Below are 144,179 nucleotides of genomic sequence, written 5' to 3' on the forward strand. Positions count from 1 at the left end.
GCTGGCCAAGATGTGAAAACACAGGAACTGCTGTTTACTTAAATAATATTGATCAATTGATTGACTGATTGACCCCCACTCCAGTGTGTGTGTGTGAGTGCGCGCGCGTGCGAGTGTGACCAGCTATCTGTCCTTCTGCCATGCGGGACCCAGGACTCCGACTCAGGTCAGCAGGCTTGACTTCAAGCCTCTTTACCCACTGATGCGTTTCACTGGTTCAGGAACAACCACATTGCTGGTGAGGCATGTTCGGCAGTGTCCTATCAAACTATATGCGCTTCATGGCCACACTCCAGCAATTGAACGCTTAGGTATTCACCCAGAACAGCCCAGAAACACCCCCCACAAAAACCTGCTCACAAATGTGTATAACCTCTTTGTTTATAGTTGCCAAAAGTTTGCAAACAAATACGGTCCCTTTCAGTGGGAGTGGAAAGAAATAGATTGTGTTATACGGATGTATGATGGAATACTGTTGGGTATGAGTATGTAATGGGCTGTTGAGTCATAAAAATGAGACAGAAGAAAGTTAAATGGGCACGGCAAAGAGAAAAGTCAACCCAAAGCAGCTTCGTACTGCATGAGCCCAAGCACAAAGCATCCCAGAAAAGGCAAAACAATGGAGATACTAACAGGCTGGCCACAACAGCCAGGGCTTGGTGGAGGAGGGATGAGTGGGTGGAGTGTGCGCAGCAGTGAAACTGCTCTGTGATGCACTGTCATTGTGGGTACCTGTCACGCCCCATCTTCCAAACCCCCTAGGACGTGAATACCAAAAGCAGACCTTAGTGTGAACCATGGATGAGGGAAACAAGGTGCCACTTGTGGATACATTATGTCAGTTGTCACATCTGTTGTGACAAATGAATTTCTGGGGAGCAAGTATAGATATTGGTGCAGGCAGTGCATATGTACAAAGGGGATATTTCTGTACCTTCCGTTAAGTTTTGCTGTAAACCTAAAACAACACTACAAAATAAGGTCTATTAAAGTAATTTGTTAGGATATTGAAAGTCTGACTTCTATTTTCCAAGCCCTGTCTTTTCATTTAAGCATATTAATTTGTGATGATATTTACCTTTTTAGCTTTATTTTTCTTAGCAAGAATCCGTCTTCATACTACACCCTGCTGGCATGACTAACACAACTTAAAGCTAATCTCAGTGAATGGCTCATATGTGGAGGCCCACAGAAGTGGGTTCATTCCGCCTGGACCAAGGGTCAGAGAATTCAAGCCTATTCCTGATCCTTCAAGGATATGACAGGGGGCTTGACCCAGAGAATGGCTCCCCACAGGATGCTTGGTCTAAGCTGTGGTCACTTCATGTCCTGCCTAAACAACAGAATACTTAACTCAGGATATAGTTACTTGATGCTTCTGATGCTTTAGGCGTTGAAGCAGGGAATTGCTCTGTTTGTTCTTTGTATTGTGGTGAAGCAGTCTTTCGCTTTCTTTTCCCCTTTTTGGATTGGGGTATAAAAGCATATGGAAAATAAATGCAGCAAATTCAGTATTCGCTGGATTGTCCTCCCGATTCTACTCTGTGTCTTTGTTCTTTTTCTTTCATATCTTCGTTCCTCCTGCCTAGTATTTCTAATCCTTGTACCTATACTCTGGAACATGCAAACCCCGTTGAGGCTGGACACCAACAATCATGCATTTTATTGTGCAACCCAGCATAAGTTTAGCTCAGGTGCGAGATCAGCTCCAGCATGTTGATATTGCATGTTTGTGGGATCATAATTCTATGCTGGCAAGAGCAGTCACTGCGGTGGCGATCCTTTCCAGAACCAGGATCCTGATAGCTGTCCCCAACACACTGACTTAGTACCACCACATATTCTCCTTTGTGAGCCCGAGCCTGCAACCTACGGTTGCACTGTGCTGTAGTTCAGATCTGGAAAGGGATTCAAACTAAAGCTTCATCCCTAGCTTGGAGCTCCTGAGTGCTTATCAAGGCTCTCCAGGGTGGGGTGTACTGGAGGATTTAGGTCATTGGGGGACCCTCTGCTGTAGTTCTCTCTGACCTGTTATGACTGACAGAGGCAAAGTGGACATGAAGTGTTGAAGGAGCTGCGGGCCACTTTCCGCCTCCCAGCTCCCGGCCACCAGCTAGCTTTACCCAAAATAATTACACGGAAACTGTATTCTTTTAAACACTGCCTGGCCCATTAGTTCCAGCCTCTTATTGGCTAACTCTCACATCTCGATTAACCCATTTTTAATAATCTGTGTAGCCCCACGAGGTGTGGCTTACCAGGAAAGATCTTAACCTATGTCTGTGTTGGGTGGGAGGATCATGGCTACTGACTGACTCGGCTTCTTTCTCCCAGCATTCTGTTCTGTCTACTCCGCCTACCTAATTTTTTGTCCTATTAAAGGCCAACGCAGTTTCTTTATTAACCAATAGACATATGGCCCTCCTCTATCAATGAAGGACCCTGGAAGGAGCTGTTGTTGCTTCTCTGTGACCACACCTTTGACAACTTGAGGAAATAAAAGGCACAGATCAGACACGATAGGACATGAGAGGGAATCAGAATGAACCGTCTGGGATGGGAGAAGCAATAGCGACAAACCCAGAGAAATCAAAGACAGACCCACAGGAAGGAGGAAGAACTGTGGGGGAAGGGTGGAAAGAAGAGGAAAAGATGAATAAGGGTGTCCTTTAACATTACTATACGTGCATTTGGTCTGTGTGTGTGTGTGTGTGTGTGTGTGCATGTTTGTGTATGTGTGTCTGTGTGTGTGTATGTTGTGTTTGTGCGTGTGTGCGTGTGTGTGTGTGCATGTGTCTGGGAAGTATGCTTGACTGTAAAGGCATGCTGACATTCAGTGTCTTCTTCAATTGTCTTTCCACCTTATTTATTGAAACAGAGTTTGTCATTGAACCTGGGGGTTGGTGTTTTGCCTATTTTGTTTGGAGTTGCTGACCATGATCGGGGTCTCACTGGAGTAGCAGACGTGTCCTGATATGATGAGCTTTTGTATGGTGCTGGGGGTCCAAACTCAGACTTGAGTGAGAAGGTGGCTAACTTACCAAGGTGCCTCCCCAACCCCAGCTTGGAAGGAACCTAGTTTTCTTCTTCTTAACAGAAGAGAGCTGATTCCCAAGTGTAGTGAGAGGTAAGAACACCAACCAGGCAATCCATTCGAGATCCAGGCCTGGCATCTGCACCTCACAGCCTTCCCCCAGGGTCCATGCCAGTGTCCCTGGCATGCGTGGCTCCTGGTAGCTGGTGATATTGGAGCAGAGTGTCTAAGATAAGCGAAGTCGCTCTCCATGAAGCACATGGATTTTGCATCAAGGGGTCTTAATTACAAGGTTGTAAATATGTCAGAGGAATCTGACGGCACCTTATTAAATTCCAAGCCTGAGCTCAAGTGGCTTCTGATGCTGGCACAGTCCCCGAAGGAGCTTCACAGTCACTGCCAACCCAGCCTTTCGCTCCCTTTCCCCGTCCCCCTTCCCTTTTAAATTCTGTTAATTATAAAAATGGCACATAGGAATGAACTATAAATCAAATTATGAAAACACATTAGAAATACTTCATTCACAGTGTTTGCCTTATTTTTATTCTTTCATTTCTTTGAAGGATGGTACAATTTAATCTCCAGAGACACCTATTTGAGTGCTAAATAGGAAAAAAAGGTAGATTTTAAATGAGACACTAATTTAATGTGGCTGGTATTTAAGGTTATATTTCTCAGGAAATAAGACATCAGTTTCAAATCTGCTTTGTGTGTGTGTGTGTATGAGTGAGCATGTGTGTGTGTAGGAGTATGTGTGTCTGAGTGTTTGTATGAGTGTGTATATGTGTAAATATTTGTGTGTATGAGTGAATGTATTTGCATGACTATGTGTATATATGTGAGTATATATGTCTGTATGTATGAGTGAGCGTGTTTGTATGAGTGTGTGTCTGTATGTACATATAAATGAGTGTGTATGAGTGAGTGTATGTCTATGAATGAGTGTGTTTGTATGAGTGAGTGTGTCTATGCATGAGTGTGCTTGTATGAGTGAGTGTGTGTATATGTGTGTGTGCACATGTGCCCACGCACATACAATGTGGAAGCCAGAGGCTAACTTGGAGGTATCTTATGTCACTTTCCACCTTATTTTTATGAGATAAGGTCTCCCTCTGCACCTAGTGTTTACCTTTTCAGCTAAGCTGGCTGACGATCTATGTCTCAGTCTCTCCAATGCTGGGGTTACGGGCATGTGTAGTCGTGTCCTGGCTTTTTATGTAGGTGCTGGGATCCTAACTCACATTACCACTGAGCCAACTCCTCAGGCCGTAAGTGTAAAGGGGCAAGTGCATAGAAAAACTGTCATGCTGACTGTGATGCCCAGAGAAAACTGAAGCTGGTAGTTGCATTACGAATATAGCCTGTGTAAATCTGCAGTGATGGCTACTGGCACCTTTGCCCTCAGTAGGTTCCATATTTTCCTAACCTCATTTTACTGTGCTCATACTGGGGTTCAAGAGAGCAGATTCTTATGACATCCCAGAGAACCTTTCTTCATGTTTTCTTCTTCTTCTTCTTCTTCTTCTTCTTCTTCTTCTTCTTCTTCTTCTTCTTCTTCTTCTTCTTCTTCTTCTTCTTCCTTCTCCTCCTCCTCCTCCTCCTCCTTCTTCTTTTCTTCTTCTCATCGTTTTTTCTACTCTCATCTTTTTGTGGTGCTGAGGATGGAACCCAGGGAGGGGCCTGAGCCTGCTAAGTGAGCACCCTGCTGCTTAGCTACAGTCTTATCCTGCCATGTCCCATTCTCATGGAGGAGCACATGTTAACCTATGTATCAATTGAGAGCTTTAAAATCAGCATGGAAGCAACTTTAGATGTTCACAGATTATGGAATTTCAAGCAAGGAATTCATTTAACCAGTGATGGCAGAGCTGAGAAGCCAAATGAGGGACCCAGGAGGAACCCAGAGAGATCAGTAAAAGCAAGACAGCTTCCATCTCTAGCTGTGTGCACACTTTTTTATTTTACGTGTGTGTGTAGCAAGTCTTCGAGGCAGACACATGCAGGAGGCACGTGCTCTGTGTGCTGAGGCAGGGGGATGTGCTCTAACAGCTGGAAGTAAAGTGACCGAAGGATGTCTCTGGTGCTTCCTGGGTCCCTATGGAGCCAGCTAAAAGGTGCTTTCCTGATGTCATTTTGCCTGAACTTCTAGGAAGCAACCTAAGTTCTGGGCCGCTTTATGAATGGATCTTACTACATGTTTTATTCTCTTAGCAATAATCTTTTATAAAAGCCGCCATTCAGGAAGCTAGTGAGCTACGTTTATTTAGGAACGTGGGGGGTGGGTTGAGATGGAAGTAGATTGCTCTTCTAATATCAGCTCAAATTCACTCATCAGTCTTTTGAAAACATGTATGCGTGATTATCCGCCAGATGTGCCCACATGCATCACAAGCACACCTGGCCCCTCTGGAAGTCAGAAGAGGGTATGGGAGCCCATGGGACTGAAGTGACAGAGGCTGTGAGCTGCTGCCTGGGTCCTGGGGATCAACTTTGTGTCAGGCTTTCAACCACGGAGTCATCGCTCTAGCTCTACCGATCAGACTTTTGACAAAAAAAAAAAAAAAAAATCTGCTTCAATTAAGGTAAAAGCCAGATAACAAGGCCACAGAGTTGGGGGTACCTGCCTTAGCCCTGTTCCCTGTCCCCACATGCTTCTTCCTTCACTATGGGGCCCTGTATCACACATGTTCTTCTTTGTTCTCTATGTCTTAACTTTTACTTGACCAGTAATTCACACTTCAAAGGATTAGGTTTATTTAGGTCAGTCGTAACTTAGAACAAATGCAGACCAATGACATATCTTCTGGTTCCCAATATAGCTACACAATGAAACAGACCCTGACATTAGGTATAATTTGGATGGGAAATATTAAAATTAGAACATAAATAATGACAAAAGACAATAACGTTTACAAGTAGCTTGAGTACAGACTATTTCAAAACCAGTGTTTGTGTGACAACCAGTCTGAAAACTTAGGAGGAACTTTTTAAAAGTTTAAAATAAAAACAAATTTTGAAAGGGCACATAACATGAAGTCACAAGATAAAGTTTAATACATTTGATCATGTTAAGACACAAAACACAGCCAATCTAATCAAATTTCAGGCATGCATTTACATAAATATATTAAATTAAGAAAAGACATTATACACTTAAAAACATCCTTTCACCTAAAAAAACATTAAATCCACAGATCAACAATAAAGCCAATTCTCTGCATTTACCACTTTTCAAGATAACACAAATACACTTGTTAGAATTTATATGCATTATACATATATTATATATTACATAGATAGTGTGTATACATATGTAGTGTTTGTACATATAGATAAATATATATATACACGGGTGTGTGGACATGTACAGATACATAGAGATGTACTTGAGACCATCTGTACGACTCATCGCTGCTGGGGTCTAAGGCTCAGGCAAGCTGGAGCTAGTTGGAGTGAAAGTCTCTTTTGTTTTGGACATCTTAATCATCGCAGTGAACTTCCAGCCCTGTCCTTGCGCATGCCCTCGCCTCTCAACGGTGGGAGATTATATGAGGCACTTCAGCATTTATATTGCATTAATGAATAGATTGCTGGTTGAATCAAGAAAAACTGCATATTTTTACAGACCAATTTAGTGAAACCAGATTAGTTCAAACTCCGGAGGATCATGTGAGCCAGTAACCGTGCATATTAATTTTTAGAATGTTCTAGAAATCAGAAAGAGTTCCTAGCCTAGTCCTGATCCTTTCAACTGGCACCTGGGCTTCCTATCTGCTGCCTCTTATTAACAGAAACCCAAGGATGGATTGGTTCTGAAATGTCCTGTAACATATGGACAGACCGCTTTAATTGTCAATAAGCTGAGGGAAATAGACAACACAAAACACCAAAATATATGAGAATAATCAAACACAAAACCAATCCTTAACACCTAAACAAAAAACTCAACCATCACAGATAAATCCAGAGGACACCAGATTTTCCTGTTAGAATTCTTTTGTGCTTAGGGTCATGACTCAATAATTGTTTTCATTGTAATTAGGTAGATTTATTTTAAATAGTAGTCTGTTAGCCTGTCCCAGAGAATCGTGTTTCCCGAATTCTACAGTACTTCAGTATGACTGTTACTTCACGGTTCTTAGCAGCGTGCAGGCTCATACACATCCTCTGAGTAGAAAAAGATATGGGGATATCTGATACCCTCAGGTTGTCAATTTAGCTTTTCAAATTAATATGATGAAATGAACCTTCTGAACATGGATTCTTAGTTCATTCCAGAAAAGTCATGTCCAGATTTTAAGATCGTGGGGTAAAGAAGCATCCAATGTTTATTCTGGCACAGACCCGCCCCAGCCTAATCACACCTCATCCATGTGAATGGGAACAACTGATTAGCCAGCTTTCAGTCCAGAGAGAAATGTTCAAGACTGAATTTCTAACTGTGAAGAAAAATCTTATATTATTTGGTCACTGTGAATTGTCCATCATAATATATAGTGTATATATATTATTGAGATATAACATACATATACTATAGAGGAAATTTAAATATATACATTAGATTATACATATATTAGATGATAAAAAGCTATTCTTTTTACTTAAAAGAATGGTAGCCAACTGAGACAATATACTATATATAGGTATGTTTACTTGCCAGGACGTGGATATATGTTTTTCAAATCTATAAAGAATACATATTCAGAAAAGAAAACCCTGAATAAACAATGACATCTTACTTTGTGATGGACATGAAAAATTACCTTAGAATGAATGCTGAATTAGTACCGTTTTAAAAAATTTTACTGTTGACTGACAAAAACAAATGAGAAGTTTTAGGTATAAGGCTTTTTATTGATGCAAGAAATCTATTACTTATTTGCATCTTTTCAATTGGCTGATACATGCCCTAAATAAATTGTACGGGAAAACAAGGCAAAGAAAGGGTGGATCTTGGCTTCACACTTAATAGAACTTAAGGAAATGCCAATCTCATAAATGAAGAAATCTCTCCAAGGCTGCTAGAATTTTGGGAATCAAGCATCTAGCTTCACTTCATCTTCCCATGAGTCCTTTGTACTCTCCTAGGTGACCTCAAGCCCATTCCAGAAGTTACTCAGAGGAGATGGCACCAAGCAAGACAGGCAGGACTTGCTAAGACCCGTACCTGACAGGATGTAAGAACATGTTTTCAACATATAGATGTGTCTGCTCTTAGACTTTGTATCTCATTTCATGTCGTATTTCTAATCAGATGTGTGGCCCATTTGTGCTGGTGTGACAAAGAAAGACAGAGCAAATGCATGTCTCACATACGTAAAGGGGAGCTTGCTGGTGGGAATCCATCAATGTTCCCAGAAACAGTGCCACCACTTTCCCCAGGGAATAAAAATGTGTTCATTTTCTGGGCATATAAATTTGGTTGAGTTCTCTGACAGGCAGACCTCATGGCAGGGAGGATAAGTGTCTGAGGTCATCATCAAGACACTAGTTTCCTGCCAAATGGATTTGGAACAGTTTTCTTCAAAGTAGACTCTGTAGAGATGGTTGTCACTTTGATAGGAAGCAGCTAGGAGTGTCCTCCTGTCATCTCCAGCTTTCTACTACCGTGGTTCTCCTCTTTCTAGTGACTTTGCTGAAGACTGGCATGGGGCAACCTCGCTGGTGGATCTGTGTGCTTTTTGTCATTTCTTTCAATGACTGAAGTGGACCAGCTGCTGTGCTATTTCTCTACTCCTTAGTGGCACTGAACTTAAGTCAGCAAGCCTCCAGGAGAGAAAACAAAGGAAAACAAGCCCCAGCAAAATGTATAGGTATCTGTCCTGTGACAGGCATACGTGGTGCATCTGTTCAGGGAAACCAACATAAAATGCGGGAAAGTGGAGGAAGAAGAGATCCAAAGAGAGATGGTAGAAAGATACGGATGGAGGAGCAGAGAAGGGTGAGGGTGGAGAAAACTTAGGTAACACTCTAGACAGAGGCTCAGAAAGTAAAGTGACATACCTCCTTGACTGGCATACTTCCTCCCCTTACCAACTTAACCTGGGCTTCTCTCCTGTGCTAAGAGAAAGAAGAGGGACTCCTAGCAGATTGGTGTGTGCTCGGAAAGACCTCAGCTGCACAGCCACCTCCTACCTCATCTTCTCACCAAAGGACTCGTTGGATCCTTTGTGGTTCAGATAATTAAAACAAAGGCAGAAACAAACAAAATGACAGTATATTATTCTGTAGCCGTTCCCAAGACAGCCACTAGGGAAGCAATCACTACTCAGAGGCATGTAAATGATAAGGAAATAGTTTTCTAGCTGGGCTTTGTAGACATGCATAGATTCCTTTGCCCATCCTTCATGAAACTGATCAGTTAAATTGTAGAAACTTCTGAGTAAGCTTGCGAAATATCTTCCAATACCTAACATGAAAAGGTAAGAACGAAAACATTTTTGCCATCACTGAGCTTGCCTAGATGTCCCTCCTTTTGCAATTTAACGATATTTAGTTTTCCTATCATTGATTTATGTGCTTTGAATCAGGGCAAAAGCTTGGCAGCAATACTAGTAGGAGGGTTACTTCACACTTAGCTGGTACCTGGAGCTAAGCTCTAGGATGGGCAGGGGATAGTAACTGTTTATTTCTTCTTTGTCATACACAGCAGTGTTCACAGAAATGACATTCTTCCATTTTAGATTGTGTGCTTTGTTAGATGGGTAGATTTTGACTTTTAAATGATTAAACATTTATTTTTCTTAGCTCATACTTTTTTTTAAAACCAATTCCCATCTATCTCTCACAAATCATTTATGATAATCCCCAGTCATATATTTTAAAAAAACAACTTCAGGGAAGAGGTCAAAGAAAATTTTGGAATTTATCATGTAGTCTAAAACACACAGTCATCTAGAGTCATTGTTATCTACTTTCCTCCTAAGGACAGAAAGAATGGAGTCTAGAGACCCTTTGCTTGGGTTAAAGATCCTATCTTCTATAAAGAGAATTTGGTATTACATTTGAATAACTCATTATAGGAAACACAATAACATCTCTAAGTCACTTGAAAGAGAGCTATGTGAAACAGCTCTGTCTAGGTTGCTTGAGTAGAATGCCTACCCATGGAACATCTTCTCTTTAAGATGTAAAAAGAAGCACTTGGGCTTTAAGACTTTGCTGGATTTCCAGGGGTATCCTTCTTGATTTTGCTCAAACTGTGAGTGGGGGTATGTGTAATAAAACTGTACGATCTGACAGATTTAGACAGCTGGCTGCTTCATGAGACATTTGCCTTCTGTCAGTATCACCCATGCTGAATAGAGGATGATTTGATAGGAAGGTCTGCTTACAAAAATGGTGGTCAGGGCAGTTTTTCCTTTTGTTTAAATTGTAAACCTTTCTGTGATGGAATTCAGTAAAAGGACTACGAAGAGAAAGCCACAGAGACAAGGGGTTGCTCTTCACCTACAGATGCAGGTTACTGCATGGTTCATTGCGAGATTTGTCACAGTGCTGGGCCAACGGAGAGCTGGTGTGACGGCAGGGACTACCCTTTTTCTGGGGTGAGAGGGCAATTTGGTCTCCATGCTCATTTAGTCGCAAGACTTCTCTGAATAGACTGTCAATTGCAGCTAAATTGTGCACAATTATGCATGCACTTTTTAATGCAGGCTACTGTTCACTAAGCACCAAGATTTCTCAATCCATTTTCATTGGTGTGAGGTCATTGGAACCCCACGTAATCATATATGGAAGACAGGAGTAAGTGGAGCCAACAAATTGTTCTACCTTGTGGATTCCTTAGAATGTAATTGCAACTCTCTCCCTTAAAACAACAGAGGACTACTATCCGGGAGACTACTATTGTTGTTTCAGAATTAAGACTCATATTCCCGAGGATGGGGAGCCTGTGTGCAATATCATCCAGTGCTGAGCACTTATATGATTCTACAATTTGGATTCCAGAGGAATAGATGTCATGGTAGAGGGTGTGTGCTTATCACAGTCAGTAGTACAAAAACCCTTATACACTGTTAAAACCCAAACATGGAAAGATGGCAAATGGAAAACCATTAAGAAAAATGCCTGTCAGATGCTTGTAATTTAAGTCTAGAGTACATTATTTCTTTAAGAAAATCTGAACAGAGCATTGGTAGGAAATTGATCGAGGCGAGAACCAAACGGGGTTGTCCCAGCATCCTGAAGGGACCTATGCACTGGGAGTTTGTGATGTCAAGAATGAGGATCCTAAGAATCTGCACTTGGCAGCTTACACAACCTGAGCTGGCTACGAACGAGCAGGTCATTCTCCATGGAGGGTGGATTTAGAGTGCACGCCCGTAAGCTTTTAATCCCTCAGACTGACAGACTGGCTGTGGCGGAAGCACTTCAGAGTACCACAATGCTGGCACTCTGGAAGGACTGGCTGCTTCCTTGCTTTTCCCTCTGACCAGCATGATTACATGTCGGCATAAGGACACACTGCTAGACTAGATCCACAGCACATTAGAGGCTGTTTGCTTTCCTGCTCCCCTTATTTCCAATTAATCTGGTGAAAATGTAACTTTAGTATTTTACAGGACAGGGGAAAGGTGTTTCATCTAGGTGATGTCTATATTATAAAAATAAGATAAAAAATATCAATATGTAACACAAACCCAGTGCCTATTGTTACACAAAATATACAATAGAAGCGGTCTATTCAGGAAGATTGCTTTTTCAAATAGGTCATTCTGATTTAATCATGAAACATTTGAAAACCATCTTGAGATTAAGCTGAAGTAGCTAGAGTGATCTATCAAATAAAACAGTAAATGTGCAACATTCTGTGATAGACCCATCACCCGAAATGAAGCTGACAACCTAACATCAAGTTACTTGTTCAGAAATTCACCAAGGAGTTTGGAAACATGCTCTCTTATTATAGACCTTTAATATAAAAATATTTCCACCACATTGCACAATAACATTTCAAAAGCCTACTATGGTTGACTTTAGTAATCATAGACAGAAATTTCCCAGGAACTAAAAGAATATCTTCTGGTGCCATAAACATTCTGTGATCAATCCACAATGGAACTTCTGTGTGACACAGTCCACACTAGGAAGTAGATATCAAAAAAGAAAAAGAAAAACAAACCAAAACCTTGAGTTTGGGGATTGTGTGTGTGCACACGTGTGGACGTGTGCATGTGAACAAACGTGCAACATACACACTGAAATCTGCACATTTCTGGAAATTGCTTTTAAGTTACTAAAAGAGAATGAACTCACAGGAGTGTGTAGCAGGAGGAGAGTCTCTCTTTTTAATGACAAGATCAAATAAATGCCCACCAGGAAGGAATACTCAAACTGTCCCAGAAACTATACAATGTAACTTGTAAGATCCAGCAAATAAGATGTCATGTCAATGATCTGATCCAGAATACCTGCCCTGGTAACTCTGCGGATGCTTCTGTCCACTTGTTCACACTGAGGACCAAGGTAGCCTTTTTTACAGAGACACTTGTTCGGTCTCACACAGACCCCTCCGTGACGACACGCTGGCTCACATTTGGCTGCAAGAAAGAAAACAGCTTGAGTGTTCTTAATCTTCACGCCGGAAGCCATCCACGGATGAGGTCAAGTATTTGATTAGTAAGGAAAGGTAGAAAAAGAAGGCGGAAGACAGTCACAAAATGGTGGGCAGAGGAATATGCAGGCAGGACAGTTTCCAGACACGCAGGTTTTTAGGGACAGGAACCGAGCTAAATGGCCGGGTGTCAGCACACTGAGAAGCAGAGCTCGTGAGAAACTACTGCGGTTGCCGGGCGGTGGTGGCGCACGCCTTTAATCCTAGCACTTGGGAGGCAGAGGCAGGCGGATCTCTGTGAGTTCGAGACCAGCCTGGTCTACAAGAGCTAGTTCCAGGACAGGCTCCAAAACCACAGAGAAATCCTGTCTCGAAAAACCAAAAAAAAAAAGAAACTACTGCGGTCATTTGAAGAAGTGGTACTAACACAAATGTCAGCCCTTTCAGCTCCTGCTCCAAGGGGCATTTCAGCCAACAGCAACGCCCTTCCTCCAGGTAGGACACATGGGAGGGAGAGAGGCTGGCCTTGAGAAAGGGGACGCGGGCTGGAACACTTCCACTGTGACACTGAAATAAAGTCAGTTTGGGACTGAAGCTGTATCAGTATCATGCATCTGGTCTCCCTGGCAATCCCTGCTTCCCATGCTAAGACGGGATGAACAGGCATATTGGTCTCTGAGTATGTCTGAAGTCCCATCCTGGGCTCAGTGCAAGAGAAAGGCATCTGAACAATGCCTTTAGGGCTGTTTTATAGCATAGAGTCTGTTTATTAAACCATTTTCCTACTATCATAGAGGAAGAGAAAGTGAAGGTTTACCGCTAAAATGGTACAGAGAGAGACAGTTTGATAGAGTCATTACTTGTCACTTATTGGTGAGTCTAGGGGTGGAGCCACCACAGACAAAATAAAATTCTTTGAATACATTTCCTTGTCAAGATTGGGATCACTTTTGTCTTTTCAGATACAGTATTGAAAATTCATGACTCTGGGACTGAGCCATGGAAAAGAAAGCATAAAGAAAAAAATGAAAATAATTTTCTCTTTCAAATTTATGGAAGATGTGTGAATCACCTGGGTGTATAAATAAAATTCTTCATTGGAGACATCTCAGATTATTTTTATAAAGTGTTTAGTTTTTCTTATTTATTGAAAATATTTAAACTTAATCAGGAGAAAATCTTAATTGAGAAGATTCTATAGAAACAAAACAAATGTTAACCAAAATGAACCAACATGAACATGTTTCTCTTGTTGCTGTTTAACATATTGGTACTTAACATAATTCATTTACCCCCAGTTTAAGCATGCTGTCCAGAGAAGATGCTCAGAAAATATTTTTTTAAGCTACATTTGTTTGAGGTAACACAGCAGTTAGACAGAGTGCAATGAAGCTAACAGAACTGGCTGCTATATGAAGAAACAAGGGGGTACATATCAAACACAAAAAGAAGTGAGGAACAATGCCCAGGCGTATGACTATCATTGAATTCGTACATTGATTCTTAATTTTGTGCTCAACTGACCAAGAGGGAGATGGACTTAAATAGCTACCTGGATTCTGCTGAGTTGTAATTATGTCTGTCACCTCAGTTTGTCGCTCTAATTCTAATCAGATATTAGTAATGTTACGAAATGGCAAAAGCAATTTAAGCTAAAATATGACTCTTAAGTATTGATTGTTTAAGCTAAAATATGTACTGTCTATATGACTCTTAAGTATTAATTGCTTTTGTTAGGCAATGTGGGAGATGGACAAGTCATAATTATAATATATCTTGAAACGAATACATCTTTAGAATAAAAAATCAGCATTTATGTGTCAAGAGAAATATTAAATATTAATTTAGATTTTGGTTTTCATTGGCAGGGTATACTTTGCTGTGTAAGACTGTACGGGTCAAGATCACTACTGATTAATGTGTGCACATGCCTTGCTGAATTTGTATTTAAGTTTCTAAGTTCATTTACTTTTCTTTTTTATTTATTTATGTATCTGAGTGTTCTGTCCTTCTGTATGTGTGCAGGACAGAAAAGGGAGGGCATCAGATCCCTCTGTAGTGGGTGCTGGGAATTGAACCTAGGACCTCTGAAAGGGCAGCTGGTGCTCTTAACCACCGAGCCATCTCCCCAGTCCTTATTCATTTTTCTTAACTTCACCCCGATTAGCGTTTAACATAGCACTAAATGGAGGGAATGTCACACGAAGGGCTAGAGCCTCGCACATAGATGTGCTTCGGTCCCTTTGAGCCGCTGTGCACTTTACGATGAGGCACGGGGCAGAGAAGAGTAGAAGAGTGTTTGTTTAACAGGCGCCTAGATAACTGCGTTTTCCCCTTTTAGCCAGACCCCCTCCCCACCCTGAGAACCTCTGCTCCCAGCATGCCGCAGTTAGATGCAAGCAGAGAAGCTAGAGTGGGCATTGGTGGAGTGTCTGGAAAATGCTTGCAGTTGGCCAGGGCTTGGCAAGCACTAACTCTTTAGCGGTGTGAACACTGCAAATGTAACTCTGTGGTGTGCTGTTTTCATTTTTCTTCGTTTGTGAAATGATCCAGTCATTTAAAGATCTTTTATGTTTTTGATTACCTGAAATATATGAACAGCCCATATTAAAACAGGAAAGGTTCCATTTGTACCTTCAGAAAGAGATATCTTAAAGCACCAGCCACTGGATACTAGATGGCTCTAGAGATTGATGCTAGTTTCTCAAGCACCAAGGGCCACTTCCAGTGTCCCAGATGATAACAGAAATACTAACCAATTCTGCAGAAGTCTCCTTCCCAGCCTGGACTGCAGCAGCACTTGCCCGTGGGGGTGTAATAGCCATTCCGACAGAGCCGGGAGCAATCCGAGGTCAGGGTCTGTGCAGGTTGAACCGTGACTCTGCATTCCTCAGGCATTAAAGGTCTGCACCCCAAAACAAGAGTTGACATAGCACATCAGTTGAAAACCAGTATGATGAAACTTAGTGATCTTATTGCTTACTAAGGATGTTTGTTGCTTTCAAAAGAGATCTTTTTTGTCAAGTGATACAGTCAACTCACAGCTTCAGAACAGAAAATCACACCAGTGATGTGAAGTAGCCTAAGAAACTTTATTACCATCAAAGTTCTCCATAAAAACATAAGAAGAATAATATAGCTCTTTTGTATTCGTTACAGTTCTAGAAACTATAATGTTAAATGTTTAAAATTGGTATTTGACAGTATGTGTGTTTGTGTGCATGCATGTGTGCAGATGTGTGTGTGTATGTGTGTGTATGGGTGTGCACGTGCCATGGTTGTGTGTAGGTTAGAGGTCAACCCTGTGATGTCAGGTCTCTCTTTTCACCTTTTCATGGTTTTGGAGATGGCGCTCATGCCATTAGGCTGGCTCAGCGAGGGCTTTTACTCTCTGAGCCTTTTTGCCAGCACTCAAACTGCACTTTTAAAAATAGATGGGCACGAATGTTTTGAAGCTTTCTTCCACGACGATCCATAAACACTTTTATAGATAGCACCTGGTAGTTCCTTCTTGTGATTGGCCTGGCTGGCAGTATCCCAGGGCTGGTTATGTCTGTCGTAGTGAACACTGGCTGCCTAACAAACAGGAATGAATCCCTTCTGTTCTCTTCTCTCGTCTTTCTTTTTAATGGTTCTTGGGGTCACACCCAGGGCTTTGAACACATTAGGTGCATGTACTTCTGCTGAGTTACATGTCTTCACTTCTCTCTGCCCTCCACAGTCTTGTCTTTTGGGGCAGGGCCTCTTAGTACCTCTCTCTTTCTTGTCTGTCTGTCTGTCTCTCTCTGTCTCTGTCTTTCTCTCGTTCTCTCTCTGTCTCCATTTGTGGCAGGGTCTCCCCATCTCTCTGTCTCTGTCTTTCTTGCCTTTTGGGGAAGGGTCTCACTGTAGTTCGGGCTGACCTCAGATTCGTTTGTAGATTGGACTTTAACTGGACAATCGCTTGCTTTAGTCTCTCAATTACCAGGATTACAGTTGTGTGCCAAAGCACCCGGATCGTTTTGTATTTATTTTGAGATAACAGCCTTCTGATTTGTTCTCCTCGAAAGATATCCTAATATGCATGTGTAGGTGAACATTTATGCTACTGAGTAAAAATTTAAACTATGAATGCCAAGAAAGGTATATAGAATAGAGATTTTATTAATTATATAAAGTCAAATTAATTTTTTGTATGTAATAATTTAATTAACTCCTGTTATAAAGAGAAAGAATGTTAATAACAAGCACACATATCTCATTTGTGATGTGAAACTTCATGCATTTGTATGAATTCTTCTACACTGTTGTCATTTATAGAGAAAGTTAAGCCATCAAAGATTTTTAAATTATTCTTCTGCTTCCTTTTCTTTAGTTCTGATCTTAAAGGTGTCTATCACCACACCCTGACCAACTGATAAACTTTTATGTCATCAACATAAAACTAACCCCCCATAAAACCCCCAAAATTTACTGTATTTTATTGCCTACCAATCCTTACTTATAGTATAGTTACATTTATTTATTATATATTATTATAGCATTATATATACTAATATAAATGATGTGCTTTTATACTAGCTATAATATTAGAACATCAAAGGCTAAAATGTCAAGGTCACCACATCTAAAGACAGGGATTTGTTTCCTTCTCCAGAGAAGAGGCAAGCCAACATATTTAAATTCATTTCTCTAGGATGATGTTTGATCAAGTCTGACAAAGATCTTTGGTAAAGTCATGTGCTCCTTCCCCTCCCTCCCCATGATGTTTGCTATGGTTACAGCCTCCTTTCCAGTAAATAGACAGACTCCTTTACATGGACTGAAGGAGGAGGAGGAGGGACAAGGTAGTGCATAAATACCACCTAGCCATACCTAGAGTACAGCTAAGCAGAAATAGTGTGCATCTGTCATACGGTAACTAACTCGAACATTATTTTCATTGGCCTAGAAAATTGTGTGTTTAGTATATAATCTAATTAGAATCATTTGAATAGTTCTGTTCTTTTAAACAATCATTTTTTTTTAAGCCTCTGGACTCTGAGTTCTACTGAATGGAGTCAGAAGTAACTTTCAAAACAGAAAATATAGACAACAGGGTGTTTGGCCTTGCAATAAAAAAAAATAAAAAACAAAAAAACAAAACAAAACAAACAAAAAAAAACAAAACACTGAGTCTATGTGATGACAGCTATCCCCACAGCTCTTAAGCTTAATTCGAGTCAGAAAAACATATTTCCTCATCTCCTGACATGACAGATAATAAAACACTAAGGGACTATCACAGAAAATTGTCCAACAGTCTGCAATTTATAAAATATTGTTTTCAGAAAGTTAAGGCATTTTCTCAGAAACCCGCTGTGGCTGGATTTGCATAGTGATGCAAAGGTTTGGACACTTCTTTGAATGAGGAGGGACAATGGGAAGCATAGGTCATTTCCAACACACACTGTCTGTATTGACTTTCTGTGACTAGAAAAGGCCAGCAGTGGCTGTCTCGGGTAGTGGGATTTGGGGTGGTTTTAATTTAATGTCATGTAATTTAATGAATGAAGAAATAAATTAATAGATGAAACATCTCCTGTCAGCGTGTGTTGAATCCTCTCCTTCTGAGTGAGTAGTGTTGACATCCATTTTGCATTTCACCAAAAAAGGGTCATTCTTAATTTTTTCAACAGTATACACATTTCAAATCCATTCTCTTATAAAACCAGACACGTAAACCTTAAATGCAGCTTACTTATAAAATACTGGCCCACTAGAGGTTTTAGCAGATTGGGTAGTCCCATGGCTTCTGTTGATGACTTCCTGAAGGGGTGGAGGATATAAGCACTGCCTTACTCCAGTCACTTACAGTCATGCAGAGCTCATGGAAAGTGTCTCCTAGCTATCCTCACATTTCTGAAGCCGTTCCTCTTCCATAGTTCTCCCATTCTCAACAGCTAAGAGAAATCAGTTGTCTAAACCTTCGTTACTCACAGTCTAGGCTCCGATGAATGGCAGCTAGCAAGATGGTAGGAAGAGTCAAGAGCTCTTCTAACTGGGGGCCATTTCCTAACCAGAAGCAGCGAATGCAGTCGTTATGAATTAGTGTGTTCAGGAGCTTCCGTACCGAAAGCTTTGGAATCTTATAACTGGGTGGAGTCTGTTCTCGGCAGCCATCTTGCTATACCATGACAGCTAATCTTATGGTTTAGTGGATTCCCCAAGTGTGTGATACCCTGCAATCACCTTACTGCTCCCTGTGTCTAAAGGCAGTCTCAGGTCCGCTGCTTCAAGAGGGGGAGGAGATGGAAGCTGCTTATGACTGTGTAGATCTGCCTGTTACCCATTTGTGTAAGTCAAGGCAGAGAAATGACCCCCGAGTGCTGGCTCTCTTGGGGAAACCTTGTTCCTAGTGTCATCTTCAAAGGTCAATGCACACATAAATTGCTTTTCTTCCTATGATGGTCTTCGGTCTGGTTAGTCAGTGCAACAGTTTTCTTTTACAGGGTACTCATGAGGATAGAATTTTTAGAAAGCAAAGGATTGACAGCAATGTGTGACTGTCCACAGACACCGTGTAACCAATTTTGAAGTTGCCCTTGACAATTTATCAATTCTGTTGGGGTGTGAGGACTCTTCCTCATCTGGAGCATAGTCATGGTCCAGGTTCAACACAAAGAGGGACTCTCCTGTGTGACCGGGAAACAGCCATCTTCTTGGGATATGGGGTCCGTGTGAACAGGAAGAGGTGCTTTTTTTTGTTTTGTTTTGGCTTTTACCAGCGTTCTCCTCTTTGGAGCATGATGAGATCTTGAACGCTTTTGAGGCCCTGAGTCTATTCCAGTTTCCAGTCATTCCTGAGTCCCCGACAAGTGCTCCCAGGGATGGTAGACTTCAATTCAAGAATAACTATAATTTTGCATAGGTCATATTATATGTAATCTCATTGTAACTTTTTAGCTTGTACTGTGTTTCTTAAAGCTATAATTTAGACAGCTAGGTTCAATATGTTCTGTGTCATTTCTAAACAGCGTATAGAAATTTCTGTTCAGAAGTACATTGAACAAAATGGGTCTGGGCAGTCTGAGGGTTCCTGGGGTCTAAAGCTTCTCCCTCATAGCCTGGACTTACCAACTTTCCTGGCACACTCACTAAGAGGGCTGAGTGGCACTAATACCTATAATGTGGTTACCGTCTGGTCATACCTCAATCCCACAAATATCTAAAATGGCATGGGAATCTCTCACACTAAAGCTTACATCATCAGCCTCTCTATTTTCATGGGAAAATCAGGAGGTAAAAATCATGTTTTGTTTTTTTTTTTCAAGTGTGGTGTCACACACTTTTAATCCCAATATTCTTTGGGAGGCAGAGTTCGAGGCCAACCTGGCTTACAAAGCGAGTTCTAGGACAACCAAAGCTACACAGAGAAACTCTGTCTTGAAAAACCAAAAAGAAAAACACTGTAACATTTCTTACTCTAGGCAAAGTAGTTAAAATTGAATGATAATGTTATTTGCTTTTAGATGGGAAGTCAAGTTTATCAAATTACCACAGATATTTGATACATTCACAGCCTCCTGACTCTAGACAGTTACAGATTTATCATAGGGTTGGAGGTTGGGAGAGAGTTTGGCAGTTCAGTTAACAGCACAACTAGAGAGGGAAGCTAGCTCGCTGCCTTCAGGGAGACTGGAAACACACACAACCAAACTGTGATGGACGTGAAACTCTGAGCTCAGGAGGAAGGAAAAATCAAAGAGCCAAGGCAGGGTCCCCATAGGGGTGGGAAACTCGGACTTTATTTTGACCTGATCCACTAAGGTAACAATTAATGATAACGTAATAAGAATAAAAATAGAATAAGAAGGTAAGATATTCAGGGGATTGAATACTATCAGGTTCTAGCACCGAGCCGGAGGGAGCTGGTGGTGAAAGGAAGAGACATGAATTTTAGAAATGCCTTTAAGAATCCTGAGCTCTTAGCAAATGAACCCATTTTTGAAGGATAAATTTTTCATTATTCTTACTCTCCATTTTAAGTATTTGTAAATAGAAGCCATTTGTAGGTGGCAATTCAGTCAAAATCTCATGGCAGTTGAATAGTTATCATAGGGGTTAGTGGTCCAGCATTCAAAACTGATAGATTAAGAAAGACTATAATGGAATAAAATGGAAAATTCCTTTGAATGTTTGGTTATATGTCAAATCTATAGGATATAGGGAATATATAGATATATTTATATGTGTTCTTACCATAAAAATCAGTATGAGAGCTAGAGGATATGCTAATTCGCTTGACTTAATAATTTCACATTATTCACATAATTATAAAAAATCAAGTCATCCCTACAGCGTTCTGGGTTTTTTTTTTTTGTTGTTTTTTGTTTTTTGTTTCCAGTGGTTCAAAAATGCTAATGGAAAATTTCAGAAATGAACCAGTAAAGCTTTAAACTCGGCCATTCTAGCATGCTGTTACAAGTTTTCTGCTTCACTGTGAGTCATTGCTGCAACTCTCTCTGCTCCTAACTTCTGTGTTAACCTTTACCATGGGCGTGTGCTGGAGAAATGCTCACTGGGTAGACGCGTCTGCAGTTGCAGGCACCCAGTAGGGTTCTTGAAAGAAATCCCCCAAGGGTAAGGCTTGGGGGCCTGTGTGCACTGTAAACATCTCCGGTTCTTGTTGGTCAGTTAATTGTGCACTAACAGAGCTAGGGGAAGCAGTTTAGATTCATCATGATGGCTACAAAATCAGGGCAAACTTCAAGAGGGGGAGAAGCAGAATTAGGTTAGCATTTTATAAATATGAATCTGTCTTCATTTTGAATAAAGGCATGATTGTTTTCAAAAATAGGACTGAAACAGTATTTAAAATAACACGGACATACTAGTTTTTCTTAGGTTATGCAAGACTTTGCTGTAAAACAGGTAAAGGTTCTGTGCAATACTGCAGGGATCACACATGTCTATCTAAGTATGCCTGTAAATACATACATGTACACATACACAAATCTTGTTAAAGTTTGAGAAGATTTTAGTCATATCAAAGTTGTTACAATAGATTATGCAACCACGATAATCCATTCATTAGACGTTTTGACCTTGATTTTGCCTGTTTTGAAAAATAAAACATCTTTAAATTTTCAGATGATCCATGGCAGCTTAGAAAGATTTGCTAGCCAAAAGGACATTTTTAAAAAAAAAAAAACTACACATGAAATTAACTTTATCAGTAATGAAAAGAAATGCAGGGAAATAAGCGTACACACAGTTTTGGTTATCTGATATACATAATAAAAATAATAGCAAAAATGTGGAAAATGCTTGCCTGTCTTTTAGACTTCAAATTGACCATGCTGGATGGATTTTTATAGGGCATATACTTGTTCATGACCCCTGGTGTTAAGAAATTCCGCACTGTTTGGGAACTAGTCCCCTGTGGATCCTGTATCCCAGTTAATAGCTACAAGGTCAATGGAGCCGCTAAACAGTTTGTATTACTGTCAGGGTGGCCACGAAAACACCACCTGCTGCAAGAGGACTTGGCAGCTGGGTCAACAGGCACTGTGGGAATTTATCAACTTAGGGGGCCACTTGCATAAAACTGACTGATGAATTGGGACTCCACTGGCTTATTGGACGAAAGCTGCTCTATGATGCATAAGTTTCTTTAGGATGACAGAGCTGCCAGTGGACTACCAGACATGCGCAAAGGGTAAATAGGACTGGCTTACCCTTGTGATTTTTTCTTTAAAGCAAGACTTTAGCATCCTGCATAATGAGGTAGGATGAAGTGATTAAGAAAAAAATATCAAAACAGGATTAGTAAGCGGCACCTCATGGGCATGGAGAGGCAGCAGAGAGATAGGTTTTGATACTGGTCACAGAGGAGTTTGGGGACATAGCCTTCTGAAGGATGACCTCTTAAGCTTGGGATTTGTGTTGTTGATTTATAGATCTCTTAAAGGGAAAGTCCCCGTGTCTTGGTTGGAGAAGAGCTAAGCAAGGTGTTAAAATACAGGATGAGTGGACTCAGAGAGGGGGAGCAACAGGACAGCATGGCCTTCCACCTTCCTGGACAGTTAGCCCTGGGAACATCTCAAAGTCAAAACAAAGGCATTTTGGTTTAAATTGGAGTCCTGTGTTCTACAGTGGTAAAACTTCGAAGTCACCTAACTGTGTCAGACTTTTGAGTTTCCACCATTGCCAGAGAGTGTTTGACCCCGATTCTTTTCCATTTTATTTATTTATTCATGCAGTCATTTATTTGAGTGTGCAGGGTTTCATGTCACAGTTCCTATTTGGAGTTCCGAGAACCATTTTGTAGACTGCCTTCTCTCCTTCTGTCTTTAGATTATGGGACTCGAACTCAGATATCAGGCTTGTGCTGCAAGTGTCTTTGCCTGCTGAGCCATCTCACTGCCCCCCACCCCAACATTTGGTTAAGTTTGAGAAGAGTTCATAAAGAGCAAGCATGTAAGGAATGATGCCCCGAGAGCATTTGTTCGGAGCTTTGGTAAGCTCCGTGGACACCTGCATCCTAATTTTAGAAGTGAGAGAAACTTAAAAGTTGAGAAATCACCTGAAAATGATTATGGAATGCCAAGAATGAGGCCCGACAAGACTAGAGATTAGAAAACACTTTAAATACGCTATTCATCTCACGTCAGAAGCCATGGAGGTGAGAGGCAAGAAGCAATGGTCATGGGCAAGTCTCTGATGGGCCCAGGACACAGAACAGCAGCAATCTGTGTGCTGTTCAGCTTCAAGGAGAGCCACTGCCCAAACTGTATGTTCAGTGTATCTAACCTGCCCCCTGGTATGTCAGCTGATGGAGCCTCCAAGGGCAGATCATGGGGCACACTGAACTGAGTACAAGAGAGTTCGGGGACCCAAAATTGACTGAGCTGTTGACTTGATCCCAACTCCATTCTGACATGAGAGGCAACTTCCCAACTTTGAAGATAGCCTTGAAGTGGTTAGTGTTTTGGCATAAGACAAAGCCATTTGAAACTGGGTTTCTATGTCTAGCCCTAGTTGTCCTTGAAGTAGCTCTGTAGGCCAGGCTGGCCTCAAACTCCCAGAGATCCACCTGCCTCTTCCTACTGAGTGCTGGGATTAAAGGCATGCACCATCACCGTCTGACTTTTTGTAAAAATAGTATTTTTATGTGTATGGATATTTTGTCTGTATGTATATCTACGCACCTCATTATGATTGGTACACACAGAGGCTAAAGAGAAGGTATTGGATCCCCTGGGACTGGAGTTACAGACAGTTGTGAGACGCCAACTGGGTGCTGGGAACTGAACCATGACCTCTGGAGGAGTAGCTAGTAAGTACTCTTAACCTCAGAGCCATCTTTCCAGTCCTGACAAATCCACCCTTGTCCTGTCTCCCCAGGGAAGCCTCTTCCCTAGATAACTTAGGGAAGCTGGCTGTTTTGCATTTCCAAATTTTCATTATAAATGATGACTGCTTGGAGGGGAGAGGGGACGGAAGAGAGGGCAATGAGAGAAGCAACGTACAAATACATATGAGTATAAAATGTATAAGAAGCCCCATTATTTTATACACTAACTTATAAGTTAATTAAAATTTAATGGCCTTTACTTTTTCTAAAACACCTTCTTTTAAAAAGCTGTTACACTGTAAATAAATTAAAACTTACAAAATGATTCTTCAGTTTACAGCCTTAGACCAAACTGTTCTTACCAACTGGAGTGACAATCCTGGGGTCCCATAGGTTTTGCCAAATCTGGTTAAAAGTTATTATATTTTATTTCTAAGTTCATTGTGTGTGTGTAAGAAAATATAGCATAAATACTATGATAAGTATGTAGCTTCCATGATACCTTATATAAAAATATAACAAATAAATTGCAATTTAGTATTTTTCTCTTCCAGGGTCATAAATCAGTTGGCATATGAAAGCTATTTTGAAAATATTGTAAGAAGTCTAGGGGTTTCTCTATAAGAAGACAGTGAACTTAACTGTTCAGTCTGAGTTAGACTTTTGAAATAACAAGGAATAACTATATATGCACACATACGAATATTTAAATTTGATGATGTTCTTCCTTGGAAAAATATCTTTCTTTTAGAAAAATACTTCTACTCTGCCTGACCTCTTGAGCGTGCCTATGCTAACAATTAACTACTGTTGCCCCAAATAATCCTGTCTGTCCAGAGTGTCTGCTTATATACCAGTCCCTCTTGGGAAAACACTGTAATAATAATCGCTGGCATTCACATCAAAACAGTAAGAGGCTCCCAACAAACGCTGATGAAAACATTAGCTTCTCCCACCCGCTTTGGTTAGAATACGCTGCCGCCTGTGTAGGAGGATGGGCCTTCGGGATTCTATTACTTCCCCCATCTCTGCAAAGCAAACACAGATCTTAACCCTGGCCCCACACATGACATGAATCGCCAGAAACAGGCCAATAATGAGAAGCCAGGCCTTTGGGTATGTCACTCTGAGACCACCCTACTAGAGGGGGCCCTAGGATCACAAAGCCAAGGTCACTCATGGCAACCCTGATAATTAGATCCTAATAATAGATTAAAGGTGTAAAATTCACCTCTACTCACCAACAGACTAAACAATCCAGCTCAAGAGAGATTTGAGTGTGTGTGTAGGGGGTGCGGGCAAGGTGGGGGGAATTCATTACCCTACTAGGGGAAGCTTCAGAAGCTGATCAATCCTGACAGCATAATGGAGCAACAGTGACCATTGGGAAACTAATTGCCACAGGTCCGGGTGAAATCCCACCCCTGCGCAGCAGGTCACTCGAGCGCTCTGTGTTACTGGTCACGCTGGCTTGCTTTGTCTTCGCAATGTTGCCAGTTTCAGCACTCTCCTGGGTGTCTGATAGCTTTTCATTTCTTTTCTCAAAGAAGACACCGATTTCACACACGAAGAGGAATAGCCGCTGCCACTACCGATGGAATGACAAGCATGCCTCTAACTGTGAAGGAGTGAGGTCACGCTCTCAGCGGTGAGCGGGGGACGGAGACTGCTCCCTGTTTCTCATGGCTCTCCTTGCTGTGCAGTGGCCAGTGCTAACCTGTAGTTTTCTCAGGAAAGGGAATGTTTTATGGTTATAGAAAAGGTAGTCGGACCAGTCACCAGTCCACGACTTTCCCAGGAAAACACAAATTGACAATTTACAAACGATTGTAAGAGCTGAATGCCCTGGGCTAACTTTTCTGATCCTTAAAATTGATTCCCTTGAAAAAGACTTCGAAGGAGTTTGAAGTTTGCAGCATGGTGTTGGTGAGTAAAGAGTACCTAGTTAGTTTGCCACTAATTGTATCTATAAGAATGATTAGGGTCTGTGTGGCCAACATCCGTGGTGGCTGCGTGTAATTTTAACAGTTTCTGAAAGTTCAGCTCTCATATTTGAAAGACGTGACTGACACACGATGATTGTAACATCAGGAGAACTGTGTGTGCCAACATTGAGAGGGGTAGCTAGGGAGGGAACAGAAGCAGGACACACACACATATTTTAAGCATATATCTGTGTATGCTTGTTCACATGTATGTGGGTATATGTGTGTATGCACACGTGTGTGTATGTGTGTGAGGAGGCCAGATGCTAACACTGAGTATCTTCATTGATCATTTTCGGCTTCATTTACCGGGACTGGGTCTCTGAACCAGGAACTCACTTATTTGGCGGAGCTAGCCAGACAATCTGCCCTGGGGCTGCCTTGGGTCTTCCTCCTCGACGCTGGATAGTGTGTAGGCAACTCACCCACTCCACATTGATGTGGGTTCTGGGGATCTGAACTCTTGTCCTTGTGCTTTCAAGGTAACATTTTACCTACTAAGCCATCAAAATATATTCTTTAAAATATGAAAACGTCCAACCTTCCTTTTGCTGAAGCGAGTAAGAAAATATTCCTTTAGTTTTCCTTTGCCCCGTCGAACACTCTTCCTGAACGCTAGGAACTGTCAGTTTTGAAACAAGGCTCATTTGTTGAGCTGTTAAAATAGACTATCTTGTTTATCTAACAGGAATCGTGCTAAGGAGGACGATGTCTGCTAGAACATGTCTTGTTTTCTCAAAATTAAAGGTTTTGTTGTTTTTCTAACATGAGAGCTGAAGCCACTGTCCTCCCTGACTTTTCACTGGGGATGTTGATTCCACAAGTTTAGGCCAGCTCTCTGAGGACAAGAATGATATGAATGAGCTTTTCAAGTCCGTCAAGGTCAAGTGCAGTCCTCTGTCGTGGGAAGGGTAGAACGTTCGCTCCAGCCTATCGCAAACACTGTCTCTTCTATAACACCGCTGAGTGAACTAAACTAACTGGAGAATGGATATTGAGTGGACTCAAAAGGAAAAAGAAATTACCTTTTCGGGTCTATGATCTTGTAGAGTTTTCCGTTGTGAGTCTGGGTCATACTCTTACTGCTTGATAAAATGTAAACTTCTCCTGTCGAAAAGAGAAATAGTACAGAGTGAATTCATAGCACGACATCAGAGCCAAGCAGATGTCATGGGTCTCCCCTCATCCTCAGGAAGATCCTCTGCCTCCAGGTGTGACAGCACCTCATGCATCCTCCTCTGCACTGTACCTTGAGTCCAGTCACCTCTTCCCCATCCCCAGACGACCCTTGTTCAGGAGGACATTGTTTCTCACTTGAACCACAGCCAACAACCTCCTCCATGGGATCCTTGTCTATCCTTTGGTTCTGAAGGTTTATTCTTACCCAGTGATTCTTTTCAAGAATGAAATGGCTTAAGTTAGGTCAAGCGGAATTTTCATGCCTTCTCTTGAGGTTACTTGGATAAGCCCCTCCCTTTGTTCCTCCCTCATTTCCACCCCTATTCCCTTCCTGTTCCGTTCTTCCTGTGTCTTTCCTTCTCTATCTTCTTTCTCTCCTTCTACCTCTTTCTTGCGAAGTCTAGGGGCAAACTCAGAGCCTTGAGTGTGTTCTAGCCAAACACTCTACCCCCGAAGCCCACCCACAGCCCTAGGCAGTCTCAAAATTAATAATATCTGCCAACAACATCTAAATTATTCTATAGAGCTTATGAACAAGAGGTGAGTATCTTTCTGACTCCCTTGAGTGGGGTAGAAGCACATTAAAGAAAAACTCAGACATAAAATGCATTTCCTTGAATGTTGGACGATGGTGGAATGCAGTTTTGATCCCTGCATTCTGAGGCAGAGGCAGGCGAAGCTCTGTGAGTTTGAGGCCAGCCTGGTCTACAGAGCGAGTTCTAGGACAGCCAAGACTACACAGAGAAACCCTGTCTAGGGAAAAAAATTCTTTCACTTTGGAGCAAAACTAGACAAATACCTTTCCTAACCCTTACACTCCATGCTTCTCAAGCACTCCCACTATTTCTTCTGATTTCCCCCATTTAAGGTACAAATGAAATCAACCCGGACTTTCATTATAGAGAGAATATTCTGACTTAGGAAAGAAACACTCTTTCTTTCTATGCCTTCAAACTCATTTCTGAGCTGAAGGAGCATAGTCCTCATGGATTTTTAGGGTGTAGTTAGTAAAACCCCACACAAGCTACACTGAACTCTGTAATTTAAAGCAGTGGAGAGCGGGCAATGTCACTTTCCCATGAATCATACTCCAATTACAACTCCCTTCGGCTCATCAGGCTCCGTGTTTCTTTCTTTCTCTTTGTTTTTAGTGCAGGGAAGTTTGATTTTTAGCTCCTGGTTTTAGGGATTGCAGTATGTTAGCCGGACTCTGGGACATGGGAGCTATCACTGCAGGAGTGCACGACAAAGGATAACCCTTGCCCTCACAGCAGCCGGGGAGCAGGGATACGGAGAAACAAGGTTCTGACTTGAGCACCAATTTGGGGGTTGGAGAGGTGGCTCTGAGGTGAAGGCATCTGTGTTGCTCTTGCAGAGGACCTAGGTTCAAATTCCAGCAGCCACATGGCAGCTCATGCCCATGTATAAACTCTAGTGCAGGGGATCTGACACCGTCTTCTGACCTCCTCAGGCACCAAGCGTGTATATTATATACGTACATACATGCAGGCAAAATAGCATAAATATAAAATAATAAAATAAGTCTAAAAAACATTTTTTAAAGAGCATCAATTTCTTGGCATTGAGGCTCACCTGATAAAGGTGTCACCACCTCCCAGTGGTACCAGGACATGGTGATGAGGTCTTCAACACACACATAAGCTCTATATATTGATAAGCATGCCAAAAATACTGTTGCATAGATGGTCAGTAAGATAATTTCTGTTCTGTGGGCAAGGCTCTCCAGCCCTCAGATTGTCTTGCACAAAATTTATTCTCAGATGGGCAAAATGAATAGGTTAACAATACAGAGGGCAAATTAGCTTCAGAATCTACCCTTCTAAAATATATTAAAGAGACATGGACAAGTCGGACGGTTTTTCCATCGGAAATAAAAGGACAGTCATAGTACGCAGTGGAAAGTATCGGTAGGTATGGAGACATCCTCCCTTTGGAACTTAAGTTTTTTTTCTCGTTTTTGCTTGTTTTTTTTTTTCTGCTTTATTACTTTAATATTTCCAAACTATAAACCAGCTATAGAGATCCTTGGGGAAGGATGAGGGGAAGGAAGGTCTAACTGTACCATCTTGGGATTCTGTGGAGATCGCCTTTGCTGTGGGCACATTTCCAACAAATGAAGGAAGACACCGTTATTCTAGAGGGCAGAACAAAGTTTTCCAAGCAAGGAGTGAAACTAGGACTTCATGGAGTAATAGATATGGTACCTAATTCATCTTCTCCAAATCCCAAGATGTGACCTGAAAAGTAGCCTCGACAGGAACCGCTGGTGCCCAGACAGAGTGGCTTTTCTGTCCATTGCTTGGTCACGGGACTTTGCTGGAGAGTTAAGAAATTCCTGGAAAAAAACACACCACAAACCTACAGTGAAATGCAATAAGAAATTGTCAAACCAGACTGTACATCACTTCTCAAGGGAAAAATACACTCTGTCCTGTGAAAAAAAACAGATGAGGATACAGGACTTCAAGACAAGATGGGGTTTGAAAAGGGCAATGAAAAATTCAAGTAGGAAGCTGGGCAGTGGTGGCACACACCTTTAGTCTCATTACTTGGGGGGCAGAGGCAGGCAGATTTCTGTGAGTTCAAGGCCAGCCTGGTCTACAAAGTGGGTTTCAGGACAGCCACGGCTGTTTCACAGAGAAACCCTATTTTGGGGGAAAAGAAAGAAAGGAAGGGAGGGAGGGAGGGAGGGAGGGAGGGAGGGAGGGAGGGAGAGAGAGAGAGAGAGAGAGAGAGAGAGAGAGAGAGAGAGAGAGAGAGAAAGACCCAAGTAGGAGAAAGTCCCTCCCCTTCCTCCATCTGGAGAGGATTCTTCCTAGGCAGGCAGGTCTCATTCTCAGGCTGTGCTGCTGAAATCAGCGTGACAAGGGTGGGTGGAGCACAGGGGAGACACAGCCAGTCCCCTGTCTCTGCGGAAGCCAAGCATGAGTGACAACAGCATGGGCTTCATCAATTCCTTATAATTACCCACCAGGAGACTTGAAAATTTAGGCTACATTTTTATTTTGTAGTAGCTACTTCTGTAGGTGAATTACACGCACAAGGTCCTGAGAGCTTGGCACTACCAAAATTCATAGCCTTCCGGGGTAATTTTTCAAACAGCTTTCACGAATCCCATAAAACATGTTTTAGAATTAGGTTGAGGATAAAGGGAACAGTCAAAATAAGTGGGAAGTCCCTCACAAGACTGCTTTGCCTTCAAACGTTATCCCATCGAACCGATGGAGCCTACTGAAGAATGTTTTTCGAAGCATCTCCTCAATTCAGCTTCCAGATGCGACAAAACACAGGAAGCCATAACATTTGCGTGTGTCCAAGGTCTGACTTGCGGGCCACAGCCTCTTGAAAATATTGGTAGTGTGCCAAGCAATACAAGAAACTGTGGCATTGGGAAACATACCCATTGCGATCTCCAAACACATAGCTTCCGTACAGTCTTTCAGACTGGCAGCCTCTGTAGATGAATCCACCAACCAAAGGACCGTTACTGAATGGCTTGAATTCTAAAAGTGACGGCTCACTTTCTGAAAAGAAAAGTAGCATTAGAGCAAATGAAACATTCTCAGAAGTAAAAGTGTACAGACCAATTAATGAGAATTACAATAATTCAGTTCCAAATTGTGTTTCAAAAAGCAAGACAAAAATTCTTTACAGGTATACTTATAAAAATAACGAAACTCTGTTAAAATAGTATCAAACCATAAGTTTAATGAACTGAAAAAGCCCACCAGGAGCTTGCTATTGTTATCAGCCAGGAGACACCAAGATTCTAACACCACTCAAATCCAGGTGTTTTTGGTTTTTGAGATAGGGTTTCTCTATGTAACAGTCCTGGCTGTCCTGGAACTCACTCAACTCACAGAGATCTGCCTGCCTCTGCCTCCCAAGTGCTGGGATTAAAAGTGTGTGCCTCCACCACCGGCCAAATCCAGGTATGTTGAAATCATTGTTATTTACTACAGAACCAAAATACTTGAAAACTTGAGTTTTGAACACTAAACATCTGTAAAAAATGGTTCTGCTTATGTTTTGTAAACCAAACAGACCTATGAAATTATATAAAATGTTTAAAAAGTTTTAAAAGTTCGCCCTTGAATGAAAAACAAAGCACAGCACATAAAGGTTCCTGAGCCCTCATTTACTGTGTTCGTAGGAACAGTCTCTGGGTGAGCGGTATCTAGCTTGTGGCCCTGCGATAGTTTTGGTCATAGAGCTCTAAAGTTGATAAACCCAGAGTCAGGATGCTCCTTGCATGTGGCAAATTCACACAAATTCATGAGGGCCTCTTCTCATGCATTTATGGAAAACCAGTCAACTCAGCCACAATCAGCAGCAGCTTGTGGAGGCGCTTCTGGGGCAATGCAGTCCTTTTAAACAGTTAGCCTGTTCTCCTCTCACGCCTATGCTGAAACAGAGCTCGGAAAACACAAGTGTTAGGTGCCCCAGAACGGGACAGAAGGCATGACTGAATGACTAAGGTAATGAACACTGGGGTTAGGCTGCTGAAATCTACTCTTTACTGTTCAATTCTGTCTGACAGTTAACCTTTCTGTACCCCAGTGTCCCCCTCAGTTCAAGGCAGCTGTCACAGTGCCTGTTATTTTTCAGTAGTTCTGTGAACGTCTTCACAGTGGGAGCTGTGGGCACTTCGGGTGTGTTTTAAAATATGAAAAATAAGGCTGTTATTACTCTAACTGTTTTGTCTGGATGTTGATGTAATTAGTAGAGTTTAGTTTAATCTCATGGTATAGGCAAAATCCATTGAACTAGTTAGTGCCTTGTTAGATGTTTTTCCAAACAATATTATTATTTGATTTGACTTTTTAAGGTGCACACACACACACACACACACACATAGAGGGAAGGAGGGAGAGAGGGAGGCAGCAGGGAAGGGAGGGAGGGAAGGGGAAAGGAAGAGAGGGAGGGAGAAAAATACCTAGGGGAAAAAAAACAAAGTAAACGGCATGAACTCACACAGCTGCCCCATTCCTAGTGCTAAAATAAACAGCTCTGTTGAATGGGTAAATAGAAGGAGCAATCAATTTAATAATCTCAATCTACTGTGCTCCCTAAGTCATAATAATGCTCACTATCACGCAGCCTTCAGAAGGAGGACTCACTACAGCATGGAAAACAGCTGAGTTTCGGACTTCATTATCCAACTTTATGTCCTAAGTTCTCTGTAAATACTCCAGTGATCATGTTATTAAAAATAACGTTCAAACATTTTATTCCCATGACTTGTTTTTACAAGTCAATTACTTTGTTTTCTCTAAAAGAAACCCATTTTAAAATTATTTTTATTAGAAACATTATTTTTCCTAATTGCTTAGAATGTTCAGTAATCTCTTACCTTTAAGCTTACTTCTCTGCCTATAAGATACAAAGACAAGTTCCCCCATACAAAGGGAATAAAGAGACCTTCCTCATCCTGAGTCTCAGAGGAGCAAAATGCAAGCCACTGACTTCTGAGACTATTAAAGGATTTGAACCTACAGGGAACCACACAATCCAGGGAAAAGGCAATTAAGTGGAGGAGCCCTCAGGGCTTGGAGGAGTCCTTGAACCTTTAAAATGGAGCAATTTACTCACTGGCCTGACAGAGGCCACTGTTTTTATGCTTTCTTGAATGCTTAGTATGCAAACACCATTTTTTTCTCCAATTAATATCCTAAAACCAATCTTCACCTTAAACCAGCCTCCATAAGCTTGACTCACCGTAATCTTTCCCTTTTATTATCTGTAGGATTCTGGCTGATGATCTGTTTTTCCCATTGGAATCTGAGCAAAGTATTGTTAAGTTGATGTTTATGTCAGTAGGATGTCGATCCACGGCGCATCTACATAACAAAGGAGACAGATACTCATTAATCTCTACCAGGGTCTCTTCCTGACATAGAAAGGAACGCTGGCTCTGTGGGCTGGCTAGGATCCTAGGAGCAATTTAGTTGGGATGTTCTTGAAACCACTGAAGGAAACATCTGATGTGTGTGTTTACCCTGCTGAAGCTAATGACCTGGGGAGTGTGTTTCTTAATTTTTCTGGCTATCTTTCTTCTAACGAACGTTCTCATCATCATAAAGACCTTTGTTAGCCTATCAGGAAGGATTACCTCATGCATAACACCTTGGCAGAGTTTGGAAATATGAATCAGTGCTCGTCAATTCGTCTATGCCACACAATGGATGTAATGTATTAGCCTTAGAACTAGTGCTCTTTCCTACATGGAAAACTAACTTTAAAAAATTACATACATTAATATGCCGTGTGTGCACGCACGCGCATCATAGTGTATAATGTGTGGCGGTCAGAGGATAATCTGTGGAAGTCGGTTTTCTTATTTTCCTTCTGTTCCTGGGAGTGAACTCAGATGTTACGTTTGGTGGCATGTGCCTTTACCCAGTCCCCGAATGGTCACCTTCTGATATACTCAGGGAACTATAGTGGAATAAATCATGCTCTGCAGCCCAGGAACTGAAACACAGCTGACATGCACACGCATGGAGCACGGAGGTCTTTTACGTCTACCTTGTCTTCATGTCCCCCATACCTAATGTGGAGATCAGAATCTCCCCGTGGTTCTAACCGCTGATGGAGTTCTGCAGGGGCCAAGGGTTACTACATCCCTGTTACCTAGTCTAGGTCTAAGAGGTCACAATATTCCTGGCATGCATAAGTGAATAAGGGACTAGGATTGGAGAAAGAATGAAGCCTGGTGACAATGTCTGAACATCTCAAAAATGCAAAACAAGCAAAAAAAAAAAAAACAAAAATCAAACAAACAAAACCAAGCTTCTTGACATGTTAGGACCATGTAATCTTGTTCCAAGGGTGAGGGGGTACCATTCTACAAATTATGGGATTCTAAGCAGTCTCCTTGGCCTTGACCATTAGATGACAGCTGTGTGGTCCAGCCTTTACCCCCTCTCATCCCAATTGTGAAATCCAAAACTGTCTCTAGACATTGTCAAATGTCCCCAGCGGCAAAAACATTCCATTGAAACTGCTATTTGGGCCAACAAAATACATTAACTACTTATAAACCAAACCCACTGAAAAATGAAAACATAGAATGATGAGAGTAGGGTCTTCAGAGATGCAAATTCCATTACTAAAATAAAACCACCGAGGGCTCCGATCAGCCCACTAATGATAAAGAAGCTGGAGCTGGGGCAGCTGTACAGACAAGACACCCTCCTGCCCCCCGCCCTGTCCTCAGCAGTTCACACAGCACAGTCTGCCAAGGATGTTGTGACGTAAAGAGGAACTTTAGTCCACATCGGCTGAGGCGATTCCTTCAAGTACCTTTTTTTTTTTTTTTTTTGAAGAGGGAGAATTTATGTCAAAAAGAAGCTTGACTCATTTCCAACAAGCAGCGAACGTGCTGACAGAGGTGGCTTTCCCGAGGTGAGCTGCTGGCGACTGTGACTTCTGCAGCCTCTCATGTGGAAAGGAGGCAGCCGAGAAACTAAGGAGAGGCTAAGATGGTGGGCGCCTGTCTAAAAGCGGCACAGGGTGCGTACCACCCAGAGTGGCTGCTGCCGTCAGCATTGATGTGCCAACGCCATCTCTTCAGCTGTTCACTGAAAGTCATTCTACTGGGCATGATGACAATGGCAGGGGCCTATGTCAATGTGGGCACAGGGCTTACCACTGCTCTTTGTACCTTATGGTCACATTACTGCGAACCTATGACTTATTCTTGAAATTAAAATAAAAATAATGTTGGGCTGGGGAGATGAATCAGGGGGTAAGAATGTGTGCTGTGCCAGCAAGAGGACCTGAGTTTGATTTCCCGCCATCCTCAGAAAGGTCAGACACGACACCAGCCTGTAACTCTAGTATTGGGAATCGTGTGTGCATGCGTGTGTGTGTGTGTGTGTGTGAGGGAGGTCGCTATTAGAAAAGACAGAGCTTGCTGCCCAGCCAGGCTCACTGAAATATCAGGCTTCAGGTTCAGGAACACATCTGTTTCTAAAAATAACGGAAAGGAGGAAGGGGGATGGTCGAGGAAGACATCTGACTTCCTCTTGGGCTCTACCTTCTACGTGTGAAAGCATGGGTGTGTATACACACCACACACACACACACAAAGTTAAAAAAATGCTGTACAGTGAGTTACCCAGAACACCACAGGAGGAGTACCTAGTCTAGCACCCTGCAGGGGGTGCATACTAGCCAGTAATGGTTTTAGTGTCTTTTCTCTTCATTAAATCTTTATCTGTCTGAGAGTCTCTGCAAGGAAAGCAGAATACAGAAGAATTGTTCTCTAGCCTTCGCTTGCCAGAGGAAGCAGGGCTCCATGGCACAGGCATCTTGCCACGCGAAGGGTCTGGAGAGCGCCTCATCACTGACCTCCAGGATGGTTGCAGGACCGCTCTGGAGGGAGGGTGGTGCCTCAGGCCGCTTCACTTCAAAGTGCGGCTTTGTGGTGTGTGCGTTCTGAGCTATAGGAATGGAATGTGACAGTTTCCTCCACATCCTGACCCCACCGTAAGTATTCCCTGCTGAACAGATTTTAAGATCTGTGGAGATGCCAAAAAGGAAATGAACTGTGGACTCGGGCTTTGATGGAGGGAAGATGAAGGGCATGAGGGATTATAAAAATAAAAAGTTTGAGAAATATTCACCTTGCACATAGTGAACACTTAATAAACATTAAATAGCAATAATAATACTAAGCTAGTAAATGAATGAATGTGGCCACATACCCCCAGTCTGAATGACAGACCAGACTGGAAGGGGTTTCATCAGAGAATTTCTGTTATTGGTCATAGAATTTTTAAGGTGCCCGAAACCCTTCATTCTACAGACTTCTTAGTTTTCTCTTCTTTATGGTTCATTATAGTATAAGTAGAAAATTGCCAACATGAATTCCTTTAGTAAGTTTTTAAAGCATGAAAGACATTAACATTTACCTCAACTCCTTGCAAATTAGCACCCCACCATCTTGTATTAAGTGAGGCCATGTCAGTAAGAACTGCTGTGCGTGAGGCACCAGGCAACGCTCTGTGCTTTACCTGTGATTCTTGTCTACAATCCCGACAGAGCCCTTAGAGCACACACGTTACCTACCATGTCTGTGTAACACTCATGCCATTGTCTGAACACACCTGCGAGGCTCACATTGTGGCATCCCAGTGCCCTCTACAGTCAGCAGGGCAGACGGGACCACTAGAGGCTGATAGCATCACAAGAACACTGCTCTCAGCAATGGATTGATGCTATTGCTGTGAGAGGGGGCTGGTGATCCTAGGAGCGAGTTCCCCATAAGAGGAAGAGTTTGGCAGCTTTTCCGTCTCCCTCCCTGCCCTTTGCTCTGCCCTTCCACTGTGAAAGGAGGAAGCAAGAAGGCTCTCAGCAGACACTGAGCAGGTGCTGGCACTGGAGCCTCAGATTGCCCAGAACCAGAACTGTGAGCCAAAAATCATCTACTGTTTGTGAATTACCCAGTATGTGGCATCCCGTTGAAGCGGCACAAAACAGACTAAGGCAACAGGAGAATAGAACTTAGAGGTATTTAAAGGAAGAAAGCCCAAGGGCTTCAAACAGTGGTTCCCTCCATTTTCTTTAAGAGCTTGTGTCTTTCCTTGCTCAAGTTTTTTTTTTTTTTTGTAGGGACAGGATAGGCAGATGTCCTCACCTGCCTGGATCATGGAGCCCATGGGCAAACACTTCTGGGGGCTGGTTGGTGCTGTTGAAGTGGGGGTTGCTCCGTGGTATGGAGTAAGGCACACTGCACACGTCGGTGTCCACGTCCAGCCTCAGCACAGAGCCTGTGAAATCACTGAGAAATTGAGGGCAGTGAGTACTTCATGTTCGGGTTGTATGTTTCATCTGCATACCTGGGGTGACGTTGCTCTAAGGAGAAAGAAACCGTCCCCTCTTTGGACTCAAAATTGCTTGAGTTCCAAATTCCATATGGCAAGGAGTGAGACCAGGGGCAGTTTGGGCACAGATGGAGGTGGCCAAGGATGTGGCATAGTATGTGCCTTGCTTTATTTTCTTCCTAAATCTGTCCTTTTTCATCTTTGCCAGGCGATGTGTTTTATGTCCTCAAGACATTAGTGTAGGGGCACATTTACTACCCAGCTGCTGGGCCCAGAGGAAGACGCAGGGCAGCCTCTGCAGCAATAACTTCTAGGACAAAGCAAAGCGACGCTTCAGCATAAAATAACCATGTGTTCAACCATCAGCAATAGCTTCTAGTTGCTGACTCTGAGCCTATGTCCTGGCATTGGAATTATGTTGATGCCAAAGAGTACTTGTTGGTTAGCAGACTGTTACCTTAACCCATCCATCTCTTCCATGTCATCCAGCGTGATCATACCATCCCCAAGGATGACGTACAGAAAACCATCAGGACCAAAGAGCAGCTGTCCTCCGAGATGCTTTCGGTGGAGCTCAGCAACTTCCAGAAACACCCTGGCTGTTCTCACATCAACTTGATGGGGATTCTTCCTGCGTGAGGGAAGGGAAAGCGCCATGAGTCTTCAGGTATAATGTGAGTTCACCAGAGAAAGAGCAGTGTACAGACACATTTGGAACAGAGCTAATCAATTACTCTGAAAAATTACTGAAATTTTACTGAATTGTTGAATTACTGAAAAATTACAATAATTTCTACATTTTGGAAACATTACTGAATTGAAGATAATTGAGAAAAAGTACCAAAGATATTATTTTACTTAATTTCCCTTATACACACACACATGCACATATACACACACACGTATGCACATACAAACATATACATGCACATGTTTTATGTTGTGAGAAGATTCTGCTTTAATTACTACCAATTCATGGCAATCATTTCTAAATAGTTAGTGAAGAGATGAAGAAGAGAAAGCAGTATGGCAGAGTTTGCAGGCTTCCAATCAAATTAGTTAGGGATACCTGGACACTGTATATTCCACAACCCTAAGGATGTGGTCATGAGGCCCGATAGCCCACCGTTCTTGGTTGGTGGTATAAGACACATACAGCTTCCCATTTTTCTTGTAATTGGGATGGAATGCAAGGCTTAGCAGGCCCCTTTCATCTCCTCCCTGCAGTCAAATGAAAAACACAAAGAAATTGTGAAGTTAATTATGTTCTTTATTGTGTTTCAACTGGGACCCCCGAAAAAAGTCTCTTTCTTCCTTCTGGGTAATCTTTGCCCAACCTTTTTCCTTTTCTCCTTTGCCTACTGCACAGAAAAGATTATAAAAGAGTTCTCGATGTGGCTCTCTTTAAAGGTTAAGAACAAGACAATTGTCTGTGTGGTTATCTAGGTACTCTTAGGCCATGTTAGTCGAGAGATTTGTGCAGGTAATCTTGGGAAGCTGAGCAGAGCAGAATTCTTCACTGGGTTATGAGGTTGCTTGCAGTGGATAGGAGACAAATAAAAACACTTCACAATCACCAGTTATTCCTAATCCAGCTCACCAAAACCTAAAACACAGTGCTGGCTGCCAGCTCCCATTGTCTTGGCAATATGTTTAGAAAGCAGTTAACTTGCTTGTGTAATGTATAAACCTTTGCTTCACCCGGAGGCATCAACATCAGTTGTCGCAGCGATGGTGGTCTGCTCATCACAGCGAGGTAGCAGCAGTCTCGGCCATCTATACAGAGAGGAGGTATTTTACATGCATTCTAACACAGAGAATAGAAGGATGAAGAGATGAGGAGAGCAAGGAGAAGGACCAGAGTGGGGGTGGGAGAAACATGAGAAAGGAATGGAAATAAAAGAAAACTCTCAAACAGCCCTCCTTTGTTATTGCATGGACGTCAAGGACTGTATACATTAGACATGCCAAATACTAGAGCAATTAAAACGTCATCATGTTCGGAAATAGAAAGGCATTTTATCTTCATTTTCTGCTAATCCAGCTTGTGGAAATTCAATACGGTCTTAGCATTTGCTGCATCCCACGGGTAGTCTAGGAGGGCCTGGAAGGAAAGCATCTGAAATGACGTAGGTCAGAGACTAAATTCCACACTCTAGGAAATGAGTGAATGTTCTTCTCTGAAGCCTGGTGCGTTATCCACTGCAGTGACATCCTGCGACGGAAACTGAATTCTACAATTGCTCATCCCCTATTTACGCTTTTAGCATTGCATCTGCTTTGACAAATATGGTGAGTAACTAGCTTCTGAAGTGTTAAGTGGGGGGAAATCAGTAATATAAAAACTTCTTTGCAGGGTCATGGTCAGCAATGGTCTACTGTCAGTCCCATTCCACAGCCTCAGTCACCAGCCCAGAACAGATCTGGGTGCAATTTGTATGGTCCATCAATCTGAGAGCATAAAATTTTAGGCATAAAAGTTCATTTTTAATCAACCTTGTTTGATTTGTTTCATGGCTCAGAAATAAATGTGCTTGGCTGCATAGCATCCAAAGTTGAAATATTGAGACTTTGAGAGTTGCATAAATAAAACACTGGCTGGAAATGTCCGGTAACTACTGACTCATTTATTCAAGTGTTAACTTTTCGCACATCGCCATATGCTTGACTTTAACTTTAATCATTAGAGTCAGATGCTAATGACTATGATTTATGAATGTGCCTCTGTTCTGTGATGATGGGTTTAATGCGGACTCTGTGCTGGTGTTCCACTCCTCACATCGTGGGGAGACAAATATCCCTTGGCTCTTAGAGGACTCAGAAGCTGAGATGTATAACTCAGATCTGGATGCAGGGTGTCTGCACACTTTAACCACTCTGACAGATTGCAAGAGGAAGCCCACAGGTGGGATTTTTGTCTGTGATTAATTGTCCTCCCCAATACTTCTCTCCAAAACTATGGGACAGGCTAAGTGCCGCCTGCCTGCTTCCCAGGCGGTTGTGGTTACTGTAGGAGGCGTTGGTTGAAAGCAATCCTCTGTCGCTGTTAATCAAAGAGTCAGAAACACAGCCCGGAGAGGAAAGCAGCATGTTTCAGACTGAGCTGTTGCTTTTCAGGGATGAAGGAGTGGTCATTAGCAGGCGAAAGGAAGGGCCACACACAAATGGACAAGCAGGCGTGGGCATTGTTCACTTTAGAAACACATGGCTCACACCCTGAATCCAGAGCAGAACAGACATTTAGCCAAGTCCAAATCCAGAAACCAAATGAGTTGTAAATGGGAAGGAAATAGATAATATATTTTTTTAAAAAAATCAAAAAATTTGAACATTTTTCAAGCTGCACAATTGACATTTGATTCATTTAGGACATAGGATCTACTCTTTTAAATAACCTTCTGGTATGAAGTTGAGTTCTGATTGGTTTAGAAACTTAACTACTTAAGTCATTTCCAAGAAAAAATTTCATAACTATATTGGTGAGAAAATGTCATGTGTTGTATAAATCTCATGGCTGTCTCTAATGACAGCCAAGTCTCAGGCATTAGGAAAGTCTGTTAACTCCTACTGAACCAGGAGACTGAAATATTGATAGGTGATTCACCTGAATTAGCTTTGACAGTGATGTTGTCTAAATTAAAATGTTATGAGCAAATCATGAGTGAACTCTCCAATGGAAACCTGCTTTTGAGGTCTGGCTCGCTTCTCGAGGTCTACATGAAGAAACATGGTGGTTGGCACTGAAAGTTGACTTCATGGCAGAGTCATGATATTTCAGATATTTCACGCCTCAGGTCCCTGACATGGCCCCAGCTCTAGGCACTAACAGACACTGTCCCAGCAGAGGGACAGTGGAAGACAGGTCCCTAAGACCTCTGTTCTTCCTGTGATCATACGCGCTATCCACCCAAGCTCTAACTGTGTGGGTTCACCGCCTCCTTCTGTTCTCCCTCGGTGCCGGAGCCTCATTGTCTCCCCGCTATAGGAAACTCCACTACACCACTTTTAGAGGCTCAGCAGGAAGAAACAACCAGCCGTCTGTCGACTTCACGGATGTTCCTCCTTACTCCTCTCATCCTTCCCCTCATGATGGGTGACTTTAAGGCTCAGAGCTTACGGAATGGAAACAATGAGCTCCCTCCAGAAATGCTTGGAGGTAAAAACTGATCCCGGTAGCATCTGAGGAGAACGAATCATTTACGATGAGATGAGCTGACTAAGGGTACAAGCACACTCACTGAGTGGAGGGTGGAGGGAAGCCTCATAATCCAGGGAGCTGGGCCATTTAGAAAGAGTCTGGCTTCTAACACCATGCTTTGAAAATCTATTAGCCAATGTCCAAAATGATGATCATCACCTGTGTGCATGGCGGTGACTCCCCCCCCCCAAATCCTCACATTGAACTTTGGGTGTCGTGATTAGTTACAGACACTTCGTATGCAAGTTATGCTTCAAGTGACTGTGCACACTGTATCATGAGACCCAAACCAGAAGCTAACAAAGCGAGGTACTTCTGATATTGCAAAACAGGGTTATCTTCGGCAAAGCTTATGTGTGAGAGTTTTCCAGTCAAGCTAAAAAAAGAAGGAAAGGAGGAAGGAAGGAAGGAAGGAAGGAAGGAAGGAAGGAAGGAAGGAAGGAAGGAAGGAGGAAGGAAGGAAGGAAGGAAAGAAGAAAGGAAGGAAGGAAGGAAGGAAGGAAGGAAGGAAGGAAGGAAGGAAGGAAGGAAGAAAAAAGTTTACAAGAAAACCCTCATGCTATTTTAAATAAGATTGTGATAGCATGCTAGGCTTCAGGTTGGACAAACTCATTATTCTGGCTAGAGCCTGGTGCCTCGGGCTAGCATGCTCGGCTCTTTTCCTTCCTCAGCTCTCAGTAGTGCAGCAAGTCTGGACAGCCCCATATCAACCACAGATAGATATTCAAAACAGGATTGTTGAATGAGTTGAAAACAATGTCCTTAATCTGTCTGGAATCTTGAGCTTGATCCATGTTTCCAGGTACATCAGAAGAGCTTCTCCAGGTCCTTCTCCTGGTCATTCAGCTCTGGGGAGCTGTCTCATAAGGCCACAGTGTAAGACTTTCAAACCCTCAGCTGAATACTAAGATTTTCATAGACCAGCTCTTCTCTTGTAATGTTGGGATAAACTTTACCCTTTGGAGCAGATCAAAGTTCTAACAAATTGTGGAAGAGTGTTCTTCTTTGAATAATATGAAATTTCCATTTGGAAAAGAGAGGTCTCCCTAAAATGATTATAACAGAAAATATATTTTTCTCTTTAAGGGAAATTTTGAGGTATTTGTCTTTCATTGTGATGTCATCTACAAAAAGCATTCTCTTTATACTTTTTAGAAACATGTTTAGACTTACTTATCTTTATTTTATGTGTGCGAGTGTTTTGTCTGCATGGATGTGTGTGTATGTCAGAAGGCACTGGATCCCCTGGAACTGGAGTTACGGAGGGAAGCAAGCTGTGGATGCTGGAACCAAACCCAGATCCTGCCCAAGAGCAGCAAGGTCTCTTACCTGCTGAATCATCTCTCTAACTCCCTCCCTCTACTTTCAATATGGGGGTAAACTTGGTTATTCCGAGTCTTTATTTCTCTTACATTTGCTTCCATCCCTTTTGGGGACTGCAGGCGTGAGTGTTTTAGCACCATACAACGTGGAACCGGAAGCTGGGTGCATCACTCCTCATTTTTGCATAGTTTTTCTTCAGTGTCCTTTGATATATAACTAACTGAACTTCAGAGTCTTTTTTCTGGAGCCCTCATCGTCTGAGGCATTCAGTGTCTTGGGATTAGGGCGAGGTACCTTCAGGGCAGGTTACTGTGCTGACTGCATGGACATTTTAATTTAGTTTTTAAAAAGGCTCCTATAGACAGGAGTGGTTGCACGTACCTATAATCCCAGCACTTGGGAGATAGATGCAGGAGGATCAGGAGTTCAAGGCCAGTGTCTGTTAGATAATGTGTCTGAGACTGGCTTGAGTTATCCAAGTCTCTTGTTGCTAAACAAAGCAAAACTGAAGCAGGAAAGAGGATCCTAAGCACATAAGGCTTAGCCTTCATGAGTGTGACTTCACCATCCATAACGGCCTATGGCTCTAACGGCGAGGAAACATAAGTACACCTATAATCAAGAAATTATTACTGCCTTGATAATTAGGAACTAACACTAACTGAGGAGATGTTTATTGAGTTGGTGTCAGATTTTGCTTGGCAGTCAGGATAAGGCCTCCTGATCCTCAAAGAGCAGATACGGAGGCAAGTGTCGCATTTCTACCACGCTCTCTGAGACGCTGATGTTTCTCAGTGGTAAAACCGTGCTACGTCATTAGAAATGGGCATTTCCTCTCTGTGAGTTCGAGACCAGCCTGGTCTACAAGAGCTAGTTCCAGGACAGGCTCCAAAGCCACAGAGAAACCCTGTCTCGAAAAACCAAAAAAAAAAAAAAAAAAAGAAATGGGCATTTCCAAACAGCAGGAGCTGCAGAGAGTCCATTAACAGGCCATCTTTTCACCAAAGGTTTATTTTCTCATGTACTCACAGACCTAGCAACTCCAAGACTTAGTAACAAAAAGAAAGAGCGTGACTTCTGAGCAGCTAAATGACTTGAAGAATTAGGCAAGTTTCTTCAGATGGTAAGGCCATTTTCTTACGTGACGCCAGGGCATAGAAGGTAGCGATAGCCTTGGGTAAAATTGTTGTTCTCTTAATCCCAAGGGAATTTCTGAGAATTAACGGCGGAACAGAAGAGTGGCATTTTTAAGTGTCTCCAAACCGTGTCACGCTCACTTTCTCACTTTCTTTATCAGCTGTCACTCACTCATCTACGCTTCACGCTACACAGAATGAGAGGGAAAGGAGGACCTGGCAACCAACATGGCTTCTTGTCCGGAACTTTCTGCTATGCAGAAATGAGAAAACAAGTGACTTTTTAACTGTATTCATTTGTTTATTTCTAAAATTTTCTTCCCAAACACAACAGCAGATTATGTCTTCACAAAGCTCACAGCTGGAAGCAAGACACGTCTGTGATCTTGGTTTGGATGTGAGGATTCAACAGGGGTCTCAAGGGTTAATGCAAATGTCGGCAGAACTGTCTTCTTTACTAAAGTCTCCAGTAATTTGGTCCCCTCCTTTCTAATTTTAGCAGCCTCTTACATTCCTTAATCTATGACCCCTTCCCTCCATCTTCAAAGACAGCAATGGCAGGTTGAATCTTCACATACCCACCCGGTCCTCCCAGCCTCGCTTTCTGCCTTCAGAAATTCATGAGTACCGAAAGCCTGCCCAGATATCCGGCCTAGGACAGACTCCCATCTCTTGATCCCTCTGTAACCGAATTTTCCTTTGACAGTTAGGTAACAAATCATAGGAATGAGGACATATTTTAGTGAGGGTCAAACCACAAAAACAGTTTAATCTGCCTGACCCTAAGCATTTTTGGCCATGGCCTCTAAGTGGTGAAATTTATTTGCACACTCACCGAAAGGTACAGAAGGAAACTCTATCATGGCCCACCTATAAATGTAGCTGCCATTGTAGAAATAGTCCTGATGATCTTCAGAACGAGTGAGAGCAACCATCAGAAGTGAGGGAGAAAGAGAAGACAGTTTTACAAACAGTGGGCAAATGAAACTTGTGTGCCTGTGTTAATCAGGAGCAAAACTCCTGTGCTGTGTGGGTCGTCATGACACAGGAGATACTACCAGATATGGGAGATCCTGCCTGATGGGAAATCTTAGCATTTTTGGCACCTAAAACTGTGTTCTATATTCTTTTTCTTTGTTCTCAGTTTTGAAATATTTTTAGGGTACTGTTTTTTTTTGTTTTACACCTTCTGGAAAGGTCGAAAGCACTGCCTTTCAGCACTTCAGACAGTGTAATTTCATCCCTGAAGAAGAGCCAATCGCAGAGAGATCTTGAACGAATTTACCGGATAATATTATTATTATTTTACGCATAATAAAAAGCACAATTTGTCTTTGTCTTAGTTCCTGGCTCAGAGCCCCCAAACCTCTTGGAACTTCCCGAGTGACAGGAGTGTCATTTTACTTATAAAGCAGTCTTTCCACTATACCTGAGCTCGTGCTAACGGTCTGAGTACTGGGAGCCCCTAGGCCGGTCAGGTGTGCCAGCAGTGGTCAGAGAAGACAACCACACGTCTGGAGAACTGAAGCCTTCAGCTCTCTTCTTCCCACCCTGAGTGGGAGCTGATGACTAAATTCACTCACCAATGGCCAACGATTTAATCCATTCTGTCTATGTAACAAAATCTCCAACAACAACTCGTGGGCTTTTGAGCTTGTTCAGTCGGTGAAGTGCTTGCTGAGCAAGTGCGAAGACCTGAGTTTGAATCCCTGGAGCCCACATAAAGCTAGCTGTGGTCCATGTAATCCCAGCGCTAATGTTTCAGAATAAGCAGAGACAGAGCATCCCCAAATGCTTGCAGCCAACACACAGTAAGAGACCCTGTCATGAAAAAGGTAGAAGGCAGGGACTCACATATGAAGCTGTCCTGTGTCCTCTACATGCAGGGACTCACATATGAAGCTGTCCTGTGTCCTCTACATGCAGGGACTCACATATGAAGCTGTCCTGTGTCCTCTACATGCAGGGACTCACATATGAAGCTGTCCTGTGTCCTCTACATGCAGGGACTCACATATGAAGCTGTCCTGTGTCCTCTACATGGAGGGACTCACATATGAAGCTGTCCTGTGTCCTCTACATGCAGGGAATCACATATGAAGCTGTCCTGTGTCCTCTACATGCAGGGACTCACATATGAAGCTGTCCTGTGTCCTCTACATGCAGGGACTCACATATGAAGCTGTCCTGTGTCCTCTACATGCAGGGAATCACATATGAAGCTGTCCTGTGTCCTCTACATGCAGGGACTCACATATGAAGCTGTCCTGTGTCCTCTACATGCAGGGACTCACATATGAAGCTGTCCTGTGTCCTCTACATGCAGGGACTCACATATGAAGCTGTCCTGTGTTCTCTACATGCAGGGACTCACATATGAAGCTGTCCTGTGTCCTCTACATGCACTCCGCCCACACTCACATGTCATCCTCCAATCATACACATACAGTTTAAACAATAAACCAAAACCAAATCCCTCTGCAACAGTAGAGTCCAGGGAGGAAAATGCTTTCACAGAGAACATGGGCCATCCTCAGAACCCTGCCTTCTACAGGGTTCAGCTTCATGCCTCCTACTTGTCTCTTTCACATTTGAAACCTATGGGGACAAGTGCACACTCAGATACTGAAAATGTATATCACAATACTTTATGTACCTATGTTTGGGATTTATTTTCTGTTGAATTTATGCTTGTCAAGTAGAATTAAACTATGTTTATACTTCCAGGTCTTTCCCAGGCTGCATCTTACGCAGTATAGGTGTTTGGAAAATGAAGGCACTGTTCCCATTCCCATGTCCAAGTCGTGGTCATGTGCCATAGTATTGCTAATACATGTGCCATAGGAATTTAAGTTATGCCAGGAAATGGCCTGAACACTAGGGCTGTTTGGCTCAATATATGTCACTTGGTAATAATTTTGAGACATTCTGAAATTCAGTTTGCTAAAGCATTTCTAAAAACTGAAAGACTTCAATATGCTTGAGCTTTGTGATACCCATATTTGTAAAGATAAAGGAACAAAACAGTAAGCTTACAAAAGCGTTAGCTCCTCTCAGAAACAGTGCTACACATTCTTCTGAAGAAAGATTTTAGAAATATCGGTGCCATTTAGGGAAAGTAAAGATCTTACTCTGTGATTTTAGGCTAAATAAAACGAAATAAAACTAGAAGGCAAAGTAAAGGAACTTCATGGGATTGAGAAGTAAGGGGAAGTGAGAATTGTTTTGTCAAAGAAAAGCATTAGAGTTCACTAAATTATTCTGTTATGACCTACAGGCTAAGTACATGTTGGATCTTAGGTATTTCTGAATGAGGGCATAAACTGGTAGCTGAATGTATGCTTAGTCTGCACAAAAGGCTCTGTGTACAAAGAGCGCACGCACATACACACACACACACCACACACGTTCGTGCTATTTTTAAGATAACCGTAAAAGGGTAAAATATTGGGTAATTACATTGTTTAACACACTGAATGTCAGTTATGTAAATAGGAATTAGAACAATTCTCCCCGAGGCTGGAAACTTCTTGAAGGTGTGCTCTCACCTCCCTGGATAGACATGTCCCAACAGTAAGCCTGTGCTGTGCCCTTACCATGTCCCAGAGACGGCATCAAGAACTTGTGAGGACTAGCTTAAACTCTACAGCAATTTTAGGGCTTGGCGCGATTTCACTGGTACCCTTTGTTTTTGGACAAGGGATTAATGAATTTGTCCAGAATGTATGATGAGAAATGGAAGAGTAGGGCTCATCTCTGCTTGGAGCACAAAAAATGAAAACCTTTGTCATAGTCTGTGACCAACTATTTCCTAAAATGAAGGAGACAAGGGGCTGGGGCTAGCTTTCCTTTGCCGCACTCACTGCTCAGGAGCTGAGGTTTTGAAATAGTCTGGCTTAGGTTTATCAGTCCTACAGCGGAAAATGAACGCTGTATCTTAGTTATTTTAGCTAATAGGTGGTAGTTTAAGTGAAGTCAGCTGTTTTTAACTTATACAGTCATGTCTGCATCTGGTTATCTTTTAAAAATGCTTTTCTCTCTGGGAAAACAGTAATTAATTTTTTAAATACAGACCTTCAAAAGTCAAAAGAGAAGGAAGCTAGAATGTCGACTTTGTTGAGATAGAAGAAACAAATAAGGCATTTACACAGACAAAGAATTGTCTACATGGACAGAATTAAACATGAAAAATATTTACGTTGCTTATTGATTTTATCATGCCGAAGGGGTATGAACCATGATGCAGCAGAAGGAGGCACAAGGCAGGATTAACTGGACTTGTCTTTCATTTCTTTAGCACCTCCTCCCAAGTAATGTATAATAAAACTAAGCTTCTGTGACACCCTCCCCCCAAATGTCACTCTTTATTATCTTTAACAATGTAGTACTATGTTGATAAAGAAACTAGCAGAGAAGAACAAGTCCTGCCTTGCGTCACTTCTGTGCTGGGCTGTAAACAATCTTACCAAAGCCAAGTGATGATTGGCGGTTAGTTGTCATGGCTGCTGTGGCGTGGAGAGATGTAGGCACTCAGCTCCTCAACGCCGGTGGACACCACTGCAGAACCACCCACAGACCTAGGCTCATTTCCCCTGCATTGTTATTGTGTTCTTGCCATTATCCCTCTATTTTCAAATCCTATTCCTTCGTTGTTTCACAGACTCTTTTGTGAAGAAGTAACCAAAGATGTAAAATGATTAAATAAGCAACCCATTAAGCATGCAGGGAAGAAGTGTGTCTTCCTGATTTTTTAGCTGGACCGTTTACACAAACTAGTTCCACCGACTCTCCTCAATGGAGTAGGACACTCACAGATTATATCATGGTAGAATTTGCTTGGTTATTTGATGGGGCCTAGAGGTTCATGTAGCATCTCTTTGAGAATAGCCATCCAAGATTGCTCAGAGACTTGGGAAGATAAAGAATGTCAAGCCACTGACCTCCAAAAGCAATGCTTGAATTGAGCACAGCAATGGCAAGGGCAGAGAGAAACTGAGGCTCCACGGCACATTCAATCATTCTCCAGATAAAACTTTCAGTGGGAGAATGTGATTTTGAAGTAAAGAACGTGAAGCCTCCATTTATTTTTACGAGAAGCTGTGTGTTATGGGGAGCAGTCTTGCCTTGCTTGGAGCCATCCAAAGGACGCCTGGACTTCACAAAACTGCAGGCATGGAAAGACAGATTCCAATTTCTATTCAACAGCAGGCCCCCATTTACTTATGATAAATTCTTGTCTCTCTTCTCAGGAGATGTAGGTGGGTGTGTTAACAGTAGTTTATTAAATGAGTTGTAGGCATATACACTGGACCATTGTAGGAATTTAGTTGAGTTTTTAAAAAATAATATCACTTAAAAATAGTTTGAATTCTGAAGCTAAACATAAAGCAATTTATTTAGTAAACAAAGAGAAGATCTGGAGCCACTCCAACGTTGCTATGTTCTCTGGGGAGAGTGACAGTGAGTCCCGACGGTGTCTCCTACACATTACAGACGAGTCCTCTACAAAAGGAGCTCCCAGACTTGTGCTGGAAGAAGACACACTTCTGATGTGGCACGTAGCTCTGAAAATGACTTTTGAACCATGTTGACTAGCATAGCGCACGCTTATTTAAGCTCCACACTTACTAAATTTAGATTCAAAGTTGGATATTCAACGATAAACTGAAGTAGACTACCAGACCCTTCAAGGCAGAGGCGTCATCCACGGACCAAATACATGTGTCAGAAGATTAGCTTACGTAACGGAATGGAATGAACGTCGCTTGGTTATGATTAGGGAGGATCAGTTTTGCCTTCTTTCATTCCCTCGGGGATTCTCCTTAGGACCATTCTCAAAAGTATTAGTCGTTAATAAAAAGCCTGTTAGGGGGAGCCTGGTGTGTGGGCTGATGCCTTTATTCCTAGTACTCTGGAGGCAGACGCAGGTGGAGGGATCTTTGGTGAACACAGTGAATTCAGGGCAGTCAGAGTAAGACCCTGTCGGTTCACAATACTGGGCAAACCTTGTTTGTAAATAATTTCTTTGAGATAAAGGAGAAAATCTAGAAGACATGCTAACTTCTTCAGACTTCCTTGTATATATGTGTGTGTGTGTGTGTGTGTGTGATTCCATATATTTGCCATTTGTGCATGAATATACTTGTTTATGTATTAATTTATTTAAGGCAGAGCTCCACTACTAACCCAGAGGGGCTTGTAACTGGCTATGTGGTTCACATTGTCCCCGTACCCGTGACTCTGCAGCCTCGGATTTCCCAGGCTGTGTGAGTGAACAAGCTTAGGTTCAAGTTCATTTCATTTCATGGGTGAAGTGTCGTTCCATTGTCTTAATACTTGAAGCTGGTTTTTGTTTGTTTGTTTGTTTTTGAATGACTTAGTCTATAATAAAGACAAACTTTTAATGAACTCACAAGCATCAGGGATGTACTTTCATAAGGATAAAATGAAAGTCAATGTTTTGAATGATTTGGAATATTAGATTTTTATAATGAGAATGAATGAAATAAAGAGAGTGGTGAAGATGCGTTCACTGCTAGAATCTCTGAGGCAGGAAGTCTGACTATTGGGTTTTCAACATTAGACACAGGACTATAAAGTATATTTCTTTCATAGTTTCATGTGATTTATATCTGTGCAGTTGGAAAATATTTTTTTTCCTGACAGAAAAGAAGAGATTTAAGGCTCTTTCAATAAGGGCACAATATAAAAGATAAATGCTCCACTCTAGCAAAGGGTATAAGATTGCTCTTAATGAATCTGACTCTTCGGGTTTATAAAGCCTGCTTTTTATGAAGTGCGGCTGATACAGTGGTTGTGCAGCCAGAAGCGTTATCTCCCATCGTGATGTGGATCTAAGGCTGGTGCACCTGGCTTTCCTAGTCCTGCCTCAGCGCTCTTTGCCATTGCGCATTTCCTCCTGCGACTCTAAACAAGAGCTCCGACTGACTTCCATGAGAACAAGAATTGAGCAATTAAATGAGATTATTGCTTTAAAAGGGAGCCTTGAAGAAAACAACCCCGGCAGTTTAGACCACCAAGGAACACTAATAAATTTAAGGAACTATGAGGTTCCCTTCAAGTGACCTCTCTTGAAAAGTTATATAACAGATTGCTGGAACTTCAAGGCCACATAAAAATTATGGCACTTTAAAAATTATTTTTTGAGTTAGAGTTTGAACAAATATGATTTATGTGTCAATTAAACTTGCAATTTACCAAAGTAGCAAAATAAAATTGCTTGCTCTTTGATATTATCATGAAACACCATTTTATAAAACAATCAAAATGCATGGTTCTAGCGACAACAACAGAAGGACCAAAGGAGAAACATTCATTTTTATACAGCTCCATGTTGACTGGTTTACTGTAATATATATATATATATGGTGTGCCTCCTATCTAAATTGAGCAAAGGTGGTTGATATTTTATGTCTTATGTACTTATGTTAATTCTTTTTTTTAATGGCCTTTTTTTGTGACACAGTCTCTCTGTGTAGCCCAGGCTAAACCCCTCCTGCTTCAGCTGTACACACCATCAACCCTGGATTAGTATTTATGTATTTATACTAATTCTGGATGAAAGAAATAACGAATATTTGCAAATAAATGCATCTTTAATAGTGTGGAAATGATATGTATATTAATTTGGATAAAGTCTAGATTAAAGAATATAAAATCATGGTTGGGCAGTGGTGATGCAACGCCTTTAATCCCAGCACTCGGAAAGCAGAGACAGGTGAGTTCGAGGCCAGCCTGGTCTAAAGAGTGAGTTCCAGGATAGGTTCCAAAGCTATCCAAAAAACTCCAAAAAAAAAAAAAAGACTATAGAATTAGAATAGACTTCATTAAGAAAGTCTAAAGGAAGTGCTTAGATGTTTTCTTATTTTTTTCTTATCACTATTAGTGTGTGTGTGGTGTGCGTATGTATGTGTGTGTATATATGTTTGTGTACATACATATGTGTGTGTATGTCTCTGTATGCATGTATGTGTGTCTGTATAAGTATGTGTGTATGTCTCTATGCATGTATGTGTGTCTGTATGTGTGTGTATGTCTCTGTATGCATGTATGTGTGTGTCTGTTTGTGTATGTATGTCTGTGTGTTTGTGTCTGTGTGTGTGTGTGCGTGCGTGTGTGTGGTGAGGAGAGAGAAAAGGTGGTATGTGGGAATATGTGATGGTCAGAGGACCACTTTGTAGAACTGGTTCTGTCCTTTCTCATCTTTACATGAATTCCAAGGATTGGACTCGGGTCATCCGGCTTCTGTAGACAGCTCTTTGGCTCCCTGAGCTATCTTGCCAACACCACAGATTTCCTAAGTTTTAAAAGAACCAATGGGAGGAGCAGAGTCTTTACTTGAAATAGAAGTTTGCTGTCCACTGTCTTCATGGACTTCTGCCAGTTCTCAGTGGAACTAAGTACTGCTCCCTAGAGTTTCTCAACATTGCTGGGGACAATGTGATGTGGGACCCCAGGACCGGTTTGCAGGAATTTCTGACGTTTTAATCACATGACACTGCTCTCAGTTAACGGAGGGATGAATTAGTGAAAGACAAGCAATTATTTCTAGTATGTTCGTTATTTCACACATGAGGCAATCTGGACAAAACTGAAGAAAATGGATGCTGTGCACTCTAATTCCCAGCACCCCATGAGGAGGAAGAAGAGTTTATGCTACCAAATCACAATGCAAATACGGTATTCATTTTCCTAGCAGGCACCACCTCCTTTTCAACACCCAGGGCCTCATTCACGTTTATTCTCTTTGGTCTCAGAGCTTGCCCTGGAAGTCCAGCCCTTCCCTCAGTTATCTGTGTGATAAGGTAAACCAGTTGCTTCTACAGCCTGAACACCAAATTCCTAGTCATGCAGATTGCCACACAGAAGGGCATGAACTCGGGGTTCAGACACCAAACTTTACTGTCAGCTTCCCACTTAGAAGCCTTTGATTTGGGGGAGTTCATAGAACCCCTGTGTTTTCAACATACCACAAACAAGGGCATTGGGCACTTCCTACCTTGTGAATCACTGTGAGGTGGTTCACAGAAAGACCAAGGGATGGCTTTGACACATTCTGGTGCTAAGTACAATTTCAAGTTATTCTCTTATGCCATGGCCTGGGCTAGTATGTTCTAGCTGGGAAGTCAGATTTTAAGGAAAGATGGTTATAAATAAATGCGCAATTCACTTTTAGAAAGAATTCTACAGGAAAGTATAGACTGTTATGGGAAGGCGCACTAAGATTGGGGATCAGTTTAGTCTAAGGGCTCAGGAAAGGTCTGTCTGGATTGTGCATTCAGACTGAAGCTTGACAGAAAAAAAGATACAGCCCCTCTTAGAGTGGCACCTCGTAGAACTGGAGTAAGACAACAATCGTGTCTGTCTGTGAGCTCTCGCCCTTCTTTGGAAAACGAGAAGGCATAAAAGTGTGTGTGTTCTCCACTCTCGCTCTTGGGTCGCGGTGAATCTCAGGGCTGCGAGCGTGTGTGGACACAGTGGAAAGAATGTGAGTTCTAGCAGCACTTTACTGCCTTAACCCTTGCCTCATGGCTTGCAGGTTGTTTAACTTTGGAACAATAACCCACTCCTAAGCTTTTGATTCTTTTCCTATTGCCTAGCCTTTGTAAGCGCCTCTCACAAGGCACCCACCATACAGCCAAAGACATAGAAAGCAAAGTTGAAGCTTCTAGCTCTTGGATCCCTTGTTGTCAGCATTAGTCAATCAGCTCCGCTCCTCTCAGAAGTGTGGGACGGGTTTGTCTGTATCTTAAGGGTCAGCTCCCACTTCCCTGGTAAGTCTAGACTCAAGGGTTCTGCATGTCTTTCTCTTTCCTTTCTAGTACTTTCCACACAATCCTAGGACACCACTCAACTCTCATCATGTTGTGTTAGTTGTGTCTACCGTCTCGAAGGGAAGCCACATTTTATTGTTCTGTGACTGTATCCAAGACTTAGCAACTGAGTGCTGCAGTTTTGGGCATTCGGGTAGTAACAGCATGAATGAATAAAAGGCGGTAAAATCTATAATTCTATTTTATGTATGTGTGTATTTTATTCCGTCAGCACTTCTCTTTTAAAATATAACCATGTCAAATAAAATCATTTAAAAGAATTTATCAGTTAAAATAATGTCAATAGCAGTTGTACTCAGTTGTAAACCCTGGCAACTACAATAATGTTCAGCATGACAAGACATGCCAATAGTAGAGGCATGGGAGTCATGAGGGTTAACCAATTGCTTTCCAGTTGAACATAATGTCTGCTGCCCTACAGGAGAAAACACATGCCTGGTGCTGGAAATGTGGCCAAGAACCCATAGGGAGCTCATGGCCTCAGGGTGGCGGTGGTGAACCCAATGCTACTATTCTGCTAAGCAGGCCTACCATCAAACTGCCTTCTACATTCTTTATCTCTCTACCCATGGTGCAGCTCTCAGACCGTGGTTAAGAGATAACTCGCAGCTGGTCAATATGAGAGAATAAGTTTCAGCCATAAATGGGGCATCTCAGATCCTCCCTAAGGCTGAGGAACTATCCAGGAGAGGACTGGAACGAAGGGTGTCTTCCCCACACAGCAGGAGGTCTGTGCTTGTGACCTCAGAGAGCACCTGGGGTTGCTGTGTAAGGTCAAGCTGGACGACATTCCCAGGTGGGATACCAAGAGGTTCCAGAGTCCCCACCCGCTGAGGAACTATGGATGGCTTCCGAGGGAGGGACACTCAACTTTCTTTCAGGGTGTGGGTCCTGGGAGGCTGACTTGCTCTGTGGATGCCCCACATCCAGGGGCACATGGGCAGCATAAATTGGGGTTACTAAAGAAAAGAAGAAGATACAAAACTGGGGGCGGGTAGAAAGACGGTGTTGGATCTGGGAGGAGTTAGGGGAAGAAGTTAGAGTAAATACGATTAAAACACAGTGTATGAAATTCTCAAAGAATCCATAAAGCGATCTAACAAAAGAAAGAGCACGGAAGCAAGTAGTTAGTAAAAATAAAGTGTCAGCAATCCCAACTGGCTTCTTCTGGAAGCAGTGTGTTTAAACTGTACAAACCGGTGTGACAAGGGAGAGTGCGAGGAAACAGTGTAAAGCTGAAGGAAGTGTCAGTGAAAACTGGTGTCTAGAGAAACGCGAGGAGTTCAGACGAAAACCAACAGCCATCTGTTTGCATTCTGAAATTTATGAAATTTCGCTTTGCTTCCTTGTTGTGTCTTATGAAAACAATAAAGAGGACTAGCGTAGTAGAGCGATCCCAGAAACGCTTCCCGGGACTAATGTCTCCAGAAGACATCGTGTGAAGTATCATCCCAGAAACGCTCCCTGGGATTAATGTCTCCAGTAGACCTCACGCAAAGTATTAAGGGATAAGACCAGACAACTTGTTTTTCTTTATAACGCCTGGTCTAGAGCTTTAGAGCAAAACACTAATAAAAGTCAGTCATCATTATGATGTCATCGGCACAATTTCCTTAGAAATAAACCAGCAAGTACAAAAAATATTTATAATGCACGACATCATCTATATGCCTTTTCATTGCTCAGAGCTGGATTAAATTTAGTGGAGTTTTCTGTTTGTTATAAGGAGCAGTTTGGTGTGAAAGCAAACACATTAATAATAGCCCCGGGAAATCAAACTATCTCTGCAAATTGCACGTGCACAGGTGTGGGTTTTTTCACAGTGGACAGAGTTAATTATATGACTCAATCCAGAAATTTATGAAAGGTTTTTTTCCCCCTCCAACTTTTGCACCTCAAATTCTTGAAAAGGTGTTTTCTCCATCACTGAAATGAATTGTGTGTATAAAAATCGAGCTTTAAGTGCCCACGGATGGGGCATGGATCATGATCTTCGGAGAAATGAGCACTCCAGTGACGTGTTTTGAATGTGCCCCCTTTACACCCACAGATTCACTGTCTCAGTAACAGTAATGTAAGTGAATGGTAGATGCAGGGGGGCTGAGTTTTGTGCGAACGTTCTAGCGTGCTACTTCTTGGGAGACCCTGTCCTGATGTTTCCCAGCTTCTTACTGTTTCATCTGACAGGGTTCATTAGCACCCACCAGTTTCCACAGTTTCTTGGACATTTAATGATCTCTTTGTGATTAGTCTTTTGAAATATTGAAACCAACAAAGCCAGAGAACAAAAGAGGAAAGAGTCGTTTCTTCTAGTCCCTTTCGAAGGCATGATAACCTGACTGCTCCTCTCAAATGGCAGAAAGGCCAAACTCCGTGTTCATTTAGGATGGGAAAAGTCTTATCTGGGCACAGGTGAGACTTCTCCCCAGACCTGAATGAATTCAACTGTGGGCTGTTTGGGAATTAAAAAACAAAACAAACCAATTAATCCTGCAGAAGGCCACCCTGTCAAACGAGCACGAGGCTGGGGTATTTTCTAGCAGACTACACTTCCCGAACAATTCCCGTTGCTGACCGAGGCCAGATCAAGGGCGACTGGTTTTCTGCCGCAGCGATGCGCTGTTTGTTCTGGGATGGAGCCACTACTCTGAAAGGGCAGAGGCCGCCCGTAGCAAGGACGAGATGCTTTGCGCCTGTATTCACTGACACAGTGTTCCTAGAAGACGACACACTGGAAGTCAGTGCTGATTCTTCAGATGGGTTCAGAGGCCGGGTGTGACCTGAGTATTTATTGACTTGATTGTATTTGATGAGTGGTGTCAGACTGACAAGAGTTTAATCTTGGGCTCTCTAGTTGCTATACTATATGCACTGTTGGGACGATCTCAGCTTCTCTGAACATGAGTTTCCTTGTCTATAAGTCGGGAAGGACCTAGTAGAAGACCTCTGGAATACAGTGGTACGTCCACAAGAAGCAGTATTAGTTTCTATCAAGAAAAAAAAAAGAGTACGCTCTCCCAACTTATAGCCATAGACTGGGTGGATATTCCTGGGTTTAACATGTGAACCAAGGCAATTCCTCATCTGATGTGGTTTAGAAAAGCAGAAAGGTTTAACATTCTGGTTTATGCATCAATACACACACGCACGCACACACACACATATGCACACACATGAACACACGCCATACATACACATGTGCATACACATATTACATGTTCACACACATGCTTGCATGCACGCATAGACTCAAGCATGCATTGACATATATGTTTGTGTATACACATGCATAGACACAAGTGCACACATACAAGCACAGTGCAAAGCAGCATCACACTGGCCTCTGATAATACCGGGACGGCTCTTTACCACAGACATTATTAGGCCCCTTACTACAGGTCAAATGAACATTCGAGTTGCTTGTGTGAGAAGACCCAGGGCATCTGCTTCATCCTAGGCCAGTGGTTCTCAACCTTACTATACTAACTGTGACCCTTTAATACAGTTCTTCATGTTGTGGTGATCCCCAACCATACAATTATCTCGTTGCTACTTCATAACTGTAATTTTGCTGCTTTTATAATAGTAATGTAAATATTTTTGGAGATCAGCACTTGCCAAAGGGCTTGAGACCCAGAGGTTAAGAACCTCTGGTCTAGAGCAAATTCACTTGGAACCAGAGACTTGGGAGTTATTGCCGTCCTGTCCACAGAGGCTCAGTAAAGTACAATAGACGTTTTTGGGTTCTCCTACAGAGGGCTAGGATGTCCTCTGAAAGGTTGGTGGGGTGGAGCAGACAGCAGCATCAGGAAGGGGGCTCTAAGCTAGGCCAGGTGTGCGACGTTCCCACGTCTCTAGGCCACACTGCAGGCCCACATGTTAAACCCAGGAGTGTCTACCCTGCGGCCTACAGGCTGCAGGAGCATATGTAGTTTATGTTATGTGACATATAACGTGAGCTATCCTGGGCCATATACTGTGGAGGAATGGCTGCATCCGGGTAGATTTGTCAAGGGCTGTAATTCAGATTTTGAAATTTTTAAAAATTTTATTTCTTTATCTCTTTCATAAATGAGGTTCAAATTCATGTTGAGAAGCTTGGTGGCAAGTACCTTTTACCCAGTGAGTCATCTTGCTGGACCTATATACAGTCTTTTAGGGTACTGGACTAGAACCACCCACGGGGTCCTACCCTGCATAGAAAGTGGCCATCCTTCCCTCCCCAGAGTCTTCTCATTGGGAAGTGATGTTCATTGTAATGTAGCTTCTGACCTGGACACAGGCTACTTTGGGAGCTGTCCCACCCATGTCTGTAATATCCGAAAGCTAGACAGCAAACATAAGTACTAATATGTGCGTCATGAGATTGTAGCCGTTGAGACACAGGCTAATTCAAAGTCACCGTGCACGGAGTGACGACGCTGTTGCACATTACCGGGAACATAAATTACCCTTGACCTGAAGATGAAGTCACTTTCAGAAAATCTGTCACGGAGCCCTGAAGAGATAAGAGCAGGACGTTGAACAACAACCATCTGGGACAAAGTACAACCAAAGCATCCTTCCGTTAGCACGCACGCACTCATGCATGTTCTCCAAGCCTCCTTGTCCCTGAATGTAAAGCTCAGATTGGCCATACCAGAAGGCTGGCAGGCATGTGCGTGGTTTGGCTGTGATGGTTCTGATCGGTTGGGGCTGGCAAAGGATTCTCTCATTTCCTCCCTCCACCCTCACTGCGCAATCACTTGCCCTCAGACACACTTTAGTAGTTTCTACGTCTGCAGCTTGATCGTCTCAGTTGTTACTGTAACCGCCCAGTGCCATCCTTATCACCTGAGAGCCACCCAATCATTTCTCTGGGACTGCTTTCATTTTCTCTTTATTTTCAAAATTTCTAACATACTTTAACCCTCCATCCCAATTCCAATAGCATCGTTAATTTCTGGACACCCCTTCACCCCACTTAGCTGATTTTTAAAATTACAGACTAAAATGTACTCAGGACCACAGATAATAAACTTGTATCAGAATAGATTATATTCTTGAATAATTTTAGTGTGTTTTTACTAATTATTTTTATTATTATTATTTTCTAATTTTGCAACATTTTCCTAAAGACTGTTTCTCACTAATTTCCTCTTGGAAATTCCTCTTCTTTAGGTTTGGTGTCATAATGATACTTTTTAAAGTCTTTAGGGAGGATACTGAAGTTAATTACATCTTAGCCACTATAATTTGGTCGGCCAGCCACACTTGCTTCCTCAACCAAGCCATACATGACTCAAGCAGAGCCCAAGAGCAACCTCCACGTTTCAGCAGCAGGAAACTGCTCCAAGAAAGCAGTTGTTGACGGCATTGAGAAACGGCTCCTCCAAGCCACATCCCAGGGTAATGTTCAGTTGGCAAAAGAGGAAGTTTTATGCAGTTCAATGGGGAAATCTGCCTCATGCGACCACCCATGAGGGCAGCAAAAATAAGTCACCTAGTGAAGGTGGTCTTTATACAAAGGTCAAATCGGACTTACTGGAAACTTCGGGTGGATTGGGAAGTCTGGGCTTAATACAGTGAACTGCCTAATTTAAGGCATACTCAAATTTTACTGTATAAGTAAAGCTTCTTGTAAGATCAATGCATGCCCCATGATGCTGAAAAACAAGGTGATTAGATGAAAACGAAATGAGATGGCTTGTGCAAAATAGTACTTCCTAATTTTGATACAGCCCTTTCTTAGTTTTTCTCCCCCCTCCCCACTTCTTTCTGTGTGTGTGTGTGTGTGTGTGTGTGGTGTGAACAGATGCCATATGAACAGAAGGGGGCATTTGATACAACATCTGCAATTAAAAGCAGTTGTAAGCTGAAAGACATGGACTCTGGGAATCAAAACTGAGGTCCTCTGGAAGAGCAGAAAGTGCTCTTAACTGCTGAGCTTTCTCTCCAGCTCTACTTGTGATTTTCCTGATGACAAAATGGAGCAGAAGAAGGAGGTGGGAGAGCAAAAGATGTCTTAGCCATGGCATCGCTTTATTAAGTCTAAGATGCTAAATTCAAGTCATCTAAAATCTCCCAATTTAAAAACTACTTTGGTCTTAGTCATTTCATAGGCACCCCAAGAGCATTTTAACGATGTCATGTGTCACAGGCAAGGAATTGCAGTTTTTAAACCTACAAAAATTAGAGTCACAAATGTGCTGTTTGGGGTAGCTTCGGTTCTGGTTTATAAACAGTTAAACTGTTCAGACTCTCCTGCGTCCCTCAGAGTTCTACAGTTAAAGATAAACTAAGCAGAACCCTTTCACTTATGCTTCAACTGTTGAGCTTAGACAGAGGAGGAAATTCCAAAACTGTACTTTTAGATAAAAATGTCAGTTTTGTGAAACAAGGGCGCTAAAGGACGGTGTGCAGGTAACGGCGTGGGTCCAGTCCCGCTCCTGAGGTGACACGGGAACGCCGCAGATGTGAGGAGAGATGCTTGCACAACCTCCCATAGTGCTGTAAGCTAAGGTCTAGAGAGAAGTCATGCCGACATTATCGGCTTCATGGAGATATTGCTACTCTTTCCCGCTAGCATACCAAGATAATTAACTGAAGATTGTATGTATATTACATATTTATAATTCTATACCTGTGTATACATATACACACATTTATGCTGTATATATATATATATATGTACTAATATAAATTGTATCCAGGTCCTTTAGAGTTGAGAGGCACAAAGCACGTTACAAGTATCCATGTCTCTTTCTCTTCGCCGGCAGCCATGATAAGCAGTCCTATAGGATGGCAGGATGACGCAACAGGTAAATTCCCTGCTGCCCCAGGACCCACATGTGCTCTGACCTCACAATGCACCATGGCGTGTGCGACCAAAATAAATTCATTAATTTTTTTTTTTGAGACAGAATCTTACTATGTAGCTCTGACTGTCCTGGAATTCACCATGCAGTCCGGGCTGGTTTTGAACTCACAGAGATCTGTCTGCCTCTGCCTCTCAAGTGCTGGGCTTAAAGGAGTACATCACTACAACTGCCTGCAAGTTAAAAAAAAAAAATGAACCATGGTAATGATGTTCTAAAAATTTCAGAGCCCTAAGAATATAGTCCATAAAGAAATTTGGATTCTTTCTGATCATACTAAAATGTGTAGAGAAATGCTAACTTTTTTATAGTTTCCATAATTTTGTTCAAATATCCCTTAAAATGTTATTTTAGTGTCTTCAAAGATTTATGACAACATGACTTCAAAGAAGAGTATGACTGCTTCTTTAAAGGGCCAGAAAGTGAATAATTAGGATTGAGGATTTCCTCAGAAGGTACTGAATTTCTACGGCAACTACTCAGCTTTGTTGTTGAGAACAGAAGTTGCCATGGGACATGTAAGTGTCCCAATGAAACTTTATTTCAAAAGGCAAGCAGTGCCGGGCGGTGGTGGCGCACGCCTTTAATCCCAGCACTTGGGAGGCAGAGGCAGGTGGATCTCTGTGAGTTCGAGACCAGCCTGGTCTACAAGAACTAGTTCCAGGACAGGCTCCAAAGCCACAGAGAAACCCTGTCTCGAAAAAAAAAAAAAAAAAAAAAAAAGGCAAGCAGTGAGTCAGATTCCTTCTGCAGTCTGTTGACTCCTAATTGAAGTCCTTACCACACACTCCGTCCTAAACATCCTTCACACTGGTCCACACATGTGGAAGTAGCTGGCATAATTTATGACAAATCTTATTTAATTGTTGGACTATAGTCTTAATTTCCAAGAACGAACCATTGTAACCATGTTTTGTTAATTCTTGGACATCCCTAGAGCAAGAGAAATGCATAATTGACATCAGTGTTTTAAAGTCCAAAGTTTCAAGTTCATAAATGCCTCAGAAGTAGCCAAAAGGAGGAGGTGTATCGTCGTGAGTGGACTTTGAGATTTCTCAAACCCACACCATTCCCAGGTAGCTCTTTCTGCCTTATGATGGTTGTCGCAACTTCTGCTCCAGCACCATGTCTGCCACACTCCCAGTGATGGCCACGAGCTCACTCTCTGAACCTGGAAGCCCTCAATAAGTTGCCTTGATCATAGCAATGAAAGGTAACTAAAAAACACAGGACATGGTTTGGACATCTCCTGATTCTGTCACAAAGTTGTGAGATTTTTCACCATGCATCTTTCAATTTATCAGTTTTAATCAAATATTCAGTTAGTGAGAAGTTCCCGTTCTTAAAGGCTGATGGAAATCTTATGTATGTTACTATTTTCCAGGTTAATACAGGGAACAATGAGACAATCTTGCTGTCTTTAAGAAACAGGCAAATGGGGAGACACTTGGATCTGTTCATAAAGCAATCCTGGGATACAACTTTAAATGACCCCATTGTCTTCCTCCCTTTCTCTTCCCAATATTCACATCTTTACCAAAATTCTCACACCTAACTCATCACAATGTATCACTAAATAAAGACATGTTTTCTGGGCTCTCCCCAGTGTTACCAGCTCATTTATCAGATGCTAAGTAAGTCAGTTGTTCACCAACTCTACCAATGAACAAAGCAATGAGCCACTGAGTGACAACCCTGTACCAAGCTACTTTCTGCAGAGCTATAGAACACATGGACAATATCTAGTAAGTCCCTACACAGAAACCTCTAAAAAACAAACTATCCAACTAAGTTGAACGCCATAGCTCCTGTTGAATTTTGCTCAAACAGAAAGTGGCTTTCCAGCCACCATCTGCTAACAATCTTCTGTATCTCACTACAGCGTCCGTGGATAAGAAGATAATTTTAAAGAAAGTTATCTTATCATTTGACATGATCAAGGGGCAGACTGTGACAAGGAGTCACAGCAGTGACAATAAAGTTGAAGGTCTAGTTCCTTCAGCTTTCCATGGGAATAAATTAACCATCTCCCTTAGAAGGAACGGATGTGACAGATAACTTACATCATGTATGCCGATAGAAATAGAGAAATGCTTTCAGAAAGTCATATTGACAATACAGGCTTGCTTTCAGGAAGAAAGATCCATAAAGGGGGAAAAAAAAAGAGATCCACTGCCTACATAAAAAACCACTAGTCCTATTTAGAACTCACCCACATAAGGGCTGGGAAGATGGCTCAGTGGATAAAGTGTGTGTTGTCCAAGTGTGAAGACCTGAATGTAATTCTCCAGGACCCAAGCAAAATTCAGATGTGGTAACCTGTGCCTGTAATCTCGGTCTTCCTCAGTGAGATAAACGGGCAGGGACAGGGACATCCTGGTAGCCTGTGTGCAGCAATGAACAACTGGGACCCCGAGACAGGGACATCACGGACACCCACAGGCAGGAAAGTCTGTGAACAACAGAGACCCTGCCTCAGAAAGGTGCAAGGGAGAACTGATACCGGATGCTGTTCTCTGACCTTTGCATGAACGCTATGACGTGCATATAACCACTCTCACACACAGGAATATGCATGCACACACATACACACTTAACTACACAAGACTATGCACAACTCATATACACACATACATAATCACTAAACAAAAAAAATAGATTTTTGGTTTTGAATGTTTTTGTTTTTTAAGTAGATTTAGCATTAATTTCGAGAACATGCTTAAATGTGACAAAGGCTATTACTCAAAAAACAAATGAATAATTGAAATATTTTCCCTAATGGTTAGAGAGTAAATGAAAACATACATCTCCCGGGTAGAGAGTCAAGATTCGTGCCTTTCAAACTTTCTCTTGTTTTCACTTAACCGAGTAAATAAGAACAGATTTTGCTAAGAACATTAGCTGTCTAGCAAAGGCATGCTAACTGACTCTGGGGATCAGAACCACCCATCATATTTCAAAATGGAAAGAAACAACGAGCACATTACACTCAGGGTAGCTCGCAGTGCATTAATCATCCCATTACAACTAAAGACAAATTAAAACGTGTCAAACTGGTTTGCCAAAGTTAATTGAATTGCTCATGATGGAACCCAGTATCATTAGTTAGAGAATGAGAACCTCCAAGCCACAGGGTACAAAAAATACCAAAACTATGTTACAATACTGCATTTTTTTTCCCGAATGGTTCTTGTTCTCTATGAAAGCCTTTTGGGGACAGCTCTTTACATTCTCCCATTTTTCCTGGAGGTTTGACTGCAAACACCATAGTGACTCACTAATAAACATGGTTAATAGACAGAGGGAAACTAGACATGTCACTTTCAAAGTGAGAAGACTTTGGGTGGTATAGATATGCTTTATCAAAACTTCAGCCCCCTTAATTCTGGCGATGGCCCATTTTCTGCAGCTGAGAAGCTTTTGACTGCATGGCACTTGGAGGTTCAGCGATGCTTTCTTGTGCATGTTATGCTGTGCATCAGATGTGGACGTCTGGACTACATGATGTTAACCATAAGGCAGATTAAAGATGGGTTAAGAATGAGTACTGGATACACACCGAGAAAACGCGGAGTCAGACATCCTGCACCAACTTAATGCTTTAGTGTGGGTCGCGCTGCAACCTTGGATTTGCTAAGCTAAACTTTAGAAGAAAGCCCAGGAGCTCAGTGGTGAGAAGTCTAGGAAGAAGGTCAGGACCATTATCAAGAATCTCGGGTCCTGATAAGGCGGTTTATATCTTAGATTTCAGCCGCTTAAACTTTCAAGGTCCCGATCCAGACTAGACGGGAACTAGTTTGAGGCTCCTGACAAATCTTAGCAACAACACAAGATTTCTGAATGCACAATGATCCGAAATTCAGAACCAAAGAGGGCCGGCTCCAACAGGCCCCTCAGTCTCCGAGGGCGACAGCACACTCAGGTGCGTAGACACTCACAGACACATATAAATAAATCTTAGAAAACAAGGTCCAACTCAGAATGAATGTGAGGTGCTTCTGGTAACGCTCGCCTGCTGTGCACTCCGCGACTTTGTTGTAGCATTGGTTGTGAACACATGGCACGTGTACTTCGCAAAGCACATGCCCACACGCTCCCACGTGCTAACCAACACTGTAACATCTGGAGAGTTTTCTCTCTCCCAGGAGCACTGTGTTTTAGTTACAGAAAACAGAAACCTCGGCCATTTCCTACTGTCATTCCTCAGCGTGAAACTATCAAATTAGTTTATCATTGGGTTGTATTGTATTTGAGTATTTTATTTAAAAAACTGCTTTTTGAGATGCCAAATTGAGTGTCATGGACAATCATTCAATGGAGTTTGAGTTGAGTCTGGGATAGCCTACCAGTAGTTTCTGAAATGGCTGACATTATTTCTAATAGTTTGTATTATGTATTTATGTAAAGTTGTATTCTCAGTATTGATAATTATAAAATCAAAATCTGAAACAGGTCAAAGGTACTCATCACCCTATAATATCAGATATTCAGACAAGATTTTTTGATGTATAAATAAACAAGTATGTCCACTGTATTAGTACACAATTTTGCTTTTGTTTTTAATAAGTGGCAGAATTACATAAAAAATTATCTTAAAATAAATTTTATTTCTGGTTGATTTGTATAATTTTGTAATGCACCAGTAGTTGTGTAATAATGTCCTGAATGAATAGGTGTTGAAAGTGGATGAAGTTTAATAAGCCACGGTTTAGGCTGCCCAGCATCCTACCCTCTTCTCTCCTCACAACACGCAGGACTGAGCTTGAGCGTGTATTCTATGACCCTTGCTTAGAGGCTCTATCATGGCTCCAGGAAAGCATCATTGACTCAGGCCTAGCCAAACATTGGTAGCACAAACCACCTGTGGTTTGAATGAGCATGCCTCGGCTCCCCCATCATTTGAGTAATTGGTCCCTGGTTGGTGGAAATGTTTGGGAATGACTAGATGTAGTCTTGTTGGAAGATGTGTGTTCCTGGGGTTGGATTTGTATGCCAGTCTCAATCTCTCTCTCTCTCTCTCTCTCTCTCTCTCTCTCTCTCTCTCTCTCTCTCTCTCTCTCTCTGTCTGTCTTCCACTTACAGATCAAAATGTAAGCTCCTAGTTATTCCTGTCCCCATGTTTTTGTTCTAACCCTAACTCTCTTAAAATGTAATTTCAAATATTTTATTATAAGTTGTCTTGGTCATAGTGTTTGGTCACAGCAATAGAAAAGTACCTAGGACACAGACAAAGTGGAACAGAACAGGTATGGCTTATGTGTGTGTGTGTGTATGTGTGTGTGTTTGTTGTGTGGTGGGGTCCATTCCTTACCGGACTTGTCTTGGTTCTTTGGAGGAAAAAACAGGATTTGCTACACTCTTAGAAGAGTGTGAGATTGCTATAATCTGTACTAGTAAAGGTGAAGTTGAGGGGTGTTGGGCCTCATGAGGCCCAGTATAATTTCCTGAGCCTAACTTGAGTTGGCATGAAGCCTAGTGTAACTTCCTGAGCCTGACTCGAGTTTAGAGACCTGTCTCTGGCTACCTGACCTAGGCCCACCTCTGCCCAGCCACTGCTAACGTGGCAGAATATTATTGGCCCTTGTTCCTTGCTCCACCTTGGCCCATCCCAGGCTTCTCCACCCCCATCACAACCCTATAAAAGTCCCTGCTTGATACCATTAGCAGAGTTCCTGCTTTGACAGACTTCTGACTCAGTGGGTATGTTTCTCTCCCATGCCCAGGAGGAGGGCTGAGTCACAACACTCACCATCCTGTTCAGCCACCCACCCCCCCTTCTGCCAGAGAACCCGGCAGTGGGGAAGTAAAATCTTAACTAAAATAATTAAGCCCATTTACGTTGAATTTCAGTTTCTCCTTGTATTCTTTCTGCATTCAGTTTTTGATTCCGTTCTTAACCTACTTTGCTCCCAGACAAAGAAAAACTGTGAAATCACATTCATGGAGCAATAAGCACAGCCAAAGTGATGCTTGCTTCAAAATCTAATAGGGTATAGGAGGCAGACACTGAACTGGGGGGGCCATATTGTCCTTGCTGTGTACTGTAGACACTCAGAATCTCAGTAGAGCATATGAGATGTACCACACATCTCCTCTCTGGCCTCAGCTGCCCCATCCTGCCCCATGTCTCCTATGCCCAAGGCTCTTCCTTTATCTATGTCTGTTGATAAGTCTCTTACTAAGGAAGACAGTCATCCTTAGACAGATGGGATCACCTTCTCTTTCTTCTGGAATTTCCCAGATTTCACTCTGATGTTAGGAAATACCAATCATTTTTAGAGTTCGGATTCTGTTTCCTCTTTCTCTTTAGATCTGAGTTCCCTCCCCACCCCAGTGTGTGTGTATATGTATGTGTGTGTGTGTGTGTGTGTGAGAGAGAGAGAGAGAGAGTGTGTGTGTGTGTGTGTGTTTCTTTATATATAATCTGGGACATTGCTCCCAAATTCGAAGTCCTGGTTTTGGGAATGGTTTCAGAGATGGGCCGTTTTGATGGGCATCTCCCAATATTAATACAACCTCTGATCCAGGTCTTATGGTAACTGAACAGCAAGTCTCCGAGGAATGATAGCATGGAAGACTCTGCAATGGATAAAATCATCTGGATATTTTCAACGAAACAAGCACACAAAATATCTGTGTAAAAACAAGTAGACAGTCTAAGCTTGGGCATCAGCAACTTGATGAGACATCTGTTTTAACTATTGTTTCCTAATTTGCTTTCAGATTTTGAGCTTGGTTACCATTTTCTCAAGTAAAATCTATCCACTGTTGTCAGAGAGTGATGTCTATTGTCTCTCTCGAATGTGAAGATAAATATTGGGGAGGAGCATCTTATGTTTGCAAGCACATGATTATACTTACAATGTTAAGGACACCAATTTAATGCTTTTCCATCACTTAAAGACTGTGCCCAGTTTAATAACTATTCGGGGCTGCTAACTTTTCAGTTATTCTGGGTGGTGGCATGTAAATGAAGTTTAAAACTTCTTTTTTGTTTGCATCTGCTCCTGACCTGAGCCAGAAACTTCCATTCCAGAAAGGTATTGGCCAATCTATTTCCTTCCCCACTGCAGCACTATTGACCTCACTTCTTTGCTGCTCTGACTGGGAACTGTAGTTCTGCCTGAAAAGGTCGACATGAGCTGTAAACCCTGTGCCGCCGGATTCACTTTCCTACACACACACACACACCATTCAATGATATGACACACTTATAGAAAATAAAGCCAAGTTATAAAGGACTGCATGAAAGAATTTGAGATACTGGTCCCTCCTGTGCCACAAGAGGAAAATTAGATATTCATAAAGCTGAGACAGATATCTAAGTCTACAGAAGTTATGACCTAGCCATTAAAGGGAAATGAATAACATTTTGTGTCCTATAGCATATAAAAATATTATTTTGTAATACTTTTAGTCTGATTTTTAAAAAAATCTAAAAAAATTTGAAGTCCTGTGTTTACTATCCCACCAAGGCACCATAACATCTTATGACAAAAAAAAAAATAGTAAAAGTATTAAGATTTTTCTCCAATAGCTTAATAGTTTGTGGGATAAAAAGCCAGAACACAATTCTGACATGTTATCTTTATACATGTCTCCTGTTTCCTATAAATGATCGATCATTACAAAAACTTCAAATTAGGAAAACGAGAGGGACAGACTTCAAGACAGCTGTCTTCTATTATCGCCCAAGGCAGCCACAATTTACCCCAATCTGTTCCAAGCTCAATTCTAATTTCCTATCATTCGATGTTCAGTATTCAAATTTAATCACAGAATCAGATGTTCACTATCAAGTTCCATCTGGAGGTTAAGGAAGAAGTGCTCAGTGAACATGTCTCCTGGTATATGAGTCTCTTCTATGGTAGCCAACAAAGCAGCTAATAGCCAGCCAGCAATGTGGAATTAGCAGTGAGGTCAGATAGTGTAAAAGGCCAAACCCCCTCTAGGCAAGAAGACCCCACCCCCACCCCAAATCCTGGCAGACCTTCTTCCCTAGGGCACATCATAAAAGTAATTTACTGACAACTCACCTTACCAGGGGTCACTGGGAGCTTCAAGTTTTCTGGAATTTACTTTTAAGAGGTATGATTAAGTGGGGACCACCATTGGCCCCAAAGTATTTATGCTGAGAATGAATGTCTGTCAGAATTAAATTCTTTGTGTGTGGTGGTTCCAGATTTAAAAAGATGTGTCCCCTGATGAAAAGCACATATATTCTATTCACCAAATTAAATCTTAGAATGAATATTGGTTAATTGATTTATTGGGGTTTAAAAAAAACACTGCAGAAATCCCAACAGACAACACTGCCTAATAAAAAGAATGCAGTGGCTAAGTTTACTAAAGCCTTTTTGAACTTTCCTGTTCCAGTCTCTTCCCCTCTCACTCCAGGGAAAAAAATGCACACACATGATTTCAAAGGAGAATGGAGATGCCATTTAACACAATCCAAGAACACCAACTTAAAAGAATATTTGCAAGAAAAGCTGTTTTGTGACTGAAACAAGTCTCCTGCCTTCAGTTTTAAAAAAATAAGTTAAATATGAAAAATTTGGTTTAACATTAGGCAGAGAAGGATTTTGCACATTAAAAAAAACTGTTTAAAGCTAAACTATATGTGCATGGGATGAAATTAAAACAGATTATTTGGCTCTGCATGTGGGCTATAGTGCTAATCTAGCCAGGGAATGGAAGTGAAGAGAGCACAGTCCTCCTCTCTGTAATAACAGGGCCTCCGCGCACAATTTCAAGGAACACCCACAATGAAAATTATTCTTTCCAAACAAAGGATTGTTTTGGAATAAGTTAGGTCAATTGGCACCAAGGGAATCCTCTCAAAGCAACGCTGAGCACAGAAACCCTTAAGTGTGTAAGCAAAGTTAGCAAGCACCACCCTCTATCCCATTCGGCCTTCACAACTCATTTACTCCGTCCCCAGCCCAACTAGCTTCTTTAGACGCCAAGCAGGTAGGAGAAGAAACTGCTCCTGGTAGTTTAACAGACTGACGGCTTAAAAAGCTGATTTGTTAAGCTGAGATTATTTGTTCAAATGCCAGTGAGGAGGGAGTCTACTGAGAATATTTGGAAATACTCTACTTTTGAGAGTGAATTATAGGTATTTCAGAAACAATTGCATTATTGGGCAATTTAAAAAGTCAGAAACTCCTAACAGCAGCTCATTTGCATCTTCCTTATGAGAAATGTCTACTTCGGGATTTGATTATCACTTAATCTTCGGTGTATCTGGGCTTGGGACCCTCTTCTGTCTTTAACTGTACCTTCCTTCTCCCAGAGGAATATGGGCTCGGGTATCTCAACCAGTTGTGGGTACCAGTCAGTGTTTTTATGAGTTAGCATTTACAAGAGGTAAACACTGAACACCCTTCTTTACTACAACTGATATTTTCCTGTGATCTAAAACATCTTTCTGGATCCCATCGAACATTTTAGGTTGCTAAAACACTCAGCTTAAAAATTGCACCTCAAGAGTCTTAGGAAGGAAATAGAAATTCAGGAAATGCAATGCATCAAATGCTTAACAGGAAAAGTATCTGAATATTTCTCTATGTACTAACCCCATAACTGGAGAAACTGACAAGAACCATAGTTATTAATAACTCCATTTCCCAGGTTAATAACTGAGGCTGGCAGGGGCAAGCTGGTGAAGCCATGGGCACAAAGCACTTTGAACAGAGCTGGAAGTAGATAGAAGCTGGCATTTGACCCCAAAGCCTGTTTTCAGGCTTGCCCTTCTCTGTCTACTCCCAACATGATTGTTACTGATCCTGTCTTTAAAAAAAGATCAATTCAGATCATTCCATTCTTCCGTCTAAAGCCTGAAGCAATTCCCCTTTTCACTGTAAGCAAAAAGCCCAAGACTTTCACAAAAAGACCCAGTGTGATCTATGGTGTGTTTCCTACCAGCCAGCCCATAGCTGCTTGGCTCTGTAAACTCTCTCGGTCTCCATGCTGTCCCTTCCCCCAGCACACTAAACCCTGTCCATGGAAAGGTCATGGAGGGTCTTCACCTTCAAATCCAGGTTTGAACAATCATTGTGTTGCTACCCTGAACACTTAAGACATGACCTTGTTGTTAGTTGAAACTTGAAGCCTCAGGCCAGGCTGAGGTACCACGGCTTTGAGAAGCACCCTGAGCAACAATGACCACACAGAAAGGTGGTATGTGTTATCTGACAGCATGTGAGGTGCCCTGTGAGCTCTGCCTGAGGGAGTGTTGCCTTAGGTTTCTTTTCTGGATCATTAAATCAGAAGAAAGAAAAAAACCACCTGCCTGAGGCCAGGCCATCATGGATCACATAGATCATTTCTCTTGGCCTTAATTCTCTTATAACTTGTATGGCTTTCTTCCTTACAGGATTTTAGAGCCAAGAAGCATCTGTGGTGTTGCATCGCTGGCTAGCCAGGCTGGCCAGTGAGCCTCGGGTGTCTACTTGTCTCTGCCTCCCCAGCATTGAGAATGACAAGCTTGAGTCACCATACCATGCCTGCTACAAGCTGGCTTTTTAACATGGATTCTGGGGATCGAACTCAGGTCCTGTGCTCGTTTAGCAAGCCCTTTATCAACTGAGGCATCTCTTTAGAAGAAATTCTAATAATTGATCCCAAGGAAAGATGAACATCTCGTCATCACGTCTAAGAGACTCTTTTTTTTCCATTTATATATTATTTTGCCCAAAAGATCACACACGCACGCACGCACGCACACACACACACACACACACACACACACACTCAAAGCCAAGAAACTGAAGAAAAAAATCCGAGAAAGAGAGGCCACCTTGTAGGTTGCAATTAAGGAACTATCCCAACTATGGTAAAGTCTTGGTGGATCTCACAGAAACCTGAGGTCAGCCCCAGGGTGATGGGTATAAATACATTATTAACATCCTGAGGTGATCTGACCTTTCAAGTTCCTGGAGACATAAAGAGAAGCTGTAATTGTGACCCAGGCTAGGGAGGAGAGAGCGGCTGAATTCAGTCCAGGACAGTTGTTGATGACTTGTGACAGATGTTTGGTGACCTGTGTGTGCCTGGGGGTTGGGGGAGAAGTGGGCTCAAGTTCTGCCTCACTTTTCCTGAACAGGTGTGTTCACACTCGCGCACAAAAGACGGTTGCTTCCTCCCTGCATCTTTTTCAGGAAGTCTAGCATTTAACGGGAATAAATGGGCTACCCTTTTAACCCTCTGAAGAGCAGCACTCCCTGATTTTATCTCCAATCTTGGGCATCTCACCCTCTGCTGTGGATGCAGCCCCCGCCCGCCTTCAGATATCCTTCATGCAGCTTCCAACTGCTGGCTCCCGGGGCTGCTGCGCAGATGTGGGCCCTACCTAGAAATAGCCCGAGGACAGATGTCTCTGATTTAGGTTCCTGATCTTGTTTGGATCAAAGGTGCTTTAGGCTAAGAGGGTGGTTTAAAAACAGTTTATTAGAATTAAAAAGAAAAAGTAAATAATTTGGCTAGTCTTGAAGAAAAAGACAACATAGCCACAGTTGAATATTTGAACTGAATGTTTTTTTCTTGGGTATTCTGTAGCCATGGATGAAGCTGGACGGTTCTGTTCGACACAGCTTTATTTCTGTGTTAGCTTCAGCTTTTTAGATTCAGTTCTATAATCCAATTAAACAGTTTCAGTTGCTAGCAGTGAGTGCATTTAGTGCGGGTCAGCTCTTTTCCTTGCTCAGCAGTGTATCGGGGATAACAAACAGGGTAATGAATACTACCTTAAATTATTTTTCAGAGTTTTCCTGTGATTTCAAGCCTCAGTCTGTGAGTAGATGAGGTTAATGATTAAACTGGATGCAGCATGCCCAAGCAGAGTGAAATGGAAATTTGTTAGATAAGAGGATTGATGTTTGAACTCCTTTGTGGTGGTAGCTTTGAGCATTGTAACTAGGTGCATTGTCATGAAGTCACCCGTGGATAGAAAATGGCATGGTTCAGAAACGTTTTTCTGAGACCTCCTGCACGATTATCACTATAAAACAATCCTCATAAACAGGTACCTGAACTCTTAAAGCACATTTTGATTGAAAACGGGAAAGATGATTTTTATTTCTAACCAATAATCAGGTTTTTAAAAATACTTCAGATACACCCCCACATCTGACAATTTCAATATTATGATAGTTTGGCAGAATCTCAGAGTTTACGGTCTTAAAAAAACTAAATACTAATTAATTGCTAGAGATCATTAATAATTACATTAATTAAGGCAACACTGCAATAATCGAAAATATTTTGTACATGTTTGGTGAAGATAGCAAACACATTGATAAAATGTGCATATATACATATATATGTGTGTGTATACACACACGAGAGAGAACCCCGAGAAGCCGCATGCCAGAGATGCAAACTCAGAAGATGATCACAGGAGTGCAGAAACATCAAAGTGAGGATTTGCTTATAGACTGGGGTGTCTTTTAACACACTGAGTGAGAGTGATGGGAACAGCAGCTTCTACGGTCGAGGTCTGAGAGGGAGTAGCTACGGCCGTTCTTTTTGTACATTCTTCTACTGGGCATCCAGCCCATTTCATTGCATTTACTGATATTTGTCCCTATTGCTTGGCTGTAAAACATTCTTTTAAAGGGTTTTATTGACCTGCTTTAAAACCCCAACCAGTTGAGTAAAACAGTCATTGTAACATGACATTATACGTTAATTTTAAGGCAGTTAGAGCCAACGACCCCACCCTTTCTGACAGCCTAAACCTGTGCTCTGAGCAATAGCTACTCAAGGGCAAAAGTATGTGCTTCTTAGTTTTCAGTCTCGGTGTTTCCTTCGCAAATCCCACGATTTATTAACTCTATGGCAGACTGACACAAAGCCTGCTCCAAAGTAAAGACAGGGAAGATGTACTGCTAGACTAGCCAGGCTGAGAAAAACTGTGAAAGCAGCAGATCCCGATGATAGGTCAGGCTCCTGGGTCAGCTGCACAGTGCTTTGTCCCCACCACACATGTGCCCTGAGGACTCCCAGGATGCAGAGTCTGCCTCTCCATCATCTGGAGTCCAAACGAGAGCCTACAGAAATGAAGGCTTTTTTTTTTTCTCTAGTGTCACAGTTCTCTTCTAAATTTTAAAGATTTTTTTTAACTATGTATGAATCAGTATGTCTGTGTGTGGGGATGGGCATATCAGTGCAGCTGCCCTGGAGTCCAAAAGAGCATGTGCCATATCCTTGGAGCTGGAGTTAGACTGCTGGGAACAGCCGGAAGTGGGTGCTGGGATCTGAGCTCGGGGCCTCTGGAGGAGCAGCAGACGTGTTTAAGCACTGAGCTATTGATCCAGCTCCTGGAGTCACATTCAAAAGTCATTTTTTGGGCTGGAGAGATGGCTCAGAGGTTAAGAGCACTGGCTACTCTTCCAGAGGTCCTGAGTTCAATTCCCAGCAACCACATGGTGGCTCACAACCATCTGTAATTTGATCTGTCTCTCTCTTCTGGCATGCAGACTGAACACTGTGTAATAATAAATAAATATTTAAAAAAAGGTCATTTTTTTCAAAAGGCACATCCCAGGCTTATTAATTTTTTTGGTAAGGAAAAACTCCATATGTATCTTGTAGAACCATCATTTTTTTTGACACAAATGATAACACCATTGGAAACTTTCCATACATATCAATCGAACATCTTTTAAGGGAGAGTTGTTTTAAAACCATAAAGCAGAGTTATCAGTGATCACTAGAGCCCCAAGTCATGGCAGAGGCTGCCATCCTTTTCTCCCGGGCCCTCTTTCCATGCTAATATTGCAGATCACGGTACTAGCTCAGGCTTACAAAGCACTTCATGTTTCTATGAGTTGTGCATGCAGCTGCTCCCGGGTACTTTGTGAAGACACTGAACCAACGGGGAGGATGCTCAGCCTGTCCAGCGCAACAGCCAGAAGTCAAACCTACTGCCTGATTCTAGGTCCTAGGCCCTCAGCTCCGCAGCCGACCATCAGCGAACCTGCTCCAGCCCTTCTTCTGGCTCATCAAAGCCAGGAAAGCAGCTCAGGGTCATGGGTGGAACTCAACAGTGCTCAATCGCTGCTAAAATCTGGCGGTGGTGCCTGGAACTGTGTTATCTCACATAGTTTACTTTTGGGGCCCAGGGTCTTTATCTGGGAGATGGCATATTAATGGCTCCCCACAGGGGCCCTGTAGGGACAGCAGAGGTAAGGAAAGAGCTGAGTATCTGTGTAGACCCAGGGTTTGCTGGCGGATTACAGTGTCAGGCTACACTGTGTACTTGATGTTTGCTGCGAGGGTAGATCTTAGGTCTCACACACACACACAACATACAAATGCATTGGCTATCTATAAAAGGGAAAGGCACGCTACCATCTACCATTTACAACGGCTCTGGTGTTGTGTCTTCTTCATGAGGTCATAGGCCATGGGAGGCTGACACCCAACATCTCTGATGTTGCTCTGCTGGTTCTAGTCAACAATCTAGAGGAGACAGCAGACCCATGCTCAGAACGGATACCTTTCAAAGGTGACAGAGGCTGTGTCTAGAGTCCATATTTCTTGGAATTTCCTCATTTTACCTGATTACTCTAGGAATTACCAGATTTGCGATTTACTCTTGAAATCTTGAGTAAATAGGAAGATGTTCACAAAGGAACTTTCCTCATCTAACGCATAGGAGAAAGCATACCTTCTCTACTCAGTCACCAAGGAGACACTCTAGCTTAAGACAGGATGCATGAGGAGCCAGAATTTACAGATGAAACTGACTCAGGGCAGCATAAAGCACAGCACACGTTCTACTAGCTACAAAGGTCCTCTCAACAGGACAGGGAGTTCATGCCTTGCCCCATTTTCCTGCTTTGCCTGCCAGGCTAGCCGTCCCTTGAGCTCACCGGGACCGCCACCTCTTCCTCCTTACAGAGGTTCTCAGAGATGTCTCTGCTCTCTGTCCAGCTCTACATGGGGCTTCCGGTATCTGAATTCAGGTTCCTATGCTTTCCCAGCGAGTGCTTATCCACTGAGCTATCTCCACAGCACCTCATAAAAGGTAATTTTACTGCAACATCTTAGATCATGTTGTGCAGGAAAAAGTTTCAGAGTCAGAGACTTCCCAGTGTGTAAGAGCTCATAAAGTCTCCGATTCTGAACCATTTCAGATTTCAGATTTTTTGGATGTGAGATGCTCAATTTGGAACAAGGGTCCTTATGTTTTGTGAAAAATACTAGGTACTAGATTTCAAATGAGATTAAATTAAACACTTAAAAAATGAAAACAGCATTGTTTTCATAGGGCTAAGAGCATTCTGATGCAAAGTACCAGCAATACCCAATAAGGTAAAGACATTGGCTTGATTAAAAAACAAAACCAAAACAAAACCCACTGCAGTAAAGACTTTGTTTCCATTTTAAACAAATTAAATCAGGTCTGGGACCAGATTTCTAAATAATCAAAAAAGAAGGTGCTTAAAAGTGAGTATTTGGGGAAGACAATGTCTACCACTTTTATGGTTATTAAAAATATGTTTATTTCTGCCACCATAGCAATTCTCTTCCTGGTGCAGCTTAATAACTTATAGGTAGTAATTGATATGTCAAAAACTTTTAATATGAAGTCGTATGTGTTGGCTGATATCTGTAATCCCAACACCTTGGAAGACAGATGCAGGAGAGGTACAAGTTTGAGGTTAGCCTGGATTACAGAGACCCTATCTTAAAAACATATAAAAAAAATTGCAAACTCTTTAAATAACAGGCAATACACAAAAACCTCTCAGAATAGTAATGCCCCCATTGTAATGTTTTACAAATATAATTTGCTGCTCTCTTTCAGCGGGATGTGTGCTTTCCCTCGAACTGAAACACGGGAACTGAGGCTTTCTACGCATGACCCAGTCAGTGCTGCGTGGACACAGGCAGGCGAGTTATGTTCACAACGCTACTGGCAAAAGCAGATCCTTTCTCTCGTCTGCTTTGAATCCTATCACACAAGCAATGACACACCAACATTTCAGGGGCTGCCATAAGATTCCAACTCAATGACAGAAAACATGAAAATTCTGAAAAACTAGAACATTCCCCCAGTGTGCAGACAGTGAGCACTTGGATTTCAGCAAACTCCAAATGCTGGTGATTCTGAGCATGAGTTCCAAGGCAGGAGCTACGCAGGCAGGGCTGGCCCCAAAACACCCTCTGTCGTCCTCCACATGTTCCTGGGACTGCCGGGCACTAGGACTGGGTAGCTCAAGAGCCCTACCTCAATGGGTTCAGTCACCCGGACAATCAGCAGCTATCAGCCGTATGTCCTCCCTCCATCATCAAAGCATCGCTTCCAAAAGCATCTTTTGAAGGGAGGATCCAAGTAGACAGAGAGGGACAGGGGCCCAATTACACTTGCTCCAGTGACAGACAAGTCTTTCAGCTCCGATGCATGCTGCAAGCTGCGGGCTGAGGATGCGGCCCTCTCCGTCCACTGACCGCTCATGACAGCCACATGGTGAGTGATGCCTGCCAGGTCCCTGCAGGGGTCAGGTGCAGACTGCTCCTTCCTTCTGCACATTTGCAAGGCCATGGCTGACTTCTGGGTCACCAGAACTGTAAGCTACTCTGGTGAGATTATGTTAGGGTACTTTCCAGGGTCCAGGTCCTTTGCAAGTAGGGTTTACAGAGACAACAGAAAACTACATGAACACTAATGATAACAATTTGGCAACTAGTCAAGCACCAGATTCCAACATGGAGAAAATAAATAAAAATAAGAACATAGTGGATCTTTTAAAAAATAGCACTTTTTTTTTTTTAAAGTACTCTTTTCAAAGCTTGATGTCAGCCCATGAGATGATTCAATGAATCAGGGGCGCTTGCTGCCGAGCTTGATGACCTGAGCTCAGTCTTCAAAACCCATGTGACAAAAGGAAAGAACTAACTTTCGCGAGTTGTCCTTTGACCTCCACATATATATGCATGTGTACATGCACACACATGAACACAAACATGCACACACACACACAAATTACAAAAAATACCATTTTTTCAAAACTCCATGTCAAGTGTTTTACATGACCATAGTTAACACATCCCCCTCTCTTAAACAGGACGAGCCACACACACAGCGTGAGTAACAAAAGACACGGGAAAGACAACTGGCACTCTGTCATTTGCTCTCAGTGATCCTGCTGGACACAGAACCTGGGTGTCGACCAGGCAGAGAAACTGAGTCTCAGCCTTTGTGAAACTGACCAATCATTAAAACAATGCAGGAAAGCATTCTGCCTGAACCCGACTCTAATCATTGCGATTTGGGGTCAGAAATTTGAGAGCTCTTGGGTCAGTATGACAAGGGGGTGTCCATTCTTGAGACCTGTTGTCTGTCATCTCTGAGTTCCAACAGGGGAAGCTGCTTTTGAGCTTCAGAAGCTCTGGTTCAAGTTAGAGAGAAGCAGCTTAAACACTCCACAGGCTGGCCATTTAAAGGTCTTTTTGGAGACAGAGTGTACTTGTCCATGGGACCAACACGGTGTGTGTGCACAAGGTCAAACGCGGAGTTCCGTGTCTGCTCCCCAGCTCTCTCATGTTAGGATGAGTGACGGGCTTAGAAACTGCATTTCAGACTGATTCCTTCACTGTGACTTCCAGGATTATTTCCCACAGAAAACTTCCTTCCTTAGCTTGGGCTTTGTGTATTCACAGATCACCTTCATGTGAACCGGACGTAGTCAGCCCCCTGGGAGGCTTTGATCTCACTCTTGCTGTCGGCAAAGCTTCTACATACAAGCATAGTGGCACCCATCTGTGCCCTCAGAGCTGTGTGAGCAGAGACAGGTGGATCCCTAGAGCTCATTGGCCGGCAAGCCTAGCCAATCAGTGATCACTGTGCGGGTGAGCGCTCTTGTCTCAAAAACCAATGTGAAAAGTGATCAAAGAAGATACCCAATCTTCTAGATGCTGGACATGCACACGTGTGCATGTGCACCTGCGTGGCACGAGTGTACACACACCACACACACAACAGGACCCAAGTGGAGAAGGGTGGTCACACACATGTGCATGTGCACCTGCGTGGCACGAGTGTACACACACCACACACACACCAGGACCCAAGTGGAGAAAGGTGGTCCCTAGCACCTCAGTTATTGACTAATTGTAGGGCCAGAAATCACTATCCATTCTAAACTGATAATTAGAAGAGAGAATATTCCAGAGTTCTTATAGCCAGCACTAACTCTCAGAAAGTCTTGTAATCAGGAATTCTTCTTTATGTCTAATTTGATTGACTCCCACGGGTCATTAATTGATGTCATGTGGCTTAGCTCACCACTGAAGTTTCTATAATTTTCATTTAATTGGTCTGGTGGAGGCTGGGTTAGAATGTATTATTAATTCTGAGATCTGAGTGTTGTAGTTAAATGACTTTATGCCACCACTCAGGACTTAACTGAAAGAACAGAAAAGAAATAGCATGTCAAGTGACTTGTGGAAAGTCTTGTTGTATCATTTATGCGGAATAATTGTAAACAAACACAAAATTACACCTAAATTTGCTAAATATCCCTGTTATCAAAGAAGTCTGAAAAGTATCTGTGAAATATCTTTGTTTCCTAAGTGTCTGAGAGACTAACAAGAACAAGTAGTGGTAAGATTCATGAGCCATTCATGGATGTGGTGGCGTTCACCCCATTATACCAATAGCTGCCTCCTTTTAACACTTCCAGTTCCAGAGAGAAAGATAGAGGCGCATGCAGCATGAATTGCTTTATCACAGTGTGATCTCATTCTTCACTAAACACACTCAAATCTCTCAGGGACAGATTGCTATCTCTGTGGTATCATTAGTAACAAACCCTAACAGAATTGAAGACGCCACACTTTACGTCATGTCCTAGCCATTCGCTGGCATAATGGAGTCCGAAGTTTATGTTAAAACCCCAGAAGTTCTGGGGCTCCTCAGGAAACTCAGATGCTAAAGTCAACAGGATTTCTTCATGCTCCACAAAATTCCCGGAGAATTCCAGTACAAACACACTGCAGACCCCTGGACTGGGATGCCCTGCCTTGGGCAATTTTATTGCAATATGAAATGTTTCCCTGCCAGAGCAGAATAGTCCACTGCATCTTTCACTCATTATCCCAATGAACGCGTGTCATTTGAAATAGAAAGACTTCAAAGTAATTGAGACTTTTTACTACTTTGTGCAGCAACGTTTCCTGGGTTCCGAGCCCCTTTTTAAAGCTACTTTTGATCATATGTATCTTTTTTTTTTTTTTTTTTTTTGGTTTTTCGAGACAGGGTTTCTCTGTGGTTTTGGAGCCTGTCCTGGAACTAGCTCTTGTAGACCAGGCTGGTCTCGAACTCACAGAGATCCGCCTGCCTCTGCCTCCCGAGTGCTGGGATTAAAGGCGTGCGCCACCACCGCCCGGCTTGATCATATGTATCTTTTAAGCTCAACGTTTTTCTGAAATAGTGTGAGAAAGCAATGTACTATACCTTTAAGTATTAGAGAGTATGTTTTAAAGCAGAACCGAGAATGTATATTTATGGCATATATTCTACTCGGAAACATTGTTTTAATGAATGAATATTAAGAGAATAATCATCGGCCAGAGTGATACATGACTTTGCTTACAGTGTTGAAACTAGAATGATGGAGCCATCCTAAAAGATGAATTAGATGGAAATAGAATATCCAAAAGGAAGTTTTAAATAAAATTTACGAAGTATGTGTATGTGCACGTGCACTTGCGTCCTGATGACCAAGGAGGCCGGACCTGGGCGTCAGATCCTCTGAAGCTGGACTTACAGATGGTATTGAGACAACTGACCTGCTGAGATCAAAACTCGTGTTCTCTGGAAGAGCAAGTGCTTTTAACCACCGAGTTGCCACTCCAGCCCCCAAGGGCAAGGTTTTGAGAAAAGTTCCCAAATATTAGGAAAGTCCCAAAATACAGTAGAGGAAAATGTGTGGGTGTGATTTGGTTTTAATGTTATTTAAAAGTTGCTTTGGATAAAAGCTAAAAATTGTTTCTAAGGAAAATATCACTTAATTTTAATAATAAAAAAAAAACAGAAGGAGGTGTGTATGAACCTAAACTGCAGTTGATTCTAATCAGCAGAAGGACAAAGGATGGCTCTAGCATGTTTGCTGCATGTCTCCTGAGCAAGTGCGCGTTTCACTCGTGGGAGGAAAAGCCACCACGGTGAGTAGCAAGCATCCTAGTCACTCTTTGTCTGTGCTTTGCAGTGACACCTCAGAGAGCTACCAAGACCCAGTTCAGAGAATATTGATTGAACACAAGCTATTTACCCATTAATGCTTGCTTTAGATTGTCTGCTGTAAAATCTAGGGATGTTTCCTTTGGGGGAAAGTTGAAACTATCAAAGTTCAAACAATAGTTTATTCAAACAATCTGCCCTGGTGTCCAAGCTGATTCCTGTCAAAAGCCTCCACCTTTCCCCTCCCCTTCATTACGTGCGTGTGCGCACAAACACACATGCACGCACACACACTCGCACGCAGACATGCACGCACAAACACACGCATGCACGCACACACACTCTCACAAACACACACACGCACATACACGCACATGCACAAACACACACACAAACACATGCGCACGTGCGCAAACGGTGATAGGAGTGGCAGCTGGAGAGATGGCTCAGCAGTTAAGAGCAATGGTCACTTTGTCAAAAGATCCAGGTTGATTCCCACCACTAAGGTGGTGGCTCACAACCATGCTTAACTCCAGACTTACTCCTGGCTTCCACAGACACCAGGCATGCATATGCATGTGGTACACAGACATACACGCAAGCAAATCACCCATACACACAGCCACTAGGCATGCATACGCACGTGGCACACAGACATACATGCAAGCGAATCACCCATACACACAGACACCAGGCATGCATACGCATGTGGTACATAGACATACACGCATGTGGTACACAGACATACACACAGGCAAATCACCCATACATACAGAATAATAAGAAACTTAAAAAATAACAAAAACTGAGAAAAATAATACAAATGACAAACAAGGACAACCACAGGACTTCACCGTCGAATGCAGACCACCCTTGAACTTATGATCTTCCCGCCTTGGCTGCCCAAATGCTGTGATCACAGGAGCGCATGAAAGGAAAGGTTTCATCTCCCTCCCCAATACTAAGGATTGAACCAGTGACCTGACACATAATACGTTAGCCGTCTATACAGAGCGATAACCCCAGGCCCAAAGGAGGGCCATGTATATCATATTAGATACATCATGTACTATTAATCTGTGGGCGTGGCCGTGGGTGTGGATGTGCACTGGTACAGATAGGGAGGCAAAGGACAATGTCCAGGAGTTTGTTCTTCCCACTCTGGGGTTCAGGGCCTGTATGACATTGCCTGAGGAGGCATCTTGCCGGTCAGGTGATTTGTTTGTTTTCTTTTGCTTCATTTTTATGGTATTGGAGATTAAACCCAGGACTTCACATATGCTAAGCAAGGGTGCACCTACTGACCTAGATGCCAGCTTAAGGTTTACTTATTCCACCAAGTATGTCTCAAATGATCAGCACATCACAAGTCCACATGGTTCCAACATGCACAGGATCACCATGATCTCACTGACCCCAGCATCACCGTGTCCTCACTGACCCCAGCATCACCGTTACCCCAACATCACTGTGTCCTCACTGACCCCAGCATCACTGTGTCCTCACTGACCCAGCATCACTGTGTCTTCACTGACCCCAGCATTACCGTGTCCTCACTGACCCCAGCATCACTGTGACCCCAGCATCACCGTGACCCCAGCATCACCATGTCCTCAGTGACCCCAGCATCATCGTGACCCCAGCATCACCGTGACCCCAGCATCACCATGACCCCAGCATCACCGTGACCCCAGCATCACTGTGTCCTCACTGACCCCAGAATCACCGTGTCCTCACTGACCCCAGCGTCACCGTGTCCTCACTGACCCCAATATCACTGTGTCCTCAATGACCCCAGCATCACCATGTCCTCACTGACCCCAGCATCACCGTGACCCTAGCATCACCATGACCCCAGCATCACTGTGTCCTCAGTGACCCCAGCATCATCGTGACCTCACTGACCCCAGCATCACCGTGACCCCAGCATCACCGTAACCCCAGCATCACCATGACCCCAGCATCACCGTGTTCTCACTGACCCCAGCATCACCGTGACCCCAGCACCACCGTGACCCCAGAATCACCGTGACCTCACTGACCCCAGCATCACTGTGACCTCACTAACCTTAGCATTACCAGGTCCTCATTGGCTCATTTTGTTTTTTAACCCAGTATTTACTGAGCAGATATTGGGAGTGTATTTTTCTTCCATTGTTCCTTCTTATTTTGGTGGTCTCCCCACTGAGAATGAGACACAAATCAAGGAATCCATATCTGAGTCTCAGAATGTAAACCTCAAGTTCTATTTCCAGGTGAACAGTGAAAAGCACAAGCAGTTCTTTCCGGAACTCAGGACTTTTGTGTCACTGACACCCCCGAGCTGGTGCATGTGTCTCAGTCTGGGCAGCTGCAGATGCTGCACTCCCTCCGCCCACCAACAGCGTCTGCTAATCACGTCATGTGGGCTTCAGGACAGACCTAGGGGATTTGACTGGAGAATTCAAACTAGGAGAGGGAAAGAAAGTGATGGGTCTGCTTAGAGTAAAAATATCTGACTTACCTGCAAAAAACATTGTACAAAGAAGTCAGTACAAGAAACATTTTTTTTCATGGCCCAAACAAATAAAAGGCATGATAAAAGAATCAATTACAATCTCCAAAATTACATTTTTGTTGTACTCAAAAATGTGGATATGTAATATGCAATTTTATGCCCAATAATTAAGACCTAAAAGCAAAAGTTATTTTCAATGTGAACACTATATAGGGACGAAATACCACCTGGTTATATTTCTCAATAGTCAGTAGATCAAACAAAGATGTCATTGTCCCTGAGTTGTAATTATTGATCTCTTAAGGTACCTCCTTATTTTCTCTTTCAGATATTCTTTATTTTATTACAAATATAAACCTCCAGTGAAGAAGAAAGCATTTAAGATAACCCCCACACAATCAGAACAAAATAAAGAAATAGAAAAAGCCAACCTTTATTCCACTTTGAACAAGTTTGTGAATGTCCAAGTAAGGCTCCTTGAATAGCTCTCCTTCTGGGGTCAGGATCTTCACGTAGCCTTCCTTCTCTAGAATGAAGAGGCGATGGGAGCCATCTCCACTGTGGACGGCACCCACAGGCTGCCGCAGCCCACTCACTACCTCCTGCACGCAGAAGCAGTTGTGTTTGTGTTTTCTAAACAAATCAGAGAAGACCAGTTAGCTTTCCTGATGGAGGTGCAAACAGATGTGCACAGTATATTTCCCCAAATGTATTCATTTCCTCAAACAGATGTGCACAGTATACTTCCCCAAATGCGTTTATTTCCTCAAACAGATGTGCACAGTATATTTCCCCAAATGCGTTTATTTCCTCAAACAGATATGCACAGTATATTTCCCCAAATGCGTTTATTTCCTCAAACAGATGTGCACAGTATATTTCCCCAAATGTAGTCATTTCCTCAAAGAACCAATGGTTTTGAAAATCGGGAAGGACTGCTAAGACAGGTATCCTATAATAGGATTATTTTGGTTAATTCGTATTATCTTTTCAATGGAAAATAGCAAGATATCCTTTTCTCAGAAAGTAAAAGTGAAAACCCCAACGGTTTATTCCGAAATGTCATTAGCTCATTATCTCATCTTTCAGTGACTGTAATTAAAATGTGCTTTTCCTCACAATAATGAGTTTTTATGAGAAGGCATTTAAGGAGAAAGTTCTAGGATCCATTTATATAAAGAAAAACTGATTTGCTAATAATAAACGTGCTGAATATTTCCATGGTGCGATAAAGCTAAAAACAATCATAAAATCCAAGTTGAACACTGTGCCCATAAAATTCCCATGAGTCATGGAGAAGCCAAGCTCATAACATAGGATTAGGAGTCTGAGTATTAAGTGCATTTAAGCTGTGATGCTAGAGGTACAAAGCACTAAGAGGGAGAGGGAACTTAATGCACACGCAGTCTGTGGATCCTGGGCGTAAGCACCAAAATCACCCATTTGTTCATTTTCTCTCTAAGAGTAAAGAACATTGAGAGAGAGAGAGGGAGGGAAAGAGGGAGGAGGAGGGCAGGAGGGAGGGTGAGAGAGAGAGAGGGAGGGAAGGAGGAAGAGAGAGAGAGAGAGAGAGAGAGAGGGAGGGAGGGAGGGAGGGAGGGAGGGAGGGTGGGAGGGAGAGAGGACCATGGAAGTGTATGGACCTGCTGAGCTCCTCCACCTTCTCATATTCCTCCATCTGGTCCAGGTAGTTAGATGCTGGCCCTCTGACTTGCTTTCTTGGGAAATCTGGAAAGCACAAGCCGCCATCTTTTCTCGAATAGTAAAAGCAAAACTCATCAGCAGTTGTTTGAAGAAGCCCTTTAAACAGACACGGAGAAAGACTCATTAGAACCATGAAGTGTTCTAGCCAAACCAGCTCATTTGGGCATCTGGCCCTAAGAGGGCTTTGAGAAAGTATGTGAATATTCACAGGAGAAAACCAGGCGTGACCGGGGAGGGGTTGGGGTTCCCTTTTCTCCTTTAAACACATTTAAGAATTCCAGTGAAGTGTAATTGCCTTACGCGGGGTACGTTAAAAAGATTTATTTATTCATTCGTATGACATGTATGTGTGTTCCCTCATAAGCTTACATGTGCCATGTGTGTGCAGGAGCCTGAGGCAGCCAGGAGGGCATCAGATCCCCTGGAAATGGAGTTTATAGACAGGTGGGAGCTGCCAATGTAGGTGCTGGGAACTGAACCTAGAACCTTTGAAAGATCTTACAATGAGGGATCTTAACCACTGAGCCGTCTCTCCAGCCCCTGGGCTAACCACTTGAAAGGCTAATGAACGGCGCATTGTAAAAGCCATGGTTACTCTCACTGCACTTACTCTTCTCAAGCCGCCTCACTAATCACAGGAAATATTTATGAGCTCACCCAATCGCATCACTAATTAGTCTAATTTTCCTAAAGTACTAAATACTTTCCTAAAGAGAACCCATGACAACTAGAAAAGTGATAGTCTGTTGTCCGCCAGTTGTCTTAACACAATGCACTGATGGATGTAACAAATACCTCCACATGAAATTAATGACTTGCTGTGCAGTCTTCAAGCAAGGAATTGTTGCTAAGAGAAATCCTCTTGTTCCAAATACTTTGAACCTTTTTATTGTACTTTTTTTTTCTCTAAGGGACAATGATAAAATATATTTAAATGATTTTTTCTATCTCTTTAAGAAGAAAAACGGACACACCCCTGGACCAAAACAAAATCACATGGTGTATTGAACAGGTGACAAAATAAAGATAGTTAAAATTGTTGGTGTATCTGTATGTTTGTGTGTGTGCATGTGTGTATATGTGTAGGTGAACATGTGGATGTGTGGATGTGTGTGCATTCACGCACCTGTGCGTGTAAACACAGATATAAGTGGAGAGGTCAGAAGTCGGCATCTGGCATTTTCCTCCTCCTTAAATTTTGAGACATAGTCTCTCATCAAATGTGAAGCTCACTGGTTCCATGATACTGACCAGCCAGGGAGGCCCAAGGAGCCTCCTCTTTCAGCCTCCCCACCAAGAGGGTCATGGGCCCACTCCTTTGTGCTCAGCTGTTTCCACGGGTTTTGGGGATTGAACTCAGGTTGCTATGCTTGTACCACAAGCACTTCACTGACGGAGCCATTCCCCAAGCCCATAAAGATGTTTTTGAAAGTACAGCTCTCCTTGAAAGTAAAATTAAAAGCTTTAGACCTGAGGAAACCTATAGAAAAAATTGAAAACTGTAGTTTGAGGAAATAAAATACTGGCTTTATTGTGCTTGTCAATAAGGTCTCTTCTGTATCCTGGAGACTTCTGCTTTCTGAGTATGTTTCCATCAGGATCTGGGTAGGGGAAATAACTGCTGGACTACCTGTCCAGCAACTCAAAGTCCAGGCTTGATCTTAACACTGCAAACAAACAAGAAGCAAGCAGCACAAACCCCTGCTTGATCTGTGCTTACCAGAGTCAAATCAGGTGAGAGCCTTTGTTTGCCTGGAGGAAGGATGCCTCTCACCTCCTATGTGCACCATAGTGAAGTTTCGGTTTTTACATAACAAATTGGACTTTTCATTATGCCTACTAGTCTTGGGATAAAAGTATCAGGTAACTTAGTTGGAGTTTGAAAACTATTTAACAAATTCAGGTTTTGCAAGAATTTCTAAGAACAAGATTTGGAGCTCAGCCAAGCAAGGCTTATCGATGGAGTTTGCAAGACACTCAAAGCTCATTTCCAGGGAGCTTGACCTGGGTCAGCCCAAACCTCAAAACAAACCAGCCTTAGGGTATAAGAGTCCCACACCATAAAGCTTGGGCTACATTTTGATCTCACTTTTGGGTAAAATGTATGACCCTTAAATTGCCAACAGAGACTTCAGGAGCAATTTCTGTCTAGTGTGTTGGGAAATATCTTAAGTTGGGGAAGAAGGCTAGAAAAAATGAGTGCCTTCAGGAGTGTGTGCTCTCAGGAATGTGTGCACACAGGGGTCCAGTGTGTCCTGTGTGTGCCCTCAGGGGGGTGTGCACACAGAGGTGCAGGGTGCTGTGTGTGCCCTCAGGGCGCAGTGTGTTCTGTGCATGCTCTCAGGAGCATGTGCACACAGGTGTGCAGGGTACTGTGTGTGACCTCAGGGGGTCTGCAGTGTGCACTGGGTGTGCCCTGGGGAGCATGTGCACACAGGAAAACAGTATACTGTGTGTAGCTCCAGGGGACTATGCACGCAGGGGTGCATGGAGCTGTGTGTGCCCTCAGGGGTTGTGCACAGGGATGCAGGGTATGGGAAAGGAGGCACAGCAGTTCAAGGATCCTCCTCAGGAGAGACAATGAGGAGGTTTCCTTCCTTTGAAGATCCACCAGCATCAATCAGACATGGAAAGGAGCATAGAGTTCACCCCTCGTTGGAAATTCACTACAAAAGATAATCTCTCTCTCCTCATTCTTCAATGGCAAAAAAGCACCCAGCTGAAAACTAAGGAATAACAAAAGAAAAATTCAAGTTTGCTTTAAAAGCGATTGTGTATCTGCAAACTGGGACCATCTTGGAAGGGAATTAAGGGAACCATGGCTGGTTTCACTTCTAAGAGCATTGTAAGCTGCAGATAAATAGTGGGAAATAAGAACTCATTTTTGAATCGACTATATTAATTTTAAACTAGGATGCATCTTTGTAAACTTTGTGTACCCAGATGCACTGATTCTTGACCAAACACACACCTTTAGTTTCTAAGAAGTCACTGGAGAGACTCTTACTGAAGATGTGTGTTTAGCCCAGCCGGTCTACAAATGCAGAGTATCCTTGCAACTGGTGTATTTGTTAAAACCTTGGTTAAATAACACTTAAATAATTAGGTGTTCGGGTCTGTAGCCATTTTCCAGGATGGTGAATCCAGCGGCACTGCTGTCCCACAGAGAACCATGTAAAAATACTAACTCAGAAAGTAAACACTGTTCAGAGTGTGTTGTATGTTCCAGCTTCATTTCTCACAATGTATTCAAGAGAAGCTATAGTTTCCCTAAGTTCATCCATCATGATACTGAATAGGGGAAGAACCCCTGAGTCCCTGGAAGGAAGGCTTTCAATATATCCATCTCGTCCCTCTAGCTTTCTCTCCCTGGGACTAATAAGACACACGTGTTAGGTATCTGATGGAATCAGGGCTGGAGAAACTCAATGGACTCAAACCCTTGACCTTGGCCTCATTAGCCACAGGATTAAACCAATTGAACTAATTGGGTGCAGACCTTTCACAACAACTGGAACCTACTGCTGGGACAGGACTGTCTTAAAGTGATAAAAATTATTATGCTAAACAGGTACAAAGTATAAAGCTATGCCGGTGGGTGTCTCTGTGTGCCTTTCTCAGAGTGTATTATACCAGCTTTCATGAATGAAAAGGATCTACTCAGCTCATTCAGACTAAGGAAAAGGTCCGTAAGGGTATGCAACTTGGCACTGGAGAAATTTTAGGCAATTATCTTTCTCAGAAAGTCCACGAGTGGAGAACATTTTGATTAACAGTCTAGAGTATACTCAATTTGACTACTTTTGAATCTCTTTCTAATAAGTAGAACCTGACTGTTTCTGAATTTAAATTTCTAGAAATGAACTCTCTATCAGTTTCCAGGAATGCTCTAACATGGTCATGCTTTCTTAAAGCCAAGGCGATAAAGTACTTTGTATCGTGTGGACTGAGCAGTATAGGAGAAGGAAAGGAATCTCTGAAATTGCTTTCTTATGATCGCACTCAGAATTCTCCTTCTTTTTACAAAATGCATTCCCTGGGCTCCTCCTCTCCAGGGTTTTGGTCTGTAGAGAGAAGAGAGCACTGGTAGGAACAGCTGAGCAGCCTTGACCATACTTCCTGTGAAATGGAATCTCCAAGTAGCTGTTTCCCATAGGTTTGCATTTCTGAGAAGGGTAAAGCATGAAACAGACTTAAGGTGACATGATTACCCAGTTGTTCTTGCGACCATTTCTAAAGCCCCAGTGCTCTAGAAGAACAGACACACTGCTGGGTTTCCAGCAAGGTTGATGGGTGGGCTCGGCTTTACTCATCACAGTTTAGGAAAAGGTGGCCTCCCTCCCACGGCTCTAGCTGCCTACTAAATCAATGAGCATAAATGCTCCAAAAAGTGGGCTATTACAGCTCACTTCTGACACAAATATTTAAAATGATTATCAGCATGTGACCTAGGAAGGGCGGTCCCTTTAGTTTGTTGCTAAAGTCTCTCTGGGTCTTTAGACAGCATCCTGATTGCCCTTTCTACCTCAGGAGTGGAGCATTCATGTGGTTATCTTTCCAGGCAGCCTGGGTGGCCACGAAGAGCACTTGACATCTTGATGCACTTCAGCAGTTTTACACATACACAAACTTTGTAGAAAAATAAATTTGTCATTCGTCACCACATATGCTGATCTGGGAAGTGATGCCCTTGCAGTTCGGGCTCTGAGCTGTTTGCTGGTGTTATTCAGTTGACTTTGTAGACCTGTTTTGTTCTTTTGGATGCGAAATAACTTTGCGTATATAAAGGCCACCATGGAAGTGTCTGTGAGCTCAGCATGTTGTATTTGCTGTGAAGTGATAAAGGAAATGAAGAGGCCAAGTGCTAAGATCACTGGTAACTAAGGTTGTGAAGGCAGAGGTCTACGCTAGCCCCCACCCCAAGCTCTCCAATCTGTTATTGGTCTCTGTGGGCCACTGAGGCTACTGGGAGCTGCTTCACTTTGCATTGAGGAATGTGATAAAGGGGGAAAAAGGCTAGTTTAAGAAAAGTCAGAAACACAGGTACAGTTTATAAAAACAATAATATTTTCACATCCATTTTGTTTAGGTACGTGTCATGCTATATGCAGAGGGATCAAGCAGACCTAAAGTGTTTATTATTTATAAGGAAGTTTTATTTTTTTTGTCTATATTTTTGTGGGCCAAAAAAATTTAAGATGTATATAGCACTTTCAAAGAATTATCTGAGTCACATCCTATTGTACTTAAAGCTTATCTCTTTCTTAAATACTATCTAGTTTTATAAATGGTTCACTGCAGTGATTGGTGTATGAACTTGGACTAGCTAAAAATAATCTGTCTAAAATAAATTATGTTCTTCCTCCATGATTACAACTACACAATTTATAAATGTGTGTGTGTATGTCTGTGTGTAGGGTGCATGTGTGTGTATTTGTTCATGTATAGGGTGTGTGTGTGTTTGTTGGTATGTAGGGTATGTGTGTGTTTGTTTGTGTATAGGGTGTGTGTGTCTGTTGGAGTGTAGGGTGCATGTATGTGTGTTCACGTGTAGGGTATTTGTATGTGTGTCTGTGTCTGTCTGTGGGTAGGTTGTGTGTGTGTGTTTGTTGGTATGTAGGGTATGTGTATGTATATTCGTGTGTAGGTATATGTGTGTGTCTGTTGGTGTGTAGGCTATGTGTGTGTGTCTGTGGGTGTGTATGGTATGTGTATGGGCGTGTGTGTCTGTTGGTGTGTATGGTATGTGTATGGGTGTTTGTGTCTGTTGGTGTGTGTGGTATGTGTGTGTGTCTGTTGGTATGTAGGGTATGTGTGTGTTTGTTCATGTGTAGGGTGTGTGTGTCTGTTGGTGTGCATGGTATGTGTATGGGTGTGTGTGTCTGTTGGTGTGTATGGTATGTGTATGGGTGTGTGTGTGTCTGTTGGTGTGTATGGTATGTATAGGGTGTGTGTGTCTGTTGGTGTGTATGGTATGTGTATGTGTGTGTGTATCTGTTGGTATGTATGGTATGTATAGGGTGTGTGTGTCTGTTGGTGTGTATGGTATGTGTATGTGTGTGTGTATCTGTTGGTGTGTATGGTATGTGTAGGGTGTGTGTGTGTCTGTTGGTGTGTATGGTATGTGTATGGGTGTGTGTGTGTCTGTTGGTGTATAGGGTATGTGTGTGTGTGTGTGTACTCATAAATGTAACGGCCAGAGACTGACACAGGTTATCTTCCTCAGTCACTCTCAGCTGCACTGAATCAAACTGACTCTGAAGCAAACTCCTGGGATTGGCCTGTCTCCAAGATCCCTGCCCTGGGTTAAACAAGTGTATGTCTATGTCGGTCTTTTTCACCCCCCTCACATGGGTGTTGAGGATTTGAACTCAGGACTTTATGATGGTGTGGCAGGTAGTTTACAACTGAGCTTCCCTTCCCCAGGTTACAAACTTCTGATGATGCCCATGTTGGGATCTATGTCTTTATTAGAGTCTGAAATGTGATGGTGACCAGGTTTCTTTCTGTCACCTCGTGCAGAGGAGTTTCTATGGTCATTCTGTCGTCTTCTCTTTATACAGCTTGGCTAAAGCAGGAAAGTTCTTCCGGGGCTCAGTTTTTCTCCTCTGTCCAGGAAAACACCATTTTATGGTGTTTCTAAGGTGTCAATTAGTCATTTGATGTGAAAATACTTGGTTCGATGTTATTTGGGACATTCTTAGTCACACTTTATCTAACGATATATCTTAAAGCCAGTGGGCACCCTCTTAGCCCATACCTGCTGTGTATTGGAAGCAGTGGCCTTGATAGCTAAAAAAGGTTCCAACAAGAAATATCTGTTGGTGCTGCGGTATAATTCAGAGGGAGAAAAAGAAAAGGAGGTTTTACTGATAATAACTCAGCATGTATAAAGTTGTACTGATAATCCAATGTGCAAAAAACTTACCATTTGTATTAGTATTTAACAAGATATTAACTTAGAACGAAGTTAGTGTACTGTTTGTCATCTGAAATTGTAATACTCTCTTTCACAGTAATAAAACATAAGACTTTGGAAAAGTCAACTATTAAGTAAAATAGGAATGTGAAGCACAACATACGACTCCTGTAAACAAGCCTTAAAGAGGAGTTATCTTACAAGGCTTGGCAATGTTTGAACTTTTGTATTTTTCCTTTTACCTGGAATATGGCCCCGACAAGTATAAAAGAATTCTTTGCAATAGTCTTTGCAGAGGAGCGGAAGTACTAGATCTCCATCCAGGACGTCTCTCTCGGGTGAGGAGAAGAGGCTTTGAGAGTGTGGGGAGCAAGGAGCGCATTTGATCTCCTCCAGTAATTTGCCACATTCTGTATTGTTGGTGGCAGAAAAGATCTGAAAGCCACAAATCAGAAACACATCTTGTTAGTCATGAGAAAAATGAGCTTTGTTGGGTTTTCTTAGCCCCCACCCCTTTGATCATGTGAGTAGAAAAGTCTAATTCAGAAAAAAAAAAAAAAAAAGAATGACTACGTCACAATATAGAGTCTTTCAAAAGAACACATGTTATCTTTGAGGCCAGGGTGGAAAGACAAAGGTCAGAAGGGAACACACGGAAGCACTTCTTGCCTTTGCAGATCCAAGTGTGTGATTCTGTCCTTGTACTGTTAAAATTGAGATGTTTGTGGACTGTTGAATGTTTGATTCATTTATTCTACCCCAGAGCATATTTTGAATCATATTTACCTTGAAAATTCTACACCGTTATCCAACTGTGTCCAAAGTGTAATTTAAAGACATGGCTTATTTTGTGTCATGGGTAAAAAATCCATTTAATTCCTAAAGCCTCTAACAGGCTTTCAAAACTGTACTTAAATAGCATTTTGGTAAATTTCTGCTTGTTCCCAATCTGCAATCGGTACCACGCAAGTTCTTACACTTGCGTGTTCTATAAAAATATTCCAAACTGAACCAAATGGGCTTAAGACCCATTTTTAATATTCATTATATCTTAGCCAGGAAAAACTTTCTAGCTAGTTCCTTAGACATTTTATATGCATGAATAAACACAGGGTTTAATGAAAGTGCTTTTGTATAGTAGGTAGTGAATTTTCATGAAAAAGAAGACTTTTATTACTATTCTTACAATGATATGTCCTTTATTTCAGTAAGATTAATTCTGGAGGATTGATGATTCCTTAAAGTTAATAAGTTGTAGGTAGACTAGATCTTAGCATCAGTATTCACTTAGAAACCTGACTTGAGGAACCCTTCAATAAATATAGAGGACAATATCAGCCTAATATCTGGGAAATAAAATTAATGCTATCTAAATCAATCACTGATCTCCCTCCCAACCACACTATAAAATGCCATAAAATGTATGAATTTTATACTGTTTTCAGCTAAGCATCTGTTTGAATATTTCTCTGGAACCATGTATTAAAATTAAAAGTTTGAAATTTTAGAAAATTGTTTAGTTCTCTAAAACAAGTATTTCGTTTATAAGTTGAGCTGATTTGAGTAAAGAATCTAGCCTCTGTTTTTCTGGATTATGATATCACAGGGTCATAAAAGCCCTAGATCAAAAGGACAAGGTAACCTAAAAACAAATTGCATGGAGGTATTCAACAGTCTAACGAGGCTGCTCAAGTTCAGAAAAAAAGATGTGTATTATAACTACTTAGAGTATTCAAAAGTTATTAATCATGGTTGCATTTACATTTTAATTTTTATCAGTGTGTTTAAGTGACAATTGCTTAAATGGTCCAAGTTTTGTAAAAGAAAGCATCCACCAGATACTTAGGGTTTGCATTCCAAGAATGTTTTCAATGTCTTTTATTGTCCAGCCTGGAATCTTCACCAGATCTATTCAATATGAATAGTGCTCCGCTTGGCTCTGTTTATTTCACGGACAGCAGTCCTCCAAGACCCAAACAACTGCGGGGACCCGAAGCCAACTCCTGCTGCCTGAAAACTAGGTTGCAATTACCTTTGCTTTTATGGAGACTGTTCGTGCTTCTAGTTTTTTGTTTTTCTTTTCTTTTTTTTTTTTTTAAATAGTTGACACAGAATGGTCCCATGTTCTCTCCCAGCTGTTCTTCAGGAAGAGCTTGCTTTTAGTGCCTAAAGAATTCTGTCTTTTACAATTTTTGGAATGTGTCCTGCCCACAAGATTCCTCATCAAAAGTTTCACAAATAGGATTTAATAAATTATCTGAAATCAAGTAGAATAGTATTCTTGTTAAGGTTTGCCGCTGTTCCGGCCCAGCAGGATGGTAACATTTTACTCTGTGTGAGGTCTGCAATATAAACACCTATTTGAAGATAGATAGAGCCATCATTCTGGCTTTGGTTTCAATGAACCAATAGTCTTACTGAAGTCAATTAAACTGACTCAGCCCAAGCAACAGCATTGGTTTAGGCAGATGAATTCTGGTGTGTGTGTTGGGTGGGGGGTGGTGATACCCCCGTCTTTTCTTTCTTTCTCCCCTCCCACACGTGTATGCCAAGCACACAGGTTCTTAACTTAATACCTCACATTGCCATGAATCTTAAGAAGAAATTTAAGTTAATTTCCTGTTTCAATTTTTAAAAGCCAAATACAAAGTCATCAAGTTCTAGTGGTTTAGCTAAATATACTTTGGAAATCGTGTAAAACTTGCAAACATGATTACAGCCAGCCCAGGAAGGACCGAAGCTGTGGCTAGGACTCGTCTGTAATGTTTGGCAGCTTGTCCTTTACTCTTCAGCCACGAGAAAGTGAAATCTGTGGAAGAAAGGTAAGTGCTGGGACAGAAGAAAGCCCACAGCTACAGTGCATCAACAGAGAAATCGGCATAAACAAAGAGGGTAAAGAGGCACCCACATGGGTTTCATGAAGGGATAAAAGTAGAAAATACGTGGCAGTATATTAAGATGCTGCCTTAAGATCACTTGGTCCACAGAAAAGCTATCTCTAAAATATCCCATGCCTACAAGACTGTTCAGCTGTAGGGCAGAACACACGCGCCTCTGGACTATAGTGCTGGATTATGTCATTAAAGAGTTCAGTTTCAATTTTAGGCTAATATGTAAATAGATCATTGTACGAAGGCAGCTGTTAAAGGGACCCCAGGATGAGTTATTTGTTTAGTTGGATGTGTTCAACAATAGCCTTTGTCCCGGCAAGAGCCAGAGCAAACAAACGATTGTAAAAGGCACGCTTGAAAACAATTACTTTTCACCCATTCCTTGACAGCTTTGGCTGTGAAACCACCAAGGCAGAGAGAGAGAGAGAGAGAGAGAGAGAGAGACAGAGAGAGAGAGACAGAGACAGAGACAGAGAGACAGAGACAGAGAGAGAGAGAGAGAGAGACAGAGAGATTACAAGTTAAGTTTTAGAAATGGGGTATTTTGGTGGGCTGTAGACTCAGCTTGGCTAATGAGAAATAGATACTTTTAGCATGCTATATTTAGAATCTGCAGCAAAATTTCTAAGACATCATAACCTACTAAAAGTTGGCATCACTCATTTCTCATCATAGTTAATAATCTCATTATAATTCTTAACATTATTAAAACCTACAGGAAACTCAAACATAAGAACATAGTATGGAGTCTAAGGAATTGAACTTAATTTTAGCTCACTAAAGAAAGTCTGTTAGCCTACCAACTGGATTTAACTGCTTAGCTGAGCATGCTCAGTCTTCTGACCTTTTTCTTACTATTTGTCTTTGAAATTTCTTCTCTGATGAAAAGCTACTTTTCTTGAAAAGTTGCAGAAATGCAAAAATTTTTTCTGGAATTTTTTGTAAACAACAAATGACTCAGATGGTGTGTGCCATCATCCCTCTTGCACACACATTTATGAAATGAACCCTAACATATGTTATAATCTAGGAAGACTTATGGGGGAAAGGGAAACACTTGTATTTAAACTGTGAAAGTTTGAGAACACAGGTCAAGAACCCATGGGCATGACTGTAGTGAGTCTCTTGCCTTGTACTTGGGGTACTGTTTGCTTGTGAGTCACTCGCAATAGAGGGACAGAGCCTGCAGAATCCAACCTGATACAGACACATTTTCCAAAGGAATTGGAATTTGCAGGAGACTGGAAAAGCTTAGACAAGAATTTGCACAGCTAACATGGCAGACCTTTCCTAAAGAATTGTTTTCTTTTTTTTTAAATTGTAGCTTCTCTAAAGGATTACTAACTCCCCTGTCTGCCCCTTTGTCCCTTCTCTCCACTAAAGTAAGAGCAAAATTTGCATTCCATGTTTCTGGAAGAGGTCAGTAGTCTCCGGATCCTCGTTATAATCACAGCATACACTACACACAGGGACACTCCATGGTGAGTAAATATTTCTACACCTTTCTCCGAGCTTCCTCTTGGGGGTGGGGGTGGGGACTCCTGGTGAAGTCTTTAAGATGCTCTGACTGAGCTGTTTCTGTAGCTTCATTCAATTAGGAGGCTGGGGCTTAATGACATTGTTGCGGATAAAATGCTGGCGTATCTGTTCCCCGCATCTCAGGCTACTGCTGCATATGGTAAGAATAAAGAGCGGGCTGCAGCTGAAACCTGCAGCAAGACAGCTCCCACTCATCTGGGAATAGAGCGAGTTAGACAAACGCTCCCTCAAAAGGCATGAACATTTGGACAGAGCTGAGGACTGAAAGAGAATGATGTTCTCTAGTTTCACCCATTAGTGAACCAACTAACAAATACAATGGTGGTGTTGTTAGTCTTTGGCCATAAGCAACAGGACGCTGTGTGTGGGCAGCAGTTTAGTGGGGAGGAGGATAAGTCGACCCCTTTTTGTCCTATTGATTTTTTCCCTATTTGCATGACTTGAGCAAATTAAATGATGCAATATGGCTTTTTGTTACAAAACAAAGTGAGAGGTACCACCCAGACACATATGTTGATTCGCAGGAGCTGTTTACATGATAATAGGGTGAAATCTACCGTGAACTGAGCATAAAAATTAGATTCAGCCTGGGCATTTTTTTTTAATGCCTGAGCCAGCAAGAGTGGAGCACAAGTTTTCCGAGTCTCTCAGACCTTGACAACTGCAGGGTTGTAACAGAGGAATTCTTAATTAAAGTTAAAATGGGCAAAGACAGGGGGAGCAGAGACACCTGATTGTCTATCCCCCGTGAAGTGATTGCTAATGACAGGATCCCACAGACGGCACACAGCCATTCCCTGAAAAAAAAAATCTCATGCAGAATCAAGACCAACGACATCTCGCACTGGGCAGACACTTCTTGGCTAAACTAATCAACGCATGGGAAGTGCATATGTCATCACTCATAAAAATGAGTTTCTAGACAAGATCCTTCTAGACAACGCTGTACAGGCGAAAACCTGGATTTCTAATGTTACAAGACGGAGAAACCACTGAGCAGGAGGCTCCAGCAAAATCTCCAAGTTCTTAACGCATCAGGAGTTCCCTTCCGCTGGTTTAACCATTGTCATTCAACTTAGACTCTTCAGCAGCCTGGGCTTGGGATCATAAACCAACAGTGCCTCGATAACCTTTAGAATCCAAGCCTCTCACTAGTTAGAGCACGTGGAGAAAACAGAACAAATCTTTTCTACCCCAGAAAAATAAACCGGAAACCACAGCTACCCTAATTTACAGTTCCACCTCACCAAGAGCTCGATTTGATCCAAACTATACTGTTAATCCCGATTTTTTTAAAAAAATATTTACCCAGCCCAGTACGCGGGTACCTCAGAAACGTCTCTCTTGAGATAGGCAAGTTTGACCAACATCCCCACAACAGACTCCAGGGGAGGGAGAGCTATCTGCACACCTCCCAGGAACACACACCTAGAACACCTAACCATCGTAGAAAAGTTATAGGAGCTATCGAAATGAGTTTAGCCTCTCTTGCAACTACCAGCATCTCAACGAGCCACTGCGAGCGCCTACCTTGTTCTCCAGACGCCCCAATGCAGTACTGTCACTCTGCAGGCAGCAGGATACTCTGGGGTAGAAGCCACCACACAGGACCTCTCCTCCACTCAGCAGCTCCAGCTGGGTCATCATCCGCCTGTCTCTCCTTTTCAGGCGCTTCGGGGGGTTCCCATTCAGGCACCTTCTCCTCCTCGCTCCACTCCCTTCGCTCCTTTCCCCAAACTTGGCATCTCCTTCAAAAAAGCCCAGAGCCACGGCCAGCAGTAGCAGCTTAAACGAGAGCATCTTCAGCATCGTCTACCCGGAGCAGCAGTGGCAGGACGCTGGAGGATGGGGAGGCGAAGGGGGAAGGCCACTGCCCAGCAAGGGCACTAGGGCGCAGCTCCAGGGGAGTGCTGCGGGGCGGCGGGACGCTCCAGAGGCAGAGGGAGGTGGCGGGCGAGAAAGATGCAGAGCGCTGCAACTTTGCCTTAGGGCAGCCGGAGCCGCGAGATAAAGTGCAGATGACACTGTCCGCAGCCTTGCCAGCGTCAGTTGGGTTAGGGGCTTTCCGCAGCGGCTGGGAAGTGGGAGGAGAAGGAGTTGGAAGAGGAGGAGGAAGGAGAGAAGAAGACAGTCATGGAACTTCGCTTGTCTGCTCAATGGGAGTTGTTTAGGTGAGACAGTAGCAGGAACCGAAAGGGCGGCGGCGGCGGCGGGCCGGGCGGAGGCAGGGCCAGCGCTGGGCTCCCGAGGATGCTGAGGTCTCCTCTGTCGTCGGCTGCTGCTTCTCACACAGCCTCTCATGTTTCGCTCCCTCTTTTCTTCTTCTTTTTAACTAGCGCGCGGGGAGGTGCTGCCACCGCGCGCCCCTTGACGTCACCACCGCTCGCGCGCCCCCGCGCGGGGTGGGGGAGAGAGGAGGGGGGCAGCCGGCCCGGGAGCTAGCGCTTGCTGGGACCCAGGGTGGCCTCGGGCTGCGACGGGGCGGGAACCAAGCGAGGGGGGGGGGTGGAGGCAGGACAGGGGACGGGCGAGGGGGGCGGGGAGCCCTCAGAGGCAGCCTCCGGGCCTCGGAACCCAGAGCGCCACCGTGCCGGGGTGGGGGTGGCCCAGTCGCGCTGCCCAGCCTGGGCCAAAAGTGCCTGGGGGCGTCGCTGCCGCTCAGGGCGACCGGGCTGAGGCTCCCGGACCCTGTGAGTAAGAAGGGACCACGCAAGGTGAGAAGGGAGGGATCTTTCCCTGGCTTCACCCACGCTGGTCTGGGTTTGGTTACCTAGCCCAGGAAGAGATGGACTCCGTGGGCTGGAGACAGTTGCGGGGAGCTTGTCCGCGCCTTCCTTCTCCTGCAGGCATGACAGTCGCAGCTGGTCCCCAATGATCCCCAAGATTTGGAGACAAGAGAGGAACCCAGATGTTGTAGGTTTTGTATAGGTTGAGGGGCCACCCACGGGTCCATATTGACGTTCCTGGAGCTACTGTACTGGTATGGTTCGGTATCCCAGAGCAGGCTTCAACTGAGTCCTTCTCCAAGCGGACTTAGGTAGGACAACCTTGAGGGGCCACCTGTAACCCCAGACTAAGTCGCCTGGGAGACACCTGTAGCTTTGTGTGCATTTATAAAGTACATGCGTGCGTGTACACACACACACACACACACACACAAACTTTCTGGTGTGTAAATACAGAGGAGGAAGAGTTTAGTCTTCGAAGCAAAGTGCAGAAGCACAATCCTACGTAGTGTATGAATAAAATCACCTTTCCCCTAAGAGGACAAGTTCTGCCTAGAGCGATGTTGACATTACCAAGAGTTGTGATTTCATGTTTACTGGAGGCTCCCAAGTTGTCACTGAGATAAGCCTCCCAGGAGCCACACACGAAATGTGCTTTTTGTCTATTTGGTTACTAAACAGGGAAGCTGATTTCCTGGTGGATGACTTTTGATGAGGAGATAAGGCTGTTTTTCCCATTTTGGCAATAGGGGAATGTTCACCATATTTGGACACATATTTCGCCAGCTCCCGTGAAAGTTGGTGGCGGTTGAGGCTGGTAACTGACTCCTTAGAAAGTGGTATCAGTGACTAGGTGAGCCTTGCTCCTTTCAACCCCTGAATTCTTAATTACAGTTTATATGTGAAGTTAGTGTTTCTAAGCAACACAAATGACCTGTTAGAATAAACCTAAAGTCCACTGAGACATTTGGCCTACCCCTCAGCTAAAGCAAATGCCTTGGAGCCAAACTTAACCCTTTTTCCAGACACTGTCATGCACTACTGTGTACATGGGCGCCATCGTCATGCACTATGGTGTGCATAGACACTGTCATGCACCACTGTGTACATGGACACTGTCATGCACTACTGTGTACATGGACACTGTCATGCACCACTGTGTACAGGGACACTGTCATGCACCACTGTGTACAGGGACACTGTCATGCACCACTGTGCACAGGGACACTGTCATGCACCACTGTGCACATGGACACTGTCATGCACCACTGTGCACATGGACACTGTCATGCACCACTGTGCACATGGACACTGTCATGCACCACTGTGCACATGGACACTGTCATGCACCACTGTGTACATGGGCACTCTGGTGTACATATTATTATAGTGAACATACCCTAAGTTCCCACATGGTTTATCTAACATTCTTCCTGCTTAGAAATCATTGATGATAAACTAAATCCCACTAAGGGTTTTAAGCTCTCCCATTAGTAGTTCCTGAGATGAGTTCTATCATGATCAAGCCACTGGCATAATTCCATATGATCTGGATCCCAGAACCCTGTCTAGAACATGTTTAGGGATTTATTCCTAAATTTTAGTTTAATGTCTTTCCCTAAAATGAAGATCCTTCTAAAATCATATCTCAGTGATTGGCACGCCCACTCTGAAATGATAAACTGATGTAAGTAGTGTCAGGCAGGCCTTCCTGTGCAGTGCGCTCCCAGGGTAAGGGCACCTAAAGTAAATTAGTACTGGGTTTTACAAAATGATGCTTCTGTTATAGGCTATGATCCTAAATGTCAAAATGCTGATCACTTATAAATGATCAAAAGGAGATAGGCATTTTTCCTTCTTTTCCTTTTGGGACAAAGTCTCATGCATCTCAGGATGGTTGTATACTTTAAGGTTAACAGTGACTATGGATCCTTCTGCATCCCCTTCCTTAATGCTGGGATTACAAACGAAGACCATCATCCCTGCCTGAGGCAGTGCTCAGAGTACAATCTCAGGGCTTCCAGAGGCTCAGGATAGAACCAAACACGGAATTGGTCAAAATAAAAAACAAAAACAACAAAACAACACACAGCGAAGTGATTCCTAATGAAGTTCTGCTATTCTCATAGATTGAGGCTTCAGCTGTCATCAGACAGGCCACCTTTAACACATGATGGGAGCAGATACCGAGACCAACACCAAACTTTAGGCGGAGATCTCAGTTGGGTCCCCACTTTCGGAGTTCAGAAAACCTTGCGGGGGGGGGGGGTGGCGGGGATTGTAGGAGCCAGAGAGGAGAGCAAGACCTTTGGAATCAACTGAACAGTGCTCATGGGGACTCGCAGACACCGAGGCAGCAAACACAAAGCCCGCATGGGTCTGCACTAGGTCCTCTATGGTTGTCGGTTTGGTGTTTTGGGGAACTGACAGTGGAAGTGGGGGTGTCTCTGACTCCTTTGCCTGCTCTTGGGACCCTTTTCCTCCTAATGGATGGCCTTGCCCAGCCTTGATATGAGGGTTTATGCCTGGTCTTATTGTCTCTTGCTGTGCCTTGTAGAGTTGATGTCCCTGAGAGACCTGCTCTTTTCTGGGAGGAGATGGCCCATGGGAGTGAATCTGGGAGAGATGGAGGGGGGGCGGAAGGAGTAGAGGGAGGGGAAGCTGTGGTCAGGATGTACTGTATAAGAGGAGAACATTTTTAAAAATTGCAGGGCTTCATACATGCAAACACTCTACACCTGAGCTATATTCCTTCCCTTGTTCCGTGCTAACACATGCAACTGGGTCTGATCCATGAGCAATTCATCATGAAAGGCAAGTAACCAGGTTCCTTATAGGACACTGAGCTTGTTCCTTGTGTCATTGATACAATTTCCTTCTTTTTTGGTGGTGGTGGGATGTTTCTGGTTTTGTTTTGTTGTTTTCGAGACAGGATTTCTCTGTGTAACAGTCCTGGCTGTCCTGGAACTCACTTTGTAGACCACACTGGTCATGAACTCACAGAGATCTGCCTACTTCTGTCTCCTGAGTGCTGGGATTAAAGGCATGTACCGCCACCACCTGGCGTGATACAATTTCTAAACAGTACCTGACCATTGTTTCACAGGTGAACTAACTTCTGATATTTTCCCTCAGAAGACAAATTCAAACTTTGCTCCCAGCAGATCAACCATCTAATGTGTTTGGTTGTTTTTACTCTTTGTTCTTTTGGGGGCCTGCCACCCAGCTCTCAAATAACTTGCAAGGAGGCTTATTCTTTCTTTCTTTTCTTTTTTTTTTTTTTTTTTTTTTTTGGTTTTTCGAGACAGGGTTTCTCTGTGGTTTTGGAGCCTGTCCTGGAACTAGCTCTTGTAGACCAGGCTGGTCTCGAACTCACAGAGATCCGCCTGCCTCTGCCTCCCGAGTGCTGGGATCAAAGGCGTGCGCCACCACCGCCCAGCGGCTTATACTTTCTTATACAGTAGTTTGTTTCTATGCAACTTTCCTTAAATTATCCCAGCTACCTTTTGCCTCTGGGTCTTTATCGTTCTATATTTTTGTATACCTTTCTTTACTTCTTTACTGTGCTGCATGGGCTTGCTGTATAGCTGAGTGGCTGGCCCCCGAAGTCCTCCTCTCCTCCTCTTCTCACTCCTCCATCCCTCCCTTCCCCAGATTTCTCCTTCTATTTATTCTGTCTGTCAGTCCTGCATTTCTTTTCTCCTGCCTTGTTATTAGCCATTCAGCTCTTTAGTAGACCAAGCAGGTGTTTTAGACAGCAAAGTAACACAGCTTCACAGAGTTAAACAAATGCAACATAAAAAGAATGCAACACATTTTTTTTTGCATCATTAAACAAATGTGTCACAGCATGAACGAATGTAACACATCTTAAAATAATATTCTACAACAATCTAATTTCTTAGGAGTCAAGGATCAACACTGGGGTGTTTCCTAAGATTAAAGCCTCGTTGGAGGTTGTGGCAGGAGAGCAGAGCTCTTTGCATACCTAGACAAGTCGGAAGGCTCACTTTCAGCCATTACGCCTTGTTTAAGAAGTGTGAACATGCTGCATTGATTTTCATCCATGCATTGTTGATAGCCATCAGAAACTTTATCATGTGTGAACGAGCAGTAAGCGCCAGACCCAGGAATTAGATGCTTCTCTTTTTGATCACCCCAACTGAGTCTAATTTGGTCTTATGTACGTTACTATGACCACTCTCAATAAGTGTTATGCACTGGCCATCTCACTTGACCTGACACTTTTTTAGAAGTTTCCAATGAATTAAACGATCTTTTCAAATTAAACGGCAGACTACAGTGTGATTCCGCAGAGAAAGACCACATATCATTTAACAATTATAGATGAGTGTTAGTCCAGCTACAGGGCCTGGCACAGTGGCAGGGTAGCCAGCTGGATTTATCCGGTCTTTCTTGTCACAGTTAGTCCCTGGGCCAGTAAAATGGCTTAGCAGATAAAGAGCCTTGCCCATGTCTGATAATTTGAGTTTGGTCCCTGAGACCTGAATGACAGAAGAGAACCAGCTCCCACAAGTTGTCCTGTTATAGTCACACATGTACCACAGCATTCATTGGCATGTGTGTGAGTGCACGCGAGTGCATATACACGCACGCGCGCGCGCGCTCACACACACACACACGCACACACACACATTGTTTAAATGAGTACCCGTGTATCAAACTCTGCTCTGGAACTTCCTCTAATGGGGAGGCAGATAACAGCGGGATACAGATCGTTCCAGATGTCCATGAGAAGAGATCACGGGAAGGAAGGCACAGGCCTCCAGAGGAGCAACCGTTTAGAAGATTAGAGCAGTGAGCCACGTGGTCGCAGGGCCTTAGGAGCAGGAAAGCCAACTGAATGAAGTAAGCTTGGTGTGCCCAAGGTTTAACAGAGGCTTAGCTCTCATGAGTAGACACCAGTGAGTGGCAGAGAATGACAAGAATGTGCAACATCATGAAGTAGCCAGGTCCCAGATTGTCTAAGATCTCTGAAGTTTCTCCTCTTAATCAGATACCTCTGCTACGGTAGGCACGCGCTCTACCACTAAAGAATATGCCCTGCTCCTGCCAGCTGTCTTTTTGGGAATAAACTGCTGGGTGTTTTCACAGACTGAATTAAAAATATGCAATTCAGTAAACGAGTATCAGAGAACTGGAAAGTATAAAGGGGATTCAGAAGCAGAAGGAGCCATGACCCAAAAGGGGACGCGGAAGCAGAAGGAGCCATGGCCCAAAAGGGGACGCGGAAGCAGAAGGAGCCATGGCCCAAAAGGGGACGCGGAAGCAGAAGGAGCCATGGCCCAAAAGGGGACACGGAAGCAGAAGGAGCCATGGCCCGAAAGGGGACGCAGAAGCAGAAGGAGCCATGGCCCGAAAGGGGACACGGAAGCAGAAGGAGCCATGTCCCGAAAAGGGACGCAGAAGCAGAAGTCATGGCCCAAAAGGGGACACGGAAGCAGAAGGAGCCATGGCCCGAAAAGGGACGCAGAAGCAGAAGTCATGGCCCAAAAGGGGACACGGAAGCAGAAGGAGCCATGGCCCGAAAGGGGACGCGGAAGCAGAAGGAGCCATGTCCCGAAAAGGGACGCAGAAGCAGAAGTCATGGCCCAAAAGGGGACACGGAAGCAGAAGGAGCCATGTCCCGAGTGCACCGCATCATCAGAGATGAGGAAGCAGGGAGAGCCGCGAGCTGTGGAGACAGACTGTCCATTAGCCAGTGCTCACCCCTCCAAGGTGGTGAAATGGATTATGGGAATTCTGGCAGAGGCTGGAGACTAGCTATTTAACCCTGTCCAGAAGAATGCCTTCCTTAATGTTTCCATTAACGCTACAAACTAAGATCTTAAAACAACAGAATTTTACTGTCTCTGAGTTCTGAGGCTAGAAATCCGTTATTAATCTGATGTCCAGGATCGGTTCCTTTTAACAGCCTGGGCTTTTCTCTAGCTTCTGGTAACTTACATCACCCCTTCCCCCTCCCCATTTGCAGGTAGTGAGCTCTCTGTGTCTTGCTTGTGGGTGGGTTTCTTTATATCCAAATTTCTTCATCTTGTGTGAACATCAGTTATGTTAGTGTCCATTTTAATAATACTCATATGTTAATCATCTGTGAAGATGCTATTTCCACGTAGTGAATTACACGGATATTGACAGGGCTTCAGAATCTTTTGGGAGTTGGTCTTCCTTCCTTCCTTCCTTCCTTCCTTCCTTCCTTCCTTCCTTCCTTCCTTCCTTCCTTCCTTCCTTCTTTCCTTCCTCCCTCTCTCTTTCTTTCTTCTTTCATTTCTTTCTCTTTCTTTTTCTTCTTCTGTCTTTCTTTTTCTTTCTCATTCTGTCTGTCTTTCCTTCCTTCCTCTTGCAGTTCTTCCTTCCTTCCCTTCCTCCCTTCTTTCCTTCCTCTCTCTTCCCTTTCCTTCCTCTTCCTTCCTTCCTTTTTGTATATTCTAGCTACTAACTATAATATGTAGAACTGATAAATCAATTGATGAAGGGACAATGGAAATGTTTTATATTTACAAAGTGGAATATTATTGAGCAGTTAAGAAAAAGGGGATCATGAAATTTGCAGGTGAATGGGTGGGACTGGAAATTATTGAATGAGGTAGTGCAAACCCGAGAAGACAAAAGCTGAGCATTTGCTTTTGTCTGGAGACATTAGTTTTTATCTTCAGATACATGTATTTCATTTGAAATTCCTCAGCAGTCAGGAAATTATTAAAGGGATTGTGGGAACCACAGAAGGAGGAAAATCTCACTGTTATAAAGGGTTAAGGGGAATAACGGAATAAGAAGGGTTCAAATGGAGTTGGGGATAGGGGGAAGGATTAGATGGGAATACTGGGAGGAACAGACAACACTAGTCATATAGAAACCTATTATGGAAGAAGCTCCTTAAAATATATGCATATACAGCAATAAAAAGGGTCAAAATGAAGTTAACCTTTAATGTGGTAGCTATGCCCCTACCATATACCATAGGCTAACAAACAAAAAGCCCCGTGTCAGGAATGGGTTACATTTTTATAGTTATTGGTCAATGAAATCTCATAGACCCTACCCCCAGCATTAAAATGTATTGATGATGTTCTTGGTTACTCTCAAAAAATGTTGCCATAAGACCTATTGCTGAAGACAGCATACACTTATATCCTCAAACACGGAGAAGTCAAGCTGGTGCTCACCCAGAAGCTTCATTCCCTACTGGCTAGCCTTTCTAGGTGGGGAATTGCTATTCATGCTACTGGAGGAGAAAAACCAAGCATTGTGCACTCAGCTGTGAACCCTGAGAACTAAATAATGATTGAGCTGCAAGGCACGCACGCTGGTACAATATTGACTCAAACATTTGTGGAGCAACCAACTACCTTCTGATTGGGCTTAAGTCCCAATACACAAGATAAAACCCTTACTGGGCACCATGATCAGGGTATGAATCTGTGACAAGACAAGTTATACAGGCCCAGGAGGAGAGCCTGCTGTCATAGTTCTGCTAAAGTGGTAAACTGGCTCCCAAGGACTTAGTGTTGTCCCTGTTTAATGCGTCTCTTAGTCCTCACCAGAGAGGCTTCTGTTTGCAGTGACAGTGGAATAACCGAGACTCTCAACTGGTAGAGGAGCAAGAATAAGGAGCTATGGAATGTTCATCCTCACTGGGGCATCCATATACACCTCCACCTTCCAAGGCTCAGCGATCATTGCAGAAATATGGGGAGGAAAGATTGTAAGAGAGAGGTGGTGGGTGAGTACAAGGAAAGTATTTCCCGGACACACAAGTGTGTACATGTGACCTCCAGCAGTAGTGACAGCCCATGTGAGACCCACTGAAGCTTTCCTGGACTCACAAGTGTGCACATGTGACCTCACAGCAGATGTGACAGCCCATGTGAGACCTGCTGAAGCTTTTCTGGACACACATGTGTGTACACGTGACATCATAGCAGTGTGACAACCCATATGAGACCCGCTGAGGATTAATAATCCCAGCATGGAGAGGGGAGGTGGACAGGGAGCTATTGGCAAGTCATAGCTGCTGGGGGGGGGGGCAGAGAGAGAGAGAGAGAGAGACTCCGAGTGACTTAGTTTTCTTTAAAGTTGACCACCCTACAATGGAAGGTCATACAACCAAGGCTATATAAACATCATACTTAATGGATTAAAAAAAATAAAGAGGCAGCAAGTTAGGTGAGTAGGAAATGAGGGTGAACATGGGAGGAGTCAGAGGAGAGGATGGATGTGACCAAACACATTGTATGAACTCTGAGAGATAATGAAAGTAAGAAAAGCCTTTGGAAGAAGCAATTCTTTGCATAGCACAAGATACAGTCCCAGCGCATGATGGAGACAGCAGCAGCGCTCTCAACGCTCTCGTCTTCTTCCTCTTCCTTTGGCCTCTGGCTTTTTAGAGAATTTTATAATATAATATAATATAATTTTAGGCATTATTACTGCTTTGGCCACATCCACTGATTTTGAAATAATAAAATTTCTTTTCCATTTCATTCAAAATATGTTCTTACTTCCCCTCCCTGCCCCAGGGACTGCCCAAACTCTTTGAAACAGAAATTATTAAAAAACTGTCTGATTTAATTTTCAAATACTTAGAGGTTTTTTTTTTTCTCTAAAGACATTTTGTTGTTGGTTCTAACTCGATCTCATTGTAGTCAGAGTATATTCAAGACAAACTGAACTTGCAAATGTTTGAGTCTTTTCCATGGGCAGGAGAATGTCTATCTTGGTAAATATTCTGTATACAACAGAAGAGAGTATGTGTTCTCCTGTGGAGAGGTGTGTGGTCTAAATGCCAGTCCGGCAAGTTTGGTAGAAGGTGTTTAAGTCTTCTCTTTCTTATTAATCGCACTTATCTTAGCAGTTCTTATTGGAGTCATACTGACATCTGAGTGAAGAGCTTCCTGCTCCCTGTTGCAGATCCTACCAAGTTTGTTTTGTATTGCTTGAAGCTCTTTGCTTATCTGCGTAAATTCTTACGATTCACCTCGTGAATGGACACCCCTGGCTATTATGAAAATGGTTGGAGTTTCCTTATCACTGATCAAAATAGCGTCTGTTTGCCGTTTAACATGAGGTATCTTTTTTTCACCCTTTTTCTTTTAACTAATTTGTTTACTTATTAAAACCTTTCTGCAAGCTGCATAGGGTTGGGCTTTGCATATTTTCTTTACCCATGCAGCCACCTAAAACTCCTGGTGAAGATGGCTAGAGTCTTTATATTTGAAGTGACCACTGATACAATGGATTCAGAAACTCTCTTCTCTAATATTTTATTTCTGTTTGTCTTATCTATTTATTTCTCTTTTACAATACTTTGGATTATTAAATATTTTTATCACGGTAATTTGTCTCTGTTACAAGCTTATTTTTTCCTTTCTTTTCCTTGGTGGCTATTTTAAGGTTTCACTTATCACATTGTGTCTTCAGTCACCATGACACCCCTTTATTAAGAAAACCTTAAAATGACAAACTTGTATCCTTTGTGTCTATGAAGGGTGGGTTCCAGAACACTTGCAGATACCAGAACTGGGCATATCTAAACCCACATGTGGCCTGTGCACATTGTTCCGTGGGCTTCCAGCCACCCTTAGCAGTGTAAAAGTTGTAAGGGTGGGTGTCACAGTGTGTTGTTTAGGGAATAAGGACACATTCGGTATAGACACGAGTACTTGCAATGCCATGGATCTGCAGTGGTTGAGTCTCCAGATGCAGAACACATGAACATGGAGCCCATGGATTCCAAACAGCTTTCTCACGGCCACCAACCTCTGTGCATACACTTCATAATGATAAAAGATATGATTATGGCTTTCTTTGCACAGATATTTATCTTTTAGAACTATTTTTAAATAGACTAAAGGTTTGGGTTTTTTTTGTAATTTGCCGTTATACTTTATTAAGTGATGTTAATCCTTCACTAAATTAATGTCACTGCCCAACATAGCAAATTAATGCTACCCGTATCCCCAGGGAGAGAAGAAAGTCAGCAACTGAAAGCCTTTTCTGAGTTTTCATTTTGCATCACCATAAAATAAAGCAAAACAAAACAAACTAAGTCCAGCTGACCTGTGTCTAAACGGAAGGAGAGTGAAACAGACAACAGTCAGCCCACAACTCTAGACCCCGGGAAAAGCATCTCAGAAGGAAAGGCAAAATAAAACACATTTTGCCTTATAAAAGGTGAAAATAAGATCATCATCTTCGGTCTTTACTACAAGAACTATGGCCACATTCCTTCAAACAGGAAGAAACCACATCAATAAGGAATCCAGATGTACCACAAGGGCATATTAAAGCATTAATATTAACTTAAGGAAAGATTAATACAGCTTAATATAGTACAGTGGCAAATTACAAAAAAAAAAATCTGCTTAATAAGGGAGAACCAGAGGGCTTTCTTACTGTTTTTTCTTTCTAAGGGGACCAGGAAACGACAGCTGTCTGCATCCTGGAAAGGGCCCTCTCCAGAACCTGACGGAGACCTTGCACTTTCAACCCCTAGAACTATAAGAAACAAAAGTTTGTTCTTTCAGCTATTGGGGTGGCTGAAATAATTAAGACAGATTCTAAAGGTGACTTTTATGATGTTGGGCACTTGACATTGTATTGCCATACATTTAATTATTGCCAGTGTCATCTTTTAGCTATAAAGCGCAGCTAATCAGCTTGAACTGTTTGGTTCTCTTAAATGTGTTGCTAAGTTTTGCTGGTGAATGCAAAATCAACTTTAATGAAGGATTTTTTTTTTACTATTATGACAGTTCTAGATACATTGCTTGAGTTTTTGACTTATGTCATTTAAACACACACACACTATCTCTATCTATCTATCTATCTATCTATCTATCTATCTATCTATCTATCTACATGCATGCATAAAATATGACAGGTCTAGTCGCCAAGCCTGTGAGTGATTCATTTGAATTAAAAAAGACTTATTGCTATGTTGTGTATGTAGATGTTTTGCCTCATCTATGTGTACCACATGTGTGCAGTGCCTGAGGGGGCCAAAGAGTGTTTCAGGTCCTTTAAAACTCGAGTTACAGCCTATTGTTAGCCATATGAGTGCTGGGAATTGAACCCTGGGTCCTCTGCAAGAGTAGCCAGTGCTCTTAACCACTGAGCTGTCTCTCCAGCCCAATGTTTACTCTTATTTTTCAAAGAAGATGCAGCGTATTCTGAGAGCTTTTGGCTTTTCCCATCCAGGTTTTCTGTGTGACCTGTCTTCTGAATGGTCACCTGCTTCTGAAACACTCTGTCCTCTCTATCACAGAGTTGTCCCTTGGAGACAGAACTTTTCTGAGACTTATGTGAAGCCCCCAAAGCCGCTTCCGAGCGGCTCTTTCTGTGTCCTTTATGAATGTTCGGCTACATGCTTTCCATAGGGAGGACCCACTACCCACAGGTTTCACAGCCTTCCAGACAGCACCACTAGCTGGGGACCAACTGTTCAAACACATAAACCCGTGGTGACACTCACATTCTAACCACAACATTCTGCCCCCGTCCTCTAGATGCTCATGGTCATCCCATAATGTGAAATGTGTTTAAAGGTCCCTAGAGTCTTTAAGATGCCAAGAGCGCTTAAAAGTCCAAAATTTTCTTTCCACAAACATGGCAAGTTTTTAACTGTGAATCCTCGTAAAATTGTGAGGCAAATTACATACTTCCAGTATCTAAAGTTCCCATTCCCGAGTGGAAGGATGCTATAAGAACAAGGAGGCCAAAACAAGATCAAAGTCCAGCAAGGAAGACACTAGACCTTGAAGCTCCTTGTCTGGAATCCGGGCCTCATAATAGGATGATCTGAGTTTTAGCAGACTCGGGCAGTCCCACCCCTCATGGCTTCTTTCTTGGGTCACCTTCACTCTGTACCTGTGTGTGTTTCCTCTGCAGCTGTTCCACGGTTCTGCCATCTCCAACACCCTGCATCGCCATTGCGATACAGACTTTGACAACGACATAAAATCTCAGGCCCTCTTTGCAGGGAATCTGACCCTACTATGCATGACCAGATCTACATGGCCTTCTCCCACCTTGGCACAAGCCAGCAGGAGCCCCTGTAAAACCAGTACTGTGAAGACTCAGCTGCATAGGCCTCTGTGTGCTGACCCGAGGGAACACTCCTGCTGCTATTGGGCAGGGATCCTCCCCAGTGCATTATCAGTTTATGCTCTCTCCTTTCAAAGGCACCTGCTCTCTCTTTTTTTTTTTTTTTTTTTTTTTTTTTTTTTTTTACAAGTTGACACCTCTGATGAGTGGGTAGAGTCTTGTTTTGAGAGCTTTCCTATTCTCTCTGTCTGGGACACCAGATTTTTCTTTAAGAATCAGTTATTTCCATACCTTCCTTTATACAGCTTGGAACTCATTCATGTTCCTTTCTTCACCCAAGCGTCCATTTTCCATCTTTCTGCTTCACCTGTTGCTCTCTCTGTAGACCAAGACGAAAGCAGTGAGCAGGGATGACTCAGCTAGATTGGGATCCTGTTTTGAAATTTTTCTTCTACAAATCAACTAGCCCGTTACTTATTGATTCAACCGTATTCAAGTTCTCAGAATACAGGCAAAAAACAGCCAGCTTCTTTGATGGAAACATCCTCTAACCTAGTCCAAGATTCAAGAAGGAAAACAATTCCTGTTGGCAAGAGCATGAGGTGGTTGTTCATATTGTATCCACACTTCGGAAGCTGAGTGAACAGGAGCTGGGGACGGGATGCCTCCAGCAACCTACTTCCCCCAGTGAAAAAAGTTTCACAACCTTCGAGACAGCATCTCTAGCTGGGAAAAAATTTTTAAACACATGAGCCCATGGGGAAATAAGCCATATCTGAACTACATTATCTACCCTGTACCCTCACAAAGGGATGCTAATGCTGTGAATTCATCTAGTCTTTTCTCTTTTGCCCTGCGTGATGAGTCGTGATCCTGACCTCATGTCCCCATCTTAAACCTTTTAGCCTTTTAGTTCTGTTCACTCACAGACCAAGCTATGCCTTCTCCCCTGCTCTGCCTCAACCCTGGCAGTCAGTGTCTCTCAGTGTCTCTAACTTTTTATTTTTCCCTGCCTTCGACATCAAGGATCTTTTTTTTTTTTTTTTGATTGGGTTAGATGGTTTGTGACTTTATTTAGAATACAAAATAAAGAAGTCTTTCTGTGTAAAAAGTATTTTTATGCATCCCTGCTGTATAGTCTATCTGCACAGAGGGAAAACTCTGCAGCAAATGACCCCAAATAAATATCTGCCCCTTCAATCTCCTGTCATGTGCTGCCCGTTACACTGGCACCATGGAGTCATTGACTCTACCCCAGTCCTGGGGGGAGGGGGCAGGAGTCTCCCTCTTTGTCTGTATGTAGCCCACACCACCATTTATTCCAGAGTGTCTTCGCTACTCTGCTTCAAACTCCACGTACTTTCTGCTTTCTAGCGTGATGCAGTTCAGCACTGGCTAAACTCTGTCCTTCTTGTTTCTTTGTTCTGGCTGACCTCTTGCTCTCTAAAGTGCACTTCTTATTTGGATAGGATCCTAGGAACAAGAGGAGAGGAGCCCATGGGCTCAGTTTGTGGTAATGAACTTGTGCCAATCCACAATAGTGGATAAATTTTAATATTATTTCCTTCTCTCCATAAAGAATTTCTTTTCCAGTGCTGCAAATTTATCAAGAGCATTAAATCTGTTAGGCAAGATGCTCTTCCACTGGAGTATTCATCCATAGATAAAAGTATGTATATATTATATATAAAATTCTATATAAAATATGCTGTAATATAACACACACACACACACACATATATATGATACTTGCCTCTTCCTCTTTCACTGGTACTCTAGACCAGTTCTTTCTGCAGCTCAGGTCCCGTGTTTTCCTAGGTCCTCCTCTTATCCCTTTGCTCTCCGTTCAGTCTCATGTGCTGATACACCTCCACTTTCTACCCTTGGCTGTCTTCTCATTTTAGGATGCTGAGTGGATATTTCCACTTGGATAGCCAGCTAATCTTTCAAGCCCAGCATAGCCCAAACCAAACTTACAATGCTCCCTTCTAACCCTGCTCCTCCACAGACAATGCCAGCTTCCATGAATGGAAATTCTGTACTTCTAACCATCAGTTAGGATACTGTCTTCATTTTCTTTTAAAAAAGTGTTTGTGTGTATGTATGTGTATGTGTGTGTTAGTGTATGGAGGGAGGGAGGGAGGGAGGGAGGGAGGGAGGGAGGGAGGGAAGGAGGGAGGGAGGGAGAGAGGGCTGTGTGTTTGCATGCATATAGTGATGCACACGTAGAGGTGAGAGGACAGCTATGGGGTGTCAGGCTCTCCTTCCATGATGTGGGTCCTGGTGATCAAACTAAGGCTGTCAGGCTTAACAATAAATGCCGTTATGGACTAAACCATCTCGATATGATTTTTACAGGAGCGCTTCATGGTTGCTTCCTATTATATCAGGAAGCAAAGCATAGAAATGCTTCATTTTTCTTCGTTTACAATGGTAAGATTTTTAGCAGCTTTGCTGTTATACCAATTTACTCACTGAAAAGAATTCCTCTGAGCGCTCATGCGGTGACTTCAACATCTGCCAATGATCATTGTCTAGGTACACAATTGGGGGAGTGCTTATACCTATTTATTGCATGTGTGTTCATGTGTGTGCTCAAGAGTGTACGAATGAACATGTGTTCAGATTTGCACGTGTGTCATTCCTCAGGACAGCTGTCTGCTTGGCTCTTTTGAAACAGCTTCCCTCATTATGACCCAGGGCTTGCTGATTAGGCTGGACTGGCCGGCCAGGGAGCTCCATGGGTCTACTGTTCTCAACTCTCCGCTTCTTGCCTACAGGCTTCTACTACCACTGCGGGCATTTTATGTGGGATCTGCTGATCAAATTTACATCCCTATGCTTAACTTAGCAGTCACTGTGGGCCCAGTATTCCCAACCTGGATTAGCTTTTCTCGGGAGCTCTTAAACCTCTTACATCACTATGCTTTTTCTCTCTCTCTCAAATCTGCTCCATTATGTCCATGGCAACTACATTATTTTCATGTCAGTCCTTTCAGTTAAATCTTCCATGCGTTTATATTCCAAATAAATTCGCATTCTGTAGGAAAGTATGCGTATTTATCACCTGCTCCCCGCTGACATGCCTGTTCCTTGCTCCACATTTATAAGTATTGGAAGTTTTCTCAAGTAGATTTCTTACAGTAGAGAAGTTACAAATATTGGTTGAATATTTGTGGCAGCTGAAGAATGAGGATAGATAGGCGCACTTATTTTTGTGAGCCAAAAAGTATGTATTCATTTCTTGCATTTGAAGCACTCTTCGATGGCATCCTTGGCATGCAGTTCTTTGCCATAGTCCTTGATCACTCCACAACTGCAACCAAGCATTTTTATAGCTTCCCTCCAAACACCTGTTGAAGCCTACCATCGCTGCAACTTCTCCTTGACATACAACTTAATGAGGTTGGTTAGATGCTCCGCCCAGAGTAGCTCGGCCAGCTTGACTTACGTTGGATGCAAACACACAAAGATGGGCTAGATACCCATTGGAGACTTACAGTCAGACGTGAGCACGCAAAGATGGGCTAGACAGTTGTCGAAAGCTTACAGCTGAATGCAAGGACACAAAGATAGGTTAGACATCTATCCTTATGCCATGTGCTATGACATCGTGGATGAGGCTGAGCTTCAGTACTTCTTAGAAAGCAGTGTTGCTGTCCACCACACCTCCAGCAGCAGTGTCTTCCTCAGCTGTAGTGATGAATTATACCTAGGGCCAAATCTTGGAAGCATCTGATCTTCCAACTCTGTTACTCAGCGGCCGGGGAAAAGTCAGGCACATTTTTTTAAAAAGCAGTGGTGTACAGGCCATGAAGAACTAGAGAACTTTGAGGAAACTTTGACTACGTCAGCAACAGAAATTTGCCATGCTTGGCTCTAAGGAAAAGTGTACTGATTTCACAAGAAAAGGGAACTCATGGAGGATCGAAGGATATGGCAGCAAGACTCATTTGTCACTGATAAATGGTCTAAATGGTAACCTGATCAGCTGGTCCTACAGTCTTCAAGCTTCATTCCCATGCCACTTCAACGTGATTGATTGTAATTTAATTCACATAAACTAATTTAAATTCTCTAATTGATCAGCTTTTTATTGTATTTCAGTTATATTGGATTCAGCAGCAAAAAAAAAATACTGTTGTATATAAAATCCCTAGAACAGCAGCACCTACTAGCAGGTGCCACTACGTGAATGCTCTCACGGAGAGCGGACTTGCAGAGGTCCTCAGCCGTGCTCAGGCCTGGACCACGCCGCTGCTGCATGTGCCGTGACCTACCATTTTCACTGCCACCACAACCTCCTTTGTCCCTCCAGCCTTACCGTCCAGTGCTCTGCTGATGCTTCTGCTGAACTGACTGTGCACCTTGGCTGGGAACAGTGTCAAGGAACATTTGACACCTTCTGTAAGATGGTGGGCTTCCTGGGGTGACTGTCTCTTAAGCCAGTGTCTTGTCAGTTCATACTGACTGAAAGGAAGTGGCCTGATTTAGGGGTAGTGACTTAAATCATGGTTTTTATAGGCACGTGAGAAGTTTTTCTGCAGTAACGTCAGTTTCCTATGGTACCTGAACTAGCCATGGTGCTGTAATTTGCTAATGCATTTTCCTTTGTTTGATTCAGTTCGAAGGATGACTAAAGACTGGAGGGGGTGCAGGAGTAGCTCTTAATTATAAAAAAAAAATAAAAACAGTCTGCATCATGAAATCACCCTGTAACTAGAATGATTCAGTAATTAATGATTGCATCAATTAAATGAACTCAATTTGTCTACAACCCCCACATATACAATGTGAAAAAATATAATACCTTAACTATGGAGACAATTACTAAAATATGGAAGGCATGATAAGCTCCAAGAACAAAAACCTACCTAGCCATCAAGTTAATTTCTTTTGTGTACACTAGGTGTTTTGGAAACTAAGCTCTTATCGAGACCACCCTGCAGCAAAATTTAGTTCCTCAATGCATACCTACTCATCATTTAGCTGAACATGTAGCTAACCTGCTGAGTCAAAATTTGTAAATGAACATTTAACCTTTGATTGATGAAAACATATTTTATTCCAGGATGGTTTTAATTAAATAGTAATATAAAAATGTTAGGGTTTATCCAAAACAGGTTACACTAGTCAAGATACAGAGGATCTAGGATCCTAAATTGCATATAATTTTGGTAATTAGAAAATCTAGCAAAACATTTCTTTTTTTTATTCTTTTTTAATTAATATTTCCACCTGCTCCCCGTTTCCCATTTCCCTCCTCCCAAATATTGCCCCCTCCCCCCACTCCCCTCCCCCATCCCCACTCCTCTTCTCCACCCCCCACACCATTCCCCCTCCCTCTCGATACTGAAGAGCAGTCCAAATTCTCTGCCCTGCGGGAAGACGAAGGTCTTCTATCTACGTCCAGGAAGGTGAGCGTCTAAACAGGCTAAGCTCCCACAAAGCCACTTCATGTATTAGGATCGAAACCTAGTGCCATTGTCCTTGGCTTCTCATCAGCCTTCATTGTCCGCCATGCTCAGAGAGTCCAGTTTCAACCCTTGCTTATTCAGTCCCAGACGAGCTGGCCTTGGTGGGCTCCCAATAAATCAGTTCCACTGTCACAGTGGGTGGGTGCATCCCTCGTGGTCCTGATTTTCTTGCTCATGTTCTTCCCAAATTGAGTCTCTGTCTCTACCTCGATCCATCGCCAGATGAAGGTTCTAAGGTGATATGTAAGATATTCATCAGTATAGGATAGGGTCATTTCAGGTTCCCTCTCCTCAGTTGCCCAAGGTACCAGCTGGGTACATCTCCCTGGACACCTGCGAACCCCTCTAGAGTCAAGTCTCTTGCCAACCCTAAGATGGCTCCCTTAGTTAGGATATATACTTTGCTGCTCCCGTATCCACCCTTCCTATATCCCAACCATCCCAATCCCCCGAGCTCCTCCCATCCTCCCCTTCTCATGTTTCTCATCCCATTTCCCCTTTGCCCCATGCCACCTCACCCGCAAGTTCCCAGTTTTTGCCCTGCAATCTTGTCTATTTCCCCTCTCCAGGCGGATGACTATACGATTTTCTTTGGGTTCACTTTCTTATTTAGCTTCTCTAGGATCACAAATTATATACTCAATGTCCTTTATTTATGGCTAGAAACCGATTATGAGTGAGTACATCCCATGTTCCTCTTTTTGGGTCTGGGATACCTCACTCAGGATAGTGTTTTCTATTTCCATCCATTTGCACACAAAATTCAAGAAGTCATTGTTTTTTACTGCTGAGTAGTACTCTAATATGTATATATTCCACACTTTCTTCATCCATTCTTCCATTGAAGGGCATCTAGGTTGTTTCCAGGGTTTGGCTATTATAAATAATGCTGCTATGAACATAGTTGAACAGATACTTTTGTCATTTGATGGGGCATCTCTTGGGTATATTCCCAATAGTGGTATTACTGGATCTTGGGGTAGGTTGATCCCAAATTTCCTGAGAAATCGCCACACTGATTTCCAAAGTGGTTGCACAAGTTTGCATTCCCACCAGCAATGAATGAGTGTGCCACTTTCTCCACAACCTCTCCAGCAAAGGCTATCATTGGTGTTTTTTATTTTAGCCATTCTGACAGGTGTAAGATGGTATCTCAAAGTTGTTTTAATTTGCATTTCCCTTATCGCTAAGGAGGTTGAGCATGACCTTAAGTGTCTTTTGGCCATTTGAATTTCTTCTGTCAAAGCTATTCCACTAAAATCAGGAACACGACAAGGTTGTCCACTCTCTCCATACCTCTTTAATATAGTGCTTGAAATTCTAGCAATAGCAATAAGACAACATAAAGGGATCAAAGGGATTTAAATTGGAAAGGAAGAAGTTAAACTTTCATTATTTGCAGATGATATGATAGTGTACATAAGCGACCCCAAAAACTCCAGCAAAGAACTCCTTCAGCTGATAAATACCTTTAGTAGCATTGCAGGATACAAGATCAATTCCAAAAAATCAGTTGCCCTCCTATACACAAAGGATAAGGAAGCAGAGATGGAAATCAGAGAAGCATCACCCTTCACGATAGCCACAAATAGCATAAAATATCTTGGGGTAACTCTAAACATTTCTTTGAAAATATAAAAGATGAGTGTATTATAGACCTGATTGGATTCAAATCTAAATATATGATCAAAAACATTTAAATGTCAAAAATTCAATTGAAAATATCACTCAGAGATAATTGTCCTGAAGAAGATGTTGCATGCCACAAATATTTCATGTGACTTATGTGTATGTCCAGTAGTATTTGGCTATTTAGACTTGAAGAAGATAGAGTCATTTCTGAAACGCTATTTTGAGAAACTAAAACAAAACATATAAAATTTGTGTATCAAGCAGATATTCATTAAACTCAAGGCAGCTGAATCAGTGTAATAGCGTGTGATAACACTAAAACATCATTCGAGTGGTGTAGTTCAAGACCACAGATTCTGCTTTGTTCCACAACTCATGAATTATACATACTCTTTTATTTTCAAAGTGTATGGCTTACTTATAAGGAAATTCTTCAGTGTTTTTATTTTTTTTTAAATGAGCATAAATTTTATGTTCTGCCTCAGGGCATGAAATTCTGCAAACATTTTCATTTATTAATGGTTGCAAACACCTGGGAATTTTGTAGACATTACAGATGTTTTCATATGTGTAAACTTAGAATAAATGTTGAATATAAGGGAAAGCTTTCTACGTTTTAAATCCATTTGTGTTTCATGAGACCGGGAGTTCCATTAGAGTCAGCCTTCTGGGGCTTGAGTTTATTTCCATTCCATAAAGGATGACAAGGGGTAGTGGTTGGGGACACAGTTCAGTGCTCCAGTACTTGCCTAGAATGCACAAGGTCTTAGATTCTGTCCACAGCACAGAAAAATTCTTTCCATTTAAAATATATAAAGTATGTATATACTCTCAAATATCAGCTAGTTCTTGAAATACATTTCTATAGTTGTGAGTGTAAATTATATAATATTAGGAGTCCATATCCTTTAAAATGTAGGTTTTCTCATTATTAAAGAATTGAAAGCCAAGAGGTGGTGGTGCACGCCTTTAACCCCAGCACTCAGAAGGCAGAGGCAGGTGGATCTCTGTGGTTTCGAGGCCAGCCTGATCTACAAGAACTAGTTCCAAGACAGGCTCTAAAGCTACAAAGAAACCCTGTCTCAAAAAAAGAGAACTGAAGAATTATGGTTTTCTTTCTTATGAGAGCATATCAAAAAATTTATAGAGCCAGACTTTGTTTTCCTGTGAAAAAGAATTCTGCTTTAATCATGGTAACTGGCTTGTTGATTACTTTAAAGAGACAGCTCAATAGGATTAAGTTCCTAAAGGAGAATAACTTTATTCTCATACTGTACTCGAGGTTAGCCCCAAAGCCGGCACCAACCCTAGAGATCCAGCAGCCCCACCACCACCCCCAGAACCTTTGATCAAGAGTGAGAACAAGTCTTGAGAGAAATGTGTAGATCGGGACTGAGGAGGTGGCTCAGTGGGTAGGGCTACTTGCCAATTAAATATGAGAGCCTGGGTTTTAATCCCCAGCACCCACATAAAGATCCAGGCATGGGCACATGTGCTTCTTAACCCCAGAATCTGGGTGGAGGAAGAGACGGATGGACTCCAGAACCTTGCTGGTTAGCCAGTCTAGTAGAAACGGTAAGCTGTGGCTTCGTGAGAAAATAAGGCAGAGTGTGACAGAGGAAGGTACCCAATGTCTGTCCTGGTCCCTCTGCATGTGTGTGCATGCATGGACACGGATGAACACATACACACACACACAGACATGGAATATTGATTAAAATAACCCACTGCATCTGTAAGACCATGATAGATTAAAACTGGATTTCAAAATTAACAGAAGCAACAGAAAATACACAAACTCATGGAAGCTGAACAATTCTCCACTGAATGACTACTGGGTCAAAGCAGAAATAAGAAAGAAATAGAGCCTTCCTAGAGTCAATGAAAATGAATGCACAACATACCCAAACTTATGGGACAAAATGAAAGCAATGCTAAGAGAAATTTCATAGTATTAAGTGCCTACATAAAGAAATTACAGCAATCTCATACTAGCAACTTAAGAGCACACCTAAATGCCCTACAACAAAAAGAAACAAACATATCCAAGAGGAGTAGGTGCCAGGAAATACTCAACCTCTGGGCTGAAATCAATAAAATAGAAGCAAAGCGAACAATACAAAGAACCAATGAAAGGAAGAGTTCTTTGAGGAAATCAACAAGATAGACAAACCCTTATGCAAACTAACCAAAAGACACAGAGAAAATATCCAAATTACCATAATCAGAAACAAAAAGGGAGACATAACAACAGACACCAAGGAAATCCAGAGCATCATAAGGACATATGTTTACCCCTAGTGAAATAGAAACAGTCATTAAAAGTCTCCAAAAAAAAAGAGTCCAGGGCCAGATGGTTTTAGTGTGGAATACTACCAGACTTTCAAAGAAGAGCTAATGCCAGTACTCCTCAAATTATTCCACAAATTAGAATCAGAAAGAGCATTGCCAAATCCATTTTAGAAGGCCATAGTCACCCTGATACCCTAACCATATAAAGACTTAACAAAGAAATATAATTATAGACCAGTTTCCCTCATGAACATAGGTGCAAAAATACTCAATAGAATACTTGCAAATTGAATCCAAGAATATGTAAAAAAGATCATCCACCATGCTCAAGTAGGCTTCATCTCAGAGATGCAAGGATGGTTCAACATATGAATATCAGTCAGTATAATCCATCAAATAAACAAACTGAAAGAAAAAAAATCACATGATTGTCTCGTTAGATACTGAAAAAGTCTTTGACAGAAATCTAACACCTTCATGGTAAGATCTTAGAGAGATTAGGGATAAAAGTGGCATCTCTAAACACAGTAGAGGCAATTTACAGCAAGCCTATAGCCAACATCAATTAAATGGAGAGAAACACAAAGCAATTTCACTAAAACCAGGAACAAAACAAGGCTGGCCCCCAACAGAGGAATGGATAAAGACAATGTGGTACATTTGCACAATGAAGTTGTAAAAAAAAAAAAAAAAAGACGCCGGGCGGTGGTGGCGCACGCCTTTAATCCCAGCACTTGGGAGGCAGAGGCAGGTGGATCTCTGTGAGTTCGAGACCAGCCTGGTCTACAGAGCAAGTTCCAGGACAGGCTCCAAAGCCACAGAGAAACCCTGTCTCGAAAAACAAAAACAAAATGACATCGTGAAATTTCCAGGCAAAAGCATGGAACTAGAAAAGATCGTCCCGAGTGAGGTAACCCAGACCCAGAAAGACAGACACCGTATGTACTCACTCATAAGTGGACATTAGCTGCTACGTAAAGAATAATCGTGCTACCATCCACAGACCCCGAGAGGCTAAGTGATAGGGGGAGCTCCAGTAGGGACTCAACGGTCTGTCTTGGAAGGTGGAATGAAATAGATTTTGTGGGTGGACTCGGCCCCAATCAGGCTGGGAACAGGAGGGATGAGGCGTGGGCGAGGGAGGAAAGTAGTGGAGGGAGAGAGTACTGGGGGAGATGACTGGAACTGAGGGCATTTAGGGAGCGATGCGGAAACCTAGTACAGTGGAAACTCCCTGGAAGCTAAGACCTAGGGAGACTCCTAGTAACTGGGAATATGGAGCCTGAACCGGCCACCTTCTGTTATCAGACAAGGTGCCAGTAGTGTGACTGCGACACCAACCAAAGCCACACAACCTTTGACCTACAATCTGTCCTGCCTGCAAGATGTGTTGGGGTAAAGGTGGGGCAGAACTTGTGGGAGTGGCCAACCAGTGACTGGTCCAGCTCAAGGCCCACCCCCGAGAGGGAGCCCGGGAACCCGAGGGTGGATAGAACCAAACATGACCGAGGGTGTGGAGGTGGTGGGGAGCCTATGAAATGGTTGGTGCCTAGCCCCGCTTTCACCAGAGAGGCTCCGTCCAGCAGCTGATGGAAGCAGAGGCAGAGACCCCACAGCCAAGCATTTCGCGGAGCTTGGGGAAGCCTGCAGAAGAATGGGAGGAAGGGCTATAGGAGCTAGAAGGGTCAAGGACACCACCGGAACCCAGCCCACAGAATCAACCAAGCGGAGCTCCCAGGGGCTCGCAGCGACTGATTTACGGAGCCTGTGTGGAACTGAACTAGGTCCTCTGCATCTATGTTATGGTCGTGGAGCTTGGTTTTGGGGGTCTTCTAACAGTGGGAGTGGAGAATGCCCCTGACTCTTTCATTTATTATTTTCCTCCTTCTCCACCAGCCTTGAGATGAGGGTTTGTGCCTAGTCTCATTGTAAATTGCTATGCTGTGCTCAGATAACATCCCTGGGAGGCCTGCTGTTTCTGAACGGAAAAGGAGGAGTGGACTTCACTTGGGAAGAGAGGACTTGGGGGGGGGGCTGAGACAAGTGGAGGGAGGGGAAACTGTGATCTTGTAAGAGAGAAAAACAAAGGAAACTAACGAACAAATCCCATTTGTAGGGGCCCATTTGCACATTTTCCCATAGACTCTATTATTCTTGGCGACTATTTGGTTGAATGACATATCATTTGTAGTGGTTCTTGTCCATATTTTTTTCTCACAACTTAGCATAGAGCCTGGTACACTGTATGTGACTGGTGCATATTGAGTATAGAATAATTGTGGCCTGAGATGAACATAGTGAAGCTGAGTTGTTTTTTTTTTTAAGAAAATTTATTATGCATGCTGTTTCTGAAGTTTAGATGGACAGAATGTAGCATTAAAATGTGAACTAAATATCGAGATTCAGTTGTTACAAGTAAGACATTAGTAAAAATAAATATTATCAATTCTTCTTAACTGTAATGAACAGCGGTTCTTGGGCTTGTGATGCACATGACCTCATGAGACAGAGGAGAACGGCTTCACTGCTATAGCTAGCAAACTAAGCAAAACACAAAAAAAATGTTAAACAATTTCCGTTGGAATATGTGAAATAGAAATAACTGTTAAATTGCAGAGGGGATCTGAGCAACCTAATTCTTCTGTTGTTGGGAACTAATCTCATAACAGATATTATTACCCAGGACAATAAAAAACAGAGGATTTTTTTTCTTGTTTCTTTTTTCTTTTCAATAGAAGTCTTTGACTATTCCCAAAGACGTCCTAAATTGTACTTATAATCCAGGGTCTTGCTTTTGGAGCTTGGTGACTCAGGTCTTACTTATCAGCCTGCTGTATTGTTGCTTTCTAAGACACATAGAAGCCATTCAAAACCTCTTTTGATATCCTTATTTTTGATTGTTGTAGTTTGCTGCGTCAAAGGCGCTAAATTTGAAACAAGTTCAATATCATTCCCTTCAAGGGTTAATCCATCCTTCTAGGCTTGACAACCAGTTCAAGCAATACCTGTTTTCATTTGAATCCTGTGGATACATTTTTTACCCAAGAAATTTCAAATTCCAACCAAAGACCCCTTCTCCTGAATAACGATGTTGACGGCGAAGCAAACTCACACAGGTGTTATCTTGTAAGAGAAACCCTACAAAGCACCCTTGATTAGGTTCTGAACTGCTGCAGATGGTGCCGGTAGGGGCCAGCTCTTTGTTTGCCAACCATTTGTCAACCTGGGGCCTCTTCTTTATCTTAGCAAGGAGACTCAGCTCTCCACTGATGTGTTTGAAGTCCCTCCAGAGGGTCCCCCTGGGGCCCTCCACTGTAACTTTGCTGTGGACATCTTCTGGAATGTCGACAATCTGACGGCTAAGAATGGTCTTCATTCTGTCAGCAGATGTGACAAAGAGAGAAAAGCAGTCTTAATACTTCAGACCTTAGCAGAACAGTAATCAAGGCAGCCATTCATTTTCATATGTTTTGAATGGTTTTAGAGATATGCATGTCCCCCAAATCTATTCTTATTTGAAGTACAGAGAGGCCCTGGGTCTATGTGTATTTCTCCTGCTCACCGCGCTCACAAAACACCAATATAAAAGTATTAAACTGTTTTTAAATACATGAATTATAATTTCTTTCTTGCTTTGGCTTGGACATCAAGATGATGGCTTAATAATATGTGTTTAGAAACATTCCCTTTAGCTATATATTTTTGGAAAAATTTAAGAAGTATTGGTAATAATTCTTGGTATGTTCGTTAGAGTGAAAGCCATGAAGCCATCTGGCCCTGGCCTTTGTTGGTGGTGAAGGAAGGTTTTAATTACTTGCTCAGTCTCTTCATTTGTTGTCTCCTCAAGTTTGCTGGTTCTTCCAATTCAACATTAATGTTTTCTAGAAATGTGTCTGTTTCTTCTTGGTTATCCAACTCACTGGCTATGATAGCTCACAATAGCCTCTTACGGTCTCTCATTTTATTTCTGATGCATCTGTTATAATGTTTTCCCCTTATTTCTGATCTTATTTATTTGGTTCTTTTCTTCTTCTCTCTTAGTTTAGCTATGGGATTGCTGATTTATTTATTATTTTTAAGGAACTCACTTCATTAATGTTTCCCCTGTGGGTTCTCTTGTTTTATTTATTTTTGTTATGATTATTTCCTCCTTCTAACTTTGTTTTTAGGTTTTTTGTTTCTGGTCTTCTTTTACTAGTCCCAGAAGTACAGTTCTAGGCTATTTATCTGAACTTTCTTTCTTCTTTTGGTTCTTTGGGGACAGGATCACTTGTCACCCAGACTGGCCTGGCTTTGCTAAACAGTTGAAGCTGGGTTTGAACTTGTAATCCTCCCACTCTATTGCCTGAGTGCTCTTATTATAACTGTGTGCCAGGCTCATTTTCTCTCTCTTTTAATGCAGATGTTCATGGCTAAAAATGTTTCAGAATTTCCTTTGACTGCATTCCATAGATTGTGTTTGGGTATGTCATATCTCCACAGTCATCTATTTCAAGATGTCTTTAATTTCCCTTCAGATTTCTTTTTTGATCCATTGATTGTTCGGTAACATGGTGCTTAGTTTCTACATATTAATTTCTTTGATGCTAATTGGTACAAAAGTCCTCAATAAAATATCCACCTGTATCCATACCATATAGCAAAGAACATGCATAATGGTCAAATCACTGGCTTGCAAGGCTGGTTTAACAAGCTGATGTGATGCAGCATGGTATCAGAGTGAAAGAGAAAGCCACATAATCATCTCAATTTGATGAAGACATCGAAGGAAGCCCAGTGTCCTTTATTTTTCAATGTTTATTTATGTGTTTTGTCCACATGGGTGCCTGTGCACCACATGAGTTCCTGGAGCTGTGGAAGCCAGAAGAAGGTGTCAGATTCCCTAGAGAAGGAGTTACAGATGTTTGCCAGGCACCATTTTGCCTGGAATTGAACCTGGATCCTCTGAGGGAATGGCAAGAGCTCTTAACCACTGAGCCACTTCTCCATCCCTTTATTATCCTCAATAGTTTGATTATAAAGGAAAATTCTTCAACTAAAAAAGAACATTTACTGGGAACAAACCCTACAGCTGGAATCCTAACCAATGAGTAAGATTTGAAAACATTTCTAACGACAAAGAGCCAGTAGAAAATGGATGCCTGCTCTCACCGCCCCATTCGATAAAGATTTCAAGTTGGGAAGTCAGACCAAAATAAGAAATGCCAAGCACCAAAACTGGAAGAGTAGTAAATTGATCTCTATTTATAGATGGCCATGAGCTTGTATGTTAACAACAGCAAAAATCCAACAAAACATTTAGAACCAGTAGATAAATTCAGTAAAGCTTCAGAATATAAAAATTCTCAAATAAAACAGTGGTATGTCTGTGAATTTTAACAATAAGCTAATTGTTAATGAAATAAAGAAAATAATCCCATTTAGTGACAGCATAAAAAACTAGATATTGAATCCAATTGAAAAAGTGAAAAATTTATTTACTAAAAACTACAAAATATTGGTAGAAGAAATTGAAGAAGACTCAAATAAATGGGAAACTATCTGGAACAGAAGACTTGATAGTAGCCGGGTGGTGGTGGCGCACGCCTTTAATCCCAGCACTCGGGAGGCAGAGGCAGGCAGATCTCTGTGAGTTCGAGACCAGCCTGGTCTACAGAGCTAGTTCCAGGACAGGCTCCAAAACCACAGAGAAACCCTGTCTCGAAAAAAAAAACAAAACAAAAACAAAACAAAACAAAAAAAAGAAAAGAAGACTTGATAGTGTGAAAATGTCCCTACTGCCAAAGGCAGCATACAAATTCTGCACAGTTCCTATCAAAATCTCATTGTTATTCTTGACAAACAAAGAACAAATGTTGTAAAATATATGCTAATCTAAGAGACCCCAAATGCCTAAGGCAATTCTGAGAGGACAAACCACACTGGAATCACCAGACTTATCTAAAATCCCATGGCATTAAAAGCAATATGGTAGTAGCATAAAAGATAGTAATATGAACCAATGGAATAGAATTGAAATTCTGTTGCACTTACATGTCAACTAATATTCAACAAGGTCACCCAGAAGACATAATGGGAAAAGCTAGATCTTCAGTAAATGGTACTGAGAAGTAGGGATGGTGGTTCATGTCTGTCATCTCAGCACTTGGAAAACAGATAAGAAGGTTGCCATGAGTAGGTACCAAATGGGGCTACATAGAGAGCTCCAGGCCAGCCTATGCCGCTGAGTGAGAGTTTGTCCCAAAAGACAATGAAGGAACAAGCAGAAAACCCTCGAGACAAAACCAACATGAAAAAGGAAATAGTGATGAACTAGTGTAGAAGGTTCAGCGGTGGTGGCACACACCTTTAACCCCAGCACTCTGGAGGCAGAGGGTCTGAGTTGGAGGTTAGTCTGGTCTACAGAGTGAGTTCCAGGACAGCCAGGGAAACAGGGAAATCCTGCCTCCACTCCCCTGTTCCCTCAAAAGAAATGGCGTAGAGAAGAACTGGATTCCCACCTTGAATAGAGTCAAGTGGGACTCTAGCACCCTTGGAAAGGTCGACTTAAAGTTTACACATCCTACATGTGAGACCTTGCGTAACAGCCATTCTAGAAGGGAACAGAACAGAAAAATCTCCTTGACATTGGTTTTGCAACGGCCTTTAACAATATCACACCAGAAGTAAAATCAAATAGGACTGCATTAAATTAAAACTTCTTTACTATGAACCAATTGAGACAATGTAAAGGCATCTCAAAGAGTGGAGAAAACATCTGCAATCTGTGCATCTGGTGATATATTTATAAAGAGCTCTTACAACTCAATACCAGAAAACAATTCAGTTGAAAACTGCAGGGCAGTGAAATGACTCACTGTGGAGCAGAGTTTGCTGCAAAGACTAACCGCTTGAGTTGAGCCTCAGGGACTCTCTCAGTGGAAGGAGAGAGAGCCAGCTCTAGAAAGTTGTTCTCTGACCTCATGTGCACTGTGGAACACACACACACACACACACACATTTGTTGAAACATTTGAAAGGTTGGCTATACATTATGTGAAGGTACAAAAATGTCATGAAATGAATGATCATATCTAATTAACATATGGTAATAAAAATGGTCAAAGAGCCCGAACAGACATTTGTCTAAAGGAAACTCAAAAATAACCAACAGAAGAACAGATACCCGAAAACAAGCACTTATTTCAGGGAATGCAAAACAAACCCTATGAACTCCCACCTCTCCGCGAGCGCGGCTATCACACCCTACAAAAGGGAAAGCAGTGGAAGGATGTAGAGAAAGGGAGTCTTACTGCCACTTGGAGAAATGTAGATTACTGATGCAGCCGCTGGGGACCAGCAATTTCTCTTCAGCAGCCATAGAGAACAGAATTGAAGTCACCATCACGCCCCTGGTGGCACATGCCTTTAATCCCAGCACTCAGGAGTTAGAGGCAGGTGGATTTCTGTCATCTGAGGCCAGCCTGATCTACAGAGTGAGTTCCAGTACAGCAGGGCTGCACAGAGAAACCCTGTCTCCAAAAACAGCAAAACAAAACAAGCAAACAAAAAGCAAAAAGGCAAGAAATCACTATCATGTTAAAACATGTTCTCTGCTGCTTTATAGACAGCAGACAAGGTAAGGAAATGATATTAGTTTCTGCAAAGCCGGGCGGTGGTGGCGCACGCCTTTAATCCTAGCACTCAGGCAGAGGCAGGCGGATCTCTGTGAGTTCGAGGCCAGCCTGGTCTACAAGAGCTAGTTCCACGACAGGAACCAAAAAAAGCTACGGAGAAACCCTGTCTCGAAAATCAAAAAAAAAAAAAAAAAAAAAAAAAAAAAAAAAAAAAAAAAAAAATTCTGCAAGCAAACTAAATGAATACCTTGTATGTAAAGGTGATCTTTGCTGGTGTTTATGTCTATATTCTTACCAGTCTTACAAGGCTGATGTGCCTACAGTTCAGTCAGAGAAAACACTCTCCACCACCGCAGTCCCTCATTACTCCACCAGAATCTTGGACGTTGTAACTATGTCAGGGGAATGATTTCCTGGTATTTGTCTGTTTAAATATTATTCATCATTCCATAAGGAAATACCTCGTAGTGGATATCATTCATATTTTCTCAACTTTTGCACACTGGTATTTATACTGTCACTGTGTATGATTTAAATGCTAGTGTCTGTTAATAACAACCTGTACGGTGAGGCTACCTTGAAATGTGTGCCGTATGTACAATGACGGAAACCGGCTACAGACACTTCCGTAGCCGACAGCGTCAGCACTTGCTGCCTAGCCACCTGTGGATGTCCATATTACAGGAAAGAAAATAGCGGTGCGCTGCTCCTAACAACTGCTGAAGAGAAGTTCAGCACAACATCAAATCGAGAACTCACTGCAAAATTAGAGTTTTATTTCCAGTTTGATGTCACACCAATATTCAGAATATTTTAGAAACAAAATATAGGCTCACAAATTCAAAGAAGCAGGGCTCAGTGACCCCTTAATTGGTCCTTGAGGAGTTGGAGGAAACTATGAAAACCAGAAGAATCTAATTTATTTTTATTTTTGCTCATTAATACAAGACAGCTAACGTTGGGTTTTATATTGCTGCACAAACCAGTGTCACTGTGAATTAGAACAAAGAGGAAAACCTTCAGACAGCTGAGGAGTTGCTGCTTCTTAAAAATTATATTGCGAACATATGTGATTGTTTTTAATGGATAACTATTTAAAATGCATATTAAAAATAAGCAAAAAGGCTTAGGCATGTCCCAAGAGGGACAAATGGCATGGATTTTGAATGATAAATAGTTCTTAGAGTAAACTTCATTCTGTGTATTTGAGGTTTGCAGCGTATTATGGGATAAAGCCTGATTCGCTCAGGGAGTTGATGAATGTATCAGCCATGGCACTGTCACTTGTGTGACGAGAACAATGGAAATCTTGCTTCACACAGGCCCTGCCCACTCATCTGCCAACGGCGGTGCTCACGCTGTGCCTTCGATGCCCAACGCTCTTGAGCCCCGCTCCCCCCAGGTTTTTTGTCGTCAACTCCACTGTGGACATTTAAACCCTTGGGCATTTGAAAGGAAAACTGAATAAACAAATGGCTTTCTTGGCAAAGAAGCAGAACAAAGCGCAAAACCATTTCACACAAACAATGCCAAGAGCCGTGAAGGACGGTGCCGATCCCTGCTGCGCCAGGTCCTAGTCCCTTTCCTGGAGAGTTTGTCCTCCCACGGACCTGGAAATCAGAGAGGAAATGAATGTGCCATCCCGAGGAGACAGCATGGGAACGTGCTGAGTTAGTGGTTTGGATCCTAAAGTCACACAAAGAGAATTCCTTCAATAGGAAGTCAATTAGGGTTTGGTTATATACGTATTTCATTAACTTTTTTTTCTTTCTAAGAGGACATTTTGTCTTTCTTGCTCAGAAAGAATAATGGCAGTACTTTACAACCCAGACTCAATGTGAATAATCATACTTTATGAATAATTTTTATATTTTTCATGCCAAGTGGAAAAATGCCAGAGGCAAAAATCATAACAGCTTTTATTCCATATCTTTATTCTTTACTGTATTCTTAAAAATATATAGTGTTCTGAAGTCAATGAAGTGAATAATTGTTATTATTGGAAATATTTGAATATATCTTATGTAAATGATATGGTGGATAGCTGTGGACAATAATTTTAATTATTGATACTTCAGAACCTTCCAAAAGAAGCAGCTTTGAATACTCAAGAATCCTGAGAGATGAAACCCTTTTCAGATGACGCCTTTGTCCACAGCACCATGGCCTCTGTTGAATCTGCACTCAGAACCGACTGGTGGGCACAACCCTCTCTGAGTGGTGTGCCACAATGAGTGACAGGGTTAACTTGGATGAGGTTCCATAAGTTTCTGCAGCAGGCTGTGAAGAAGGTGAGCTTCGGACAGCCGGGGAAACCAATGGGGTTCATATGTTACCTTTTGTAAAGGAGGTTGGGCTGGCTACGTTGTTTGGGCTTTAGGTGGTCTGTTTATCCCATGTTCAGCTTTCAAGTTGGTGGAGGCTGCAGGTCTGTCGAGCAGAGCTTCCATCCCCAGAGTTTTATCTCGAAGTCGGTGGTTGACTAAAGTGGCTTGTAAACGCAGCTGAAGATGACCGAAGGTCATGTCAGCTTTTCGTTGCTCTATTGCCACAGGGTTGTCCTCAGCTGGTCAAATAGCCTGCAGCTTCTTCCTTACAAATGCGGTTTCTTCAGAGACCTTCAGTTCACACGAGACAATAAAACCAAACGTGTATTTTTTTGACCTCAATGCTTCTTGATGAACTCTGTCTCCACTTCTGCCTTTTCTCTTTCGCTCCCACCTCCACGTTTGTTTGATTGTGCTGCTTTTCAGTTCCTCTTGAACTAATGAACAAAACCAGACCTACCTACAGGTCAGTTGAGAGAAACAAAGGCCTTTGGATAAATAATTATGGTTTCTATAAATACAGTTGAAATAGGTTTCAACTACATCTATTCAAACCTGTCTCCTGGTGTGATGGGTTGCATAAATATTTCGGAATTGCTGGACTAGCCCTTGGTTCCAAGCTAGGTAGTGGTCAGCACTTCTCCTGTTGGCTGAACACCAACTTTAATTTCAGTTATTAACAATGGCAGCATGTGCTTCTCTCCCCTCAGCTCTCGCTCTTAAAGGCTAGTCATTTCAAGTTCAGAAGTTCTAAGATGTGTGAAAAAACTCAAGACTGCAGGGCAGGGCCTGGCATGAGCTCTGCACAGCTGTGGCCATGACTCAAAGGTCGTAACAGGCACTGGCAAGCTGTAGAAGGTCCTCACTCACAGTGACACTGTGTACTACTCACTAATGAGGGTGCGGGTTGGGTGTAGGAGTTGGGAACTCACATCTTGTCTGGTAATAATGTGGGACATGACTGAGAGACGCAGAGACTTAAGGGTATACATTAAAAGGGAGCCATGAGTAAATGCAGAATTCAACATTTTTTATCCTATTGCCATCCGCCATCATCCATTCTCTGGTTACAACAGGGAGAGCTTATTCCATGTGACAAGAATCCTATACTAATGCCCTTCAACATTAACTAAGTATCCTTGTCTCTGCCTTAAGAAAATACTGTTACCTCATGTTCCTCTTTTATATATTTGGGTGTGGCCATCAAAAGATAGAAATAACAATTTTAAAGGAGTGGAGACTGATGATCAAGACTTTGTAATTGCCAACTCATTGGAGGAGGACAATACTGCTTTGCTTAATAGTAAAACTAACACACACACAGTGACTAACAGAGATTTCCATTTGGGACTAGGGCAACCTAAAACTCATCTTCACCTAAGATGTCACCACCAATGTTATCACCATGAAAGGAGACTCAGAGACACAGGTGGAAACACACAAACTCATCTTTTTTCTCTGTAATGTTTCTGAGCAATGCAAACAGTGAGCTGTTGACTTTGGAGAGGGCAAAGGGGGAAACAATAATATGGAGACCATCAGGATTAGAGACACAAAGGCTTGCAGAGCACTGCTTGCTCTCTGAGACTAGTTAGCCCTGTCTCATGTGATTCATGACCATCTCTTTATGGTGATTATATTTTTCACCAATTATCAGAAGTCCACATCAGTATCAGTTGCTTGTCCTATTGCTTGGCTCAATAGGCTAACAAAGGCAAGTTAAGGAAGGAAAGAAGGGAGAGAAGGAGGGAGGGTTGTTTTATCTTGCAGTAATGGGGGGATGCATCCTGAAGGGGAAGGCATGGCAAGAGCAGGGGGCATCAGGTCACATCGTGACCAGAGTCAGGAAGGACAGATCAATTCTTCTACTTTAAAATATTTTTTTCGGGTGTATCTATTTTATTTTCTAAGAGTTTAATCTGCATCTGTGTGCACCACAGGCATACTTGGTGCCCAAGAGAGTCAGAAGAGGGTTTCAGAACCCCTGGAATCGGGGCTACGTAAGACTATAAGCCACCATGTGGGTACTGGAAGCCAAACCTGGGCCTTCTGTGAGTGCAATAAGTGCTCTTAACTAATGGGCCATCTTGTAGCCCCACTTCCTACTTATTATTTGGTGTGTAACCTCGGTCTATGACATGGTTCTGTTTACATATAGGTGGTTCTCCCAACCTCAGTTAACCTAATCTAGATTGGCCCTCATTGCCATGTTTAGAGATTGGTTTCCATGGTGATTCTACATCCCAACAAGTTGGTAGTCAAGATTAACCATCACAGCATCCTGAGGGAGACAGAGAAGTGACTGAGGGATTGGTTCCCAAAAGCCCAAAAGCCAGAATTTTGGGATCCTGCCTAGGGACCTGCTTGCTCGGCAGATGCCTGACTCTGACAATGGCCATGTCCACCGATGGAGATTACACTACCCCATGACCTCCCCAGCCATCAAACATCACCGCTCCACCTGAACAGCACAACAATCCACTAACCCTGGAAGAGCTAAGGTATCAATAAGGCTTCATTGTTGTGATTGTAAGAAAGTCACACTTTGTGGTAGTTTAAATATGATTGCCCCATAAGGTAATAGGAGTGGCACTATTGGGAGATGTGGCTTTGTTGAAGCAGGCGTGGCCTTATTGGAGGAAGTGTGCCACTGTGGGGATGAGTTTTGAGGTTTTCTTTGCTCAAGCTACACTCAGCTCACTTCCTGTTGCCTGCAGATCAAGATGTAGAATTCTAAGCTCCTTCTCCAGCACCATGTCTGCCTACACATTGCCATGTCCAGCCATGATGATAATGGAGTAAACCTCTGAACTGTAAGCCAACCCAATTAAATGTTGTCCTTTATAAGAATTGCCATGGTTATGGTGCTTCTTCACAGCAGTAGACACCCTAATTAATGCACACTTGAACTTTGGGATACCTTGCACCCCAATGTTATTACCACAGCTGTGGTTATTAACTATGATTTGCTGGTGCCTTCCCTGCATTCTGCATCTTTCATCAAGTCTTTGAACTTCTGAACTTGAAATGACTAACCTTCAAGGGAGAAAGGGCTAAGGGGAGAGAAATGCACACTGCCATTGTTAGGTCAGTAAAGCAGAGAGAACAACTCCACTCCACTGACAGATTGTCAGGATCAGATGAGACTATGCCCATATAGGTTCTTAACTCAATCCTAGAATACTAATGGGTCTGTCTGATACCCTCGATAAATTCTATCCTTAACATTCATTGATGAACACAGAGGTAATGGTGATGGTGGTCTTCTTCGTTCCTATTCCTCCTCTTCCTCCTCTTCCTCCTCCTCCTCCTCCTCCTCCTCCTCCTCCTCCTCCTCCTCCTTCTTCCTTTTCACACTTGTGACTTCTCTTTGGAGCCCTTCAATTCCTTGAAGAAAGTTAGTTGTTGTGGTGGTCTGAATAGGAATGGCCTCCATAGATTCAAGTGTTTGAAATACTTGGTCCATAAGAAGTGCCACTATTAGGAGGTGTAGCCTTGTTGGAGTAGGTATGACTTTGTGGCAGGAAGTGCAGGTTTTGAAAGAAGGGGTGGGCTTTGAGGTCTCAAATGCTCAAGTCGTACTTAGTGGCTCACAGTTCACTTCCCTTTTCCTGAAAATCAAGATAAAGAATTCTTCAATGCCATGTTAGCCTGCATCATGCCATGCTTCCTGCCATGATAGTGGACTAAACATCTGAAACTGTAAGCCAGCCCCAATTAAATGCTTTCCTTTATAAGAGTTGCTGTGGTTATGGTGTCTCTTCACGGCAGTAGTAACCCTAACTAAGACAGTTGTGCACCAGGCACATCAGAAGCACTCAGTGCCTAGTGATCCGCTGATTTTCTCTCCCTTGCTTTGCCATGGATGTTAGCAAATGACTTGTCCATACCGCTTTCCACCACCGCTTTGCTAACTGCTCCAGCACCTGCTCCAGCAGCATTTGGTCTCGCTTGACTGGGTTACTCAGTCTCCTGCTCTCATCAGTCCCATTAGTGGCCGTTCCATATGATGCAAAGGGCAATATGGGCGTGCGCTTCTCCCGAGGTGGCACAGCGGCAAAGATAATGCAATAAATCCAATGTCCGAGGACAGTGTGAAGGGAAGCAGTGACTCTGAGAACGGACGCTCAGGTCGTCAGTTTCCTTCAGCAGCGGCATGGCTACTACTTTACTGCTTGTAGAAGCGCTATCCTCAGGGAATGGCTAGAGGAGGTGGGATGATCTTGATGAGCTACGGCTGTGGGGTGTGTTGGAGTTCTGTCACTCTTTTGTCTTCTGGAATGTCTCTCGGAAATTATGATCCCATTGGTGAAGAATCTGCTAGCAATGCGAGAATACCATGTGTGGGGTAGGTCATCTTGTTTAAATTAGCAACACCCTGACAAAATGAAATTACTTTAGAGAGGAGATGGTTGCCAAGCATGAGTCTTTCTGGTTAATTTACACTTAACTCATTCAAAAGATGGCTCATTAAATTTTGTTATTCATTGAACCCAAAATCATCTTTCAATTTAAACTTGGAGAGAGTACTAACACTTACAGGCTTTCCAAGGCTGTCTTAATTGTTTTTCTTTACCACAGGGTTCCTTAATATGCAAAGAGAAAATTCAATCTCCCAGTCATAGGTCATATTCTGAGAAAACATTTGATTCAATTACATTTCATTTTGCTGTCCTGAACTTCTTATATTTTATCCACACAATACCAACAGCTTCTGTTTCCCCTTTGATGCTTTCTGGATAATGTGCCACGTTGCAATCTCGCCCTAAGCTAGTATTCGGCTTGTGTGCTGCCGCGTTTTCCACCATGATTGTGAGCTTCACACTGTTTGGATGTTCCTTTCTTTCTGTGTCCTTCTTTCTAGTGAAGGGAGATACTGTGACCACAGACTATTTTTTCAGACTGTCAGTGGCTAGAATAGTCTCTTCTTTGATAAGCTAGCTCAGCCTGTGGGTCATGACCCCTTTGTGTCCCTTTCATAGGGGTCACCTAAGACCATCAGAAGGCAGTTATTTATATTACAATTCATAACAGTAGCAAAATTACAGCTATGAAGTAGCAACAAAAGGATCACCACAACTTGAGGGACTGTATTAGGGAGGCTGAGAACCTCTTAGTTAGAGGGAAGAAAAATAATTCCAAACATCTTCAATGTCAAATGAAGGCAAGTGACCCAGGAGAAGATGGAGACTCTGCTAGAACTGGGGTATCCATAGTGAAGAACCTGGAGGAAGAAACTCCAGAAATCTTACCTCGATCTGAGAACTGTTGTGTTTCCATGCTGTTACGAGGTGAGAAGTCACAAAAGTAGACTCCAAAAGTGTCTCAAAGCTCTGCAAGCTTGGGGTGAGCCTGCAGAGTAGAAAGTCTTTGAATAATTATGGACTTGTAAAGTTTCTAATTTCTCATCATTAAATACCTTCATACCAAACATCCCTCCTGGGTCAGCCACACTAGACTGGGCTACAGCTGGCTGGCACAGGAGTCTGAAATTTGGATTGAGAGGCATCAGTGTCAGTCTCCTCGGGGGCCGGAAGCCTTCAATTCCTAGCAGTCATCTTCAGCACCCTGACAGGTAGTCATGGGAGAGAAATAGAGGGCTTCTGAACAGCTGGGAGGTGAAAGGAATGCTTTCTAGAATCCTGAAACCATTCCAGTTCCTGCTTCAGCCCTTTGTGTTGACCCTCCAACCCTGGGTTTCTCAACACTCATTTCACCATAACTTGTTTCCATTGGGTGAGGTGACGTTAAATTGGAGACTTGCCGAAGAAAAGAAGGATGCATGGAAGACCCCTACATCCGCCTCTTGGAACTAAATGTTGGAACTTAAACTTTATTTTTTTAAAGTAATTATATTTTTTGTTGATTATTGTGCTTGTTGTTTCTCTTCTCACTGTGACAAAATTTCCTTCAGAAGCAATTCAAGGAAGGAAGGGTTGCTTTTGACTCAGAGTTGAGGCCACAGTCCACCAAAGTGGGTTCCGGTAAGGGTGAATCTAGCTGTGGTTGGTATACATAGGAGGCAACTGGTCACATCGTATCTGTAGTTGGGAAGCAAAGAGATGAAAAGTGATGCTAAACTCAATTTCTCCTTTCTTCTTTCCATTCTGTCTGGAACGACCCATGGAGGTACTACAGCCCACATTCAACAGTGGGTCTTTCTTTTTCAGGGAAACGTCACCTGCAGCACCTTTACAGAGATCTGTGTCTCCTAGGTGACTCTAATTGTGGTCAGGTTGATGATGATTGACCATTACAGTTCTCAGTTCTGAATCCATTTAGCATAGATGCCATTTTCCACGTGTAGTTCCTACTATATTCTATTGCACTGATATTTTGTAAAGCACTGAGTGTCTTGTACATGATTCTATGTACATAATACATTTGCATTCCCTGTGGGTCAATAATTGCCCCACAGCCAGCTGCTGTCCTGTTATCTATGAGGAACTCAGGTTTGTGAACTCCTAAACTAAGATTTTGCAGTCTTGTTCCAAAGCCGCCAGTTTTCTTTGAAGGACCAGGCATCAGAGACAGCGCCTGCAAAGCTAGTCTGAACTTGAAGCTTGTTTGTGCATTGAATGAGAGGAAACAACAGACACCATTTTCACTAAGGATCCATGAAAGAAAACAATCAGATGGTTGGAATTAGCAAGGCTTTTGCTACTTTTCCTGCCTTGGAAGGAACGTGAAGGGAACGATGTGATCTCCTAATCTGCATATGACAGGAAGTTCTTACAGACAAGAAGGACGAAGTCATGAAACCCAGATCTGTAGGTGTCATCGGTGATGCATGTAGGGGGTAAAAAATCTCACTCAATTCTGAGACTCTGAAGCTTCAGTCGTCAATGATTTAGTTACATGTTCTCATTTAACTCCCTGAGGAGCCTTACTTACACTTAACCCAGGAGGGTTAATCAGCTCATTTGAATTCTCTGTGTGTATTAGAGGACACAAGAAAACCTAACTGAAGAGAACTATGTTCACTGGTTCATCATTCAGGGGAATTCAAATTCTTCCTATCCAAAAGACATCGTCTGCATACTTGGAGTTTATCAATGAACAACAACAACGAAAGATCTCTGACCATATGTTTCTGACAATTTTGTTTTGGTTAAAGAATAAAGTAAACAAGTAACGAATGTTAAAATTAAAAACTGGTATGGAATATTGGACAAACACTATAGAAAACAAGAATGCATAGCCCTCCTATAATAGTGTGTTCATGTGGAGGCATGCAGGAAACCTGAGAAGGGTTTAATTTGATAAAGATCTTTATTTTCATCTATGTATGGGGCTATGCATGTGCACTCAAGTGCCCATGGAGGGCCTAGAGCTGGAGTTGCAGGTCGTTGTTAACTGCCCAGTGTGGATGCTGGGGCTTGAGCTTGAGCCCTATGGAAGAGCAGCAAATACACTTAAATTCTGAAAGTCTTCACTCTCAGAAATTATAAAATAGGATGTTCAGAGTAGACCTCAAAAGCTATTAGCATCAGGACAAAGCTTTAGAGATCGAAGGCTTTCTGTAGGTGGTTATCCAAGAGAGACAGCTTGGCAGGCATCAGGAACAGCCGCCCTGGGATTCCAAGCAGGACTGTGCCTGCCACCGCTTTCAAGGAAAAATCTAGTAGTCCATGGAAATGGGCTTTAGTGACGTCAGCCTGGGGATGGACGGGCGGGTCAGACTCTGAGCTCACAGAGGTGAGCTCAGGCTTTTCCAAAACTTTTTGGTTATACCCTGGATGAATGAAATGTGAAATGGAGTCCTGCCCCCCCCCACACACACTATGAGAACTAGCTTGTGACATGTTCTCTGTTGCTTACAACATGTGTTTGTTTTATTTTATATTTTTTATTAGTGTGTGTGTGTACATCATCTGTGTGTGTGTATGTCATGTGAGTGCAGATGGCTTTCAAAAAACAGAGGTGTTCAATCTCCTGGAGCTGGAGTTACAGGGGATTGTGAGCTGCCTGGTATGGAGGAGCCATCTCTTTAGCTCCTGCTTACAACATGTCTTTAATTTCCAACTGTACATTTATTTGACTTGGAATTTTTTTCACTTCCATCTGGTTTTGTGCTAATATTTAAATCTTAATAACTATGATTCTACGACTTAAGGGAAAAACAGTCAAGTTACTTTGGAATGTATCTTGAAAACATGGGAGCACCAAAGAATTCAGTGGTGGACTGGAATTAGTGCTGACTAAGTAATGAGGGCCAATTGTTACTAGAGCACTGGGCTTCAGGCATGCTTGTGTGCTGCTTTTGGGACCCCTTGAACACACTGCCTTCGTGCTAGCAAAGAGATGGTGCAGAGCTGGCTGATTTAAGTTCTTGAGGTGCACAGTCAGGTGGCTGTCACCTAATCACAACTCCTGTGTGAAAAAAATATGATCACGGAACATGTCCAGAAGGATGTCTGGGAGACAGACTTGACCTCCCATTGCCAAGAACATGGAAGCGTATGTGAGTTCGGTTTGCACGAATGTGAGCATTCACATGTGTGTGCATGTTGCGCCTGGGTATGGAGGCCAGAGGGTTGTCAGGTGACTTCCACACTCACGGTTACTTTGTTCATGGCAGCGGAGCCTGCCATTGAACCAGTTTCTTGGTCCAGCCAGCTACCTTGCTCAGCTAGGTGGTGTGAGGATTCCAGGAGGACCACACCCATCAGGTTTTTATATGATTCCTGTGGATGCTGTATGCCCGTGTAGCAAGAGCTTGACCCGCTGACATCTCCCCAGTCCTACCATTGTTTGTTTGCTATTTTTTTTAGAATAGGTAGATTCTAGAAGACAGAAGCTCCTTCCTTCCTGTTTTTTACCCTGCGCATGGAGAGGGGTTACATAGCAAGGGCCTGTGATAGAGGACTGGCCTCGCTCTGGAGGATGGAGGGATGAACAGCAGAGATGGTAGGTGTGAGGGGCTGTTGCGCACAGTGGACAAAAGATGATGAGGAGGCTGATGAACCTTGGAGAACAGGTGGGGTCATAGTGAGATTGTCAGACTGGATGATACACCACAGCTCCACTGAGCTGAGGGACATCGAATAGACAACACCGTATTCTGAGTAAGTGCCTCTAGGGTCCCTTGTGACCACAGCCCATAGGTCATGGTGAGCGCAGTGACCTTTAAGAAGTGAGGCCTAGTGAACGATCTCACGCTGTTAAAGTTTGCCCTTGAAGGGGATTGTAGAAAATCAGTTGCTTCCTCCCTCTTTGTTCTTTGGGCACCACGAGGCAAGAAGCATCCTCGGCCGTGATGTATGGCCTTGCTGCATGCTTGAAGTCAGTGCAGGCAGGAGAGCAGGGCCTGGAGCTTCCAGAACCTCGGGTCCAATGACACCTTTCCTCCTTCTGAGCTGATGGTCTCGGGCATGTTACAACAACTGAAGTCTGGTTGACACACTCATCGGTGCCCGCACATGATGTGCACACACACACATTTACGTACACACAGTCAATAAAGCAGATGAGTGTGTCTTTGCCCAACTTTAAACACTTTAATGAGGAAGGACTCAGAGAACCAGTTTCACCCTTATGAACTACTAGTTTTGTACCTGTTTGAGAGAAGAAATAAAGTTTCTTAATTTATTTTGCTGTGTAAAATCATTCACAATCGGGGCAGGCAAGATGATTCAGTGGGTAAAGGTGTTTGGCACACACTTCTGACAATTTAAACTGTGTTTTCAGGACCTCTGTAAAGGTGTAAGGACAAAAGTGATTTCACAGAAGCTGTTTGCTGATCTATACACACACACAATTCACAGCAAACTAGAATAAGGTAAATGTACAAGAGAGAGCCAATACCCAGGGGCATTTAAATTTTGTGACCTTGGAAACATACTTTGCCAGTGTATCCCAAATGTCAGCATGGTGCCTGATGCTGTTCTAGAGTCCTTGTATGCTGTGATGAGCAAACTCCCACCTCTCTTAACATCAGAGGCATAATAAGCAATAATACTCTTATATAACAATATTTTTATTGAGTACACAGGAGGTGCTGGAGGGAATGAGGGGGGCTCAGAGGGATGCTAGTGGGAAGGTCCGGTGCAGCATGAAGCACAGATAGGAGCCATGCGCCTTCCGGTTCCTTGACTAGGATGATGGAGTAGCCATGTGGGTATCAGGAACAACAGAGTACCACCAAGAAGGGTATTTCAGTGCACACTCTAAGGTGACGTGATACTGGCCCACTACAGGAACGTAAGAGAGAAAACACCTACACCACCATTCTGAATTCTAGCGGTGATTTCTATCTGGATCTAGATAGCCCAGAGATGACTTGAAGGTACCACAGGGTCATTGTCGGGTGATGTTAAAACCATCTGGATGGGCTACAGTTTATCCCATGTGCTCTTAGCCCAAAGGAGCTGACTTTGCATGTGTTTTGCTTACTTGGCTTCTGTGTGTGATACAACTGTTTTGAAACTGCCAGAAAGAGAAAGGCAAAGTTTGCAAACCACCATGCTAGATATTTCTGGAAGTTTCTCCCAGCCACAGCATTCTGATTTTCTCCAGGGAAATCCTCCTAGTTCGAGGGAGTAGAGCAAGAGTCGGGACACGCTGTATTAACACTGTATTAACATCGAGGTCTGTTATCAGTGGCTCTGCTTGGTCCTGGAATCCAGCAGCAACTTGTCAAGAGGAATTCCACCCAACCCAGAAACTCCCAGCCTCACTTCCCATGGAACCCGAGAGGTGCCTCAAAGCACACACTTGTGATCTTTTCAAGGGATCAAGATATTTGAATGGGAAATTACGGGAAATGTTTTTATGAGGGTAATGCTTCTAGAAGAACATGAAAAAATGCTGGTTTTGAACATATTTTAACTATCTTGTGCTAGAAGATAAATTTTCCAAGAACTCAATTCTATTAGAATGTATCTACATTCGGCAATATGTACTTGCTTTTAACCATTGCAAACCTAATGGCCCCTGACAGATGTAAGGACCTATACACCTGCTGCTACAAAGTACAGAGCATTCCTCAGGCCCAGAGTTCCCTTCGCTGTTTTGAATAACCTCCTTCCCTATTCTTGACTCTAGGCAAAAATGTCTGCTTTCCACGACTGTACATTAATTTGTATTTTCTTTTAGATTTCTTTTATCTGTATAAATGTTTTGCCTGCACACATGTTTGTGCACCGTGTGTGTGGCTGGTGTCTGCAGAGCTGAGGAGAGGGCATCTGATCCCCTGGAATGGGGGGGTGACCGCGAGCTGTCACATGCTTGTTGTGAATTGAACCCAGGCCCTCTGGAAGAGCCATGAGTGCTCTTAACCATGGAGCCATTTCTCCAGCCCATAATTTCAGTTTTCTTTTAAATTGTGTAGTAGGTACTCTTGCATTTAGTGCAATGTTTTTGAGGTCCATCCATGCTGCTATATCTACGTACAGCTTGTTGCTGCGGAGAAATGTTTAACTCCAAGCTCCATCATAATTTATTCCCTCACCAGTTGGCGGGCGTGCGCGTTGACTGAAGTTGTGGCTATTATGAGAAGACTCACTGGTGTACCTTACCCTTCTCTGGGCAGAGCAACCACAGTCTTCATAAGCAGCTGTGCTGGCTCGTCCACCCTCCCAGTTGGGCTTCATGACTTTCAGTGTTCTTTCCCAGATGGAATCACTGGGCCCTCACCTGAGTGTCCAGTCGTGCCTGCCAACCAGCTATCCACAATTTTTTCCCTTATTGGATATGGCATTGATTGATTGGGGGTTGAGGAATGGGCTAGAGTCTACAGGCTATGAAGGAGTAGGATAAGCGAGCTCTGCCTATTGACTATGGGGAAGCCATTACCCATGGTGAGCAACAGTTTTCTGTTGTGGTTGCTTTGGAGTTATCTACATTCCTTTTAGTGACTCTTCATCCACGTTCTACAAGTAAACCCAAGAATCGCATTAGTTTCCTAGGGAGAACTCTGGTGGAATCAAATTTAAGTTTGTCCCTGGGCCTTTAGGAGAGTAGACACTGCGAGGCCTCGACCCTCCCCAAGGAGAATCTTCTTGGATTCCCTACGAGTAATCAGGCACAAGTCCCTGAATGGACATACTTCCCTTACGCTATTGCCATCCCAAGCTTGCATTCCTGGGTCGTAGCAGTGCAAACTTATTTTCTTTCTTTCTTTTTTTTTTGTTGCACATTAATACTTTTATTTGTGAGTTCATTACAATATAGTGATTTTAATTTGAAACAAAAAGGTATCACAACTTATCCAAATATGCAGGGATTGCCAACATATAACCATCAGTAAATATAATTCATCACACATAAGCACTCAAAAACAGAAATCACTTAATTATCATATTAGATCCCAGAAGACCTTTGATTCTTTTTCTTTTTTGAACATTTTATTGAAAATAGACCCTATTTTCAAACAGTGTATCATGATTGTATTTTCACTTCCCCCTACTCATCCTACTTCCTCCCTAACTCTCCTACCATGCAGGTCTACTTGCTTTTTATTATTACATTAGGACAGGCTTCTAAGAAATAATAATAAACCATAACAAAATAACATATACTATTAAATAAAGCTATCACAATCCAAAAGCACAGGCCTTCCACAGGTCTTCATCGAGTCCTCTGTATATTTAGTATATCATTCAGTTTAATATTTTTTTATTAAAAATTATTTTATTAAAAATTTCCACCTCCTCCCCGCCTCCCTTTTCCTTCCCCCTCTCCCCACTCCCCAGGCCCCGCTCCCCCCCCCCTTTCCAGTCCAAAGAGCAGTCAGGGTTCCCTGCCCTGTGGGCAATCCAAGGTCCTTCCCCCTCATCCAGGTCTAGGAAGGTGAGCATCCAAACCAGCTAGGCTCCCACAAACCCAGTACATGCAATAGGGTCAAAACTCAGTGCCATTGTCCTTGGCTTCTCAGCAGCCCTCATTGTCCACAATATTCAGAGAGTCTGGTTTTATCCCATGCATTTTCAATAGATCAGCCCCACCATCTCCCAGCAATACCACTCTTGGTAATAGTCAGTTTAATATTTTTATGGAATTTCGGATATGTGGATTAGTAGGTCTTGGATTCTTGTGCCTTCTTCTGGACATATTTTCTTTTGCTGCAAACTTATTTTCTTATGAAGCACGCAGGGTAGTTACAGATCTCTGTTCCCACAGCAACAGGAGCCTCCCGGCTGCTCTCGGTACTCGCCCACACCCCCCTGCCACCCTTTCTCGTGGCAACCATGTCAGTGGGTTGATAGGGTTGTCTTGCTGTGCTTTAAATCCGCTTCTCTCAGAGTCTTGGACTTTGTGTTTTGATGTTAGTTATTTGATTTTAGCTAAAATAGGCTCATGGCAGCATGTGATGCGGGATAGGAAAAGGGTTTCACAGTATACAGACCAGCTTGGCCTGGAACTCTTGATCCTGCTTGATTTAGAAAAAAAAAAAAACCCTTTGTACACATCAAATGTTCTGCATATTTCTAGTATCAATATTTGAACTCATTCTGGGATTTACTTCTCTTTTAATTTAGGGAATTGATCATTGAAGAAAAATAAGAAATAAAAGAACTGTAGGTGCTTATTGAAGCATGCTAAATAAATTAATTGTGTATTTATTTTCTAAATGCTAGATGATACAATAAAATGTTGGCTGGTTCATTCCAATTTTCCAGTTAAAGAACTTTGGATCAGTTTTCTTTGCCAGGTATTTACAGGATGCATGGTGTCTTAGTCAGTGTGCTATTGCTATGAAGAGACACCAAGACCAAGGCAACTCTTACAAAAGAAAGCATTTAACTGGGGCCTTGTCTGCAGTTTTAGAGATCTAGTCTGCTACCATCATGGCGGGGAACATGGCATCAGGCAGACATGGTGCTGGAGAAGTATCTGAGAGCCTACATTTTGGTACCCAGGCAATAGGCAGAGAGAGACACTGGGCCTGGCATAGGCTTCTGAAACCTCAGTGCCCACTCCCAGTGGCATACCTCCTCCACAAGGCCACACCTCCTAATTCTTCCTAACAGTCAACCAACTGGGAATCAAGTGTTCAAATACAT

The 144,179-nt window shown here is 42.6% G+C and overlaps 1 protein-coding gene across 1 annotated transcript; it reads right to left on the reverse strand.

Moving 5' to 3' along the window:
- Positions 1-5,776: 5,776 nt before the first annotated feature.
- Positions 5,777-98,336, reverse strand: Hhip (hedgehog interacting protein). The gene is made up of 13 exons (XM_057753709.1): positions 97,568-98,336; positions 91,850-92,042; positions 84,628-84,784; positions 83,416-83,617; positions 37,992-38,143; positions 37,380-37,553; positions 36,736-36,879; positions 32,811-32,932; positions 30,493-30,616; positions 29,297-29,427; positions 26,918-26,999; positions 15,347-15,495; positions 5,777-12,576 (listed from the first exon to the last, which is right to left on the reverse strand). The coding sequence occupies exons 1-13, from the start codon at positions 97,844-97,846 to the stop codon at positions 12,383-12,385; spliced, it is 2,103 nt and encodes a 700-aa protein (XP_057609692.1). The 5' UTR covers positions 97,847-98,336; the 3' UTR covers positions 5,777-12,382.
- Positions 98,337-144,179: the final 45,843 nt, after the last annotated feature.

Source organism: Chionomys nivalis, chromosome 21, assembly GCF_950005125.1.
Source record: "Chionomys nivalis chromosome 21, mChiNiv1.1, whole genome shotgun sequence".
NCBI classification, from domain to species: Eukaryota; Metazoa; Chordata; class Mammalia; order Rodentia; family Cricetidae; genus Chionomys; species Chionomys nivalis.

Excerpts from the sequence above, each read along its gene's own strand:
- Hhip (XM_057753709.1), bottom strand. The coding sequence starts at position 97,846 with ATGCTGAAGATGCTCTCGTTTAAGCTGCTACTGCTGGCCGTGGCTCTG. Across the intron at positions 36,880-37,379 it reads GAAGAGATGGATGGGTTAAG|TGATTTCACAGGCTCTGTGC; the intron begins GTAACAGTCTGC and ends TCAATTTCTCAG. Across the intron at positions 29,428-30,492 it reads GTGTTTGGAGATCGCAATGG|GAATTTCTTAACTCTCCAGC; the intron begins GTATGTTTCCCA and ends GTTTTTTTCCAG.